The 143,361-nt window shown below is 46.7% G+C and overlaps 5 protein-coding genes across 6 annotated transcripts; all 5 read right to left on the bottom strand.

Moving 5' to 3' along the window:
* Nucleotides 1–22,168: 22,168 nt before the first annotated feature.
* Nucleotides 22,169–33,394, bottom strand: LOC136560847 (chondroadherin-like protein). The gene is given in 7 exon segments (XM_066556924.1): nt 22,169–22,264; nt 22,865–24,833; nt 27,191–27,351; nt 28,395–29,987; nt 30,822–30,919; nt 30,922–30,960; nt 33,370–33,394. Coding segments are annotated over 7 exon segments (3,981 nt in total).
* Nucleotides 33,055–35,229, bottom strand: LOC136560831 (leucine-rich repeat-containing protein 15-like). The gene has a single exon (XM_066556896.1). It carries the CDS (start codon nt 35,227–35,229, stop codon nt 33,481–33,483), a length of 1,749 nt encoding a protein of 582 aa, XP_066412993.1. The 3' UTR covers nt 33,055–33,480.
* Nucleotides 35,230–44,241: 9,012 nt separating this feature from the next.
* Nucleotides 44,242–49,238, bottom strand: LOC136560784 (platelet glycoprotein V-like). The gene is made up of 3 exons (XM_066556832.1): nt 49,208–49,238; nt 48,280–48,318; nt 44,242–46,936 (listed from the first exon to the last, which is right to left on the bottom strand). Exons 1-3 carry the CDS (start codon nt 49,212–49,214, stop codon nt 45,003–45,005), a joined length of 1,980 nt encoding a protein of 659 aa, XP_066412929.1. The 5' UTR covers nt 49,215–49,238; the 3' UTR covers nt 44,242–45,002.
* Nucleotides 49,239–50,699: 1,461 nt separating this feature from the next.
* ATP13A3 (ATPase 13A3) lies at nt 50,700–105,485 on the bottom strand. Its single transcript, XM_066556495.1, has 33 exons — nt 105,439–105,485; nt 86,472–86,565; nt 84,557–84,730; nt 83,871–84,041; nt 83,491–83,561; nt 79,884–79,964; nt 79,093–79,162; nt 78,122–78,256; nt 77,267–77,339; nt 76,352–76,483; nt 75,190–75,369; nt 73,345–73,502; nt 72,486–72,674; nt 71,527–71,588; nt 70,782–70,932; nt 70,578–70,694; nt 69,527–69,544; nt 69,282–69,435; nt 69,076–69,196; nt 67,789–67,913; nt 66,733–66,911; nt 66,157–66,279; nt 65,994–66,073; nt 65,273–65,315; nt 65,066–65,175; nt 64,131–64,227; nt 63,169–63,241; nt 62,194–62,371; nt 61,325–61,512; nt 60,777–60,865; nt 60,498–60,578; nt 56,710–56,799; nt 50,700–55,255 (listed from the first exon to the last, which is right to left on the bottom strand). Exons 1-33 carry the CDS (start codon nt 105,474–105,476, stop codon nt 55,058–55,060), a joined length of 3,843 nt encoding a protein of 1,280 aa, XP_066412592.1. The 5' UTR covers nt 105,477–105,485; the 3' UTR covers nt 50,700–55,057.
* A 19,487-nt stretch (nt 105,486–124,972) lies between these two features.
* On the bottom strand, nt 124,973–136,275 carry LSG1 (large 60S subunit nuclear export GTPase 1). 2 transcript variants are annotated; one of them, XM_066556544.1, is made up of 14 exons: nt 136,181–136,275; nt 135,989–136,106; nt 135,642–135,762; nt 135,012–135,098; nt 134,055–134,141; nt 131,955–132,015; nt 131,076–131,252; nt 130,486–130,911; nt 130,088–130,189; nt 129,111–129,270; nt 128,695–128,823; nt 128,003–128,082; nt 127,196–127,369; nt 124,973–125,910 (listed from the first exon to the last, which is right to left on the bottom strand). In XM_066556544.1, exons 1-14 carry the CDS (start codon nt 136,259–136,261, stop codon nt 125,731–125,733), a joined length of 1,983 nt encoding a protein of 660 aa, XP_066412641.1. In that variant the 5' UTR covers nt 136,262–136,275; the 3' UTR covers nt 124,973–125,730. The 2 variants fall into 2 exon arrangements, 1 of the variants encoding a protein (XP_066412641.1); XR_010784180.1 differs by lacking the exons at nt 124,973–125,910; nt 127,196–127,369; nt 128,003–128,082; nt 129,111–129,270 and adding an exon at nt 129,404–129,529 and having other exon boundaries at nt 128,749–128,823.
* Between the last annotated feature and the right edge of the window lie 7,086 nt (nt 136,276–143,361).

The raw sequence follows: 143,361 nt of genomic DNA, 5'->3' as shown, positions 1-143,361 counted from the left end.
CTTCAGGGTGCTGTGGTCTGGGTTCCCCCTCCCACTTGTTTATGGCACTGGTGCAGAAATTTGTGATGGCTGTAATTGCCAGCAGTTTGCTGATTGCATGCTCACCTGGTGCACTGGGCCAGAGACAAAAGAGCTAAAACCCCTTCCAAGGTTTGAAACTGTGTCATCTCAATGGGCAAGAAGGAGAAGAGGGTTACTTATACATTTGCTTCAAGAGCATCTGGATGTAAAATAGGAAGGGCAAGGGCAGCACAGCATCTGTGGGGACTGCCCTGTGACACAGGCTCACTGTCTGTCTGCACCAGGGAGGCAGCTGGGCACTTCCTCATCCCCTCCAGCCTTCATGTGCAGGAGGCCAACCCCTGCACAGGCTTGCAGATCTTCTGCCACCAATCCCTCTGCAGCCCGGGCAAGCTGACAGAAAGCTTTCCCAGGGGCTCAGGCACCATGGACACGGGTTCTGCACCAGAGCCGGCCCAGCATCACAGGGGACCACTCCTGACAGTGTCCCTGCCTCCAGCCGGATACTGCCAGGAGGCTTTGGAGAAGGGGGAACCCCACCCTGAGTGTGAGAGCCCAGCAGGAGCTCGGCTGCAGCTGCGGCAGGGCTGAGCAAAGTGATGCAAGATGTCTGGAGACGGGGCCAGCTACCGGCGGGAGCGTGTGGGAGAGGAGCTGCCCTCGGCGGGGCTCTGCCTGCGCGGGACGGACCACACAGACGCTTCACCCTCAAGCCCTCACAGCCTCAGGATGCCTGGAAAGAGGAACACAGATTTTCCATCCACCCCCAAACTGGGTACTCCCTTCAGAGCTGCTCCATTCTGCCCAAAAATACGGGAAGGGGGCAATCTAGCCCCTGGCAGGGGTCTGGGGGAGCTGTGTGTGTGCTGCTGGGTGCTGGGGTGGCACAGGTATTGGTCTCTGGGGTCACTGTGGCTGAGGAAGTTTTGCATGGGACCCCAGAGATGAATGAATGAGTGCTTGGCCAGGCAGAGCTCATGAGGGCAGCCTGGGGAGAAGGGCAGCAGAGCTGAGCCTGGTGTCAGCAGAACACCGTGATGGGGACATCCTGACACCTCACTGTGTGTCCTGGGAAGTACCAACAGCTGCAGCCCTGCCAAGCTCCAGGCAGGGAAGGATCCCGTGCACAGCCACGTCAGAGCACGTTTGCACAGAAAGAGTAAAACTTCAGATACCGGGTGTTGTTTCAACCCCAGAGCCTCCTCAATAGTCAGCTGCCCTCCAGAGACCTCCCCTCTGGACGCAGAATGGAAGTAGCAGCCTCAGCACTTTGTCAGGAGCAGGGAGCTTTCTGCCTCCCGGCCCTGTTGAATAGCTGCAGAATTCATTACAGCCCCGTTTCACTTCTCCCTCCAATTATCCCTGTGGACAAAGGGCTGGGGCTGCAGCGGAAGGTCCCTTTCAGGAGGTGCCGGTGGCAGGACGTGCTGCTGGGGCTCAGGCGAAAGCTCCTTTGCTGGGGGGCAGTGACCTGAGTCCTGCAAATGCCACTTTTCGGCCAGGGCAGTAGGCGTGCACAGGGTGGCAGGGCCAGCTCAGCACCAGGGACTGGGAGATGCTCCCTGCAGGGCAGGAAGTGCCCCAGTCTGCTTAACACCTGCAAGATGTATTGCAAGGTATTTCAGTCAAAAGCAAGATACTGAAGATTGCTTTAATTAAGTACCAGACTCATTTTATCTGTACAAACACAAATGGTGATTTGGCCCATTTGGCACTTCTCTGCACAGTGACTGTGAAGCTGTCAAAGACCACTGGTTCTGCTTGCAGTGTGGCTCAGGGGACTGAGCTCCTGCAGGTGACACCTTGTATCCAAGGTCCCAGATGTCATCCTTGCTGCACTGGCCACCCAGGCCACCACTCTCCAGCCAGCCATTTGTAGGCCCATAAGCTTCTAAGGTGAAGAAACAGGCAGCAATTGGCTCCAGAGCCATTGGGGGTCTCTGAGAGCCTGGAGCTGGTGTTGAGGATCGTAGGGTGGATGTGATACCTGGGTGAGGGCTGGCCTTCACTGGTTCCCTCCCTGACAGCTTGGAGAGGCCTCTCCCTTTTTGAGATGCTGAGCCCCAGCCATGCTCATCACATCAGAGCCTTCCTCCTGCCTGGCAGAGCAGAACTCACTGAAGGGAGATTTTAGGGGGGATTATGCTGAGTAAACTTTGGTGTGAGGAAGGGGAAAAAGGGCAGATGCCCAAAGTCTTCAGGCTTCATGGGGGGATTTGCAGCTGTGCAGGCAGGGAGGTTTGTGCATCCTTTTGTTTGTTTGTTCCTTCCACTGCTGGCATTGCAAGACTTAAAGTCTGTGTTGGAGGAGCTGACACAGGAGAGTGACTTTGCACCAACAGGTCCAATCCTGACACACTAGAAGCTATTCCCAAAGCAGGCTGTGCCCAGGCTGGAGAGCCTGCAAAGAAACCCCAGGAGAGCGAGACAAGGACTGAGGACGTTTTCCCATGGAGGCAGACAGGACACTCAGCCTACTCAGTTTATCAGGAAGAAGATCAAGAGGTGGCTTGATTACAGTCACAAGGACCTTGGTTCGAAAGTATCCTGGCAGAAATAACGAACCAGGTACTTAAGAGCTCTTTAATCTAGCAGGAAAGGCAAAACAAGGGCCAATTGCTCCACATTTCCTGCAGTCCAAGTGATTAACTCCTGAAGGAGAGGCAGGAACAGAAGCTGCCCTCCCCAGGCCGCTGCGGGGCTGGCTGGGAACTCACACCTCAGTGTCACCTGAAGCAACATATTTTACCTTAACATAAGCTACCAGAAACTTTCAGGGATGGCAGAAAGGCTCAGAGCTGAGACAGCATTGGGTCCTTTCTGCTTGGGCTACAGAGGGCACATCTTCTCATCTGGTGAGGTGGTCACCACTGGTCCTTGGGACACAGCAGAGAACATGTGGCACTGTTCGGGAGGAGTGGGTAGGGTGACATGGGGTGCATTGTTCTGGCCAGGGAATGTGCAAAATGGTGTTTCTATTGAGATTGCAGCTCTTGGTGCCCAGGGGATCTCCAGGTGCTGATCTTCCAACTCTGAGCAGAGGGACGATTGATCCCCTCTCTGCGAGCTCACAAACCTGTCCAAAAGCTCCTGAGGCCACAGAGGAGCTGGATCACCCAGCAACAAGCAGCACCCAGAGCAGATCCTGATCATGTGCCCCTGGGATCTCCCAGTGGATGCAGATAACAGGCACTGAGCAGCTCCATCTCCATCATGCCAAAAGCATGGTGAAGCAGGAGGAACAGAGCCCTTATCTCATGGAGCCATTCATATTTCTATTTGAGTCCTATTATCCCATCATTTTTGCAATTTTTCTAGTTAAAAACCGACAGCCTGGCCAAGGCCTTGTTGCAAAGCACTGGGAAGAGCTGTGGCCCTGGTGGTGGCATGGGGACCCTGTGTGCAGCCCTGATGCCCGGCATGCTGCCAGTGGGGCTAACAAAAGGCCAGCAGCGGGGCCAGCCCGTGCTGGGAGCGCAGCGGTGCCGCTGTTGAATAGCTCTTCCCGCTCAGAGGAAGGCATGAAGAGGCGTAATCAAATAAGGGTATCAGCATGGTGCTCCTTGAGCGACGCTCCCAGCGTGAGCCGGCGGCGGGGCCGGGTGGAGGTGACAGGTATCTTTATTCCACCACGCAGGAGAGCTCGCACGTCCCGCTGGCAGGAATTTGTCTGCAAATTTTCCCCCATTGAAAGAAGAGAGGGGGCCAGCGAGGCACGGGCTGAGATGATCGCTTGATTAAGGCCAGGGCAGGCGAGGTGGAGAGACGGGGCAGCTCCCAGGGAGCCGTGCTCCCAGTCCTTAACCTCTCCTCGGGAGACCACAAATTATATCTGTTAATGTATCAGCCCCCTGGTATCCTACAAATAGGTCGTCTGGCTAAGTGTGTGTCAGAGGTTCACAGGAGGAGTTGTTACCTTTTCATCGCTTAATCATTTTCATCATCATCATCTTTTAATTTATCTTGCAATAAGCTTTAACCCAGTGAGTCCCAGGGAAGGTAGGTGAAGAGGCTTGCCAGCCCAGCTGGACCGTAAACACAAGCAGGAGGCACTGGGTTGCAAATAGAGTTTGAAGAACAGAGAGAAACAGTTTTATCAGCTCTCCCATGAAAATGGGAAGACCTTTGCCATGGAGGCAGGAGTATTCCCAGCCCTATTTCCCATCCCACTCCTCTGCCAGCTTGCAACGTGGGGATGATGCGCAGAGCTGGGGTCCAGGGACTCTGCCAGGGACCAGGAGCGGCCAGAGGGAGGATGCTCCCCGGGTGTACAGGGACTGGGGAGCGAGGGGGGCACGTCACGCACTCCCCTGGGTGCCAGAAGTGATTTACACAGTGCACCCGAGAGCAGAGTCAATTAAGGTCACATTTCTGTGTTGCTAAACAACAGGCGGCTCTGGGTTCAGGCCCGCTGAAAAGGAAACAAAAGCCACCCCTTGAAACGGGGGCTTTGAGCGGGTTCAAAGGAGCACGGAACAAAAGGCGGGCTTTGTGGCTGCCCTCGCCCGCGCCTTCCCGGGCCCTTCCGCCACCAGAGACACCGTTCATGTGGCAAGGGGGAGCTTTTAATTGTCCAGCACAAACAATGCTGGCATATTTAGGCCGGCCTCATTACAGAGCCATCCGAAATGCTTGAGAAGCATTCCCACCGCTTAGCATAAATAGCAGAAACGCTCTTTCACCAGCAGAGCAGGTCCCATCTGCTCCCAGCCCGGCCTCACCTTGACTTGCAGCGGTGAGCCCACAGGGTCGGCCCCTCTGCCCCGCTGCTCCCAAACTCTGGTGCAGGAACCTGCCTCCCTGCCATCAGCCCCCCTGCCACAGGGTGCTCCCCACAGGAGCAGAGGACAGGATCTCCAGGGATTTGCAGAAAGGGGTGCTGCTGTGGCAGCCCTGTCTGGAGCTTGCTCTGCCCACCTGTCTCCAGCAGCTTGGCTATGGCTGCTGGGAGCTTGAGGGGCATCATTCACACCTCCCGACTGGACAAGGCAGTTTGCATGTGGCCCCACTGGCTGCTGGCTGATGTCCCCCGTGGGGAATGAGACAGGGAAGGTCTTGGAGACCTTCCCCAGCTGGGCTGAGAATAACATGGATGTTTCCCAGAGACCCAAACCTGACTGAACGAGGGTCTGTTTCAGGTTTACACCCCACTGCACTTACCAAAGCTCCCCACCAGCCTCCCAGCTGGTGCGTGGGTGCCCTGGAGTGAGCCGCCCCGGCAGCCGTGGCTCCAGCACAGGGCAGCCAGGGCAGGCAGCCTGTTTCCACAGCGTGGGTGCTGGCACAGAGCCTGGTCAGCCCACAGAGATCAAAGGGAGCAGCGTTTCCCGACCGATACCTGATCCTGGTGCTGGAAGAGAGCCGGGAGGCTGCTGAGTGCCTCCTGCACTGTTCCCACCACCACGCAGCACCAAGCACAGCATGGGCTCTGCGCCTCTGGGCTGCATTTATGGTACTGCAGTTTCTGCCAGCTCCCTCTTCCTCCTCCTTTGCCTCCCCTTTCTTGCAGGGAACCAGCTCTCCACACCCCACAGTTTATTAAAAATCCTGGGTACCTTGGAAGAGACAACACAATAGTGTACTTGTTACAGCTGCCCGGTATTAATGGACTGCCCCTTTTGATTTTAGAGTGGAACTTTTGGCAGAAAACCAGCATCCAAAAGGGAAAATTGCTGTAAAGCTCGGCAAAAAGGGGGTGGGGAGGGAGGAGAAACAGCCTGTAGCTTTGATCAGAAAAGCTTGAAGATGAATCATGGTGATGCCCAAAGCAGATTTGCTGAAGTTTGATTGCAAAGAGGGGAGCCAGGACTGGTGTGGAGAGGGGTGGCCAGAGTGGTGATGGGGCTGGGGTGGAAGGGAGCCCTGGCAGCCAGAGGTTCAAAGGCCCCTGCAGCAAAGAGCAGAATTGGAGGATTATTCACTTTCTATATTTCCACTTCTGCAGCACACATGGGAATCTAATTGGCCAGGATGAGAAATACAGCTAGACAGCTTACAAGTGGACTTGGGAAGACAAAAATATTTGCAGCTGCAAGCCATTACAGGCAAACCCAGCCTCGCTCTTACACTTTAATTACCCTGCTGTACACTTTCTTCTGCGTACCAGAGCTAGTGTCAGCCCAAAAACCTTTCTGATCTTAAAAAGACAAGCACAATGCCTGGCTGCACCAGGGCCGCAGCACTCCAGCACAGCAGCACTCCAGAGCAGCAAGGGCTGAACACCTCGCAGGGCATCAGGCATCAGCTCTCTCCCACTGCCCCAGTGCAGACCCCAACACTGCCCTTGCAAGGCTGATGGCAGCCCTGAGTCCCATCAAAAAAATTAGCTTGGCTTTTTATGGAGGGAGGGCATCCAGCCGTGTAGATTTGGAGCTTCCCATATACCCTGTGCTCTGCAAGGTCCACCCAAGCCCATCCCAGCATCGCCTTGCTGTGACAGCAAGTGGCAAAAGCCTGGGCAGTGATCACCCCTGTCCTACAGCCTCCCCAGTCCTCCCTGCTGCTGCTGTATTTAAGCTGAGATGCTCATTTTCCAGGGCCCAAAAGCACTGGCAGGGAGATTTTCCCTTTATTGGCACCTGGGCCCACCCCAACGGCTGGAGGAAGAATGACCCCATCTCCTCATGTCCCCCACCACAGTGACATGCCCAGGTGACTCCTGCAGGCTGCCCAGAGGGCCATGCAGCCCTGGCAGCAGTGCCATCACAGCCCAGCCTGCCCGGCCACCACCGTGCTGCTCCCAGCTCTTTGACTGCTCATTTCCTTTTCCTCTCCTGCACCAACACCAAAAATGTTATTCCAGGTGCCGGCCCCAGCCCTGCTCACTCCCCCACATGCTTCACCCCTCTTCTCCTGAAACCTGAGGAGAGCTGAACTCATTTTATGCCATTTTATTTCAATGCTCTGAGGGTTAGCCGTGTGCCAGGCATTTTTAGTTCTGCGATAAACAAAAAAGAGGAGAGGGCTCACAACTTTGATTAATGAGCAAATTTTTTAATGACTATTTTGAAGCTTTGATGCAATCTCCTTTCAAATGCACAAGCTTGTGGGGAGAGGGTGTTTGAGTCATTTTAAATTGAGCTTAAAATTTCTTGGCAGCACTGAAGGGGCACTGCAGGACATGGGCAAGGACCCCAGAAGATAAGGAAGGACCCTCAGGGAGAAGATCCGAAGTGAATACATGTTGTTGGTACTAGTTTGAGATGTTAAACCAGGTGCATGCATGGGGCAAGGAGAAGACCTGTCTGGCAATGCTGGTGCTGGGACTGTGCACCAGGGTGTCTGCTGGGATCTCCCTGGTCCTGGGTCCCCACAACACCTGTGCTGAGGGGCTGACAGAGCTGCCCTGCTCCTGTGGGAGACGTTCCTGGGGAAAACAAAGTACAGCAAGAAACTGCAGGAGCAGGGGGGCTCAGGAGCCCATCGCTGCCCTGGGACATCTCTGCTGCAGCCATCGTGGGAAGGGTGCACAGGGTGACACCGTGTCCCTGGCACTGCCAAGGGCTGATGGGCACAGCACAGCAGAGCCAGGATAGAGCAGGGACAGGGGTCAGCCCTGGCAGCAGCCAGCAGGGCCCAGCTTATCTCTCTACTGCCCCAAGCCCTGGCAGGACAGGGGTGTGTGCCAGAGAGCCCACCGGTGCCCAAGGACAGCGAGGGGGCAGCCACAGCAATGAATGACAGAAAGACAGCTGGGCAGGGTGAAGAGAAGGCTAAATTAGGATGCTGGGCACTGCTGGCTGCCAGCCCACTGCCGCCTGCCAAAAGCCCTTTGGCAGATGAAAATCAAATCCTGGTGGGAAGATGATGCCTGGGGCTGGGCTAAGAGCAAAGGAGTGATGTTAGTCCCTCCACGGGGTGCAGGCGAGTGAGGACCATTCCGGACATTGTGTCCCCAGCAGGAATTTTCTGTGAACTGCTCTCACACGCTGGTGGAGGTTCCCTGTGACTCCCAGGAGGGAACTGGCTGGGGGACACATCTTGGGGCCAGGGAGCCAAGGAGGCTGCTGTGTGCCCAGGCCAGCACTGGGCTGCTCCCGGCTCTGCCCTGCGCGGCTGCTCCCAGCCCCTGCCGAACCCCGGGGGGCAGCACGGGGGGAGCAGGGGCTCCAGATTGGAACCACATGGAAGCACATTTGCAATGAATTAGGCTGGAAGCCAGCAGCTCTTGCTTGGCTGGGTGTGCAGCCAATCTTTGGGGATTGTCAGCTCCTCCCAGGTTTCCACAGCGGATGTTCCCTGGCCAGAGTGCAGCTGGGCTCTGCGCAGAGCTGCGGCCAAGGCGGCCCACAAGGAGATGAGGACACGCACAGGCAGGGACCTCCGCCCACACACACAGCCCTGCTGGCTCAAGTGGGCCCCCACACGCTCCTGGCCTGGGCTGGGCAAGGTTTCAGGGGCTGATGATGCTCTGGGGTAGGGCAGTGGTGATGCACAGGAGGAATTGTTTGGCCACTTCCCAGCCTGGCAGCCCCAGGGTGAGCATGATGTCTCCCTGCCTGCCCTGGCTCACCAGCCCCTCAAGCTGCACCCAAGATCAAGCAGATGGGGAGCTCTTGCTCAGGAATTGGTGTGAAATCACATCTCAGAGTACCTAAGAAAAGGGCAAGATCCAAAAGGCGGGAAAGAAAAGCTCCAACCTGGCAGCCCTCTTGAGGGGTGAGAGGGTTAAGGCACTGGTGCAGAAAGGCTTTGAGTGTGCATGTCAAAGAATGACACTAACAACTCATGTGACAACCTGCCAGGAAAACTTTTCAGATCATAATTCGCATAGCATTTGTATCATGTTCCCTTCCTGTTTAAAAAGGCAATATGGAAACCGTGCAAGGGGTTATTTGCTGGTCAGGCTGATCTGCTGGTTATGCTCCCTGTCACACGCGTCCCTTTAGGAAGTGATGCCACCATGACAGACACAATTGCTAAAAATAACACCATCCCACACATTAGTCTCTAGTGCCATTTGTTCTAATTAGTCATTCCCAGCTAAAGAATAATGTCTAATCATTAGCACTGGGTGCATATTAAGCCCCTGCCAGAGCAAGAAGTCGGGCTACCCCCCACATGCTGCCTGAGCATTTTCCTTGGTGGCATGTCCTAGTGATGGCAGAAAACACAGAGGGGACGCTGCCTTCCTGTGCCCAGCCCAGCCATTTCAGCCCTCACAAACCAATCAGGAGTATTCCACTGACCCTGCTCCACCTCTTCAGGACAAATCCTGGGGGCACCCAGAGTGCCTGTGCAGCCTCAGAGCCACAGCGCGGTGCTCAGCTGGGTGTGTGTGGGCCCCAGCAGCCCTGTGGCTCTCTGATAAGGCCATGTCTGTCTCTTGTTTCATGGGTGAGGGTATTTCTGAAGTGACAGGCTGCAGTGTTAATCTCTGGTTGGCAGGGGAGCATGCCAGCAGCGTGGCAGCCGCGCACAGCCGGCAAAAGCCTTTGCTGCAGTTGGGGCAGGGAGGTGCTCGGGGAGGCTCTGGAGATCAGCCCATCTGCCAGTTGCTTTCACCTCCTGCACTTTGCACAGTCCCTGCTCCCTAACACCCTGACACCCATGCTGCTTGTGCCCAGGTCCTGGTTCAGAGGGCTGCCTGTGTGTGGGCATCCCCACTGGGTTAACTGACCTGCAATCCCCCCATGTGCTACTGGAATGGCCCTGGAACAACACCGGTCAAAAAATCCCCCTTGGATTTTTTTATCACCCACATAACACTGGTGAAGGAAGGGAGGCCACCGCCAGGGAACATCTGGGCTCCATTGCTTATTGTCTGAGCAATGAGTGCTCAGACACTCGTTAATGGATGTCAGCGCTGAAGACAGAAGGGACGTCAGATATTAAATAAACACGACCGCACTCTGCAGCCCAAGGCAATCCCCTGGGGAAGGCGCACATGCATCCGCACCCACAGGCTCCCCCAGCACGGCCCCAGCCAGGGCTGGGACAGGCAGCTCACCACACACACGTGTGAGCACAGCCACACGCCCGCCCGCTCCCACACAGCTCCGGTTTCATGTCAGCCAAGGCAGAGCTGGGTAAAAAATAGTCCTCCTTTTCCTTTTTGGTTTTCCAGCAGGCAGATTATCTGCAAGTGCAGAAACTGCCAAAAACTCTACCCCATGAAAGAGGGGGATGTGTGGAAGGTGGCCAGAGCCCTCCAGGGTCTGGGCTGGCTGATATTCCTCATCCAAAGTTGCTGCTTGGGGTCCCACCTCTGGCCTGGACACACGCCTCTGGCAAGGAGCAGCTGCATGCCGGTCCCCATGGGTGTGCACACAGCACATGTGGGGCTGTGTCCTGCCTTTACTGGTGCACCCAGCCCCTCCTGCTCCCCCAGATTCCCAGCACAGCCCAGCATCCCACGGGTCTCTGTGCATCCTGTCCGTCCAGCCAGCGGGAAAGGACAGTCCCACCCCTGCTTCCACCGAGCTGTGAAAGGCTGTGTTTCCCTCGCTCCAACTTCTATGGGCTCCCGGAGTCTTTTCTCCTGCCCTTCCCCTGCCGGCGCTCTGAGGAAGAGCAAGCGTGGGAGCAGCCTGACCCCCAGAGAGCAGGGAGGCTACCTGGCCACCGCACTGTGACAGACACGTGCTGCAGGGCTGCTCCGGTGACCGCCAGCCGGGGGCTGAGCGAGCCCCTGCACTGCAGCCCTGCCCCACAGCCTGCCTGCTGCCAGGCACGGGATGCACAGCTGGGCTGCTGCTGGTCTAGCCCCAGCTCGCAGAGCCGGGTCTGGAGCAGGGCGTGGGTGCACCATTACCCTGGGGGCAGCATTACCCTGCGGGCAGGCTGTGGCACTAAGCTGCTTTGGTGTGTTTTGGAGTCACACCACAGCACTCAGATAAGGCAGGACCAGCACACTCTGTGCAGGTGTGCAGGATACTCCTGACCTGTGTCCACTGCTGCTCCTTTGGCTGCATTGCTATGGCATCTTCCACTGAACAGGAAACATTTCAGCAAGACGCATTCTGCAATGTGCAGAATGAACATGTGCAACCCTACACAAGTGCAGGGGGAAAGCAGCCCTAGCAGGCTGGTAGGTGCCCAGGCTCAGCCAGCGTGGTCTCCCATCCCTCATGACATTAAACTTGTGGGTCCTGTAAAGGGCAGTGAGCAAAGGGATGGTCAGTGAGACGTGTCCTGTCACACAGGAGCACAGCACCAGCCAAGGGCAGCACACAGGGCTTCCTGCTCCTGCGTGTGGTGGGGACTCATTAGCTCAGGGCTGGCTGTGCCTACTTTATTCTCTGGCAGCTTTTGTTCCTTTACAGAAATGTAGTCTCTCTCTCCCTTGCCCTTAGCCCCTTTTAATATTAAGGTCAATAGGTTGACGATTAAGCAGGAAAAGGGCATGAAGAATCAACCAAATTAAATCTTGTGTGCAAACAGGTGGGTGTGAAATTTCAATCAATGGCTGGTGCTAGCAGGGGCCCCTGGGATCACGATTTCCCAGGGGAAGCCTGGGAAGCCCCGGAGGGATTTGGGTACAAAAACTCCAGACATGGGAGAATAGAAAAAAAGTCTTCTCAAAAACCAATATTGACAAGGTTCCTGTGTTTGCACCCCGGCTTTCCCCGGCAGCACAAAGGGAGATGATTATCCCGGGTCCACCGGGGAGGGGATGACGGGAGCTCAAAGGTGAGCCAGGCCCCCACTCCCCGGCTCCCCTGGCCCCAGCTCCTCCACTTAATCCCCCTCTCGCCCAGGCTTTGAAGTCGCCAGAGGTCGAATATGGGATGTAAATCACGTTAGACGCAGTGTGTGATCACAACGCCGCTGCGAGACAATGCCGCGCTTCCCCCGGTGCCCGGGCATCCCGCCGAGCTGCGACCGGCGCTGGGCATCAACATCCCCGGCACCCCCGAGTTGTGCCCGGCCCTGGGTTATAAACATCCCCGGCACGCCCGAGCTGTGCCCGGCCCTGGGTTATAAACATCCCCGGCACGCCCGAGCTGTGCCCGGCCCTGGGCCATCAACATCCCCGGCACCCCCGAGCTGCGGGTGACAGCGGGGACCGAGGGTGGCTCGGCCGGGGACACCATTCCGGGCGGGACAGAGCCGCGATGGGCACTGGCGCCCGGCGGCCGCGGGGCTGCCGTGAGCAGCAGGCTCGTCCCTGGGATTCATTAGCAAAGGCTGCGGCTGCCGAGCCGTGTAAAACACGAGCCGGTCGCTGGGCGTTGGCTCCCGGGGCCGTCCCGCAGCGCTGCACATCTTGCAAGCATTAGCATCACGTAAGGGGAGCCTGCACAGAAGGACCCGGGGTTTATTGGGCTGTAAACTGCGTTGTTCCCGTTACAGTAACGACGTTGCTGGTGAAGAGATGTGCCTTTAGCACATGAGGCTCGGGAACCAGGTGCGCCGGAAGGAAACAGAGCAGGGTTTGGAGGCTCTGCTGTCACCAGTGGGATAATAGAGAGAGAAACAAAGCAGACGTGGGAGGAAGCAGGGGGCGGCACCAAGGATATGCCGCCCCTGCCCCCAGGGCTGCTGTGCTTTTCAGCCCTTTGCATTTATCTGCCCCAGCCCCGACTGGCCGGGGTCGGCCCCCCTGCTCCCGGCCATGGGGCTGCACCCCCTGCCCTCCGCCTGGCAAGTTCAGGGTGCAAGGGGTGACAGGGAAACAGCGAGTGACTGCTGGCTCCTTGGCTGTGTTTTGATGGACTTTGCTCTGCCTTGCTCCAGCACTTCCTCTGCCTCCTGTGGCACCTGGGAAGATGTGATACATGGGGTTTGCTGCCTGGAGCAGAGCAGGGGCACTGTTGCCCGAAGGAGCAGCCCTGAGCACTAAGAGCTTTCTTGCCCTGTGGAAAAGCCACTCATGTTTAATTTTCCCCTAGTCACAGAAGCAGCCTCCAAAAAAGAAGTGATAGTGGACCGTAACAATTAACACATTTCCTATTTTCCCATTATCAAAAATGTATCCATGCTCTGCAGGCAGCAGGTTGGCTGGTTTAAGTCTTTTTTCACCAGTTCACAGCTAAACCAGGACTGATTTTTCAAGACCAGCACCAGAGCTTACCAGCTATCATAACTGGCTGCACAGACCTGAATGAACTGCATTATAGGCATGGTCCCACTAGTCGGGCCCCTGTTTTCTCCCTGCAGCTACCACCTGTCTTGGTGGACCTGGCAGAACTTCCCAAGCAGGTGCCTGGTGGGAAACACAGAACCTGTCATACTCCCCACTTGGCGACAAGTGACAGAGGGGGTGATGGTTGGTGCCAGGGACCTGAACCCCATGGCATCAAACCTCTGCACATACCCACTAACAGGAGCCAGGCCCAGGTACCAACCCAGCTGACCCTCCCACTGCCAGGCTCCCCTCCATGGCTGTGCTCCATCCCTGCTCATTGCTGCAGTGCCCAAGCACAGGACCCTGGCATTCAGAAACTATCTGCTTTCAAAGCCTTTTTTTCTTTCTTCTTAATTGGGAGAACAGATGATTTTTTTAAAAAACAAAAATATGTTGTTATTTTGGAAAATATCTGCTCTCCACAGAAAATGCCTTGCATTCGCTGTACACATTGTAGACCATACCAGAAAACATCTGATGTGCTTCCAAAATAGACAGGGCATTTCTTTTCTTATTAGAGTGGAAATTTTCCTCAGGAAACAAGTTTTACCTAGTTTGTGCTGACATTTGCTGCAGCAGAAAGCAAGCAGCCCTGTCCCCATCTCACCCTTTCATCTCCAGGCATCACATGGGCATTGCAGCATGACCATAACCTGTGGCACAAACCCTGGCATTGATTCAAGATTTGACCCAAGTCCTGTAAGCCACCAAGGACCCACCCAGGCTGGTCCAAGAGGAAGCCATAGTTTCCTGGGGCAAGATGATATCTGTGTGGGAAACACTGAGGAAAATACAATATGTTACTGGTTTCTGGCTTTCAGTTCGTGTTGATGCTGTACAGTCATACTGGCTAATGTTAAATAGATATTTATCAAGCAAAGTCAAACCCAAATATTGCCATTTCAGTTTAGCATTTTCTGTGATTATTCTGTAGAACAAAAAACAAAAAAGGAGAAAAAACATGCAACATTTTGTTCATGTCTTTCAAATTAATCTGTGATTAATGTAGATGTTAGTATGGTGATTACAACAACTCCACCCATCAGTTTTCCTGCTGCATCCATAGCACAAGGTGGGATGTACCTGAGGACAACTGCTATGGTCCCTCCACAACAGTTCTGGCTGGGTCTGAGTCTGACTTTTTCTGCAACATTTCCAGTTGGGGACTACTCCTTAGCTCTGTTTCCCCCAACAAAGCTTCTGGACACAGCAAAGAAAATTGCCTGTGCCCCCTCACCTGAAACCTGCCTTACCAAGCGCTCCCCACCAAGTGTGTTTAGGTTCAACCCCCAGTGGTTCCCCTTGCACTCTGGAGAGCCTGGGGGCTCCTCAGGCAGGGGCTGCCTTCTCCAGAGACCAACCCAGGAAGCTGCTGAGGTGCCGTGTGACACAGCCAGCCGGGACACAACCATATTCTCTATTTCTTTCTCTTTTTTTCAAACAGATTTCTGAGAAAACATCTGCTGTGCCCCAAGTCCACACCGGATCTGAAGATCAAAATAAAGGACTTTTGTCTTTTTATTAAGCATTTTAGCAAACGAGACTATTACATTCATATTATATTTCCCTGTTTTGTACAAACACGTTTAAGTCAGCACTAAGAGGATTACGTTTATGGTGCACCAATCTCTGCTCAAATGGGTTGACTAAGGAAACTCTTGTTAAACAGTATTTTCTCTAATGCCTGTTGCTTTTCTTCCTTGCTTTAGTGCTCAGACGTCTATCCAAGCTCCCTAAATCCACCCTCCCCATAAGCTTTCAGATCAAGACTCTTCCCCCCTCTGCCCCCCTCCACACTCTTTAATACAGCTGAAGATGAACATTAGTGCTTGGTTCAACTGCACTGGAAAGGGAAAGGGCAGATTCATCAAAATCTTTATACCTCCATAGAAAAATGTAGCCTTTTGCCTTTCCTCGAGTGAATGTCTTTTCTAGAGGGTATTCATTAGGGGTTTGGTCTGTTTTTGCAGACAGCTCCACAGATGTTGACATTTTTTTTCTTCACTGGGTTAAGACGCCTTCTATAGGCTTTCAGTCTTCATTTGTTACTTCTTTATTATCCAAGAGGAGTTTTTCTTTTTTTTTTTTCCGCTTCTTTTTTTTTTTTTTTTCCCCTTTCTTCCCAAGGAGTTGACTCAGTTCTCTGAAGAGAGCAGTGGTAGTCAGGCTCATTATTATCTCGGGCCCTTTTTCATGGGCCCGGCAGGCCGGCGGGGGCCGCGGGGCCATTGTGGCCGAGCAGCAGGTAGCTGTGGCACAGCGGGGTCAGCGCTCCGGCCGGCACAGCGCCTTTGTGCGCCCGCCCCGTGCTGCTGCCTCCGTTTGTGCAGCGCTGGGAAAGGTCAGGAGCACGCTGCTGCTCTGTACCTGAGCCTTTGTCTGCAGCCGCTGCCGAGAACTTATGTAAATAATTCATTGGGAAGCAATCGCTAGCGGGGGAACAGAGGGAAGGGGTGGAGATGTGCTGGCAGGGTGGTACCAGAGGTACCTGCTCCATCAAACACGCTTGCCAGGGTCTTGGCCACAGCTGCGGTGTGCTCAGGAAGCCACGGGCTTGCCACATTCCATCAGGCTTCATATCATCACTCCTATACACCAGGATAGCTGGTTTCCCACTGCAAACTGTGCCAAGAGAGCCATTTGTGTGTGGAGGTTTAAAGCACAGTGCAGGCAGCAACCTGCACTGAAATCCCCATCTCCGAGACCCAACGCTCTGCAATTAGCCCAGGACCCGTTACCCTTGCCTGCAGACATACACCATCCAAACACTCATCTCAGTGCCAGTACCTCTACCTCAGCTCCCACAGAAACTTCACTGTGCATCTTGAGATTTTTCCACAAAAAAGGTTGGCGGTACAGACATGGGAACTGGCAAAGGCATCATGATTCAAGTGCTGCTTCAGGACCTGCTGTAACAGAAACCCGAGGTAAGGATCCAGCTAATTCACAGCAGGGCTCATTGTGTCACCCCGTCACTGCAGGCCATGCATTATCTCCAGGAAAACTAAAGCCCTTCTGCTCTTCCTGAGAGCCCTCCCAGCCCATTCCCACACTGCCTGGAGTCACCAGCCCCGTGGAGAGCATGGAGCTCCCCAGCCGTGCTCCCAGCAGGAGCTGGTGTTGGGAACAGGGCAGAGGTGACAGGTATCTTTATCCCACCATGCAGGAGAGCTCAAAAGTCCTGCTGGCAGGAATTTGTTTGCAAATTTTCCCCCATTGAAAGGAATGAAGAGACTGATATGACTGCTTGATTATGGCCGGGGCAGGCAAGGCAGAGGGATGAGGCAGCTCCTGGGGAGGTGTGCTCCTAGTCCTTAACCTCTGCTCCACAAACTGGATGATTTAGTACCTTAGTGGGGTGTGCTGGCTCCAGCCATGGGGCAGGGGGTGGGCATTAAGGGAGATGTGGTCCCAGTTAGCAATCACTGCCTGTGACTGGGGAGGGAAGGTGCCTGGCCAGCAGGCATGGATCCCTCCTGCCCCACAGAGCTGCAGGACTGTGCCAATGTTGGGTGCCAACACCGCCCAAGCACTCCCCAGCTGCCCTTGCCCAGCCAAAAGTGGAGTAGGAGGGGAGCAGCTCCCTCCTGCCTGCTGCAGTCCTGTGCTCAGCCTAGGACACTGAACTTGACTGGAGCTCACATGAGAATATTGATGGGGAGGCCAAAATCCATCACCTTCAGCCCCCAGCAGTATGCTAAAAGCTCTTGCCATTTTCTCTTTTTATCACAGCTTTAGCAGGAGAGCTCCCATTAGCTTTACACATCATCCCGGGGGAAATAGTGCTGATAGATGTGTGAGATCAGGCAGGTGGATTTTCTTTTCATCACATATGCTGGAAAAGCCTTCCACTGCTAAAAGCAGGAGGAGACTGAGCCAGCTCTTGCAGACTGCTAATGATTCACCTGGAGAGTCCTGGCTGGATTTCAGGCCCCTTGCTCTGCTCTGGTGCCTGGGTGCTGCCTGGCCCGGCAGGCAGGGCAGGATCTGGCCTAGAACCAGAAGGATTTTCCTTTGGGTTGGACCCCCCATTTTCCCCTGAATGAAGACTGGTCCTCTCCCAGTGCAACATTTCACCCCAGCAAATTCCCAGCACAACCATGTGCAGAAAGTAGCTTTTCTGTAACAGTGGAGTGATGGCATCTCTGGCTGCTCCTGCCCTTTGTCACTCTGCTGTGTTTGTGCTGGCCATTGCTCCCCCGGAGCACACCAAGCTCAGTGGTGCTCACACACCCTGACCAGCGTTAGGGAGATGAAGGAGCCCTGGGCACAGGATCCACAACAGCTTCTGCATGAACATGACAAGTGCTGGGGTTTATAACCCAGAAAATCTGGGCTCTGAAGGGCTCTATCTGGCAGGGTGGGAGGCGTGCCGCCCTGCCCAGAGCCACTTTTATGCCATTGTGCCTTTTCAGCATTGCATTAAGGCAGCCAAAGAAGGGGGATTTTTAATGGTTCCAGGGGAACAAAGCGGAAACATTCGACCCAACTTCATTACAGAATCATCTGAAATGCTTGAGGAACGTTTCCCACTAATTATCATAAATAGCCGAAAAAAATCTTTCCCTCCCAAAGCAGGTTCCAGCTGCCCCTCTGTGTTTTCTCACCTCCACTTCCAATAGCCTGACCCTGCCCCCGCACAAAGGGGAGACCCCATCTCCGCTCCCCCCACACTCAGGGGCTCTAAAGAAATACAAACAGGCAGCAGATTAACAGCACTTGTTTGCACCTTAAACAAACAGGAACTTCCGCCCCTCCGGGCTCTCTCACTGCCCAAGGTAGGATGCACCAGCTTGTTTTTCTTGCCCTCGCTCTCATGCCCTGCCCAAACTCTGGATAAAAGCCTGGACAGCCCAAGGCAGGAGGCAGACAGGATGAGAATGCCAGGGGTGTCAGCCCCCCATCTGCTTGAGCCTCGTCCTTAATCTGTGTGTCCTCTTGCTGCCCCAACTGGCCCTGGGGAAGCCAGGCCGCTGCTGCAGTAGGGCTGTGAGATGCCAAGGGCAAAGCAAATGCAGAAATGTCCCAGTTCAGCTCTTGCCCCACGTGTCTCACAGGGCTCCTTGCATGGCTGGTTGGGTACTGTGAGTGGGTGTGGAGAGGGATGCTGAATGGGAAGGATGGAGAGGGGGAGACAAACCATCCAGAGGATACACAGAGGAGTGGTGCTGGTGTTCAAAACCATCACCAGCATCGAGGAGGCACAGCAGCACACTAAGAAATGACTGGCAGCCCACAGGCCATCTCTGCTGGCTGCAATAGGGGATGGATGAGTGCTGCACGTGCCTGTGCAGCCAGACCTGAGGCTGATCCCAGCAGCTGCCCCCTCTGCCAGGGAGCTGCCCCAGCTCGTGTCCTCAACCTGAAGATCCCATGTTGCCCTCCCACCTCTCCAGTGGCATTGCCAGCACCTCTCTGCTCCCACAGGAACAAGTGACAAACCAGCTCCTTCTTGCTCTGCCCACAGCTCCCCATGCCTGTCAAACCCCACCAGCAGCTTTTGAGACACTGCTCCAGCAGAGCTTGGCACATGTCTGGCACCAGCACACGAGGCAGGCATGCAGCATGGAGGCTGTGGCAGTGTGGCCACGAGCTGGGGCAGGTTCTCATCACAAGCCAGCAGTGAGACTTCCCCACCAGAGGCCCAGGCTTGCTCCTTGTGTGGGTTGTTGTGCAAATCCCCTCATGCAGGTGTTCATTGCCTCCCCTTCCCATGAGCCACAATAAAGAGTTTTGCTTGTGAGTCCCCTTCCTGCCCATGGGACAGAATGCCCCAGGGACAGGAAAGGGAACTGAGGCAGGTGGCAGGGACAGGCCACCACACCCACAGCATGGGTGGCTCCTGGCAGGGCTGACATGCAGAGAGCTACAGTCAGTGCTGCAGCATGAGTGACAGTGCTGTGGGAACCACTTCTCACCTGCACAGGGCAGGAGGAGAGCCAGCAGCAGCTGCATGAGCCCCAGGCCATGCTGGACACCCCTGGTCCCAGCACCACTCAATGACACACGTGTGGTGTCCTGTCTCTGCTTCTAACAGTTGGTCACCTGAGGCTGTGAGGGACTCAGGCAGTCACAGCAACTGGGAAGAGGTGGAGAGTGTCACAAGCAGCCTGGAGATGCCACAGGGGATGCTCAACTTTTGTTTCCCAAAGCGAGAACCAGGGGTATCCTGTGCAAGGAGCAGCAAGCAGAGGAAGAGCAAAGCAACGTGATGTCTCATTCAGTGCATGGGCAATCCTGGGCAGCCCCCAGCACATACATAGTGCTGTGAATGCTAAAATCTTACCTAAGTTCAGGGAAACCAGAGAAGTTCAGAGATTAAAAACTATCAACCACTACCCAGTGCAGTGGCATGCTGCAAAGGGAATGCCTGGGCTGTCCACAGCAGAGGGGAGAGCATGTGCTGGGGACCCTGCACTGCACAGAGTGGAGAGGCTGTGCTGGGGACCCTGCACTGCACAGCCCTGCCCCAGCTATGCACCTTCATTGCAGTGAGCTGCAGCCCTGAAGCAGCAAACACTGATCTCCCTGGTGCAGATCCCCCTGCTCTGCCCCATCTCCATGTGATCTCTGGCTGCTCTTGCTCAGCAAGCAGCAAACCCCAGGGTGTTGCCCTACAGGCTGCTCAGGCACATCGCCTCCAGGACACCCTGCATCCCTCTAAGCTCCTTCCCTCCTGGAGTAAACTGTTGGCCCCAACAGGGGCAAATGGGAACAGCTGCTAATTCCTCCCAGCCCAGCCCAGCCCTAACCCTCCAAGGACTGGCCCTAAAGTGGTGGACGGAGCTGAGTCTTGCCTGAGAGCCAGCTGCACCAGCCTGGCCCCAGGAACACGCACGCTGTGTTTTCATTGCAAATTACAAATCGATCATAGCAGCAAATTCCCGTGCTGAGAATACCCTTGGCTGTTATTATTTTACAGGACTCTGAAGCACTTAGAGGTGTTCTAGGCACTTAAAAAGATATGGCCCTTTCGGGGTATTATGGGGCAAATTAGTTTTAAAATCAGCTGTAGGAATGTTGGCCATTTGGCTTCCAGAGCCGGATGGGCACAGGTGGAGGCTGCAGGGCTTTCTGCTGCTTTTGGATACAGCACCGCCCTGCAAAGAGGGACCCAGCACTCTCCGGAGCCAACACCTCGTGCCTGACCCCAGCTTTATTAATAACCAGTAATTAATATGAGAGCGGACGTGCCTTGTGTCTCTGAAGACCTTTTAAGATGTGATTATGTTGTGCTAATCTCACCCCGAAGTACTTCCCTGTTTAGACTGCGCTGGGCCATTAAATATCTGAAAAGCCAGCAGAGACCCCCCCCTCATCACCTCGGGAAGTGCTCGGGGTCTGTTCCCCAGCAGCCAGGCCCCGCTTTCAAACCCTCTAAATCAAGTATTAAGCTGAGTCCATCTGGATTGCCAGAAAAAACACTCCCTCCCCCTCATCTGTATCTCATTACCTGCTGTGCCAGCCCCGGCCCCAGAGCCGCTCGCTCCACCCCGCCCAGATGTGCTGCCCCGCTTGCCTCCCGTATTTCACAGCCGTCAGCAGCACTTCAAGGAGCAGCTGAAGGGCCTGTAACACTGCACAGGTTCTTAGCAAGGATGTATATCCAGGTCCCTAATGCATAGCTGCAGGCATGCACTCCAGCACAAAGCCCCTTCCCCCTCGCTGGCCTTGCAGGGGAACTGGGGTGCTCAGGGCTCACTGGTCAGGAGGTTTCTCAGCTGCTTTCCCACTTTTCCTTGTGAAGCACACGTCCAGACTATTGCTTTTCAGGGACTCTTTCCCTGGGACACCTCCAAGCCAAGTAGCCCCCATGCCACACAATTGGGAAAGGCCACCCAAAGGCAGGACAAGATGGAGCAGGTGCCAGGAGCAATGGCAAGGAGTTGAAGACAGACACCTGCAACCCAGTAGAAACTGTGATCAAATTTGGGAGCAGATTACCTTGCACAGGGCAAAATCAACGCTGAACCTAGAGCAAAAAAAAAAGGTACCCAGTGACCCAAATCAAGGGAACAACCCCTGTGTTCATCAGCTCAAATTCTCCTGGAATAAAGCTTCCCAGGAAAGGTTTCAACACTTTCTGTGATGGCAGAAACCACAGAGGAACAGCCACTTTTGTTTAAGTTTGGCACTTTCCTAGGCCTGGCAGGAGCCCAGGACTGCAGAGGTGAAGGCTCTCACCAACCCTTCCTGCCAAGTTTCCCAAGAGAGCTGTTCCCATCCTGCAGCCAGGGCTCAGCACCAGGTGAGGTTATGGTAAAGAAGCACATGCCAGCCATGCTGAAACATCAGTCTTCCAGAAGGGCTGGGCAGGCAGCACCACAAAGAGATTTTGGAGGACATGAGATTTAAGAGTGGGAAGAAAAGCTTATCTATTGTCTCACAGTGCCACTGCCTGTGGAGGGTCAGCCCTGCTCCTACCCCAGCACTGACTGGGGGCCCCACACTCCAGCAAGCAACAGGTCAGGGCAAGAAAAACCCCAAGATGAAAACAGTCTTCTCACCAGCCCATCAGACATGGAGAGGAAGCTTTAATATCAGGGAGGAGGAAAGGGAGAGGGAGAGGGGAAGAGATCTGTGTGTGACGGTGGTACTGACACATCCTGTAACGTGGCACAGGGAACAAGACTCGGTGTGGGGCAGGAAGCCTTGTGATATCTTCCTCCAAGGACTGCAAGCACCTTCCAGGGATGGGGGGAATCCGGGTGGGGGCTCCTGACCCTCCATGGCTCCTGACCGACCGCGGGGTCCCGGCGGCGGGTGCGGAGGCTCCGGCGTTCCGGCGGCCGCGGGCAGGTGGTGGCAGCCACTGCCTGTGTCGGGATGCCATCTAGTGTCGGGATGCCATCTAGTGTCCCTCGGCAGAAGGGCCGTCAGGCAGGGACACCGAGATTGGGCCTGCGGGCTCCCGGCATCGCCAGGAGTTATCCCGAAACAGCCTGGCTGCTGGGGACCCCCCGCACTGGGATCGGCCTGGGATCCCCATCCCAGGGACAGCGCACCCTGCGGCCAGCACGGCTGCAAACCCCACAGGAGGACAGCTGGCACTACCCAGGTCATACAGGGCAGCAAAGCTCAAGGTGGCGCTGGGGCTGGCTCGGGGGTCCCCGGAGCAGCCAGAGCCTGAAGGCTCAGCAGCCTCACGGGTGGCCCGGGGTGGTGGTGGGTGTCCTGGTGAAGAAGGAAGGCGACCACTCCCCCCAGCAGTGTGCAGACAGCCTGCAGTGCCAGCATGGCCAGCCCCAAGGCCAGGGACACCTGGCACTGCCATGGGCTGGTCCACAGGGGCAAGCCCCAGGCACGATGACTGCTGGGGGTCAGGAGTGGGGAGGCTGGAGAGGGGCTGGTGCTGTCTGATAGTGCGGGGATGGGAGGTGTTGGGAGCAGGACAGTGCCTGCCAGGGCAGGAGCCTGCTGGGGAGCAGTGGGGGTGGGCTGGGCACCAGCTGTGGAGAAGTCACAGGTGGTGGAATAGCCCCATTCCCTGTCTGGTGCAGGAGCATGGTGTGATGGTGAACGTGAGGCCAGCGGGACTGTGCCCGGAGCAGCAGTCCTGGAGAATGGCCAGAGGGCCATGGAGGGAGCTGAGACAAGGGGGATTGTGGGTGTTCCCTGTGGGATGGTGGCTGGCCTCTCCCTGGGCACTGAGAGAGCAGGAGGCTCCGGTCTGGTGGTGCCTGCCAGTGAGCTTGTTGGCACCCGTGTGGTGGGAGAAGCTGGAGTGGGTGGCACAGGTTCTGGGTGGGTGGCCCCAGGAGTCTGCAGCCTTACGATGGCTGAAGTTGAAACAGCTGATGATGGGGTGATGATGGAAGCCTTGGGCATCTCAGCTGATGATGATGGTGTGGCAGTGGAGGCCTTTGGCAGAACAGTGGGTGATGAGGTGGTGATGAAGGCTTTTGGTGATGGTGTGGTGATGAAGGACCTGGGCACAGTGGTTGTTGATGGCGTGGTGATGGAGGTCTCTGGCAGCACAGTTGGTGATGGGGTGGTGATGGAGGACTCTGTCACACTGGCTGTTGATGGTGTGGTGATGAAGGACCTGGGCACAGTGGTTGTTGCTGGTGTGGTGGTGCAGGTCTTGAGCTTATTGGTTGTTGATGGGCTGGTGCTGAAGGCCTTCTGCAGCACAGCTGGTGTTGGGATGGTGACAAAGACCTCAGATGGCTTGGCTGGGAACAGAGCAGTGAAGGCAGCCTCCATGGGCACGGTTGGCAACACAGCAGGGGTGACCACAGGTGGAAGAGTGGTTGGCAGTGTCCTGATGGGAAAGGATGCCAGTGACAGCATGGCTGGTGCTGCTGTGGACACGGCTCCACGTGACAGGAATGTTGATGTTCTTTGTGATGGTGTGGAGTTAAATGGCAGAGTACCTGGGCAAATCAGGTGTTCATCCCTCAGCAATGTTACTTCTTGCCCTGCCAGGTGGGGTGGGCTCTTGCAGGAGACTTGGGTGGACAATTTGACCTTCTCCCTGTTGCCCAGGATCCAGCGGTGCAGGTAGCAGAGGTTGCAGTCACATCTCCATGGATTACCACTCAGATACACCGAGCTGAGCTTCTTCAGAGGATCTAGGAGCCCTTGAGGAACACTCTCCAGCTGGTTCTTTCGAAGATTGAGGGTTTTCAGATTTGGGAGAGAAGCAAAGACCTCTTCATCCAGAGCAGAGAGCTGATTTGTGTCCAGCAGGAGGTCCAAGAGCTTGCTGAGCCCAGTGAAGACCCCTCTTGGCAGGGCTGATAGCTGGTTGTGGGACAAGATGAGTTTACCAAGGGATGTGAGGTTGACAAACATGCCCTCTGGAAGTGTGGCCAAACTGTTCCTGCCCAGATCCAGCTCCCTCAAGTGTGGCATGGTGTCAAAAAGGCAGTAGGGGAGCTCCATAATATGGTTTGAGCCCAGAGTCAGCAACTTTAGTTTGTTTAAACCAAAAAAGCCCTGAGGTGGGAGAACCCTGATGAGGTTGTTGTCCAAGAGGAGTTTCTCCAGGTGAGGCAGGCTCCTCAGAAGCATGGGTGGCAGTGCCCTGAGCCTGTTCCTCTGGAGGCTGAGCTCCAGCAGCTCCAGCTGACTGTCTAGCAGTCCCTCTGGGAGGTCCTGCAACTCGTTCTCATACAGCCGGAGGACTTGCAGCTGGGTGAGTTTGCTAAAGGCATTCACAGGAAGAGCTGTGATCCTGTTTCTAGACAGATCCAAAAAAGTTAGATTGACAAGATAATCAAAAATGCCTTCTGGAAGAGAAGAGATTGCATTGATGTGCAGGGAGAGCTCTCCCAAACTTTCCAGCCCATCAAACAGGCCTTTGGGGATGGATCTGAGCTGGCTGTCTCTCAGTTCCAGCCTCTGTAAACTTGGGAGGTTTTGGAAAGTGCCCACAGGTAGTTTTTCTAATGAGGCACCAGAGATATCCAAGTCCCTCAACTTGTCCAAATTATCAAAGGCTCCAGGTTCAACAGTCTTGATCTTGTTGCCAATGAACAAAATCTTGGTCAGGTTGGGCATGTACCTGAAGGCACCTTTACTTATAGAAGTGATGCTGGTTTGCACAAAGATCATCTCAGAAACAAAGGGCTTTGCAATCTTTGGGATCTCTTTAACATCATTTTTTGTCCCTCTGTAGACCTCCTGATAGTCTTTGGGCATTTCATATGGATCTTCACCCAGGATTTGATCTTGGCATTTATGGGGATTGAAGGACAAGAGGAAAAGGAAAAGGAAAAGGAAATGCTGGCACATTGTTCTGGAAAAAAAAAGTTTCAAAAATCAGTTATGAAGAGCTATAAATCTCTGTCCACAGCTCATGAACTATGGTATCATACTGTTGTTCAGCTCTCAGGACTCTTCTATTCACATACCATGACTCATTTCATGAGAAAGAGAGACTGGACAAGCAAACACACTGCATTTACACAAGTTCACTGCTGCTGGTACCAAGGGATGGAGAGGGAAGGCAAGCCAGCTCGTGGCTTGCACTGGGAGATGTTGCAGGAGGGACAAGGGCTGGACAGTCTGTTCTCTGGCCCTTCTCACATGTTTGAACTGTAGGCTCAGCCTGCCTGGGTGAAGAAGGCAAAGTGCTGCTGCCCATTAGTGCTGCCCCAGTGGGTCCAGTTAGTCAGCAGGGCAACGGCCCATTCATGCAACAACAGAAGCAGTCAGCCCTGCACTTGCTAATGAGGGATCAGCAGGGCTCCCAGGAGCCAGCCAAGACCACAGGACCTTGTGTGCTTAGAATTTCCACACTGTGCTGGGCAGATTTGCTATTTCATTGCTGCTTCTCTCAGTTCAGGGGGCTGATTAAAAACATGGTTTCTAAGCACCTCTTCTTCAGGATTCTTGCTAATTGTACCATATTTTGGCCTTGGTCATGAAGCTCTGACAGACAGAAGTAGTTAACCTGAGAACAGCAACCAAGCTTTACAGCAAGGCTCATTAAAACCTTGGAATGTCCACAGATGAACTATTTAACACCTAACATCTGGGGCTCTGACCTTGCAGGTAGGAAGTGAAATCACTGATGCACACCTACTAGTAGAGCCCACTTCTTCCATGGAAACATTTGGAAACATTCAGCTAACACATTAACTGGGTTTAACTGCCATGAGCACCTCACTGGGACCATATTTCCAACTTTTAATTCACAGCCCTGGGTGGGAGCAGGGAAAAGAGGTGCAAGTTTCTTCTTGGGTGACCATCAAAGCTGGCCATGCAAAAAAACTTATTCTGGGAGGGTAAATCTTCTATGAAGTTATTTTTTTAAAAGAACATAGAGACATCAGCAAATACAGGAGACTGAAGGCCACTGGGTTTGAAGATAAATGGATGGGAGGTGACACTTGTTGTGCAGGCTGTCCCCCAGGGCTCAAGCCACTGCTGGTCCCTGCCCATCCTCTCCCCAGGGAGACTCAGGTGGAAGAGCTGGGGCTGTGGCTGTGGCTGTGGAAATGCCTGCTTCACTTCTGCTGCAGGGGCAATGCAGTGGGTGAAATGTGGAAACATCTGAGGGTATGGGGATGAAAATTTACAGTTTTGAACCACAACACCCTTTTAAAACATTTACTGTGGTCCCGTGCTTGTCCCCCACTCCAGCCAGGCAGAGTCATGGAGAGATGGTCCCAGCTCAAGGCATTGAAGCCTCCCCTGCTCCTTGCTGCAAGGAAACACCAACAGCGCTCCACACCGCCCCTCCCAGCACATTTTAAAGAGCACAAAAGAAGCATTTTGCATCACTTACTTGGCTGAGCACTTGCAAACGAGTTCAACCACGGGAGCCATGCCATGGAGGAGTGAGGACACCGGATGGGGGTCTCATCACCTGTCCAGCTCTTTATCCACGTCCCAGACACGGGGCTCAGTTTCACGTGAGGTCAGGACACCAGTCTGTGTGGGGAGATAAGGGACGGCCGGGGAGCTGTGCCCCCAGTGCAGGAGGCCACGGCAGAAACCCCTTGGAGGGGACACAGTCACGTACTCCCCAGGCGTTATCTGCTGGCACCACTTGACTCGTCACATCCAGGGAAAGCTGAAGATCTCCAGGCCAGCCTGTTTGCAGCCATGGTCTCTGTGGTGCCGTATCTCCAGCAGGGTAACTCACCAGTTTCACAAACCCACCACAACAGACAGCTGTTTCATTCCTCAGCATTTGCCTCATGTAGCTAAAAGTGCAGTTCTGAAGCCATTTCTTAATGCTTATAAACAGTGAAACATTTTGAGCATCTGTGAGCTCGACAGATAGAACACCACCCAGGCTCTGTGCTCAGCCCCACAGCTCCACCTCGCTGACCCCAGTGTTGTGTGCTGCACTCCAGTGCAAGCCAAAGACCCTCCCATGGTGACACCCAGAGCTCCTGGCTAGTGCAGGGCATCCTGTGGGATGCTCATTTTGAGGCAAACTGCCAGGATATCCATTGCTTCCCAATGGGTAATTGCACCGATTGCATTTAAACTTCTTCATTTTCATCTGCTTCTGTAAAAGCTCAGGTTCTGCTTGCTGGGTTTCATTGCGCTTTTCTTGGCAAACTTAAGAACAAACTACTGCACTTTTTTAACAGCCTTACCCCTTTCCAACGTCAGCGTCGTTTCCACCCATGTCCCCACCGGGGCTCCCACTGCCGGCTCTGCCCGCGGAGCCCGGTCCCGATGGCCACGAGATGGTGCCGCAGCACCGCCAGGCACGGACAGACAGGCACGGACAGACAGACACGGGGCCACTCGCAGACACTCGCAGGCACGGGCAGACGCACACAGACAGGCCCGCCCTGACACGCACAGACACAGGGACACACTCACACAGACACTTGTGCTCTTACTACACCCATGCTCACCCTCCTACGGGAGCACACGCCTTACCTGTCACCCCCGGGTGGGCAGCACTGCTGGGACTTTGTGCCTCATCTCCACAGGTCACAGAATCAGAATCCCAGGATGGGAGAGGTTGGAAGGGACCAGTGGAAGCCATCTAGTCCAACCTCTCTGCTGAAGAGAGGTTCCCTGGGTACCCATGGCTCTGTTCAGATGGCTTTTTAGTATATTCAGAGAAGGAGACTCTACGACTTCACTGGGTAACCTGTTCCACTCACCCTCACAGCAAAGTTCTTCCTCTCATTTACGTGAAACTTGCCACTTTCCATGCTCAGGCTGCAGGGCTGCAGACCAAGCCCTGACATGGTAGGAGTGGGACCTGCCTGTGTTCACCTGGGCTGGAGCTCACCCTGCAGCCAGACAGCTCATGGCCCTTGCTGGGCAATCAGCAGCCCTCACCCACACCTCCCTTGGACAGCACAAATCCGTGTCCTCAGGTTTTGCCAGGCTGCCGCTGGGCCTCTCTTCCCTCTGCAGTGCCAAGGGGAGGTGGCTGCAGCGGGCAGGCACGAACACACCATGAGAATGTGCCACCAGAGTGGCCCCTACTCACCCCCAGGCACCTGCACTATGCCCCACCATGCTCAGCTCCTGGCAAGATCCCAGTGTACCACATGGACCTTCGCTGTCTCTCCCAGACACACCGACAGTGGTGGGGAGAACAGAATGACTCCTCTCTCTGCCATGGGAACTAGGAGCACAGAAATAATAGATAAATTTTAATTATATTTGAAATACACAGGAAACACATAGCTGAGAGGATAAATATCCCCAGGCCAGCTGTTGTGGAGAGCTCGGGGACAGCTGGGGACCATGGCAGCGGTAGCAGAGTGAGACTGTGGAGAGCTGTTTGCTTCCCAGGTTGGACCAGAGGTTGCCAGAGCAGAAGCAAACACTTGCCCAAGCCTTAGGGCACGGCGGGGGGAGCTGGTGGTGTGACCTCGTTCCCTCCATGCGCTGTGACAAGGACGCTGACCTGCAGCGTGCCGCAGCGGGAGCGCAGCAGCCAGGCCCGCCGGTAGGCCGGCCCCAGGCCCCGCTCCGGCCCGGGAGGAGGGAGGCGCAGGTTCAGCTGCTGGCACGATGTGGCATTGCAGGCCACGCTTACCGTGCCCTCGGCGTCGCTGTAGGTGCACTGCCCCGGGGCATCTGTGTCCCAGCCCTCCTCCGGGGGGACACCGTGGGCTCCCGGGCACTGCAGCTGCCCGCTGGAGACCTCCAGCAGGGAGCGGCCCTGGAGAGCAGCGGGATTGGCACAGAAGGCTTGGCCGTGGATGAGGGGCTCAGCAAAGCTCTGGAGCCAGTGCAGGAGGTAGGAGAGGTGGCAGTCGCAGAGCCAGGGGTTGCCAGCCAGCCCCACACGCACCAGTTCATCGTTGGCATCGAAGAGCCCCGCAGGCAGGCGGGCCAGGCGGTTGTGGTCCAGCACCAGGGCGGTGAGGAGGGGCAGCCCGGCCAGCAGCCCCGCCGGCAGCCTGGAGAGGTTGTTGTGGCTCAGCTGGAGCTCTGTCAGCCCTTCCAGACCCTGGAAAGCCCCGGTGGGCAGGTGATCTATGGCATTGTGTGAGAGCTCCAGGGTTTCCAGCACTGACAGGTTCGCAAAGAGCTCCTGGGGCAGTGTCTCCAGCCGGTTGCGAGCCAGCGAGAGGTGGAGGAGGCCAGGGGTGCCAGCGAACAGGATGGCAGGCACGGTGGCCAGGTTGTTGCCCTCCAGGCTGAGGACAGTGAGGTTGAGGAGACCCGTGAAGATGTCAGGGGCCAGGCTGCCCAGGGCATTGTGCTGCAGCTGCAGCCGCCGCAGCGCCCCCAGCCTGGAGAAGATGCCCGAGGGCAGCTCCTCCAGCCGGTTGCCATCCAGGTGGAGCTCGGTCAGCTGGCCAAGTGCCCTGAAAGCGCCAGGAGGCACCTGTGCCAGCAGGTTGTCACTGAGCTTGAGGACACGAAGGGCGACAAGTGGGGCCAGCAGCCCATCCGGCAGCTCGGGCAGAGCATTCTGTGACAGGTCCAGGGCCCGGAGCCGCCGGAGTGGGCGGAAGATGCCAGGGGGCAGTGCCTCGATCCTGTTCCCTGCCAAGCTCAGGTCCTGCAGGCGGCAAGAGGCAGTGAAGAGCCCCGGCTGCAGGGTGCGGATGGCGTTGGCACTGAGGGAGAGCTTGCTGAGGCTGGTCAGCCCTGCCAGCAGCCCAGGGCTGACAGCTGGCAAGGGGTTGCCTGACACCTCCAGCTCAGTGAGGCTGGGCAGCCCTTGAAAGGCACCAGCCTGCAGCTCCTGGATGTTGTTATTGATGAAGACCAGCTTGGTGAGCGTGGTGCTGGAGCCCAAATCCCCGCTGTGGATGCTGCTCAGGGCTGTCTCCACAAAGAAGAGGTGGGTGGCACTTCCTGGCAGGCCCTCCGGGATCTCCCGTATCCTTTCGTTTGAGCAGAAGACTTTGGAGGTGTCATAGCACTGGCAGGCAGGGGGGCAGGATGGGGACAGTGCCCCCACCAGCAGGGACCCCAGCCCCAGCAGCACGTAGATCAGCAGCCTGCACTGGAGAAGGAACCAAGCCTTACCCCATGCACCCACAGGCACTGCTGGGGAAAGGGCTTCTGCAGCCAGAAATGCAGCAGGATCACCCTCTGAGACACCACCAGCATAGACAGCTGCCCTGGCCATGGGGATCCCTCCAGCCCCTGCTGCCAGCACCTCCCCAGCTCCAACGGGGAACACTTCCCTCCCAGCTGTCTCCCTAGGGTTTCTACTCTGTGCCCCAGCCCACTCTGTGACAACCAGGGTGATGCCACCCTCACCAGAGGTGGTGAGCAGCCACATCCTGCAGAGCAGCTGCTGAGCTGGGACATGTGTGGGTCTATGGAAGTCTTGGGGGAAACCTGTACCCTCATCAGATGTCTCCACAGGCACAAGCCAGTGGGGGCACAGTGGGTGATGGGGACAGCCCTGCAGGGCTGCTCCGAGCTCAGTGGCAGTAGCTGTGGGCTCCACCACTTGTATTTCTAATTGCCTGTCGGGTACTTCTTTTTCTACAGGGAATCAGAGCAGCATCAACCTGCTGGAGGGATATTCAGCCTGACCAAATGCCTATTCCCAGCCCACAGAAGCTCTTTTTGAGGTGGTGGCCAGTCCCTCCCTAGTTGGGATACATGCCAGTGCTGCCTCGTGATGGGGGACATTGCCCACCCCAGAGCAAGGCCCACCTACAGACACCCCGCATCAGTGGAGCTCCCCTGGACTTATACTGGCACTTGAGAGCAGCACTGGCTTTGGCATTTCCTTTCCTCCCTCTTGCTTGTGCTCACAGAGCCAACAGAGGCTCCCACCCATCCCAGGCCCCCAAACTACCCAAGCAGTGTGGGCACCACTTACCAAGTATGGCATCACGGGGTCAGTCGCCAAACGTGTGGCAGATGTGCAGGGATGCTGCTGGCTGGGATGGGACAGTGTTTTCTGGGGCGGATGGGAAGCCAGGGACAAGCTGTTCCTGCTGGGGCGGAGCTGCCCCTCACTGCTTATCAGCAACAACAACCCGTGTCCTTGGAGCACTCTGAAAAATAACCCGGCCTCCAGGGCACTGGAGGTGAGGCCAGAGGCAGCTGCCTGTGAGCATCCTGGCAAGGAAGTGGGGTTCTGGCCCTGGACATCCACTGGGGCAGGGATGGTGGTGGCAGGGTGCTGCTGTCACAGGTGGCTCCAGTCCCACACCAAGGTCAGCATACTTGCTTCCAGAAACCTCCTAAGAGAGCCCCAGAATTTTATCAAATCTCACTGGGAAATGGTGCTCAAAATATCTCTGCCATGAGAGAAGAGACCAGGTGCAGCTTAGCAAGGCAGATGAAGGCTGTACATGAGGTTAGAGGTCTTTTCCAACCTTATGATTCTCTGGGGAGGGGACCACTGTGGGACCATCATGGGGTTTTGCATCCCAGCCAGCAGTGGGATGGCAAGGGAGCCATGGATCAGATGAACTCCCTAAGAGTTTCAGCCTGCCCAGAGGAGCAGCCCACACTACCATAAAAGCTGCATTGCAAGGGCCTGTGTTGGCACAGGCTGGGCTGGCAGCAGCCATGGAGACACCCCCAGGGGCAGGAGGAGGGATACTTCACTGCACTCAGTCTCATGGAGCAGATGGTGACACATGGAAAAACACAGCTGACACAATGCAGTGGCAGCCAGCTCTGAAGGGAGCCAAGCAAGCTCCCACCACCCCAGCAGTGGACTGTGCAGGAGACAGTCCGTGTCTCCATAGAGAAGCTTGCTGAGGTCTCAGCTTACTCACCAAAAGCCCACCCACTGCTGTTGTATGGCTTAGCCCTCCTTGGTCCATCATGCCAGCTTGGAGTCCAGGAACCAGCAAGGGCTCTGCAAACACAGCCCACAACCCTCTCCCAGCCTCACCAACTCATACAGGCTTTTCCTCAACACTGTAAAAATCTCTGAGGAGTGGAAATCAAGTGCAGCCCCTGTCCCTGCTGGGCCATTCCCCTGCTGCCCACCATAAAGGAGTGAATAAACAGCTCTTGGCACTTGGAGTGGACAGTGGCACTTTAATGAGAAGGTCACACATCAGCACCCAACAGCCCCGTGACACAGTCATGAGTCTCCTATTACCATGCAGGACTCAGCCCAGAGGGGTGACCCCTCACATGCACCAGGGTGGAGCTGCTTGTACCAGCACTGGCTGCTGAGGTGCTGTGAGCAGCCAGCACTGCAGGGTGGACACCAAACGTGCACCTTGTCCCACAGCAGCGGTCCTCAGGCAGCGGTGCCACTGCAGCACACATGGAGGTGAGCTCAATCCCTCATGGTCATGCTACAGCTGGAGAAGGCAGCTGGGTACAGGGGGGATGGCATGGCACGGGCACCCATCTGCAAACTGCAAAGCAGCCAGCACGCTGTGCTGCCAGCATCCCCCCTGGCCAAGGGCTGCCACCAGGCAGGGACACTGGGCACACACAGGAGGGCACTCAAGGGAGTAAGAAGAGGATGAAGAAGCTTTGTCAAGCAGAGCAGGACCAGGTGGCTCACTAGCTGGTGGAGGGTGTTAAGGAAATGAGGACCAGGAATGGAGTGGAGTGGAAGCAACCCCAACACACTCCAGCAGTCCAGGAGCACAAGCACAGGAGCTTCTCCCATCCCCTGCAGACACTTCACACCCATTGTCCTGCTCTACCCTCACAGTGCAAGCCCCTGCACCCTCTGGGGCTGAGGCAGGGCGCTGCAGGCAGGGGCACAGCCACGCAGGGTCAGCACCAGCGTGCAGTGAGGGCTGGGGGGCTGCTCCTGCTCATCCCTGATGCCAGCACACTGTCCCGTGCCTCTCCTGGCCAGAGGAGCATGAGGGAAGGAGGCAGGAGGCAGGAGCAGGAGAGGGTGCTGGCTGTGCTCTGGCCTGCCCTGCCTGCAGGCAGGGAGGGCAGCTGGGACGCAGCTGAGACACTCAGGGTGTGCCAGCCAGCCGGGGGCCCTGCGGGGAGCCCTGCCCAGGCACCGGTGAGTGATGGAGCAGCACAGGTAAAGCAGCTCCCTGGGGCAAAGGTGGCCCAGCATGATGGCTCACACTGCCTGCCCAGGCAGGGGCAAGGGGGGAGGCATGGTGGGGACAGAAGGTGGGGAAGAGGGGCTGGGCAGGGGTGAGAGCAGCAGACAGCATGAGGGCAGCAGCACTGCAGGGAATGAGGCAAGGTGAAGGATGGGGAAGTCCTGTCATTTGGGGTAAAGCACCATCGTGGCCAGGCTGTGGCTCCTGGCTCGAGGGGTCCCTCTCTGCTCCCACACCTCAGCTGCTGGACCCGGGCAGGGAATGAGCACAGAGACTGCACTGGAGGCAGGAAGGGCTGGGGACAGTGGGCAGCCATGGGGAAGCCCTGCTGCAGCGCAGGGACAGGGCAAAGCAGAGCAGGACAGTGGTACACACAGCGCACACGGTGATGTTCTCCCATCGCAGTCAGCAGGGGCAGCTGATGCAGAGCCTCTGTCATGTCCTTTGACCCCACAGGCACCTCTGCCCTCAGGGTCTGCCAGATACTCAGGCTTCATTCGGAGCCTTCATCCTCATGAGCACAACGTGGCTCTTCTTCCTACAGCCATAGACCACCAATGCCACCAGAGCAGCCAGCAGGGCCACACTCACCAGCACGATGACTGCTACCACCACCCCACTCTGCAGGCGTGTCAGCCCCCACTGCCCCCTCTCTTCCTCCTCCTTCTTCTCCTCCTCATCCTCCTGTGGGGAGGCTGGCAGCCCCGTGGGAGGCTCCATCGAGGCATCTTCTGCTGCTGAGGCATCATCTGATGCTGCCTCAGAGGTGTCAGCAGGGAGCAGGGTGCTGGGATGAGGAGGAGCAGCAGTGGGGGGCTGGGGGTCAATGAACTGATCCTGTGGCAGCCCGGCGATGGGGATGCCCTGCAGGGCAGGAGGCTGGGCACACAGCGGGGGTATCTCACCCACCTTGTGAGGGTTCTCCTCCAGCCAGCCCTGCAGGGGCAGGATGCCCTTGTCACAGCGCCAGGAGTTGTTGTGCAGCCTCACCTCTCGCAGGGCAGTCAGCGGGGAGAAGATGCCGGCGGGCAGGTACTCCAGGGCATTGGAGTGCAGCTGCAGGTGCTGCAGCCCAGGGGTGGCCCTGAAGAGGCCCCGTGGCAGTGCCTGCAGCTGGTTGTGGTGCAGAGAGATGTTCTGCAGCTTGGGCATCCCCTCCAGCGCCCGGGCATCCAGGCGGCGCAGGGCATTGGAGTGCAGCGACAGCTCCAGCAGCTCCCCCAAGCCCTGGAAAGCCCCCGGTGGCACCAACCGCAGCCGGTTCTTGCTGAGAACCAGGAGCTGCAGCTGGGTCAGGTTGCTGAAGACGGCAGTGGGGAGGGTGGAAAGCTCATTCTCATAAAGCCAGAGCTCCTTCAGGTTGGGCGTGGGCCCAAAGGCACTGGGGGAGATGTCCCGCAGGCGGTTGACATGCAGGGTGATCTTGGCGAGAGCGTGCAGGGGCAAGAAGATGCCACTCGGCAGAGTGGTGAGGAAGTTGTTGGACAGGTAGAGCTTCTGCAGGTTGGTGTTGTGCACAAAGAGCTCCGGGGACAGCGTCTCCAGCTGGTTCTGGTGCAGCCCCAGCTCCTGCAGCTCCGGCAGCCCATCGAAGGTGCCCACCGAGATGTGCCGGAGACGGTTCTCGTAGAGCCGCAGCACCTGCAGCCGCGCCAGCCGCTCGAAGGCCCGGGGCGGCAGGCGGTCGATGTTGTTCCTGGCCAGGTTGAGCTTGGTGAGGCTGGTCAGCTGGTCAAACACCCCCTCCTGCAGCTCCTTCAGGTTGTTCCCGTGCAGCTGCAGCTCCTTGAGGTTGCTCAGATGGGTGAAGTGGGAAGGCTCAACCTGGAGGATCTGGTTGCTGGAGAGGAGCAGAGACTCCAGCTTGTCCAGAGGCTCAAAGACCTGCACAGGGAGCTCCTGCAGCTTGTTGCTGGCCAGGCTGAGGTAGCGCAGGTCGGGCAGGTTCTGGAAGGCCCTGGGGCTGATGCGAGACAGGAGGTTCTTCTCCACGCGCAGCCCGATCAGCAGGGAGGCGTTGCCGAAGGCGGCGTCGCCCAGCTCGGCGATGCGCGTGTTGATGATCTGCAGGGTCATGGCGTTGGCAGGGATGGGGCTGGGCACCGTGCTGATGTCGGCACCAAAGCACTCCACCTGGGCACTGCGGACACACTGGCACTGCTCTGGGCACTGGCTGCTGGCCAGCTGGATGCCCACCAGCAGCAGCAGCCACTGCTGCCAGCCTCCCTGCTCCATTGGGCCTGCAGAAAAAACAAAGGAGGGGGGTTCAACCCTGGGGGTTCCCAGCTCCCAGAGTCACTGCAAGGGATGGGTGCTGCTTTCCCCCTGGAAAAAGCCACTGAGGCTGTGGCCATCCTGCTCCCAGCATGGCAATGAGGCAGAAAAAGGCAGACAAGGAAGGCTTGGAGCAGGCAAGGCTTGACTCAGCCCAGAGCAAGACAGAGCTGGAGGCCACAGTGCCTGGCTGCCATACCACAGCTATTAGCGGCATCCCTGGCGTCCCAGCTCTCTGGGCTCTTCTGGCAGCCAGGAGTGTGGTTTCCTGTTTTACAGAGTGTGGCGAGCTGCTGCCAGCAGCACTGGCCTCCCAGCACCACCAAAGAGCCCAGACCTCCACCAGAGCTGGCTCATGGCACCTGCAGCGGGTCCCAGCTTTGCCACAGCGCCCCCAGCACCCTCTGAGCTCCTGTTGCAAATCCAAGAGCAGTGCCTAGAGATGCTTTAGTCCCAGTCCTGCAGGAGCCTGGGTCAACAGAACCCAGCACAGGCTGGGTACAGGTGGGTCCTGTTCCCCCATCCCTAGCAGGAGGTCTCAGCCTGGCCTGTTTTTGCCATGAGTGGGGTGTCTGATGTGGGCACGTGCCTGCAGGCTGGTCCCAGGGGTGGTGCCCAGCAAAGCTTTCCATTACCCCTGAGCACAGACACCATGGATACCCTCTCCTCTCTTCTCTGGCCTGTGACCTTTCTCCCACCCTAGATTAAAGCAGCAGCCTTGTGCCAGGCTGGCATGGAGCAGCCCCCCATTAACAGCTTCATGTGGCACAAGGGAGGGAGAAAGCCTGCAGCTCCTGCTCTGAGCACAGCTCAGCCAGACAGGTGACTCAGGCAGCACAGGGGTCTGGCCACAGTGCCCCAGGGGCATCCATGGTACTGGGGCACAGCCCCTGCCCTCCTCCCTGCCCTCCCCACAGGGAACACTCTTCCTCTCAGGCAGGGAGGGAGGAGCCCTCCACAAGCCAGCATGGTTTATGTTTCCCATATGGAAACAATCTGCATCCAAGAACAGCTATGTTTATAGCAAGACATTTATAAACTTCCCCAAAAGCTCGGCACATCAAAAGCTCTGCTCATGTCACTCCCTGGTAAGGCAGCACTGAGAGCACACACACTGGAGCAACCTTCAGGAAAAGCAGCTGGAAACAATTGATATCTCTGTTTCTTCTAGGGATAAAAAACTTACAGACCAAGAGGTTGAACATTCTCTGCTGCTCAGCCCCTCAGCATCCCACTGCTCCTAAAATCAGCCCCCCCAAAATATTACTTTGCCCCCTTGAATTTTCTCTCTTGATCATTGTCTGGGATACATTGCCTACGTAACTCTTACAGCTCCCATAGCATCTAAGTGGTCTCACTTTTTCGAAGAACCCTTGCGAGATAAACATCTCCATCAAATGAAAAGGTGCTGAACATGCAGATCCCACCACTCCACCACCACCCCTCAGAGCTGCCCTGGCAGTCCCTGGAGCCTGTGTCCACTCAGAGGGGCAGCAGGAGAAGGAGACTTACCCGAGTGTCCTGCAGCCACGAGCAGCGAGCGAGCACAGCTCCGTGCTGGCAGGAGAGCAGAGTGTGGTTCATTCTTCCCCTCCCAGTATAAAACCCGTCCAAATCAATGAATCAGCACAGGGGCAGTGGCGGGGTTAGGGAAAGCACTGGAGCAGAGCTGCTTCCAACTCCTATTTCCTCAGCAGAGCAAGCATTTCAAGGATCACTTTTGGGTTTCCCCCTCCTGAACCCCATGCTCTTGTAAGAAGACAAGCAGAGGGCTCCGTGAACATGCTGCTCATGTCAGCCAGTGCCCAGGCAGTGGCTTGGCCCTCAGAGTCCCCCGGGTCCCCAGTGGGACACAGCCACTGATCCATGGGGGCAGACAAGCAAAGCCGTACCCCTGGGCACAACCCTGTCCTTCCCTGGCACAAGTCCACACCAGGGCTGCTCCATGGCACTTCCTTGGCACAGGCACAGCTCTTGTTTCCCCATCTATGGCTCCTGTGTCAGGATCTTGGACTGTGCCCCAGCCCAGGGCCACCAGTGCAGGCAGACCCCTGGCACACGGACCCTGCCCAGGTCACAGCTCTCATTCCCCCCACAGCCACAGATTCCAAGGGGCCACAAACCCATGAGCACCCACTATGGGCTCTGTCCTGTGGGCACCACAACCAGCACTGCCAGGAAGCGAGAACTGTGCCAGGGTCAGCAGCTGTGTGGGTGCCAGCCATGGGCCAGGCTGCTTCAGAGACCCCTCAGAAAGCCAGAGCATTGCCCACAAGCCATGAGGAACACCTTGGCACTGAGAAACCCCCACTGCACCCCTGCTCTGCCCCCTCAGCAGTCCTGACACACAGGTGATGGAGCCTGGTACCCAGGGGTGTTTGGAAAGCATCCATTGACTTGTTCAGGAGAACCTGCTGCCAGCCCTCCCCTGCCCCTCCAGAGCACAGGGGTGCAGTGGGGAGCCCTTGGGTCCCATCACCCAGCCCAGGTCTCCCCACCTCGCCCACCTCCTCCGGGCAGTCCCGGTCCAGCCGCTGCCGGGAACGGATATTCGGGAGGAAGGAGGTGAGGAGAGTCAGTGCACGTGGGTGGCCCCTTTGGGCTTCCTGGAGAGACAGTGCAGTCCCTTGCTAAGCACAGGGCAGCTGGAACTTCCCTGCCTGCCTCTGATCCGCTCTCACCCCACCCCACCCGTGCCTCCGCCGTTGCAGCAGCCTCTGCTCAGGTTCCGGTGGCACCGAGGAGCTGCTCAGGACGGGAACAGCTGGGGCTGCTGCCGGGGAAGGGAGGAAATGTGTCATGCTGTGAGGGCTGGGAGCCTGCAGGGCCGTGGAGGGGACAGAGAGGGGACCAGGCCAGGACAAACAGCAAACTGCAGGGATGGAGAGCAGAGCTCCCAGACAGTCTCAAGGGAAGGAGACAGGGACCGTGGGAACATGGCAGGGAGTGGGACCTCAGCTGGAGGACATGGCCACCATGATGTCACATCACATGAGAGGCCCTCTGCCATAGCACATGCTGGATGGCCACAGACCCCTCTGGCTGGAAAGTGGGTGAAACTACCCCTGGCCATGTTCCTGCCTGCTCTGGGGCAACACCCAGGCATTTGGGCACAGAGAATGGGCATTTTGAAAACACCATCCACCAAGTGCTCTAGTCCACACTCTAGTGACGCAGCAGTTTCCCAGAACCACACTTCCCAAAACAATCTCCCCACTTCTGTGATAGCACTGCAGCTGGAGGTCAGGCACAGGGCTTGGGAGCTGCCTGCTCCCTGCAGCCCTGACACAAGAGCTGGGCTCTCATAGCCTTATCACAGCCTTATCGTGGCTCTGTCTGCCCACTGCCAGTGCTGCTGGGCTTCTGCCCACTCTGACTCATCCAGAAGCTCACAGCTTTTCAGCCAGGCAACACAGAAACCAAACCTCAGCACTTCCAATAAACCACTGCCCCAAGCCCAGCTCATCCCAGGAATGTTGGAGTCCCCTCCTTCCAAACAGTGCTGCCCCAGGGCAGACAGGAATGCCGTGATGGGGACCTCAAACACCCTGCCCCAACTCGGGGGGTCATCAGATTATGGTCCCTACCACCATGCAAAGTTTCAGAGCAGTGCAGGTAACAGCCCTGACAAAACCTGCCTGCCTCTACCCAGGCCTCAGGAAACTGCCTCTGGCTTCCAGCCGGAAAAGATGATTGTTTTCAAGACATGGCTAAAAATAAAGCAGGGCCGAGTAACAAATGGCACACGCCCGTGCGCCACTTCTGCAGCCACTCCCAGAGGTGAGCACATGGGGGGTTGCCCCAGGCTACTTACAAGGGAGAGGAACAGAGGGTGTGACAGCTTGGGACAGCAGCAAAGACTCATCCCACACATTTGGAGGGGAGAGGCAGCTCCTGAGAGAGCAAACGGATATGATTGAGGGTGAGATGAGCATTTTGCAGGGAGAGGCTGTTCCACATAGCCAGGAACTCACACGGTGCTTGATGGAGTGGGTCTCATGCTGCAGGAAAGCCCCAGGTTCAGCATTGCCTGGGGGACCTTTCCCACCTCCAGCTGCACCAGCCAGAGGCTGCAGCCCCCCTGACCAAGCCTGGACAGTGTGGAATCACTGTTGTATCCCTGCACCTTCAAGGAGACAGTGGAGCCCCAGAACAGCACTGTCACTTACTGCTGGAGCTGCCTGCTTTGCTACAGGACAGCACGACAGTCCCGTGTCTGTCTGTCCATGCTGGTACATCTCCAGCACATCCCCACGGCCAGGGTGGCGGATGCAGCAAAGCTGAGTGGCTCTGAATCACCAAGGGACTCAAGACTGCTTGGAAAAACTCATGTAATCTCTAAAATTAGCAGCTTGTGGGCTTGGCTGGGAGAGCACATTGTTCATCTGCCAAGCAGCTGAGCGTGCTCACCCACGCCATGCAGATGCAGCTCCCCCCTCAGCCCCTGCACACCTCCACTCCTGCCTGAACTGGCACCCTGGGCAGGGTGAGCCCTCCCCATGGCTGGCAGGGCAGTGCTGGGACCCCCCAGTCACTCTGTGCTGCTGCAAAGTGCCCACCCTGCTGTGAACCCCCACCCTGGTGGCCCCCAGTGCACACAGCCGGTCCCAGGCACCAGGCCAAACTCTGCTGAAGGGGAGGAGGAGGGCGGAGGGCTGGGCTGGGGCCACAGAGGGAGTGCTCCCCGTGCTCCAGCACAGGGGGACACCGCTGGGCCTGAGCCCTGCAGCAGGGTCCCCAGGCTCACACCACAGCTGAGGGGTGCAGGAAGGGACATCAGTCCCTCAGGGATTGGTGCTGGGGACACCTCCACCCTTGGAGAAGCACCAGCAGCTCCTGCCTCACCACGGGCCCACCCTAATCCTTTGAGGAGCCCAAATGAGAGAGCTCCTCCATAGGACCAGTGATCCAGCCCTAGTGACATTTTCCCACCCTGCTTGTGGAATGCAGGGCCAGGGCTGCCTCACTGCTCATGCCATCATCTGCCCCAAGGGACAGGGACATGCCTGCCTTCCCTGGGAAAGTGCTTATGCAAAGAGAGAAGGATCTCTGGGAGGGAGCAGCAGCAGCTTTGTTTAGCAGGGACGGCCATCAGGCTGACCTCCATCCCAGCACCAGCCCCAGGCCCACCGCAACCCTCCAGGAGCTCCAGGAAAATGGCATTTAGGATCTCGGGCTCCAGTGGGGTTGGCCCCAGCAGCAGAACCGTCTCATCCAGGCTCGGCCCCGGCCCGAGCGATAGCAGCAGCAGCAGCAGCAGCAGCAGCAGCGGGGCTTGGCCCCGGCTCCGGGCAGCGCTAGGCTGGAAGGAATGCGGGGCCGCGGCCAGCTCCGCCCGCAGGGATAATCCGGAGCGGAAAGAGCTTGTCCTGGCAGAGGGGGGAAGGACCAGCTGGAGCGGGAGGCGATGGCAGGGGCTCACACACTGAGAAATGTTCCCTGGATCAGCTCCATCTCTGTAAAGCTACCTCTGGCACCACGAAGTGGCCCAGGGACCTCTCCCCAGCACACGAAGGGGGAAGGGGGCCTCGCTTGTTCGCAGGAGAAGCCAGCAGAAGAGTGAACAGCAGACTGCAGAGCTGCTGCCAGCCATTGCTGGCTCTCTGCCCCGAGCTTTTCCATGCAGAAAGACACAAAGGCACAGCTGGAAGTCTGGCATGCCAGTCCTACAGCAGCAATTGCTGAGCCCAGTGGTGGATGGGTCCGGGTGCTGCTGGAACAGAAGCTCCCACCCTGTAGTGAACTGGGACTCACCCCCCTTGGCCCAAGTAAGAAACTATACCAGGACTTATCCACCCACAAGTGAGTATAAACCCAGAGTTTGGTTAAAAAAATGGAGGCATAACACGTCCCTAGTTGGGACAAAGCAGGAGCTTCAGGCCTTCTGCTCACCGCGAGTCTGTAAATTCTCATGGCCTTGTCCATTGGGAACGTGCCTTGGGCTGCGTCTCCTCCCAGCTCTTCTGACATCCCTAGGAAATGCTCCGATATCAGGGCTGCCAAATCAGCAGCCCTAGGCCAGCCCTGCTGGTTGGAGGCCTAGAGGAGACACAGCCAATGCTCCATAATGTCAGGCAGAGGCTCCCAGGGCTCCTGCCTCACAGCCAGCAGCTGCATCCTCCTGAGCCACTGCTGGGGCCTGCTCCAAGCACATCTGCCATCACCCTATTTCTCTTTGACATCAGGACAGGGAAGATCTGAGGTGCAGGCTCTGATCTTGCTGCTGTGCCCTGGAGGACTGAACTGCATTCACAGGCAGCTGCCCAAGCTCACTGCCCTCTGCAAGCAGTGACAAGGGCCCTGCTGCAGTTCCTGGTCTCAGGAGGCAGAGGTGTGGGAGGGAAAGGACCAGGACACCAGGGACACCAGCAAAGGATACGTGTGCTGGTGGCTTGGAAATGCTTGCTGCAGTGAAACAGGCAGAACTGCCAGGGTTTGTGGCAGCAGTTCATTCAATTCCCCCTTCAGCAACCTGTGCTTTGGGGACTCTCTGGATTCAACTCCCAACAAGCAAAGGAGAATGACATTTGTAGTGACATCAAGCTGGAAACACAATGAATAGTCCCATGGCTTGGCACAGGGTAGGTCAGAGCTCCCACTGCTCCAGGATTTCCTCAACGGAGAGAGCAGGAGCAACTGCTACAGCAGCAAGCATCTGAAGGGACAGAGCAAGCTATGACTGGGCTGGCACAGCGGGCCTGCTGGGGAGGTACCCAGGCACTCCCAGCCAGGATGTGGTCCTGGAAGCAGGTCCTTGACCTGGAGGTCTGGATAATGTGCAGGGCTGTTAACCATGACTCTGCACCCCCATCAGGAGCCAAGAGAGAAGAACCAACCCCTTCAGCCACTGTATGCAGATGTGCTTTGCATTCACCTCTTCCCCAATATCAGGGACCCGCTGGATCAGGGATTAGGTACCTCCAGATTCTTACCTCCAGCCTACTGTGCTCCCTTCCAGCCTGGTGGCAAAGGCTGGGCAGTAGATGATGCAAGTGTGGGCTGCAGGGACTGAGAAAATCCTTGCACACAAGGGAACAGTGCTTTGAGGGACCAGCCTGCTGCCTTCCTCTGGCCACAGCTGCATCGTGCTGACCTGGACAACTATCCCTTCTCCAGGAAAAACAGAAATGGGGTATGCACAAGGATATCCTTGGATTTGTCAGGCCAGGGAATTTTTCAGGAAGGGCTGAGCTCCGCTGAGCAAGAAACAATGAATCAGAGGCAGCTCAAAACAGTACACCTCAGAGGAAAGTTAGTAAACCACCCCAGGCACTCATTGCTCCAGCCTTTTGTTGTCTGATGACTTCACTTCCCCCGTCTGGCTCCTTGAGCGTGGGGAAAGCCCGATGACAGCATGTGAAGAGGAATCATCCTGGAAGAGGAATCATCCTTTTGTTGTACATTGCCTGTACACAGCTCTGTGCCAGAGCCCCCACGTGCCAGAGCTGGAGCTCAGCGACTGCAGCAGGAGCCAAGGAGCAGCGTGGGGGCCCAGCTGGCTGCACTGCAGGGCCAGGGCAGCCAGAGAGGGCTCACAAAGGCGCAGCTGGTGCTGCCCTGCTGCCCTCGGGGTGGGCAGCAAGGTGTCATACCCATACCATGGGCAAACAGGGGCTTTTCCTCACAAATCAGACACTGTGCGTCCAAGCACCCGGAGCACACTTCCTTCACTGAGGTAACAACCCCCAGCATGGTTTGTAGAAGTCAAAGACAGAATTTTCTCACTAGTCCTGATTTTCCTGACCTGCCTGCTGTGAGCAGCTGCCTGCGTGGCACCGTGTGACAGCGCTGGAGCTGGCACAGCACCAAGGGGTTGTTACAGCTGTCCAACCAAGAAACTAAATTTGCAACAACTCTCTCTTCTTAAATACTACATGCAACCACCCAGAACCACCACTGAGAAAGCTCACTGTTGGTTTTGTGCTTCTCTCAATTATATTGCAGGAAATATTCTAGAGCATCTGTTTATGATTCCAGTCACAGCTTGCTTTGCACCACTTGCAGTGACTTGTGTTTCTGCTTCTTTAGAGATAGCTCTAACTCCCATTTAGCCAGGTTTGCTAAATTTTGTTAGACCTCACTAACAAGACAATGATCATTTAAAACTATAGAAGCACATTCTCTCTTTTCAAAGAGGAATTTAGGCCCAGCAGCAGAGCACCCTGAAACAAAGAAGTCACAGTTTATTCTCGCTGCCTAGAGTAACACAAAGCAGGGAACCAACCATAACCAACCTGCAGGAAATGCAAGTTTTCTTCACCTCAAGTCTGTTATGCATTTAAAGGCCATCCAGGAAAGTCCCTAATATTGAGAAAATCACTAAGGTTACAAAATGACTCCTAGAGTAGAGGCTCTCTGGCCCAAGAAGCCAGAGATTCACACCCAGAGGTTTTTAAGCACATCAGAGCTTTTAAGAGCAAACTAAGTCCCCTAATGTAGATAAAAGCTGATAGTTAAATCCAAGAGCTACTAAAGCACAGGCAGTCTGACAGCCACCAGTCTACCTATGAACTAAAATATTCATACAATTCAAAATATTAATAAAATGTTAGTATAAAGACCCAAAACCCACACTATTGCCTAGTAGTTGCCTTTGTATATCAACACGTGAAAGGACAGAAGTCAGGGAATAGCAGGATGTAATAAGGTAAAAAATAGTGAGACTGAAAATGTGACTGGACACTCCAAGTTGAAGTTGTGTATGTTCCCCAGCCAACTTCAAAATGGAGGTGACACTTTGTGGCCCTCAATTCAGGCAGGCTCCCTGCCCCTCAGCTGCATGCTGCTGTTCTGCTAGCCAAGCCTAGGAGAGACCATTTTTTTCTCTCCCAGCTCAGTCAAGATCAGCTCTCAAACCAATTCGTGCCTGTGGAGCCCCTCCTCAGTCCTGGGCATCCTCCTGGTACTCTGGTTTCAAGATTCCCTGCATCATGCAGCCAGGAACACCTTGTTTTTTCAGACCACTGGCCAAAGTTTAAGGATGAAAGTGTTTACTTAGAATTCAGAGTTGTAGGAACTTTACAAAGTTTTCAGAAAACCTCCGATCAAACAATAAAATACATCATGATTATACTTCCTAGCTCAGCATCTTCCCCTGCTGTTAGCTTTAATTGGTACCCCTTCCTCATGCCACATCCTGGAAAGGGGCTGAGGACAGAAAGCAGAAGTTAAGACACTTGCACCACACCATTCTGCACACATCCCCATTGTTTAAAGGTCCTTCCCAGCATCTCCTCCCAAAACCACCATTTTTTTTCTCAGTAAGGAGAGAAAAGACTGCAGGCAGTAGAGGAAATAATATTAATGGAGTTCTTTGGGCGATCTCTAAAGCACAGCTGAAGCCATGTTCCTATGTAAGAGTTCCTCCATTGATGGCACTCCATCTGAGCAGTGAACACTCAGCAGGCAGCAGCCTCTGGCAGAGGACAGGGCAGCACTCCAAGGCAGGAAACCCACAGCACATGTGTGGAGGTGACCACAGTACTTCCATCTTGCCCTCTGGGTTCATGCACTGAGTGCTGTAGCAATTTACAGTGATTACAGCCAAATAATGTAATAATCTTGGCAAATGCTGCAAGGTGCATAAAACTAATTTCCATTATGTTATAGAGACAAGGTCCTTATGGTCTTTGCTATGAAGACCTGTAATCCATATCTTAATCGAGTATTAACTGCTCAAATGTTCCAAAAGCATCCAAAGCAACACTTCCAGTTCTTTCTTGGGCTAGATTTCTCTATCTTCTTAATATTCTTCTCAGAACTACAGGCTGAGCAGGAATATTTCCAGAGAGGAAGAGTTGCCTGGTGTTGCCCACCACATACAGACTGAGCACAATAACTACAGTCTGGAGTGTTAAAATCAAACTGTGAACACACAAGAATAGCTGGCAATAAGTAACTCTGGTATTAAAATAGGGTTTAGCACTGCTGTGGGCTGGAAACTCATCCCACCAGACAAGAGTAGTTAAATCTGTCCCTCTAACACTGCTGGTTCGTGCTATGATGCTGGGAGAAGTTTGGACTGGAACATCTGAGAAATGTAGCCCAGGTTGTCCAACATCTTCAACATGGGAGTAGGTAAAACCTGGAGCTGCAGGAGGAATTGATGTGGGTATGCTGGTGATTTCCACGTCAGACAGCACTGTCTCCTGAGATGATGTGAAGTGCTCCGTCACAGGAGATGTCAAAGTTGAGCTGAACGTCTGATAGGTCATAGCTGTGGTTGGCAGGCACTCCAGGTCATCGATGCTTAGAGACACAAGAGAAATATTCTGCAGTGCCATTGGGCTGTGGCACATCAGAGATGGCACATTTTTAACTATTGCTGTGCTCTTTTGCAGCCATTCTCGGAAACCAAGAATTTGGCAATCACATTTCCAAGGGTTGTTGTCAAGGACAACTTCTTCCAGCTCAGGTAAAGCGGTAAAGAAGTCTGCAGGAAGAGACGGCAGGTTAGTACTATTCAGATAAACTTTCTGGAGGTGCTTGAGATTGTGAAAGAGGTTTCTAGGAAGAACCTCAAGCCTTGTATTAAAGAGGGAAATGTTCTGCAGTTTCTGAAGGCTCAGAAAGATTCCCTCTGGCAAACTGGAAATATTACTTGTATGGAGAGAAAGGCTCCGCAGTTCATTCAGGCCACTGAACACATTCCTAGGAAGAACCGTAAGCTCTGGGTTAAAACTCAGCACAAGAAGCTCTAAATTTGTCAAGTTACTGAACACAAAATCTGGTATTGTTGAGAGCTTTGTATGATACAGCCATAGGCTACCAAGGTGCCTCATCTCTCCAAACAGTACCTCTGGAAGAGCCTTCAGTGGGTTCCTGTACAAGGTCAGTTTAGACAGGTCGTGCAAGCGCAAAAAAAGCCCAGAAGGCAAAACCTGAAGCCTGTTCCTGGAAAGCGTCAGTGTTCTTAGTTTAGGAAGACAGTGAAATGCATCAGGGGCAATGGAATGGATATTATTGGAATGCAGGAAAAGCTCCTGCAGCTCCTTCAGGCTATCAAACATCCCAGACTCTATTGAAGACAGCCTATTAATATACAGCATCAGCCTCTCAAGCCTGGCTAATGCACTAAATATATTTCTAGGCAGTGCTGCTAAGTAATTTCTTGACAAGTTCAGTACTCTGAGTTTGGTGAGTTTCTTCATCACACCACTGGGAAGTGCTGTTAGTTGGTTTTTGTTCAAGTAAAGCTCCTGCAAACCAGCCAGTTTATCAAACAGATTTTCCTCAATAGATTTCAACCTGTTACTTTCAATGATCAATTGCTGAAGCTGCACCATGTCATCAAATACCTCTGGGGGAAGTTCAACCAGCTTATTATCCAGCAGTTTGAGGACTTTTAGCTTTCCCAAGCCTTTAAAAGCCATTGGTGAAACCAGAGCAATGTTGTTTGAAGACAGGATGAGATGCTGCAGTTCCTCCATCCTAGCAAAAACATCCTGCAAGTATGATATGTTAGCGTTTGTTATGTGAATTTCTGTCATGTTGCAAGGCAGATTTAACAATTCCAGGTCTTTTATGTGGGGACCAGAGCAATAAATTGCATTTTTTGAAGAGCAGTCACACTTCTCAGGACAAACAGATGCATCCAACTGGAAGAAAAGCTTGATCATCACTGACAAACGAAACACCAACATCCTTGTTGAAGTTCCAGAAACATTAGCTGTTACAAGAGATAAGAGAGAATCAGGATTTGATCATAGCTAACTTAGCAGCTCACAAAGATGTGTGATTATATCATAAACCTGCATATGTGTGCAAAATTTCCCTTGCCTTGAAAACAAACTTCAAAATCTCTATTATTGTTGACTGCCAATATTTCTGAAGTGCTCAGCTTACACTGAGAAGTACAGGTAAATTAATTTTTGTAACTCAAGTACTCCTTGTTTATATTTGTACCAATTAACTATAATAAAAGTATACAAAAATCATGAATAAAAGTATACAAAAATCATGATGAAACACTTAACTAGTCAAAAGACATATATTTACTTGAACAGAAAAGCATTACAGAATTACAGAAGGGTTTGGGTTGGAAGGGACCTTAAGGATCATCTCTTTCCATCTGACAGGGACATCTTCCACTAGACAAGGTTAAGTGTATTATACTAAATTACATGCCAAAAATATTTTCAAAAATTATCAAAAGGTCCTGCACTCACTATGTTTTTCATTGTAAGTTATCTGAGGTTAAAAAATAAAGTTTAGCCTGCAAAAATAGACAATGGAGGTAAAAAGGTTGTCCTGTACTTTAAGTGGTGAAAAGCAAAACAGCACTGTCCAGTTAAATCCTGTCTCAGCATTTTCAAGTGATGGCTTCTTGGAACAGCCCAGGAACACACAAGAAGGAACAGGCTATTTTTGACACAGCCTGAAATAACACAGAAGACCCCATATGGCACAGGACAGTAGTGAGCCTCTGATAACCACCAAGCCTCATTTCAACAGCTTAACACAATACCAAGCTATCAGCAGTGGAACTAGAAGTACAGTAAAATGAGAGGAAAGAAGTGCATGAAATTAGATGGGAAGTTGTAGCAATGAAGGTACATCTGCATGAAACACACCACAAAGCTGGAAAGTTGCATACATTTCCAAACAGGAAAGCAATCATTGTAGGTATAAATGGTAATATTTAAAAGAGCAAGTCAAACAGAAACCCACAGAAATACTTCCTCAATGAAATCAACAAGTCCAAGTGTATCAGAAACCTGGATGTCAAGCACCTGGCTGAGCAGCAGAATAAGCAGCAGCTGGGACCACTGGAATAGCTACAAAACTTCCACAGATGTAACTGGGATAGCTGACACAATGTCAGCCCTCTGCACCAGGAACATGGGGGAGAGGAAGGCTCCATCCCCACATGCTTCTTTTTCAGGGGTGAAGATGAAGCCCTCCCATACCAATCCCACTGACAGACTGCTGGGTACAACCCCCTTCACTGAAAGAGAAATCAGGAAGGACAGCAGAGCTTCTGAGGCACCTGAACTGCTGACAAGAACATACCACAACAGATCCAAAACAGCTGCATGTCCAAACCAGCTACTGCATTAAAAAAAAAAGCCAGAAGAGCAAAAGGGAGTGCTTTAAAAAATTTAAATTTTATTCAGCTTCAGAGCACTGAAGTCTGGTAAAATGTCTAACTCTCCCTCAGGAAGGGAAGGATGTGGCATTTAGGGCTATCAACAACCAGCAACATGGTGCCACAAAACAAGATCTCATTGGGCTTTTCACAACTCATTGAATGAGACATAGGCATCACCACAAAATAGCACGAGATTCCACTCTTCCAAAGGTCTTTTACATGTCAAACAAGAATCTTTCACAGAATCTCACCCTCCTAGTAATCCTCCCTACCCCAAAACTTTGTCATAAGCCAGTGATTCTTTTACCTCAATGAATTTGTAACTCAGCCCATCCCTGATCCTATATATCTCCATGAGCAGAACCCTCCATCCAGAAACACAATAAGAAATTTCTGTTTCGAGCCCTGACTTGAACCAAATGGATGGAAAAACCCCCAGTTTGTTATGCTAAAAACTGTAAATGCAGGTACCTTGGAAGGTATGACTACAGGCTACTCTGTAAAATCAGAAACAGACTAACACTAGGCTGTAGGTTCATGATGACTCTTTTCCTGGTCTTATAGCAAAAGATAAGAGAGCATACAAGAAGACAAGCAGATGCTCAGAAATGCTAGAAAGCACTAGTTTTGACAAACAGCAAAATGGTAGAAATTCTTTGCAAGATATGAAGGCTGTAAGTGCTGTCACAAGAACTGGAAAAGCCTATGGGTCTCAAACAACTAGAGCTGCTAACACTATTTAAAAAAAATTTTAAAGATTTTAACAGTACAGAATACAGTAATACCCACAATAAAGATAATTAGACATTCCCATGCCTTAAAATTCTCTCAAACCCTCACATGAGACACCTGGCATTCCAGAAAAGGCACCAGCCTGGCTGGTCACTTACCAAAGTCTGGTCTACAGCTTCTTTCCCTTTCAGCCCCCCTTCCCCACCACCCCAATATTTCTCAAGACTACAAAAGGATACCAGAGGCAATACATTAATATTGTTACTATATCAGAAGTCTCAAATCAGTTTTGAACTTACAGAACACTGAGCACATGTATTGCTTACAGTTGTGCTTACCTCTTTCACTGTCTTGCAAGTTCCTATACTCATACAAGCATGACAAAGAAATTTTGAGCTGTACCTTAGAAACTTATCTGCTTTTAAAGGAACTTACTAGGAGCAGAGCAGGCAATCAGGCTTCACCATGACACTGCACTTTAAATGGGAAGTAAAACAGCAAAAGGCATCCTCTAGATAACACTTTCACCCGTATTTGTCCAGTTACTGAGACAGGCCAAAGGCCAAACAATATTTGAAGCTTCAGAGCAGATTTTTGCTTATAATTCAAGCAACCAACTTCCACAGGTTGTATGTAACTCCAAAAGTAGGGCTTGAAACCACTCACATAACAGGAGAAAGTTTTAAGTCACACACCCAACAGCAGAAAACCCACTTGTAGCTTCTTTGGCAGTGATATTGGGGTATGTGCTTCAGCCAACCCAAAGCACATCAGAGTGAAGTCAGAAATCTACATTTCAATGTGAGATGTGATCAGAAATTTCAAATTTGTCACCAGTCTTCTAAATAGGTTTTGAAGGAGTGAACACATCCACTTTAAACCAGGTGCTCCTACCTTCACAAAGCTGCTCTGACTTTTAATTTCTTGCAGGATTGGAGTCAAAGCAATTTCAGCAAGGAATGAAGGGGCTTTTTACTTAACGCTTTGGCTAAACATTCCAAGGTTGAAACACTTAGTTTCTGTTTTTCCTCAAAGTCTTCCGGTGTGGCAAGCCAACAAAACCTAAAACCTGTAAGATTCTGAAAGAGAAAAGCTAAGTTGTAAAAATAGAAGCTTGAAATTGAAAGATTAAGTTTTTCTTATTAAGTAAAAAGGTTTCTTAAGTATCTTGTCTTCAAGTTTAAAAGAATGTGCTCTGCCAATGACTGTTTCAATGGAAGGTGAGGCACAAAACAGAAAAGATGTCTTCATTTCCACATGATTTTGCTGAAGATGACTGTGACAATGGTGACAGCTCAGAGCATGCCTCCCACATGTCCAAACAGAAGGAACATCTGAATAACCAAAGGTGGAAACAAGCTGCTATCACATGTACAAGGCATTAGAATGGCTCTCCTAAGCCACCAGGAAAAGCTGCAGTCAGTGTGATCCCCTGCAGAACACTAACACAGCAGGCACCCCTCCCACCCCATCTGCAGAATCAGAGGCACTGAACAACATATCCATGACATCAGAGGGAGTAAGCCTGTGTTCTTCAACAAGCTTTCCACCTAGTTCTATACAGAATAATTAAAACAATTTCATGAAACTAATGAGAAGAGTTAAAATATCCATTCATTTTAATTTTATTTTCAAAGAGCTTCAGTCACAAAAATGATTTACAAGTCTATTTACAATTCTATTGTACAGTTATTTATGTATGCCTCGACAACAGGGTACCATTCTAGAGCAGCAATACATATTTTAAATACAAAGATGTAGTATCATTTCAGATTTAAAAATAAAAGGAAGCTGAGCTTCTAGAGAGTGCTGTAATGATGAACATTTTAATCTGTGTTAGGCTCGAGGAATTAATGACAAACTAAGTAGTTTCTGGTTCACATAATTATTAAACAACCTGCAGTTTGTTGAAAATAGTTTTAAAAACCTGAAGCTTTACTGTATATAAAATCAACATATTCAAGACTCTAAAAATTGTCAAAAACCCACAGCTTTCCCTTAGACATACAAAACCCTAAGTTTACAATTCAGAGTTTCATGGGAGAAATCCAACAGGACTTGAGCTCTCTCATTTTGTGATGACCAACATAAGCATTACAAATTTGCAGCATAAAAAGGACTCCACATCTGCTTAGTATTATACTGCATATACACATATACAGTACAGGATTATTTACCCAATTTGGGATGACTGTTCAGCACAACCTTCATGAAGAAAGAAAAAAATAAATAGAATTAAAAATCCAACAACTTTTTAAAAAGTGCAACAGTAAGAGTTTCCAATTTAAAGTTAGGATGAATATGGACAGTCAGTTCTGTGGGTTTTTTCAGCCGCTTCTATTCAAGCATTATTTGCAGCATTTTCTTTTTACAGTAGATTTATTTCTATAGTACATGAAACTAGAGTTACTGCTAATTGAATCTGAAGGGAAAGGAAGGAAAAAAACTTTAAAAATAACCCTGAGGGATATACAATTTCATGATCTTGTAATTTATTTCTAAAAAGTAACATTTATTATTTAGCAACTGCTTTTCTGGATAGACCAGTCCTTTAAGTATGTGCATAAATAATATTTAAAAATCAGTAATATTTACAAATCCTAATACATCAAAATAAAATACGTACAGATTGAAGTCTGCATACACAAATAATTTAATAATAAATCAAACTCCTCAACATAAGGCCAAAATATACAGCAGGAAGAAAATGTCTACCCAGTATCTAGTGGAGCTCACTAACTTGGTCTGTTCACCTGAATTTAGATTTCCAAGATGAACACTGAAAAAGATTTTTTTTCACTACAAAATGAATTTCATCTTACTTCAAAACAGAAACTGAATACACTAGTGCAGATCTAGTTTGCTGCATTTCTGAAAACCAGAAAAACTAAACTGCTCAAAATGAGAAAAATTATAGGTGGTCAAATTCAGCTCTTGGGCAGGAAGGCATAAATCCCAATAATTGCAGAAAATGCAAAAGCTTATTTTGTGGCTGAACTTGCAATAACAAGATGGATTCTCAGAAAAGCTGATTTATTATTCTTGACTAAGCGTCAGAGCTCAAGCATGCAACCTCAGGAACATTTACCAACCCTGAACACAGACCTGGAGGAAACAAGCTCCCATTTGCAAAACATTCAAGTTTACTTGCTCATGAGCCATTAGTCACTCAGTTAAGTGGAGACACTTGGCCATTTCTGTTTTAGTAACAGTTCCCTAAAATGTTCTCTGAAGACAAGCCCGCCTTAAAGAGCTGTTTTCCTCCTCACTTTCTAGGTAAGTCTAATAAACTAGAATAAGACTGAAAAAGTAGCTTCAGAAACCAAACAAGCCAAGAGAAATTATCAGTCTAGGAAAGTATTAAGCAAAAGCATATAAAAGGGAAAGACACAAATATTTTCTTTCAGTTCTCATGAAACAGCAAATCTAAAATGGTCAGTAAAATGGAAAGCAGAAGCTTATGCGTTTAAGGATAAGTCACAGCTCCCAGGTCCAAGATGCATAGCTTCACAATATTTTTCAACTAAAATATTATTTTTGTTTAGATTTGAATACTACTTACGCAGCTAAGAATTATTCTTCATCAGTTATTCCATGCTACAAAGATTTTGTAAAATCAACATCGGCAGAAATTAGCCAGCTGACTCAGGTTCATGACTAATTAATGTATCCAATGTTTGCAGACCCTTTAAAAGCCACCAATGTTGTTCAATGTTTATGACCTTACGAAGCCAGAATAAAGAACATTGCTCTGTTGAATGAATGCTAAGAAAACCACTTCCCCCTTTCCCCCTGCTCCACTCCTCAAAAACAAACAACAACAACAGAAATCAGGAAAAGAGTTGACAGCTGGACTGGAAGATAGTACACCCATATGCATACTATTTAGGAGGAGCAATAACTTCAACAACCTAGTTCTAGGAAAAGGTCTTCCAAACCATTTAGCACCACTTTTAAATTCCCTGTTGGCACCGTATATTCAACACTGCAGAAACCACAACATGATTGACATTAACATGGTTAATGGTTGATGATTTTGAAGGTCTTTTCCAACCTTAATGATTCTATGAGCAGCAGGGCACACTGTCCATACTGTCCTACAGAACAGCACAAGGGAATTAGGCCTGATCTGAAAAATTCTGCTTATTAAAACAAGGCTGGAATGGAATTGTCTCCACAGGAATTTAAAAGAAGAAAACAAAACAAGACAACCCAGAAAAAAAAAAAAGAAAAAAAAAGGAAAAAAGAAAGAAAAAAATCCCTAACATCAAAACCTCAAATTCCATAATCAGAATATACACACTTCAAAACAATCCCAGCCAGCCAGTGCGCCTGGGGCCCACATTCCACAACTGCTCTAAAGGACCCCACTTCCTTCTCTAAAGGATCTCTACAGAATCATGACTTCTTCAGACCCCAGATCTCCTCCCAAAGCTTGGAGGTGTCTGGACCAGTTAGTTGCCTCTGGTCAAAAACAGACTGATCAAGACTTAATATTTATCATCTTCCCAAAGACACTAAGGAAGACTTTTCTGAAGTAATTTACATTTTCCAAAGTCAAAGACATTTACAAAGTTGACAATGGTTTCCAGATAAGTAATTTGTAGTTTAAAAAAAAAAAAAAAGTTTTAAGCCTTGCAAGTCAAAGTGCTGTCTGCCTCTACTTCTTGGTAGACCTGTTTTTCTAGTGGTCTTGTGATCTGGTACTGCCTCATGGCAAAATGATGTACGGCTACCCCTAGTGCTTAAGCAGCATTAGTGGTGATACAAGCTTTAATTTTTTTCATCTTTTTTTTTTTAATAAATAAAATCTGCATAAGCCTTATAGTTCTGCAGCAAGACAGACTTTAGCCCAATTTTCTCTTAATTTTGTTTTGTACAGCTACATGTAGCGCTGAAGACACTGGCAGGCTCAGACATGCCTGTGCTCTTCACGTGCACAAACCCCACACGTGGGCATGTGACAAAACCTCCCTCCACCCCCATATCCCTTGCAGCAGTAACTCTGGCCTTACTACTTCAAGGTATATAGGAAAATTATCTTTAGATTTACAAATAAAACATGGTCCACAAAAGGATAATCCAACCCTTCTGCTGGAAAAAGCAAGGTTTGTGGAGAAATGCATAGCTAAATGTAATAAAACATGACACAGAAAAGAGTGTTTAGATTCTCCATCCTTCTTTCTCCAAAAACTTTAGAGTGTAGCCAAATGGCTCCTCCCCTGGAGGCCACCTAAGCCTTCTCTGTGGTTAGCTAGAAGAGAAGTCAAGAATCCACATGAAAGCAATGTGCTTATTTCTTAAGGACAGAGCACATTGCTTCTACAGCATTCCCAATTCCTGCTGTAGCAGACTAAAGAATTGAAATTAGAACCCAAACATTACACCTGGAAACACTCCTTATTAATAGGGACAAACTTAAAGAGGTACACACACAAACTTCAGAACCGTTCTGAGGCACAAAACTTTTCATCAGTCAAATAAAAACCAACTAAACAAACAAAATAACCCCAACCAACCAAAAAGACAGACACAAAAATCCCCCAAACTATGACAAGGTTATTATGCACCTCTAGTACAGCCATGAAACCATCACATCATAGGGTTTACATGAACACATGCCCAGATAAGCAGATTAGAACAACTATTAAAGTACTCCAGGCAAATAATGTGAACCTGTTTTAACTGCCCTGCAGTTTAAACCTTCAAATGCATCTCATTTAGGAACAATGAAATCTGAAAGAAGGTGGAAGGAAACACAATAATCTTTGTTCTGCCTAAGGTAACTTACATTTTTAAAATGTATAGCCATAGGACACCTGGCTCTGAATTTTGTATTCAGAGAGACAAAATAGTTGGAAATATCTGCATTAGAATTTGACATTTAGCACACTGCAGTTTCAAATAAAGCCTTAAAATTACATTCTTCTGAATACTACTAAAGATACATGCCACCAGGATCCACTGCTACGTTACAGTGATGATTTGATATGAACCATTTTCTTGGGATGGTACTTTTGCTTCTGTTGTTGTCCTGGGTTTTGGTGGCCATTCTGGATCAACCAGCAGTTCCTGAGCTAGGTGCATATACTTGGCTTTTGGTGTCTTCTCTCTACAACCAAACAGGGAAGAAAGGAAACAGACTCCACAGCGGTCCCCAGCCTCCTGCAGAAGTGAACAAATTTGAAAATTGGATTACCATAACAAAAACAAAAGTCAGTAACAATACAGTAAATCACTAGAAGAAAAACTTATTTCAGTCTTTAATTTACTATTTCATTATCACATTGGGTTGGACCTGTGGCACAGAAACCCTTCTGTTGTGTCTTCTATACTATGGTAGTAATGACATTCAAAAAACATTATTAAGAAAAAAACAAACTATTTCACATTATCATAACATCTAAGACCACCAACAGTTTTTATGCATATTCTACAATAATTTCAATAATTACAGATAGAATAGGGAATAATAAATTATTTTACTGTTGGAGAATAAAAGCCTGGTCTAGAAAAATCAAATTCCTAAAATCCCAAAACACTTTTTAAGTCGTGAATTGTTAAACTGAAGGCAGCCAGTCAGACAAAAGTAGCAGAATTTAACTTGCTGGTGAAATCTAAATACTGCAGGTATTAATAGCTATTAAAAAGGACACAAATTATTAAACTTAAGACTTCCTTCCTATGTTTCCTCTCCCAGTCTTAAAAGCATGTAATTAAATTAGCTGGGGAGGAGAAACATCATTCCACATTCTTAAGAATGAATCCCTCTCATGTCTCAGAGAGCACCTATAGTCTACAGGGCTGACATTTTAATAGTAATATATTCTATAGTTTTCATTATGCTCTAAATGTCTATCAATTGGTGAACTGAAGCAAATGTGAGCCTTGAGCACAGTTTCCATTCTTCAGCGACCACAAAACAATTTGTTCTACAACAGCCTCAAAAGGACAAATGTAAATCTGAAGTGAATATATTTAATAAAATTTAGTGCTGAGAAATAAACCACTATAATTCTAGCAAGCACAAATGTATAATCGGCCAAAAGTAGTAAGGTAACAAGCTTAAAGATGTTTTTTATGGGATTCACAGAGATTTCCTTCATGTATTAACAGCAGAGGGGCAGACCAGACCAAAATTCATGGTCACCTGAAAAACCTTTCAGTGTCCTAAACCATCTGAAGCAGTAATAGTGTATTTTCATTTGCCATCTTGTTTTGTTTCATTTGTACATGCTGAAAATTACTGCTCTCAGACAAGGACCCAGAACTCTAAACCAAATAATTTATTTTAATTGCTTCTAAGCAAATCAAGATGTTCCCAGTCCTAGTGTACTAACTTGTGACACCAAAAAAATTTGCTAATGTGGAAACTAAAGATGAAGTGAGAAAAGTCTTAAAGCAATACTCTAGGTTTGTTTCACTGTTCTTGCACACACACTAAACTCTTTAAGTGCCAATACAGAAAGAAATATAAACCCAGAAGCCTTTGCTTTTAACAAAATCTAATTTAAGCAGACTTAAGCTAAAGATAAGGCAACAGACACTTAGAGATAAGAGACAAAACCAAATTAATCCACATGCACTCAAATGAGGACAGCAAAATACTCGTCTCCAACCTGAGGCGGCTGGGGTATGGTGAGGCGAGATTCTCCTTGTTTGTCTCGATTGAACACAACCTTCCAAAGGATCATATCAAGGAGGACATTCTGTGAGACATTACAGTGAGTGGGAAGAGTTAAAGAAACTAATGATCAATTGTTGTTAGTGTGCACATTACAAATAAAACCTGAAACAGTGGGTTAGCCATAACTAATTCAGTGGTGAGCATAACGGAGAGTCTATGCTACTTTTGTTGGTACTTTTGTGATAAACATTTCCATTCTTAAAGTGCTCACACAAAATTTAAGAATATGAACAGGTAGTCTAAAATCAACAGCAACAATGACCAAATCTGCATCCATCTCTATGGGTAAAAAACATAAATACACATGTGTTTCAATACTCTAAAAACCTGTGAAAGCACCACATGAAGACATGAGTGCTTAGAGCAGTTTCCCCATAAACCATCTTGGAGCTATCCTTTTTACATAGTCTGTTCTAAACTAGTGACATTCTCAGAAAAGTAGCAGTGGGGTGGCAAAGCTGGGCCACCAGTAGGAATAAAGGAATTTGGTATGTGTAATTCCATGTTTTTAAAAGAGGGCAGAATTTGAATAGTATGTTGAGCACATCTGGTTATCCTCATACAGCTGCATGGGCAGATTTAGGAGCTTTGAGCAAATCTGACAACACAGGTGTGAACTTGTACCTTCCATGGCCTCGAGCCTACAACTCTGATCCTTGGACAGATTCCATTTCTAACATCTGACTAACTGCTGCCATTGAAAATGGGGAGCTGATTAGTCAGACTTTTGTAACAGATTTTTATAGTGCTTATGATTTTATAATGTACCACAATTTGACAGTGCTTTTATAAAGCATCTGCTAACAAATCTTCAGCTTGTTAGATGTTCATTTTTGAAGCCAGTCTGGTTTAAGCATGTCTATACCAGGCATCAGGGGTGAGGAGGAACAGCTGCCAGGATCTGCCTTTGTTGTGCAATATTTTCTATCATATGGTAGAAAGAATCTGCATGCTTTGTGATCCTAGTCTGGCACCCACATGGAAGGAGCAAAAGCTGTTCAGGGCATTTCAGAAAACAAATAGAAAACAACACAGTCAGAAACTATTCCTGTTGTAGAAGCAATTACAAAACTACATATGATCATAGCATGACACAAAAGTGTCACACTGGCAAGTGTGACTAAGGAAGATCCCATCCTCATGTATCTCATAATTGTGAGACACTTAAAGAGGCATTTCTCTCAGCAGAACAAACTCCAGATGAAATACAGGACACCTTGTTATAAGATGGAAGGAGCTGCCACTAGTGGCCTCTCCCAGATACTCAGAATGTGACCTGTGGCACAGGTCTGCAGTGAAAAGTGGAGGGAGCAGAAAATCCAGCCAGGCACACAAGGAGAGAAAGACAATGAGCTATACTTGAAGTGAAGGAAAGAAATAGCCTGGGATTTCCACAAAACACACTGGACCCAAGGAGCTGGCACCACGTGACAAAGCTTTAGAGAGTGTAGAGTAACACTGCTCGAACTGGGCAAATGCAGTTCAAGAGGTGGGCACCACATATGGAAGGTAAAGTGTATATTGTAAAACAAGGTTTGGGATTTGAGGATTGCTACACAGCAGTTCTGTTGGGACACCTGCTGAACAGTAAAACAACTCATCTGCCAAAACAAAGCATTCAACTTACACTTACAAAGTGGGAGACACTTGGTTTAAGAGAAAGCATAACAGCCCACGAAATTACTGCCAAGTAGGAACTTCTATTTTATTACCAAAGTACAAGCAACAAGATAAATAGGGAAGGCTGTTTAGAAGAAACGTGTGAAATCACCCCTGCAGTTTTGGTAATGAAAGTTAAATGACTGAAGTGTACAAAGATGCTAACTCAACCTCCATAGGAAAAAGAGTGGGGTGAGGTTTGAAATACTATGTGAAAGAACACAGTCTGCAGGTAATTATAGTGCTTAGGTGATGTTTAGTAGAAATTCACACGTTTTCAGGCTGATGTGACAACCAACAAGGCCCAGAAGTGGAACTTGATGAACATGTATTTAAACCAGAGGAGAACCATTTGTCCTCGAGAGCCACGTGCTGATACATGGATTGGCACACTGTACAGACTTCCTACTGGAGCCCTTAACACATCCAGAACAGAAACAGCACCAGATTCTATAAAAGTTACAAGATCACCTGCAGAACAAAGGAATTTTCAAGCAGATGGTAAATGTATTTCACTCAGAAATCTTTATCACTGGACTGAAAATTGAAATTGAATTAGAAAAAATATTTCTGTCTAGGAGGTTTGTTTTAATTTTATCAGAAGATAAAAAAGCGCCATTATTCTGAAGCTTCAGAATAACTGTTTTGTTTCAGTGGTAAAGACAGCAAAATACATAAAAATTTACTTTTCACAAATAAAAGAAAGCCAAAGAAAGCCAAAGAAACCCAAACTACTAAGCATTCACTAATACAAAAAAAAAACCAAAATAATTCAAGGCCATAAAGAAAAATCATCAGAGGAAGAGCTAGAGTACATACAGGACAATGTAAGAAAGGCACAGGAGCTTTAATAGTGGATAAACTTGTTAACAACAAGACAAGAGGCCAAGAAAATTAGTATCTACTGACACGTTTTGGAAAAGTTGTTGCCTGCCATGTGAAAACACAAAACCATGTTCCAATAGGCAGCAACATAAGAGCATATTTTGCAAATTCTATTTGGAACAACATTTTAAACACAAAACCTTGGTAATTTTGATTCAAGTATCTCAAAAAACCCCTTTGTTTGAGTTATTTTTTACTAGGTCACTAATAAAGGGAAAAAACATGTCAATTGGACAGAATATTAATGCTGTAGTATTCTTTGAAGACCAAAATTATATGATCCAAGGAAGTAGTATGCTGGTTACATTGGTAGCAATCCCTCATATTGTAATGGAAATACTGATTAGAAGCTGTAGAAAATGTTACACAGTAAAAACAGATAATTGTAGTGTGCACTAGATAATGCTTGGAAGGCCTTTTCATCTTGCTGGAAAAAAAGTGACTCATGACTGCAACCAAAACCCAAACATATTCAGGTTGGAAATCACACGTCAGTTAACAGGGAGAAAAACTAACCACAGAAATAAATAACTGACTGTGAATACAGATTTCTTCTGGAAGATTTATTTGTCCAACTTTGATTCTTGGAAACAAAAACAAGGCACCTGGATAAAAGGTAGGGTATGTTTCTGCATACATTAACTCTGGAATTATAGCAGAAGAGGCCAACATCCAGAGTGACTGACTTCAGACAAGCTCAGTGATGGAAAAAGCAGATTTGCATGAGCATCTCTACTTCTGGACTTTGATCACATCAGACAGACCTGTATAACACAGACCTGCATAATTCTGAACAACAAGCTATGTGTACAATCCAAATGAAGGAAGGGTGGCTCCCCTAAGGATTTTAGATAGTTCTCTTGTATGTTGTTATTCTGAAGTAACACAGACAATAAAAATGGAGTATTTTAATACAAAATAGTTGAATTATTAAGTCTTTTAACTTCCTCCCTGCCCCAATTTTTTAATAAAAAAAGATTTTAAAGTTACACTTTAGACACAGAAAGTCTTGACACCTTAAATCTAGCTTACAAGGACATTTGTAGAAATACACACTTAACAAGAAAACAGCAGCCACTCATACTGGCATGCTGTGAAGAGTGATCTAAATAAAAGACAAACCCTGCAAAAAGAAGCATTTAAAAAAGAAGTATTTTTCCCATGTGGATTTCTTACCTCTGTCAGCACAGACACAAGTGCATTTAGAATAACAATGATGACAATTCTTAGGCGCCACTCTGGTGGCACACACACAAGCTGTGGAAACAAGTTCCCAGAGGTTAGAAACACACGTGTGAAGTAAACACACATCCAAAACAGACTCAGCATTATAAATTCTCCCTTCCCCACCCAGTGATGTGAAGCTAAAGCTCTGCAGGGCTCATGCTTGCCCCAAAGGCAGCCCCCATCAGTTCCCTGAGGAAGCTGACACACCCGAGATCTGCTGACTCTTACCTCAAGAAATTCATCGATAGGTTCAATAGGATGCAACATGATGAAAAATATGAAGACATAAAGAACTATAACAGATAAAACAAACAGAACTGTAAAAAAAAAGAAAAAAAATATTTTAATTGGACCATCTCACAATCGAGTTTTACACAGTTTTAACATGTATCATGAGTTCATTACTGCCTGGAAACAAACTCTCTTCTCCCCCTAAACCCCTTCCAGGCAAATTGGGGCAATACTAGTTGCTGATATTGGGGCAATACTAGTGCTGATAGCCATAAAGAGAGACAAGGCCTGACTCCTTCTCAGTGGCTCACTTGTGGAGTTGAAATATACACACACATACATGTCTACAAATTAAGCAACTATTAAAACAAATTTCTCTATACACTTTAATATTTCCTTATTTCTAGCTGTGAGTATGAGAGGATAACTCCACTATGATGTGCTAGCAACACTATTGCTTCTGAAGTGGCACAACAGAATTGTCAACAAGTGCACAGTCACTTGGGAATTTTATTTGGAACTGTATATACTAAGAAAGGACTTACAATTTTTGTAGCATGGTTGTCTAAAGGGCTTTCCTTTCGAAAAGACAATTGCCACTATGAGGTACTGAAAGCTGGATATAAAAAACAAAGTTGTGTTTTCATAATTTTTAATGTAATGTTCATCGTGAATAGTCTCATTCCCATGGTGTGCAGAGCTGGTGTTCTGGGCGTTCAACACATTACATGCACTGCAACACAAAAACATTGAACACTGAGTTATGGAGAAGAGGCAAATAGGGCCCACTTATCTACAAAATATAATGACAGAAAAAATTGCTACAGTGGTAAAAAACCTTAAACTTGAGAACATATTACAGGTAGTAAGAACTAACTCAAAACTGTGGCAGGGAGGTGGCAATTTTTGTGAATTCAAAGCTACAAGTTCTTTTATGCTGCCAGTTTGTAAATTTTCTACATAAACTGTTTAAAAACTATCATTGTAGACAGACTTAAGAGACAGGTAAGGAAATACTGCAATCTAAAAAAATAAAATTAAAACACCTCTTTATTTTCAGAAATATGAATTTGATTTACTGTAACTCTAACAGGAAAGCAAAGCTTTATAATGTGGAAGAGATAGAATAGATCTGAACCATAAATTTCAAATTTCTACCTCAACTGTCTCAAAGCTGAAGAGTCATTAGACCAAGCCATCTGACTCTGACCCAATTTTGTTTTTCAGCCAGTGGGTAGCTCCCATATATTTTTTCACAGAAAATCAGCAGACTTACAAGCTGCAGTACAAAAGCTTTATTTTCAAAGTGCCTACGGGGGGGGGGGGGGGGGGGCTGTTAAGAAAGAAGAGAGCATTATTGCCTATAGCTTTCCAATGACTACTGTATCCTGCACAGAGCCACTGAAACACTTACTCAGAGTCTGGTGTCCAGGGCTCGTACCAGGACTGCTGTTTGACCCAAAAGAACCCCAAGGTTTGGAAAGCAAGGCAGATGATGATCTGAGACAACACGGAACACAGAAGTGGACCTGAGATAAGACCTGATGGAGGCCTTCGTGCAACAAGCTCTGTCCAAGCAGGGTTCAGACTCACTGCAGAGAGAACAAAAAACAAATGACACATTGCATCATTATGGTTTTCAAGAGTTATCCTGTTCACATTCTGTGGGATTAGAATGGCTTGCTCATGACATCACTTTAAAATTTAGTCCAGAATTGCAAATGTGAAACCACTTTGAAAAAACCATAGAACCCTAGAACAACACCACAGTGCCTTCTACAGGCTGGTTCCCCAGCAGCACAGCATAGCAGGGGACAGCAGCAGCCATCAGACTTAAGGAATTAGTAGTGTCTGGCCAAATTCCCTTTGTCTGCAAGGACTTACAGCTTGCCTCCTCACTTTTGGACTGCCATTGCTTCAATTAAGATGTTTCTATTAAATTTGAACATGGAATTCTACTGTTAGCCAGTGAATTAAATGCTAGGCATGTATGTGAAATCAACTGTTTCACCAGGCAATACTTTGAGTGTAACATTTTGTGGACAGAAGTTCAAAGTAAGAATGCAAGGAATCAAAATATTTGAGCAAGATGATATTGCAATGGCTCCTGTTATTCCAACAACAGCTTCCTGTACTGTGAAGAATTAGTTCCCCAAGATCATGCCCACGACCTGCTTCTTGTTTTAGGACATTTCACAAATTTCAGATGAATCTAATTCAGTACACAGTGTGGTTTGGGTTTCTTAATGCATAGATGTAATAGTAATAACATCTTCACTGTATGTCACAGTGTTTTCTCAAAACCATATGTAATTAGATATTAAAGAAAATCTGACCAAGCAAAAAGTGGTTCACAGAAGCCACAATGGTAATTCAGTACAGAACTTACTAGTGAAGACAACCACCAAAATGATTGCCAAATCAATGAAGAGAAACTGGAAATCTCCCAAATTGCTCAGGATCTGGAGAGAAACAACAAATGAAAGATTGGTAATTTCTTCACACCACAAAAAATTTATACTGACACTTTTACACATTCATTCTTTGAATTTCCCTCTATAAACAAGAGAGTGTCCTGTCAAACCGGCCTCCTTGACCTGCAGGAGTCCTGAATACTCTACAACTCACAGAATAATTCCTGAAGTATCACAGTATGAAACAATTTCCTTTTCAAGATGGACAAGCTATTTGTAATTGAAATTTGTTCCTAATCAAAATGATATTATTGAATCTTACATTCCAATGCAATCACAGCTTAGGCCTAAAGCTCTTTAAACACCATGGCCTTACTATGTACTCATACAGCTGTGAAAATTTCCACCTCAAAGGTCCTTTAATACTCTGCACCTTTAACTTGCTCAGAATACAAATTAAAATACAGGATTTCTACCACATGCCACTATTGTGAAACCAATCATATTAACAGGAAACATTCCATTTTGCTTCCCCCCCCACCCAGCTGAATCAGTACTTCCAGTTTCTTTAAATTCTAACATAAAATGAATTCATTGCCCTTTAAAATAAGTTAGGCTATTTCAAAATGCTGAAAATTTTTAAAGAATTGAAACCTGTATTTTTGCTTTGTATATATGCTTATTTGGTCTTCCTACTGTAGAGACTTTCTTTTCTCCGCCACTGGTTATTGCCTTTTCTAAACAGATACTACCATGTATTTTGTACAGTTAATATGAAAAAAAAACCCCATAATACTAACAACACTTTCAGTCTAAATGTATTTTTGAATGCATATGTTGTACTCAAAGGGACTTGCAATAATTTGTATTAAATATCTATCAACTTTCAAATCTCTGAATTATGCTGAGACTGCATAGGTATTGACAGAATACTTACAGAATACAGCAGAGTAACAGTGATGTACTGGATGATGCTGTATAATGCCATGAATTTGAACACACAGAAGGAAGTTACTAAAGCAGCACGGCCTTCCCTGTCAAAACAGATGCAATCATGTAACTACAAAGCTTTCTGTGCAAGCAGTTCAGTTCTGCCTACCAAAATGTTAGCTGCAATTAAACACACCAGCAAACCCCTTGAGGGACATTAGGCTACAGACATGAGAAAAACAGGAACCAGAATGGTACACTTCCCCCAACATCAAGTTGTGGGTATGTCTTCTGAACTCAGCCACCACCTAACTTCAGTCCTCTTTGGATTTCATGTGGTTTTTCAACAGAGGTTTTTAAAGAATGTCTTTTTACACAAGCATCTATGAAGCATTAGTTTACTGCATGGACTGAATAAACACAGTTAGCCACAGAGCTGCTGACTTCAGAAATGTTTCTGATAATGCATTACTTCATTAGTTCCCCACAGACCCCTAGATTCTTCTTTGGCTGACCTTTAGCAAAATCATTACCTAATTTCTAATTCTAGAGTCAAAATATTGGTCAAACCCTATGTAGAGAATTTGTCTTCTACTTTGTATGGTGCGGAGCAATTATCTGAAGATTTTACTGCTTGCAATTACACACAGCCTTTATGGAAACTAGCAAAGTGACTAAGACAAAATTAAAGACTAATGTGTAGAAGCTTAGTCATGCTTTGAAAAATTAACTTTACGTGGGCAAAGGATTTTACAACAAAATAGTAAATCATGCTATGGCAGGGTTTTGCCCTGAGTACCTTCAGTAAAGAAACAGAACCACTAAAATGTATGTATTGTTCTGTAATTCACACTGGTTTCCTGCAGCATCAAATATATACTAAAATAGAGCATGCAAAATGAGTTACACAGACACTTTTAAGTCCACAGTCAGTGGCATTACCTGATCAGCTTTGGCACACAGGAAATACTGGGTGTCCTGGAAGTGAATGGTGATGCCACAGAAGCCTCAAGCTCAGACAGAGATATACCACCGTGTGCCCTCTTCAGTGCCTGCCAGGTAACATTGAAATAGAGACCATTTTAGAACTTGCCTTCAGCTGTACCATGTAACTGAATGGTTCTGTATGGGAAATAAAAATATACTTACCCCACAGTCATTTGCTCCATCTCCACACATGCCCACATAGTAACTATAAAAAGCAAACAGATATCAGCATTCTGGACCATTCTCCAACCATGATCCATTTAGCTTATTTCATTAATTACTTCTATATTACTTTGAGTTATTCAGGGTTTGCATAACAATGGGTGATCATTAACGCTGAAATCAATTTCTGTAGCTGTTATACATATAAGGAAGTAGATAGAAAAGTAACATGACAATGACAGGTCAATCAAAGCAATAATGGTTAACTAACTCTCTATCATCCCAATGTGGTCTAAAGAATCTTTGCTCTAGGCAATGACTCTTCTGTAATATTTTGTAAAGCTGCAAGGCCTGACACCAGTCACATATTGACCAATGTAAACAGAAGTCATCCTGATAATACTTCTGTAATACACAGAAGACATTTGATGGGCTTGTTTCATAAACCAAGCAACTGCATTTATAAAATATGTCAGTGAGTTTATGCACATATTCCTCATTTAAAACTTCATTAAAAGTCTGAAACTTTCCCAAATAGCCAGCAGATGGTACTACTCTCATTCTCTTAGATCAGCTAATAGGCTGATCTATCAACACAAGGAGTTCTCTCAGCCCAGCATTTTTCTTTAGGCAAAACAGCTAGCAGCATGCATAATTTTTGTCTCCTGTCAAACCAGACACATTGAACCCTCTTGATTTCTATGCTTCAGCAAATACTTACTCTACATTTTGTAAAGCTTCCACCAGCTGAGTTTTCTGATCAGGTGCCATGCGAGCAAACACAGTGCCATGTAGCACGAGCTGCAAGACAGGAGAGTTCTTAATGCTCAGAGGGCAAAGGCTCCTCACCACTGAAAGTGCCCATACTCAAGTGAAATGCTCACCTTGGGTACCAGGTCCTGAAAATGCTCCAAAATCACTGCAAATGACTTCCCATTCATTGCAAAATGGTATTTTGTCATCTGGAGATCCTCAAGGCTTTCATGGACCAATTTAACTGGAATATCCTATCAAAAGTAGTTTAATACTCTAGCTGTAATGGATTTACACAGATACCTTGCCATTTCAAGCTAATACTCAGAGGGGTATTCCTAGAGATGAGTAGGTTTATAAGAAGGTCATTTGAAAAAAAAAACCTCATAGAATAAAAACACTTACGTATTACTAAGAAAATGTAGCTTAATGTTTCAACTACGAGCAGCTAGAGAAGTTTTCACAGATTGAAATGTTGGGGAAAAAAACCCTGTCAAGTGAAATGTCGAATGTCATATCACAGTTGAAAAACTACCTCCCCCAGCTGCTTTACTAGTCTTTGATATTTGAAGATCTGAAAGTTAACCAGTATATCAATGCTGAACTGACATTTAACAGCAGATTTACTATTTAATGGAATAACATAAAAAGAACAGTAAAACTAACAGCTTACATTCTAATATATATGCATAATATGGTCATATTACCTCTGAGTTTATGGCTGGTGATGAACTAGTGCATTTTGCGAGGGTATCTGCATAATGCCAGTTGATCCTGGCAGCCTGCCCATCCTTTGGAGGTAGTGCTTCAGCAATAATGACCTTATCCTGAGGTAGAATCATTCCACAGTCTCTGGCCACAGAGATAGCAGTTAACATGTTATCCCCTGTTAAACAATTGTATTTTAAAGGGTTTCAGTCAGAAAAGCATCACAATCATAAGTTGATATTCTCTGTAAGAGAAAAGCTAACAAAGCCTGTACAGAACTATGAGGACTGCCCCACATACCAGTGCCAACCTCAGAGCAAACCAAGCCTACAGACAACATTCAAACCCCCAGGTAAACCCCCTCCTCTAGAAATTCTGTCTGCTGCTTGGAGCTATAAAGATCTCTGATTGACCAAATCTTAGTATATATGGAAAATCAGGCAGAAAACAGGCAGCCATTTAAAATACTGATTTTACAGTCACAGAACATGCAAACACAGAGCTGTATTGTTAGCCTAGCAAAACATTCCAAAATCACAACACCTGTGATTTAAAAAGCAAACATATAATGTATAAAAAACACTGAGCACAGACATCTAGAATGCTTACAAGGACCTAAGTCATGTTCCCAGAAAAAATCCAATACAAAGTGACTTTTCATAGTATAAATCAAAATGGTAGGGAACATCAGGACATCCAGTCCAACCTCCTGCTCAAAGCAAATTCAGTCATAAAATTAGACTAGGACTTCCACTTAGCCTGATTTGGAAGACTTTTAAGGGGTTTCATCCTCCAATTCAGTATTGAGTACTGTATACTTGGAGCTAGGGAGAAGAAACTACAAAGTTCAATTAAAGCCTCTTCTGGTTTCTCTGACTTACCAAAGCAACTTGCACCCAAAAAGAAAAATTTGGAGTCTGAATATTTTCACAAGTTTCTAAACTTCCCGTTGCTCTAAACACAGTGTAAACCCACTGACACTAACATTTGACTTCATACACATAATTAAAACAAGAAAGAGATGGATCTTTGAGTACCAATATTTACATGCTAACCTGTAACCATGACAGTGCGAATGTTGGCTTTATGCAAATCTTCAAGTACAGCAGGGGTTTCTTGCTTTAACTTGTTTTGCATTATAATTAACCCCATAAAATCCATGTTGCTTTCAATAGCATCTCTGATGAAAAAGAGACAAGGAAGAGAAGATTTTAAGATTTACAATTATTAGATGCAGCTTTAAAAGCCTGATTTTCTGCTTATCAAAGTAAAGAGGAATGTGTATTTTTAACCATAAAGTAATGTGCTTTGTAAAAAGATGTGAAAGATATCATCACAATAATTTATACTTATTTCCTTTGTTTTATTTGAAAACCAGTGTGAGAAAATGTTGCTTCCTGTCAAGCACAATTTTCAGTTTCTTCCATGAGAATGCTTTCTAAAGGAAATTAGTCTCAAATAGGTTATAGCTAGAAAACCTGCTCTGAAACTAACTGCATTCACAGGCCAAATATTAAGATATATTTAGAGTATACATCTCTATTTTCCAGTTTAACTGAACCTTAAGATAAAAGCTACTACCACATCATTACAAAGGCATGTAAGATTATGGGCACTAGCTAATTAGGCAGAGAAACTAATTCCCTTTGGTTTACATTTACAGGTCTTGGGTATTCTACTACTATTGTAGACTTTCACAACTGAAACAAGAAAACTCATTTCTCTGCTTTGCCAAATGTTCACCTTGCACATAGGGCTGATACAGAAGAACACAGCCAAAGTTGGCATTTTCATAGCTGTGCTACACATTGAAGCACTGTGGGAAAGATGACATTATCCACAAAACTAGGCTCAGCTGATAAATAATTCACAGGAGGTGCTTGCTACTCTTTGAAGGAAGAAACTTTTCTACCTTTCAAACCTCTGCAATGAGAAAATGGACATGCTGCCTTTAGGAGACCAAGAAACTGCATCAAACATGCATAGGAGGATTTCCACTACTTGCCATTATCCTCAATAAACACAGAAGATATAAGTATGTGCAAGTAAAGAAATCAGATGAGAATTTCTGCCACAATAATGTAAATCAGACATAATGAAAATTATATTCCAGTTCATTTCCAGCTTAAAGCTCATCCTCGGAATTCACTTCATTGCAGAAAAAAAACTTCCTTATCTTGTGTGTCCAGGGCACAGCTAAAGGCTGTACAGAGCTATGTATGCCAAGACAGAAAAAAGCTAAAGAAGAGTAGTAATTGATTTCAACAAAAATACACATTACATATTAATTCAAAGCATGCAGCTTTTAAAGTCTCTTATTAAAAGAGTAAAGTCAGTCTTACCTGCTAATAGTCTGGACTTTGTGCCACGTAAGCTTAGACTCCAGTTTTCTGTGAGCAAGAGCAATAACTCGGAAGCCCTGCTTAGTGTATTCTTCCAGGACACGCTCAAAGTCAACAGGAACTTTAAAAGATCAAGTTTTGAGTTATTAAAATATTCGTATTTCAACTGAGCTTTAGAAGAAATAAAAAAAAAATTGCTCCTTTACCTGTTTCCTGCTTACACAAGCTGGCAATCACTTCTGGGGCACCTTTCATGTAAGCATCCATTCTCTTTTCCCCTAGAACCCTGGCTATCACACACATGCGCTGCAGCACTGAGGAAAATGGAAACTGGCGCACGATTCCAATTTCATACCCAGTCTGTGTCAGACAGGAAGGAAGGAACAAAAGGGTTACATCCACATGCATCTTCAGAAAAATAGGCATGTGCCAAATGAAAAAGTATACTTACCGACAGCTCAAACAACTCCTGAAAAACAAAAAATATACAGTCACTCTAAATATTAATTTTGAGTATTTCTTCAGCTACAAACTATTTCAACACAAATCAGTAAATGAAACTGCACAGCATTCTTCGTATCAAGTTATATTGTATTTTTAATGGATTTCATAAAAGCTGAATATATATATACTGCATCTGTTTAGTATCCTTTACTTTCAGTGAGACATAGTAGAATTGTAACGCTTGATTTGATGATTAGAATTTCCAAGATCTTTCACAGTTCAAAATGTCTGTTTAGCCTTTGTAAATGACTGAAGTACTATGATGTTTCAGAATGAGGCCGCATTATTATTAAGTATGTCCCTCCAAAAAATAATGTACTAAGTTGCAAGAATGTTCAGATGTCAACTACTGCACAGAAATTACTGTGCACGTACACGGAGCTCTGAACAAAAGAAAGACAGTTCTATCTACTACAAAATACAACTCATACAAATGTACTGACTTGTTATACCCTCCCACTACCCTACTCTGTGATAATCTGGATATACACTCACATGCTTAAAATTTCCCTTTGTGAAATATTTAAAAATACTTCAAAATACAGCTAGAAGAAACTTTTACATTTGCTAAGTACATTTTGTTTTCTTACTCAGCACTTAATATTATCTCTAAGGTACCAGAGTGGCAAGAATTCCACGCCACACAGTGACATTAACAAATTATTGTTTTAACTGAAACTGCAAGGTGAGCACACCTAAGCATTTCATTAAAATGTAAGAATTTGGTAACATACCAATATTAAAAGGCATAAGCTCAAAAAGCATTACTGTACTTTTTAACCAATCAGTAAAGGCAATAATGCTGACACTCACTTTGCTCTCCTTGAAAGGGGCATATACTGAATCACTACCTTCAACAATGGTTTAAACATGTTTGTTGTATTTTTGCCATCAAAACCCTCACAGTTCTGATCGAATTTCAATTTTATCAGCCAGAACCTCAGCATACAGTAAAATGTGTTTCTTTAACTCAAATCAATTGTTTTGAATTTTTATACCATTTCTTGATCTGTTGCTTGCTTGGATTCTGGGGAAAGTTGTTTTGAAGGTCGAACCACTGTTGGCATGATTCGATTATGAAGGGCTGTTTCCTCTTCAGTTGCTTCTTCTAAAATCTGTATTAAAAAAAAATCAGCTAATTTATACATTCATTAACTTTGACTTGCTTATAATGCAATATTCAGGGGGAAAAAGGCACTTACCCATCCTATTGCTTCAAACATCTTCAAATCAAGTGGATCCCCAGAAAGCACCCCTTCAATTTTTGTAAGGGAATGACAAGTTGCCATGCAAGCAACAAACTCAGACTTCAGCAAGCTCTCACTGCAAGCCCTCTCTTCCGGCAAAAGGAAACTGAAACAATGAAGTAATAATATACTTAGCACTATAATTATTTATTATGAGCCACTTCAAAAGGTTTGTTTAGATTAACAGAAGAAAATTGACTGCACAAGTCCCTTCACTTGTGTTTTCACACATCACAGAAAACAAATTAAGACTCTGGGTTGGAATCTTCAGAAACTATCACAACTTTTTCCTCCTTCAAACACTCAGTGTTCATTCCTTCCCTGTCTAGTTTGATCTCTCATACAAAGCCCTCTTATCACTTATTACTTAATTTAATTAGCTAAGCTAATTCATTTTAGCAGCCTGAAAAGTCATTGCTTAGGAGGACAGGATTAAAGAAATATGCAACAGTACCTGGAACAGTTCTGCAGTGTGACCATGATGAGGTCTCAGACTCTAATGAATAAAATTCTACCCCAGCTTTGCTGAGAGCTGTAACTTGCATTAGACCTAAGCCACAGTATAAATGGCATTCCTACAGCACATTACAGAAATGTAAACATATATGAGCTCACACTGAATTTTCTATTCTATTCTGCTGAAGCTGTTACAGTACAACATGAGTATCATGTTTGCTATCAGCCCCGAGCTCATCCTTACCGAGCATTTTCCACCCGCTGAATTCCCCAAAGATCCAAGCCATCCTCAGTAAGTGTGCCAGTCTGCAAAAGAGACCAAGGGCATGGCATGAAGAAAAAGCCTTCAGAAACAAATTATCGTACAGCAAAGCAAAAATTAACAGCTATTTAAGAAAATTTTCTTTTGTTTTCACATACAAATCAAGACTTGGGACAGAAAATACAGTATATCTCCCTTGCTTTTTGCTAGAAATTAAGTTCCAAACCTGGTAAATAACTTTCAAAAATATTCAAAGCAGTCATGCTCCTCACTGGAGACAGGACAAATTAAACAGACCCTTAAAATCCAAAGATGATAGCACATCATCTCAATATTCAGAGACTGAGGACAATGGAAAATGGGCACTAAACCATAAGTACTATCTTACATAGTTAAAACAATAACTGAAATGTATTTACAGTTGAAATAATACAGTTAGTATTATACTTATTAATTGAGATAAAATCTAAGGAGGAAAATAAATTTTATCTAGGAAATAGCCAAAAGCAAAGAACTCTGGCTAGCAGCATTACTGTCTTTCATTCATGTTTGGTTAACAAATAACAACAAAATACACTCACTCAGCTTTTCATTGAAATGAATGAAAATGAGAAAAAGTCTGACTTCACACCTGAATTTTTCAGAAGCTTGTGTGCTAAATAAAGTTTTTGGTAAGCCTTCACTCACACATTTCTGAGGTGCCAGTAGTAAGTTGGGACTTGGGAGTCTTGAGATAAGAAAACAGCTCAATTACAACAACTTTTTAGAGCAGATTAAATTAGGAGAATTGACAGATAGTAAACACTGAATACCTGGAAGCTAATAGATCACAAATCATCTAACTTACATGAAAAATAATGAGTTTTCCCTTTTTATCTATACAAACTCCCTTTTCAAAGACAATGCTCCTTCAGGTAGCAAGGTTTCAAAATTCACCTAACCTTATCAAAACACACAAGATTCAGCTGGCCACAAATATTTATCCTTTGTGGGCTGATGCAGAAGATGCCAATTTTTTTCAACCTTCTTTGTGCATAAACGATGCCAGCAGTCATAGCAGCAGGGAGTGCTGGAGGCACCGTGATGGTGATAATGTCAAGAGACTCGATGATGATGGTACGAGCTGGAACCTGCAACAGAGGTCAGAGTTAATGAGCAAGAGCTCACTGCTTACACATTCACTATCCCACTGATGTGCTACCAAGAGCAAAACCCACACATTGTTTTCCCCAGTACACTGTGTTCTGGATTGCCCAGAAATTTAGCACAATCTTCACCCACCATCAGCAACCACAATAATCTAGTCCTAAATTGTCCACAACCCATAACTTCAAAATTTGCACTTTTCTCCCTGGCAATGTATTACTTTAAAACGTTAGCTGAATGCAAAATTTTTTGAGAGAAAAAAAAACCCAACAAACCAAAAAACTTAACAGTTATAAGGTTATTCCTTGAAAAGGATTTTTTTGCCTGCAGCATGTTTAGGTGGGCTGTATCCTATTTCTTCCAACTCTAAGTCACATGGTAATCTCACATATAACAAAGATAAAAATCTAGTAGTTGGGTCAAGAGAAACCAAAGTAAACTCAAATTTCTCTGTAAGATATTCAATTCTGTTTCTGTGCTGAATTTTATTCTCAGTAACCTTGTCTCATTTCATTGATATAAAATAGAGCAAAAAAATTTCCACTTTAAATCCAATACTTTCTCATCATCTGAAGTGTGAAGGAAGTCATGGTCACCCCTTTTCTGCTTACTTTTCTAAAGTAAGGCAGTTTTGGACCAGAAATTAAAACATACCTCATTTAAGATGCTATTGACAATTGTGTAAAGAAATCCAAAGCCTGCTACCACCACCAGAGACAGGAGAAACAAATAGGCATCTCTGTAGAGCTTAAAATCAGTTGGCTTTGGATACAGTATGGAACGAACAAGCTGTCCTTTAGCAGTACTAAAGCCTAGAAATAAAAAAGGACTAAGTTATTAAAAATACAAACAGAAGCAAAGCTATTAAAATACATTAAAAACCTCAATAAAACCCTTAAGCTACTAATTTCATTACAGCTGTTTCTCAATATCCACAGCAGATGTTTTGCAATACTGTAATTAAGGTACTTATATGTGTACATCATACTAAGGGCTTCTCTCCTACAGCAAGGACATGCAGCTGATGCAAACAAACCCCTCCTCTGCAGCAGTAGCAAATCCTCACATGGTTTGGCCTGGCAGAGTTTGTTGTACTGCATTTTGTCCCTTACAGTGCAGAGCCAGTGGGTATATTTATTGTCTAATTAAGCCAGTCCTTGCAGAAAAGAAAATTAAGATATTCAGAATCCAACATCAAATACTTAAATGGCAGGTCTACTTAAGTTCCTTTGAGAGCCAGAATTAAAGATTCAGAAAAAACCACAGTGCAGGGAGTCATCCTCTGAGAAGGGCACCTCCTGATGGCATTTTGACAATTAAACTAGGAGACTAACCCTCTAATGTCTCACAGTTGAACAACCAACAGATATCCCAAGGCCCTCCTTGAACTTTTGCCTCAACATTTAAAGAGGCCAACATTAATGCCCAATTTTGTGTGCCCAAAACATTTTTCATCTGCCTACACTTCAAAGTCTATTACTACAACCTCAATGTCAATGCCAGGTCTTCTGGCATTAGTGACAGCTCCCTGACAGCTTTTCAGTGTGCAAGCCACCACCACAAAGGCTGAGCCCCTGCTCAGGGCCTTGCCTCCAGCAGTTCATTTCTGTTGCTGTTTGGGCTCACCCTGCTGTACATGCACACCTGCTGGGCACATGGAATTTATTTAAGAAACAAAAGTTCAGATGTATACAATTAAAGCGCAGATGTGTTCAACGGAAGGAAAATATCTATTTGAAAGAAAAGACTAATAAAAGCCTCAAGAAAGAGAATAAAACAAAAAATCAGAACTTTTACTGCTAAAGCAGACTAACAGAAGGTGAAAAGAATACACCAGAGTAAGAAACAGCTAATTAGGATGAAGTTATTTGTTGGAAATCTTGCTTTAAGTAGCAGTCTAGTCAATTCAGTCCGATTTCTTCTAACTTGTTTTATTGTACCTTGGATTATAGCTTGCATTCATTTATTTTGTGGCAATTTTCTTAAGATGATCTTTGTAAAGCAGAATCCCACAATTATACTAGCTTGTGCAGTTGGTTTTCATAGACATTTAACACCAGATCTCTAACATATGAATTAGCATTTCTGTAGATAGATCAAACTCATTTTTTAAGTAAATGTTATGCACTTTGAAATAACTATAGGAAAAGAAAAACATTTGGCATTTTGAATGACTCTGCTAAAATCAGCTGCTCTCCACTATCCACCCAAACCTTTTCCAAGAGGCACATGCAGTTCAACCAACACACTATAAAAAAAACTTCTAAAGGACATGAAAACACATTCAAATAAGTTTTAAATTGATGCTGAAGACTGATTCACTTTTTTCCTTGCCAACTGTTAATCTTCAGACTATCATCTAGTTTTATCATTGTTTTAAGACTTTTATCAAGCTATTTGGGGTACATTCCTTTACCAAGTTTAGCAGTATCAGCCAGTTGACACACACCTACAGAAAGGAGTAGTACATTAACATGGGATAAATGTAACAATCAGCACCTGTCCTCACTACCAGAGCTTTGACCAACTCCCCAGTGTAGAAGCGGGTCTGGATGACATTGGTCCCACAGAACAGCGTGTGCCGCTTGTGCACCTCGGGACTGTAGATCTCATCTCCCACTGCTTTTGGATATTCTGAAGGATTTGGCAGATTAATCTTTGTCACAGGAACACTTTCACCTTAAAGGAAAGAAAGTCTCTAAGCAAGATCAGAGAAGAACAGGCATTTTTTCATTCACAACTACAAGTAGAATAACATAATCTCACTTCACCAGCACAGGCAGACTTATGGAAGTCTTCTTCCTTTTAGCATATTAGGTAGTCTCTCACCTTACCCAAATGCTATTTAACTCCTTATATTCCTTTCACTTCCTTATAGAGCTTCTGTGCCCCTTACTTAAACTCACAGTTTGTGATATAAAACAGTTCATTAAAACAAAAAACAGGACAAGCTTCCCTCTCTTGCTGAAAAGCATCCCCCCCATCTTTACTCAGAAAAACTAGAAGCTGAAGAAAATTTTTCTCAGCTCCTTTGGTGACCAAGTGCACTCAAGCTAGGGGAACAATCACTTTTACTCAGTTGCTAGCAACAGCAAGAGGATCAAGTGTATTCAGAAAAACTGAACACACAATCGCTGAACTAAAATTTCCTAAAGGCTGTCAATTTGTACAGATTATCCTAGGAATAACAAAGTCCATCCTAGTCACTGAAGCTGTCCTTTAAATACATCAGATTTCAGAGTATGCAGGCACAATTTGAGATAATAATTTGTGGTTTTAAATACAGTAGAACATTCTACTCACTACCTTCATTTTTGGAAGAAGCTAAAAAGTTTGGGAAAAAAATTTCTGAAGAAACAGGCTTCTGACCTGCACTGAGAACATCAAGTTAAGAGGCAGAAAGACAAACTATCAAGAAGAAATTTTTTTAACAAGAAACAATCACTCATTTTTGGAGTTTCCAAGCAGTATTAGGTAGCTGTTGCAGATAAGCAGGGCACAAGTACCTAAGTACATCACAACATGTCTAACTGTAAGAACATACACATTTCAAACAAAATAAACATATCCACTTCTGCTAAAACATACTGCAAGTAAGCATGCACACAGGTATAAGCTAATACTTTTAGCCCTGCAGCACTGGGTATCAAATTTACTTTACCTGTTAGCATACTTTCATTTACAATGCAAGTACCACTGAGCAGTACTGCATCACACGGCATAATTGTCCCGTTGGATGGAATCAACATGGTGTCTCCAGGCACGAGGTCAGTGGAAAGGATTTCTTCTATTTCTGAATATTAGAACACAAACAAGTTTACTTGAAAATAGTCACCACCTAGAAAACCTGATAAAGATCCTCACACTCAAGATCCAGGTGGTGACAAATATAACTATTAATAAAATGTACAACTTGATTTAATTAATGGCATGAAGAGATTTTAAAAATATAAAGAAAAGGCCATTGATAAACCCCAATTCCACCACAAATTAAACTCCAGAGCACATGGATAGAGTGCATCATGACAAATGAAAGGAAATGAGCTTATACAAAAGATATTTAGGATTAGGTACAGTTTAACTTCAGTATAAAGACATGAATCCAACACCAATGTATGTCTTAAAAACAATATCATGCATCATAACCTTTTGGACACCACACCTTTAACTGCTGTGATATCCAAATGAGGGGAAGTTCAGAAATCATCTTGCAGCCCTTGTTGGGTAATAAATTGTAATGGAGACCCAACACATGCACATCTTTAAGTCAGGAAAGAAACCAGAATGATAATTACGTAAGTGGAATGGTAGAGAATGAGAAACAGCACCTAAACAGCAATAGAACAAGCACCTAATCTAGAACAAACCTGACACTCACTGAAAATTCCATCTAGAAGGTTAACCCTGAACACATTCCACTATCTAAATTCCACTTTGAACTTCTTTTCACATGCAATTTTGCTAAGGAATGCAAGCATTTCAAGCTGGTTAAAGAAAGAACAGATGCAGATCCACTTTACACTCACACTCCATGAGCAATTTAAATTCAACCTTCCAAGCCACCTGTGAAATTTACCTTGGTTTCCTCTGCAGACAGAAACCCTTACAATGCTGTGAGCTGCTACCATGTCATGTAACATAACATATTGCTGCAAAAGGGAGAAAAATTCATTATTCAAAAGCACAGCTTGTCTTCTTCTAAATGCACATTCTACAGTAGAAGTGATGAGATTCTCTAACACTCTTTAACAACAAAATGCTACTCAAAACATTCTCTTGAACATAGTTTAGAAAACTTATGGGCAAATAAAGTTTGAGTGCATCAACCTGTACAGGCTCCTATTTTAACAGCATTCTGGAAGCAAACATACACTGTCCTGTAAAAATCTTATAAAATCATGTGGTCATTTACAAAAGTAACAGCTGCAGTAGTTGTATGAACTTGAATTAAGGTAGAAGTTGTTTGGGGTTTTTTGTCTCTGGTCTGAATTCAGAGATTGCAATTTAAGGATAATTACTACTTTGATTCCCATCAGCTAAGTCTACAGAGCAAACTGAATCACCAGTTTAATAATCCATATGCTTCACTGGTGCTCAGTTCTGCAGGGCCTTTTCAAACAAGGAAACAACACAAGATGGAATTATTACTGTCAATAAAACTTGGTACATAAACTTGTGTCCGGGTTTTATTTAAGCAAGGGAGTGTTTCTGCTGTCTGAGGCCAACCTCTTGATTCATCAGCGTGGAAAGGCTGCAAAGGCCTCAAAGAAAACTACAAATCCAAATTCTTTCAGCTCAAAGAGGAAAAATGCATAGCAATATTCTATCTGTATAACTCTGAAAAATTCTTAAAGATTTGTAGGTAATTTCCTAACAAAATAAGGCAATGAGTAAAAAGCCAAAAAGATGCATCTATTTTCTTTGAACTTACCTTTCTAATGGTGTAGAGTGAGCTAACAATGGATATTACAGACATAATCACAATTGCTAATGCATAGTAGTGATACTCATCAGTGATCCACAATATCACACTGAACAACTGGAAAATGTAAAAAGGGTTGAGAACCTAGAAGAGTGACAGAACATTCAAGTTACACCAAAAGGTCGCATGGGTTCTCCATCAAAACAAAGCTGAAATTATCCTCCTCCAGGGGGAAGACAATTTCAGTCCTTTAAACATACTTTTTGATTTGCCAAAATTATCCTTTTTTTCACTACCTCCTCAGCCCCTCAAAAGCACAGTTCTCACTCAAATATACACAAATACAGACTTCAAAGACTGCATGCCTTTTCCCCTACACCTCAAAACAAGGTAATGGCAATATCTGATGCACCCTCAAGTTATAATTCTTAAACAAATTTGGATGTTATTTTCTATTTATTCTTAATAATGCCCTGATACCTCAAGTTCTTACTCTGTTAGATCAGGTTGGAGAGTGTCTTTGTTCTACTGTGCATTATTATAACACAAGATAACAAACCATTTAGTCAAATCCACCTGATACAAGGAAAATGGAACAAATCCAACAATACTACATTTCATTTGTTCATAAAAATAAATACATTGTAATATATAACCCCTGGCATGCTCATGGAGAACGTAAGTCATTTTATGTTTTAAATTAACTACAAAAAATAAATAAGATGCTGACCCTTTCAAAGAATTCTGATATGTTTTCTAATGTCCTTACTAAGGCACCAGGCTGTGAACTCTGGAGAGCTTATAGCTGAGGCATCTTTAGCTCTAAGGAGAGCTGGAGAGCTCAAAAAGTTTGTCCATACCATTTTGTTTTAGAAAGTTGGGCTCTAGGGGAAGGTTTCCAACAGTCAATGGTCATTGCACTTGAAACAACTTTCAATTATATACCTTTTTACTTTGATTTGTTAAAGAAAAGATTTTACCTCCTTAACCAGAAGCTTAAAAATGGAAGGCACTTTCACAGCAATTTCATTTACTCCATAGAATGCTTTTCTGTATTAGAAAAGAAAAATACAAAAAAAAAAAGTTAAGATTTTTTTTAGGAGTCTTATTGATGTCAAAGTAATTCCACTAATCTGATAAAGTATAACATGTCCCCAAATCTGTGACTCTTCTTATTTATCATAGTTTCAAAAAGTGCTTTTCAGAAAACAGTTACCTACTGAGATGTTTCAATACAAAGATAATTCTTTTATACTTCAATTTAAACTGTACCTTATTTTTAAGATTCTTTCATAACAAGATTTCTCTGTAAACTGTGTATGAGTCCAATGTTATTAAATATGTCATTCTGAAATCCAGTATGTGATTCTCATTACCTTAAGCTTAAACCAGTGTTAACTCTTACCCTGCAAGTAAGACAATCTTTTCAAGGTCCTGTATCTTAGTTTTATTCTCAGCATGAAAAAAAAGCAAATCATGAAAAAGGGAGCTTCAAGAAACCAAGCTCTTATAGGATCAGAGCTGATTAAATGGCAGTGACACGAAAAAGCCCTTAAAATTATCTGAGGGGAAAGGCTTTTATTTTAGACACAAATTGCCAGAAGATGAATTGATAAGCAAGCAGATGCTCCCATATTTCAACCTGTATGAAGGTCTCATTTTCAAAAAAATCAGACACTGATCACTCAATTGTCTTCTGGGCTTTTTAACACTCTGAGCACAGGTAATGAAATATCAACAACTCTTCCCTCAAGTACTACTGCAATATTACCTGTAATCATGCATTCCCTTTGTCAGTCCTGTGCTGTGTTCGTTATGAATTGCAGAGCAGAAAGTAGATTCATCTAGGCCTCTAAATAAAGGAAAAGTCAATGAGTTATTTAAGAAATGTGATATTTAAAATTAAGTCTTCAGTGACTCAAAAGAGCTAAGTCTTTGCCAAGAGGTATCCACCATTTTACAAAACAACAAAATCTATGGATAAATGTGTTCTTAGCTGGTTTTGTCACAACTGCAGATACCAGTGACACATTAAAAGCAATCTTCTTGTTGATATATCTTACTGTGTAGGATAGTCATACCCATTCCAATCAAAATGGAGACACTTCAAAAATGAAGTAGAATACTAGCATAACTAGTATTCAAAGGCTTCTAAAAAGTGAGCAAGTTTTATAAAACGTTATATGAAATCAATGTGAATTAACATTTCTTCAATTTATCTTTGTTTGACTCTAGGTAGTAATGGAAGTTTTTTAGAAATAATTATTAATCAATTTATTAAATAAATCTATACCACAGCTATTTTACAGCATCTTACTATCACAGTGTTATCCATGATGAGGAAAAATGCATCCTACATTTTCAGTTTTTCTTATCACCAGAAGATTCATTTTCACAGGACTTCTCCACACGCTGTGAAAGCCAATGCTGTGCTTTAGGAAATCTACAGATATGCAGAAACATCTAAAACATTGTTATATTTACAGCTATGGGATTGTATTAACTATCAAATGCAGTAAATCACATGTATGCTGCCCAATATCCAGGCATTTTCTTGTGGACATACGTTGGATGCACAGGAAGATATCACCTTCCAAAAGGCCTTCACAGTCATCATGACAAAACCAACACTAATGTTTTTTATATTGGATATCTATTAAGTTATCTGTCAAAAAGGATTCAGAGTTGTCTGAGTAAAAAAAAAAAGAAGAAATCCAACTCTTTACGTGCATATTTTGTAACAATTACTTCCATTCTCTAGGAACACAGGGAAAGCTTTAAATATCCTCACTACTGCAAAGCCTAGGATCACATTTCCACCAACTGCTTGTACAAGAATAGAAGATGAAAACTATGTGTTAACCTGGCCCTAAGTTTGGCAGGTTTCTCTAAACCTTTTTAAGTTTAAGGATTTTAGAAATACTATTTTAAATTTAAAAATACACAAAACTCTGTTAATAGCTGTGTCTTTCCTCCCACTCTACCACGAACAACTTTTCTTTTTCTGTAGGAAAAGAAATGCAACAGTGGAGTTAAGGAGGGTCCCTAAATTTAGTTCTCTGTATGCAAATATGCATACTTATGTGTGCAATGTCCATGCAAGGACAGAGCTTCTAGCACAGCGCTCTCTGCTTTTTACACTACTGCTACAGACTGAATTCCCAGGGCATTAAAATCCCTGTGTGCAGAGTTTATTATATAAAGCACTCATCAACCCACTCAGAAATTCAGTTGACAGCAGCTAAAACAAAACAGATATCCAAGGTCAGAGTTGCATCCTCTCTGGCTATGTGACCAAGTCTGACTTAGTCCAAGAACAATTACACTTGCATTTCCTGTGTTTAAAACAGTGATCTTAATATTATGGTAATATAAAAAGAACAATGATATGAAACTCAAGCTCTCATAACTGAATTAGTTGCCCAAGAAATCTTAATTTGCCCCCCTTCTGTGTTGCAGTAAGCCTTTCATGATGTGATCAAACCGTTCTGTCTCTGAGTGCTGGCATAACTGGCAGCCCAAAGTGAATGCTCCTCATGATGCAGGGTTGTGCTTAGATCACAACTACAAATGTGCTGCCTGCTTTAAGGGTTTTACTATAAAAAGGCCTCTGTCTCACAGTCTGTCTCTTTATAAATATTAACTTGATTCTCTACCATGTTATCAGGTAATATCAAGTTTTGGTTTATACATATAAACTGACGGGCAGAATAAGAAGATGTATCTTAGAGAAGGACAAATTTTTCAAGACATCTTTTCAGAATATTTATCATTCACAAGCTCAGGTATTATTTTGCACACGGTATCTAGTACTTCACTGCACAACCATACACTTTAGAGGAAAGTTGTAACAAACTGGCATTTTTATCTGACCTTGTGGAAAAGTGACTTAGTGCTCTAACAGTATCCAGTATGTCTCAAATCCACTTCTTTCTCCTCTTTTTTTATTCAATAGCTAAATAATCATGGCCAGCTCAGCTACTGTACCTGACTAAACAAGTGGCCAGGCTCAGTCATGGCTAATACATCAAACAAAGGAAAGTTTGGCTTATCAGCAAGAATGTGATTGAATAAATGCTCCCATAACTTCACAGGCATATCTGAGATTCTTCCAGGGCTTATAAATTGGCTGAGTTATCACAAGAACATCAAAAGGCACAGTCAAATAGCCACAAATGCCAAGTTTCAAGTCACTGCTTTAATGCTAAGGAACAATATTTTTTTCTAAACACATGGAGTCATATGATTTTTTTCCAATACTTATTTTTAACATACAAGTACAGTTTCTTAATCTCATCTGTGGGAACTATTCCCTTTGAACAGTTTAAATTAGGAGCACTATAGGCATGAAAACAGGAGCCTGCAATGCAAAATGATGAGTGTCACTACCTGCACGACTGTATTTCATGGGAGACTTAACACAAAAAATGCATACAAAACTTTTAATTACTTACTCCTGAGAACTGAGACATTTCCACCCTCCCAGATAAGGACTGCTCAGTTTTGTAATTGCTTGTGTTACAGCAATTTCTTAATATTGTTTTCATTACTGATAACTTTTCATATTATTTGCACACACCTTTTTGGGAAAAAAAACCCCATCTCCATATGATGGTTCAATGCAGTGAACTCTCCTAATTCAAGCTTAAAGTAGATTTTATTTGTGATCTGAATTTATTGTTTTAATGGGCAGTTGTCAAAAATGGAGAAGCCTGTGCTCATTTAACTTGTGGCACTATGAGATGGCCTTATCACAGAAAGAAAAACTTTCTTCTTCAACCCTAACATCATGCAACAGTGTTGCTGGATAAAAGAAAATACAGTGCATCACAAGCTAGTGCTGGTCACTAAGACATTTTTTATCAGTGCAATAGACCTGTTTTTGTTACTAAAGAGTAACAAAAGATCCAGCTCAGATCCAGCCCAACTGCACTAAAATATAGAAATAGACCTACACAAACATGAGCAAAATAGGTACTTGGTGAATTCCTCTTCTTCCTAGATACTCCTTTTAGGTCTAGCTCAGCAACACAAAAAACGAAGTTATTCTATCATAAGCAAAGTTTTTGAGTGTTTGTAGAAGTACTACAGTCTATGAACAGGTGCTCTGATTCTGAAGTAACACTCCAAGAATAGGCAAAAAAGTCTGCAGAAGCATGCAGCCTGTCACCCTACACAAATCACACTTGATAAAGGCAGATTAAACAAACACCTTCCTTCCAAATTCTCCCTGCCCTCACTATGGTTCAAACAAAGACTCCATGAGCTAAAACAGCTGGTCAGAAAATAACACCAATTTTCAGTATGTTCTTAGGCATGCTATTTTACTTTTTTTAATACAGTTTGAAGCACAGCACATAAGAAAAAAGTGTTCTTACCGTACAATATCAAAACTTTGAACTGAATCATTCCAAAAATACTTCACACTGTGATGTGTGAAGTAACGAATCTGTAAGGGCAACAAAACATAGATGTCAAACTGGTGCCACTTAACACCTTTCTTCTGACTGACTTTATTCTGAGAGGTGATAGAAATTGAATTTAGAAAAGCTTCACTGAAAAATGAATACTTTTCTTTCAACATAATCTTTCAAGCTTTCCACAATTTTCAGTAACAGGTGATTGAGGAGATTTCTGTTCCACTCAAAAATGAGTTAGCCTTTCAAACAAAAGTAGCAGCTCACATGTACTGTACTCTGTGTGTTTATTCTCAATAGTACTTGAGAATCAGCCACCATAGTATTGCAAGTTTACTTACAGGCAAATGTTTTCTCGAATCATTTTTATTCTCTTCTGCAGCAGATTCAGAGAAATGAACAGCATGGCCATTTGAAACCTTGTGCATGATGGGGTTAGGATTCTGTAAAGGATTGGCTCCCAAGGAAGGCATAATGCGAACCTTTGCACAAAACCATATCTTGAATTCATCCTTAAAAAGAGGGGGGGAAATTACTTAGCTGAAAGAGCATTTGAACAGCATTTTACTACAACAGCTGTAGCAAAATCACAGAACATAGATTAGTAGAGCCCATACAGAATTACAGAACATATCTCCATGTTAATATCAGCTACCTTAGGAATAATTTTCTCTCCACAATTCTAAAAGCACATTTTTGCACTCGGGGCAGCAGTTACACCTTACTTCAGCAAATATTATCTTTCCTGAACAAGGATGGGGAAACCATGTTTCAGCTTATAGGAACAAGGTATTTGTTCTGTAAGTGCTGATGACAACACCATTGCTGTATTTGATTAAACTGCAAGACAGACAACTCGCTATGCCCACTGCAAACAGCTGTCAGCCTTCCCACACAGTCATTCCCCAGGAGCACCGTTCTGCACTGCTGTAAAGCACAGTCATGTCTACACTGCAGGCAGGGACTGCTCTACTCCAGCACCCAGAAGGAGCTGCACACAGGAGAAGCACATCCCCTGCACACTTACGGTCGTTCTCAGCAGAACCACCTGGCAGTCCTTCAGAGCAGCCCTTCTGCACGTTGCTTTCACACGCCACTGGGGCATCCAGTAGAGGAGGAGGAGAAGAAAGCCACCAGAACAGATCACTCCCACAGTAACCAGCACCAGCTTCCAGCGACACAGATCATAGCCATAGATCTCCTGCATGGCAGTAAAATAGGTAATGATGACTCTCTTAATTACTGTGCTTGGGATGCCAACATTAATTTTTCATAATGTGCAGTATTTAAAGCAAATCAAATTTCAAAGCCATTTCCTCTTTTTTCTTTTCTGGGGGAAGGAAAGATTTGGAATACTTAATACATGGTGGAGTGGAAGCAAAAAGGAACACTGTTTTGCTTAGTCAGAAATATAAACATCAATAAAAGCCTGACAGAGGCAGATCATCCACACTGTGTAAAACATTTCATTGCAAGACTGTCTCCTCTCTGCACTGCTCCCTAAGGACTGAGGCTGCAACACAACCTGCCTTAACTCTCAGTGAACAACAACATTTTTGACCATGACACAGCACAGTCAGCTGAACACTTAAGAGCAAAAGTGTGTGGCTTTGTCAAATGCTGATTTTATGACAAACCATTTGATCAGCTAGCATTCACAGTTTTGAATTACTATTGCAGGCTGAATTTTATACATTCTAAAAAAGCCCCAAAATATATCAAACATCACTTTCTACTAGAGAATTTTGCTTAGTTTGCCTGCCATTTAAAAAGAAATGCTACTTTACAAACTCCAAGCCACACTCTAAGGTTCTGTAACTTGCACCAGTTAGAAAAATCCTTTTCCCATGAAAAAACCCCCAAGTATTCAGTATGCAAGCACCAAGTTAACTTGATGACAGCCAGGAACAGAAAATAATTTAGTGATTTACTAGACACTGTGTTATATTCCTGAGTTTCACATTACATCATTAGATTATATTTCCTGCTGTAAAAGGGTAATGAAGTTTCCCATTGAGTCCCACCCATTGTTCACACTGACATGAACTTCTTGGATTTTTTTTTCACTTTTCATTAAACAGTGTTAGAAATTGTTTAAACTCCTTTCCTAAGAAAACACTTTTAAAAAGTTTGGTTTGCCACCTTCTCTGATGACAAAAAGCAGAAGTAAAGCCTATTTTCTCCTACCCCCAAAACACTCTTCAGCAATAAAAATAGGAGAGTGAAAGATGGTGAAAGAAATCAGTGCTTCTTTTCAGGAGAAAATAAAATCATTTCCTAAAGAAAATTATTTATGTTAGTGATCAGGCCTCCTGTTCTAGGATGCATTTGCTTACTTTCTGTATTGGAGGTATTTAGTGAAGAACTACTTTTCCTAGCAGTGTGGACAAGGACAGAACAGTCACAGAAACCTATCATTTTTGGAAGCAAAAATCCCTATATATACCAAATGGACAAGAAAAATCCCTATGAACCCCAAGTGGACTAGAAATTGAAAGATTAGCTCCTAGTACTTTCCTGTCAAAGCTTCCTGCTTTGAATCACATTATGAAGCATTAACCTGTTTTAAAATACAACAAAAAATCTCCAGGATCTGGAGAGAAGAAACCCCAACTAAGCAAAGAACAACAAAATAATGGTAATAACAAAAAAAAAAAAAAAACAAAACACAACTCACTTTGTTTCCATTTTCATCTGTAAAAGTAGAAATGTTAAACACCAAAATGTGTTATTTATTGGACTACTGACCTTAATAAAAACCTTTCCTATCCCAAGACTAATTTCTTAATACCAAAAAATATTGCCAATTATAATCTTATATAATTGCTAAATTGATTAAACAAAGACAATCCACTTCCCAATGTAATATGCCCCCTTTAAGCAGAAAACCCTGTAAATGTGTTTCTTTCATTGTATAAAAAAAGATTAACAAAATTCATTACCATCTCATCTTCCTCTGCTTTATTGACATATTTCTTTTCTTCTTTCTCCATGTTTAGTATGATATGAAACGTCTCAACTTGAGATATGGAAGACCTTCAACAAGACAAGAATTAAAAACTGAAACAACATTAGTGATTTTACACCTAAGTTTTATTGTGTTTCAAGTTACTTTCAGTAAGTACATATATAAAACACAACACTGACAAAATGTTAATATTTATCTTCAATTTGCACTGTTACTAGTTTCTAGAAGTAACTATCCAAGGAGGTCTATAAAACTTTATGATGGAACATCAGATAAATACACGTGAAATCCTGCATAAACACCAGGCTCTAAAAGAGGAGGAAGAAGCTTGTACCAATTTAACTCAGCTGCATTCTACATGCAGCAAGCAGTTTTTGGTACATTCTGCAAGCTTCATGATGGAAATGTAAATAAAAAAAAAAGCTTAAAAGAAGTAGGTTAGTATTACACATTTGTATCACTCTGTATGTAATAGCTCCAATCAGATTCTTTCACAAGTCAGGCTATCCTTCAAGAGGAAAGGCACAGTACCCCTGAGAGCTACACTTCTCATCTGAGCAGAATGAATAGTTGCTCAAAAATATTTAGTCCCCAGTTCATTATTTCTAAATCAAGACATGCTTTTTGGTCCATCTTTCCCCCTCTTTCCAATTCCTCTACTATTCAATTTGCATCAAAATCTCTCACAGTTGCTAATCTTGAGAAGTGCTTTGAGAACAGATTATGATCACAATTTTCATGAATAAGAAAAGACATGGAAAAAATATGGCACTGTCTACAAGATGAATGTAGTGCACACAGATCCCTACTCCAAAAGGGGAGAGCTACTAACAAAGGTTAAATACAGTGAGGCTTATCAGAATTTTCCTCATTGCATAAGCAAGAAAAATCAAAAGTACCGTGTCAAACCACCAAATTTTTGAAATTAAAACTGCATCTAACCTTCATTTGGGGACCCCTGTACATGTTAATTGTATACAATTTATAATTAATGCACAGGAACAAAAAACCACCACAATTCAAATCACGATATAGCCAGTGCTCACCTGCCAAGACACAGATTAACTGCAATTCTCTGCACTGACATGGTACAGCCTTCAGTTTCATTTACTGCACATACATAAATCTCTCAGAAGACAGCACTTACTACCACAGCTTACAACCAATCCTCTAAAGTATTAAGTCACAGCACAAGCAGCTACTCTAATTGTCCTTTTTCAGGCTGTTATTATTAATAAGTACATGTTATTATTAATAAGTAATGTTAATTAGCACAATCACTACCAACTTCTCTGCCATTAAGTCCCCAACATTTTCACAAACCAAATCTCCAGACTACAGGTCAGATCCTCTCAAAGCCAGCCCCTGGATCCATGCACTTACATTCACCAGCAATGCCAGCTTCAAAGGGTCCCTGTTCCCACCTCCTGCAGCTTATCTACAGCATCACAGCCACATGTGTTTTCTGCCACCTACCATCTCCTTCCCACTTAACCCAATAAATGAAGCAGGAACCCAACAGCAAAGGTTTCTTTTGCTACCCAAAACTGGATCTCCTCAGAAATCTATTCCCACTGCTGAATAAGGTCCTAGTAGAAGCACGCACTCAAAGGAGAGAACTGCATCACAGCACAAAGCTGAGTCTCAGGTGAGAAGAAGCTCAGTTCTTCATAAATTGATACAGTTGGCATTTTGTTCCGAATGGAGAGAACTTGCCAACATTGGATTGGAACACCAGCTCACACTTTCCTTGACTTGTTAAGCTGAAAATTTTCTATTGCTATACTATATTACTGCAGATTTACTTGGAAATTAAGCCACACAAGTCATTAAAGTTCTAAACCACACTTTCATTTAAATTGCCACTTTTCTTAACTAAGGAGCTTTCTATCCTGGGAAAGATGTAGGTAACACATAGAACCAGTTAAAATCTGTCCTACATCTACACAGGACTGCTAAGAAAGCTCCTGAGGACAATCTCTGAATTAATTACATCAAACAACTTTATGTACACCATACAAATCCCATTTTCAACCAAGAAGTCATGCAGGCAGAAAATGTTCTGTGTAGACAGAATTATACTCCTAATAGAGTTCACAGGTCCAGGAAAGAATTATTAGGTTAATCATACTTGAGCTAGTTTGCTCTTTAACAAACACACACTTCCCCACTATCATGTACAGTAACATCAAAAAGGGTCCTGCAGGCAACTCTCCAACCTTGATGGACATATCAAGGAGGAACTTGATACAGGAAAGCACCAGGCAGAAAAATAAATGTTTCCAGAGCTTCCAGATCAATGGATCTCAACTGAGATTTTCATTTGGCCAATATGTCAGCACAGAGACCTTATGGGACACCATGGCAGTGTGAGAGAGAAGTGCAATTGCCTTCATTTAGGCAATAGGAAGGAACATCAAGTTGTGGGTCTGAAGAAGTATGAAAGGAAATCTCAACACTAGCAATAATTCCTGTGATTCAGTAAGCTCTTTGAACAGCTGGGTAGAATCAGACAGGGAATACATGAGGAGAATGAGGAGGCTATTTCTGACTCACATCATTAGCTCCATCTGCATTATTTTATACAGACTCATTTACTGAACAACCTTCAACTAACACAAGTTCTCAACATGGCACATACTGCTGGTAATTTTCCATATTAAAGTCCAATTCAAATCCCTAAACTTAAAAAGCATTATAGAAATATTTTCTTCATTGATGGGTCATGAAAGTTATTCCTGTTCCACAAGAAAGAACTGCACTTTCTCTCCTGTCATTTCTCTTCTGGCACACCATCAGCCCAAGCATGTCACCACGAGTTCAAATGGGTAAATTCTGTGGTTTGTGTCCCACTGCCCTGCTGAAAGCTGGGATTGAACACCACCACATGGTGCTGCCTCCTTGGGTGACTTCAGGCTGCTGGGTCAGACTGAAAAAACCTTACCAGTTCAGAAGAGACTTTAGCAATCTGCATTTGAGTTTTACTTCCTTCCTTCTATAATATGATGGGGAATTAAACATTACTTTAAACCTTTAATTAAAGATTTAAATATAAACCTTGGTCTTTCCAGACCAAGTAAGAAAGTATGACATTTTATTAGTACTCAAATTGAAGTGAGGTGGAAATCTACTTGCAATAAGCAAAATGAACATGGAAATATCCAAATACAATGTGCTTCTGATGCACATTACAGGCTGTCATGCAGCCTCTCTCTGGCCCTGGAGTGAATAGCCAGAGAAATCCTCTGCCCCTTGTAACAAATTGAAAATAGCAACCTTTTAAAGAAAAAAGACTTCTAACCAATGGAAATGCTGAAAGTTACTATCACTCCACTCATAATTTTTACTTATTGCATTGCTACTGTATAGCTAAGCATATTCTAGAATCAGAATAGTAGAAAATATCAAAAAGGTCTGTAAAAGAAAAGGCGGCTTGCCACCGAGACTCAGAGAATGAAATCTCTTGCAACATTTTGTAACAATGTAGGAATAAATTTAACAAATGGTCTAGAGATCAGCTGAACAGTGTCTGAAGGCTAAGTATTTCTAAGAGCATACATCTGAGTCACAAGCTTAAACAGTAAAACTGCAACTCTGCAAAACACAGTATATAAAAATTTAGTTGAACAGCATTTCTAATTTGTAACTGTCCTGAAGAGTGTGCAGCTGTGAGCAGGACAGCAGCACCTGCAGCCTCAGACCTAAGTTGATACTTAAGTCCAAATAAGATGCTTATTTTGGAGCTAAAATAAATCAAAAATTGGATCACTAAAGAAATTACAGCAGTGTACAGAGCTTAAAACTATATGCATCCCTCACAATGAAGAAAATGCTGCACTTTTTCTCAATTACTACACCACTTCATATTTGTTCATCCATCCTGACTAAATCAGGATACCAAGCAATTGTAACAAATATTTGAAAGTAACAAACATGTGTAGCAACAGTATAATAGATGCAAGTGAAGTCATGGTGTATTTATTAAGGAAATTGTTCTAAAAACAGCAGAGCAAGTCTCCATCAGTACACCTGAAGATTCCTGCAAGCCACACTTTCAAAGGACTACGGGCTTACCTCAAGGTAGTTTTCTAACAACTGGCATAATTAGTAAACTACTTCAGTGCAAATTTTACCCTTAGTTTGATTTTACCCTCAGAGATTGATTTGGTGGGAAGCAAAGACAATCTTCCCTCTATTGCCTTCAACATTTGTCTGAATTCCACAATCCTTAAAAACTAAATAATACACTGTTTACTCTTCCAGTTTTTCAATATAAGTGGCAGTTTCATAGCTTCAAGAGAAAATTTTAAAAGTCTGGACAAATTACAGCTCCAAAAGAAGAAACTTTTGATATCTCCTGCAACGACAGGGCAATTTAAACCCCAAATTTCTCAGATTAAAAAACATTTTTTAAAGCTGAAGTCTTTAATAAAATCCATGTATGGACACATATAAAAATTATCAAGTTATTAATTTTGCTTATGCTCTTATCATCTGTCTGCTTAAAGTACGTGAGTAAACTTCCACATTTGTATCTTAAACGCTCCCTACTTTATTCTTTTCAGATTTTTGTAAAAAGTCCTGCAGTAACTAATAGTTTCTCTTACCAACAAGCAGTCCAGCAGCTGTCCTCTGCGCTTGCTTTTGTTACCATGAGTTAGCGACGCAGTTCTTAATAACGGAGACCCTATCTACAAGGGAAGTCCTGACAAATGAACTATTTTGTCTAAAATCTAAAAAAAGTCTCCAAGGGCTTTTCAAACTGTTATCAAAAGATTAACATATCAAAGAAAATTTGGCACTGCTTGGAATGCTTTTTTTTTTCCTCTTCCCTCCAGAGTGGCCGAACAATTGCAAGACTGTGGCCGGGCTGGCGCGGAGGCTGCGCTTCCAGGCATCGGCCGCCCGGTCCAGCTCCTTCTATTCAAACAACAAATGCCTCCCCAGGAGCCTGCAGACACTCGCAGGGCTATGCACAAGCCCTGATACTATCTGCCCAGCTAAAAGCATCTATGCTTCTGACCAAACCCTTCCTTGTATTTACAGCGCTTGCGAGCGAAGACAACAACATTCACGTTGAGGAGCTAAAGGCAGAGGGTCAGAAATGCACACATTTCTCACTCTCAGCATTTTGCACTTTATCACACAGCATAATGAAGCAATCACACACACCAGATCAGACAACCTTTAGAGACCGAGTGCTGTACAGCTAAGAAAGTGGACTTTGTCACTACCTGAACATCACAGACACAAGGAAGTTTTCTGTACAAGGCAAGGCTCAACCAGCTCTGCTTTGGTAAGAATACAAAAGGCAAACCAAGAGATGTAGCAAGGCAGACAAAAAAAGCAAGAGACACATGAGAGGTCAATCTTCAAATTCACCTCTGTGCAAAGATTAATACAAGTAAATCTTCCTCAGCACCCTATGTAACTACTCTCAATAAATAAATCAAACAAAGTAAACTAATACAGGAAGAAAATTAACAACAAAAAAACCTGACTGACCTGTCTAGAAAACAATCAAACACAATCCCTATTCCTGACATCTGAGCGACTGTCCTAGTAAGTGACTCACCATGCTCTCCTGGGTCCAAATAGGCTACTAAAGGACTAATACTCCTCTTTCAGAACTTATTTACAACAAGTACATCTTCCACTAAGAGCCAACTTACACCTCTGTTATTAAAAAATTAAGTTTCTAAATAGCTCAATGTCATGAAAAGCCTTTCATATTTCTGAATAAAAAACACCTTGAAAGTCATCACCTTGAACTGTATCCCAACTACTTGCCAAAACACAAGGGAAAAAAAGGGGGTTTTTTGCAACTCGAAAGCCAAATAGTATTTAGTCACTCAGAAATTCAAAAATTCTGCACTTTGGAGCCATACTTTTAAAAATTTACTCCAAGAAGAAAACAACCCTACAAGGGAATAGACCTTACAAAGGCAATGTTTACCACTAGGGCTTATTCTTGTTACAGTACCATGAGATTCACACACACAGGGAAAATTTACCAAAAAGTCCATTTTTTCCAAACATTATAGTGAAAGTTTTTGGGATTCATGCAATAGGCCCAAAATAGAGGTAAAAGAATTGCTACACATACACAAAACACCAGCTAATGCTCAATCTCTGCCATACCAGCAGTAATTAAATTAAAACTGAAGAAATGCTCAGACTGGAAGAGCTGTAATGGGCCAGGAAGAAGAATGAATGTATCTTCTAAGAAAATATTCCATCTGAAAATACATCTGACTTCTTAGGAAAGATGAAAACTCAGCCTGGGAGACAGTTGACCATTAGGAGAAAGTGATGGCCATTCATTTTCCTTGACGTGACGAAATAAATATTTTCCTTGACACAAGGCTGAGAAAAAAGATTATAAAATGCTTACAAGGACGTTCTTCTCAAAGCATATTTCATAATATGCTGCACATGCTAAAAATCAATCACCAAAAAACCAAATTTGGACACAATATTTCCAGCTTGCAAGGGATGGAATTAAGATTTCTGCCCACAGTGTCTTGGACATAAGTCCTGTATTTACTTTCCAGTCCTTCTCTTTTACATAAGATATCCTACTTTAGCATCTATAAAAATAATGTATTATTTCCTAAAATTTCTCCACTGGCAGCTTTTGAAACAAGACAGGCAGAATCTGCAGCCACTGAGAATGAAAGAAGGACCACTTTAATACATTTGCAATTAAAAACCTTGAAATCTATTCAAACAGGACTTTCTATACGAAAGTCCTGCTAAAATGCACCTCATGACATCTTGTCACCAGTCTGTAATCAAGATTCACTATTAGTCTCTGTGCATCCTTTAAGGAAAGAGTTTCTGAGCTGTTCTTTTTGGATTCTCAGTCTCCAAGGAGCTTCTGTACACAGGTGTGCCTGCACTCTACATTTTTGCTTCTCTGATTCTGCCTCAGTGTTGCAGGTAGCCAGGACCAGAGCCATGGTGTGTGCCAGATGGATTTTGCTACACCCTGGACTTGGAAGGATCCATGTCTGAGCAGCAGCACAATGCCAGAGACATCTCACACCACCTGCCAAGCCTGATCCCACATGAGAAAGCGTCTCTGCCTGTCCCCAAAACACAAAACCCATGCCACTCAAAGGCCTGGGGCTATCACATTTTTGTGACTTTAAAAGGTTATGACTTTTGCTTCAATATGCATTGCCATGAGCTTACACACATAATGCACTTGTAAAGCTTTCAGTATTTGAATATATCTGTATTTTTACAAGCATGTGGTTTACAAACACAAGAGATGCTCAGCTTGAGAGGCAGCCTCACAGAAGAAATGCACCCTACAGAAATGGGAGCTGATGCATTTACAGCTCTCCAGTACCTTGCAGCTGAACCCTTAAATACTAACTTATCCACATAATGCACAACAGATGCTCGGGTAAGACACACAAACTAAAATAACTGAAGATCAAAAATCCTTCAACTGCATTTTGAAAGGAGTTAAGGTTATAATTTGTACTACAAACAAAGCTTAACACTTTAGTCAACTAACCAAGCTCTAACAATAAGAATGACATAATAGTTTAATGAATACATGGAAATTTTACAAGTACACGAGCTAAATTTTAACAAAGCCCTCCACTCAATACCTATTTTATCACTTCCCATCTTAGGCTTTCTGTTATAATACAAGCTTTTGTTTCTGTGTTTAGGCCTAAGGAAGACCATTGTATCCAACAATCACCAAACCAAAATTGTATTTACATTTGTAGAGTGTATTCTTTGTAAAGTATACTTTTTGCAGGCTGTAAGAGCAATTGCAATGTTTATAGTAGAGTACAGGCTACATTAAGGAAAGATAATTCTACATCTAACAATAAACTCAGTATGTCAATTCATCATGATAACGAAGTACTATAGCCAATACTACACTCAAAACTTACTTTCTAACTGGTCTTCAGATCATTATTTTCAGATCACTTAGAAATTTGTTATTAATATAGCAGCAATGAAGAAGTTGAAGATATGTTGGAAGAGAATTTAGGAAAGCTGTTGGTCATCTCAAGGACAATTAGTCAAGCATTTTACCACCTAACCTTCCCATCATCTCATTTATCTTACTTCAAGCAGCAGCTATTCACATTAATGAAAATTTTCAACTGGAAACCAAGCACCAAAACTCACAATCACCCAAAGCTTGTTTCCCACTCTCAGGCTCGCAGAAACAGAGTCTTTACCCATTTCTTTTCAGATTTCTGGATCTCTTACCTAACTGACATGAGAAAAAGAAGACCTGTCCCACAGTCAGGGAATCCAACAAAGCATGCATTTATTTTGGATGCTTATTAGTTCTTTTGTCTCTTGGAAGAGTATACCAGACATTTGGGTTAGAATTCACAGACTATGTTTTGTTTGTTCTTGGAAGAGAAAGTTAAACTGTTCCAAATATGTTGGGTAAGGCATGGCGCCATTACACCCAGCATGAGCTCTGAACAGCTGAGTACTGAGGCTGCTTCCAAAGAAATGTTTTTTTCCTCACGTGAGGTGTGAACTTTACTCAGCCCTTCTATGTGATTAAATAACCAAGACTATTCTGGTTAGATAATGGGGATGGCAAAGATGCCCCATCCCAGCACCAAGAGACCCACAGCCATTCTAGTGGAGAACTGGGAGTCTGAAGACCCAGACCCAGCAACAATGGGTCCTTTCAAGGAAGCATTTCCCCTTAGGGGCTGTGCCAAGAGCCCAACCTTTCCTGTGTGGCTGCCGCCTTATTGTGCAATGTAGAGTATCTGCTTCCTGGGATATATTTGCTTTTGTAGTATGGATGCTCAATAAAAGGAGGCAATGACTTTTTTTCCTCTTCCTCTTAAATTCTTGGAAAATATTTTTGAGGTTAACATAAGAACATTTGAATCAAATTTCCCTTCGTCTGCAAGGAGATCATCAAGCACAACTAGACTAATCACAAGAGATGAACTTTCCTCTGAAGTTTAGACATTTAACTTTTGCTTCCTCAGAAGCACATATAGTGGCATACAGCTATGACTACAGCAGTCACACTCATGGTAAGCAAGCAATTGGCTTTCACATCTTCCTCTCCCATCCTAATTATGACTTCACTGCTTTCAGCAAAGCATTCTCAGACAAAGCAACAGTTTTTCTTCAGTTTCCTGAACTCAAAATGCAAAACTTAGATATTCTAAAGTTCAACCATGTAACTACTAAAAGTACAGAACACAAGAATATATTCCTGAATAAGATTGTACTAATTACACACCAAATTGTACTAATTTCTAAAAATGTATTCTGTAAGAAAATGTATACATTAAACCAGTGGGTTCTACTGTTAACTGAAAGCTCAATTTTTTAAACTAGTCATAATAAATTGACACAAAGTTTGAATGTACCACAGTGTATGTGATACATTCACTTAACTTAGATCAGAAACACTTCAAGGAAAAAGCTCTTGTCTGCAAACTTGTCAATCAATAGAAATACTGTGCATCACAGATACTGTTAAAACTCTAAATATCATATACCAACACTAAATATTAATGTTAAAAGACTGTATAGATTCAATTTAAGATATTGCATATGACAAATTATTTGTTTTGATCTCAAATTACAGTAACTGAAATAATTAACACAAAAATCTGAAAATGAGTTCCATCCCAAGACTGAACTGCTGTACAGGACATTTTTTTATGTACAGGAATTTATAGAACCTGACCGCTTAACTCCTGAAATTGATTAATTTACACTCAGAACTACAGCAAGATGAGGCAAGATGAAAAAATCAAGGGGGAAAAGTTGCACACTCTATTTCCATGAAAAGAAGTTTGACAAAGACAAGAAGAGAACAGACATACAGGACTGTAACATTTAACTCCCTGCCTATAACGTAAACCCTGGCCCACATCCACCTAGCTACTATGTCCCAGTCATTCAGAACAGCCCTACAAACCCAGAAGAGCTTCAGAGATTTAGTAAACAGTTGTATTTCAGAGAAGGACTTCTACAATCCATGAAATTAAATTAACTCCCCACATCCTACTACAATACATTTCATCACTGCCTTAAATAGCTCTGTTTAAATGACACTATTCAGGGCTTCTGTGCCCCTTGGGAATGACTTCCACAGCATCAGCAGTGGGAGACATCTCCTGTATAATGGAAACAGACTGCAAAAATCTGACAAGGGATATCCCTTCAACTGCTGCAATCTTCTCAGTCCTAATGACCATCAGCAAAGGTCTTGAATCTTACTTCTACCACAAGTAATAGCTTTTGCTTATCAGTCCATTTATAGTTAACTTTTATCCTGCACACTTACCTTAAAGGAGAAATTCTGCTTTAACGTATCTTGTCTAGAGCAACATTTTTATCTCTGTTTGAAATACCTTTTTTAGAACTCTTCTTTCTTTCCTAGCTATAAAAATTTTTATAACAGTATTAAGAGGTGTAACTGTATCCATCTTCTCCTCCCTGAGGAGGAAAGTTTCCTTAAAAGCAAGACTGAAATGCTTCGAGTAAGTGAAGTGTATCAAGGAGTGCTTTTTCCTCAAGCACTGACCTCACTAACTGAAATATCACCACTGTCTAGGCAAATATTCAGAAGTAGCCTCTTCCCAGACAGCTCTAGTCCAGATGCTCGACCCAGCTTCCCCCCTTCAGCCTTGCTTTTTCATAAATGTTAGGTGAAAACAGAGGTCAGCTTCCTAAAGTACCACTGAGGACTGCCACAATTTCACTTATACTAAATGCCCCAGTAGCTTTAACTCCATACTCTTCAGTGTATCAGTGGCATGGAAGAACAGAAAGGCTAATAGAGCAACAAAACAATGGTCCAGAAAGGTCAGATCAAATGTGCATTTCCCCTGCAGTCAAGGAGACAGCACAGAGAGAGTCACATAATGATACTCCCCAGTGCACCATCTCCAGTCCCAGGGACTTGCAGTTCAAGAGTTTCATGAGCCAAATACCCTATCACCTTATTTGTTACTAACTGGATTTTTCCTGGGGTTTTAAAAATTATTTTGTGGCACATTTTAAGCTTGCCATCATCCTGCAAAGAATTCCTGAATTCACAGAGGATTCATTTTTCCCTTATTGTAACCCTCAATCTATTAGCTTTATGAACATGCACTCTGGATTCTCCTTGCCTACAGCATTCAGAAAAGCAAACTGCCAAACAACTACTTCATCTGAATATAAGCAAAATAATCAAAAATGTTTGAAAAAGACTGAAGCTCTGAACATACCTCCTTTCTATGGGATATTAAGAAAGGAATCAACCACCAGTTACTATGTTTTTACTATCTTTCAGGCTGATGTTATAGGTACCAAGTTGTTTTTCATAGCTGTACATAGTACCACACTTTCGAAATTGAAAAACGCTAACCTAGCTAAAATCAAAATTAGTAACCAAAGAATGAGGATCTTCTCTGATAGAGGGACACACAGATATAAAACACACTCTTCAGGAATCCAGCAAAGGTAAGATGTGAGGATAGAGCAAAACACCACACAGATGATTCACCATAATATACTGCCCATCAAAGTTAGCAAACTGTCTGCATTACAGCACAATGTCTGCACTACCAAAAACTAGCCTCCAAAATAAGCGAGCTTTACAAAAGGTGAACTACTTCCATTAAGCTAGGCCAACAAAAAGTATTTTCTGAGAGTGCACACCAAAATATTCTCAACCCAATACATTCTTCTGTTGACAGTACCTCATCAACCAGCAATACTGACTTGACTACAAGGCTGCATGAGTTCTGCCACCACACCCACCAATGGTACATACAAGTGTTATCAGATTTCAGCCACACAGATAATTCTGGCATTTAAGATACTGTTTCTTCACAGACATTTATGCCAGCAGAGGATGACAGCAAGCAGGAAACTGAGACTATACATTTGTTCCAAATGCAAGGTGCACACTGCACTAATTCAAAATATTCTGCTCTGAAACCAGAGCCAAGGACTTCTATGACCTGTTCCAGCAATGGACTTATGTGGAACAGCATCTCCATCAGAGACAGCTACTACTAAACACACCAGATAGTCACTACTGAAATGACCACAGCATAAGAACTGGGGTTACAAATGCTACCAGCACAGCAGTACCAGCTTAAGGCATAGAAGTCCTCCACAATACGTGCTCAGAATGCAATCATGCCAACAGTCTCCCTTCTTAAAAAACCTGTCTCTGGGGAAGGGATTTTGCTGGGTAATGGAAAGGGTGGCAGAAGGAAGGGTGCTATAAGAACAAATCCATCTGCACACTACTGAGTAAGGACTCTGTCAGGCTGACAAGACCCTAAGTTATTTTCCATTGTGCTCTCACCCTACAAAAGGCATGCAATTTGTGTGGTGAAATTTGTGTGTTCTTATTTTTGCCTGTTCATTACTGAAATTATTACTGCTGGAGAAGACAAGTTCATAAACAAATGCAAATCATATTGCTATCAAAAATTAAAATTTGTAGATGAATTAAGGAAAATTAAGAAGTTAGGAGCACAAGTAGACTTTCGACCAACTTAGACTGCACAACAATGGTTTTCCAAGTGCTCCAGTTCACTCAGACACATTACATCCGCCTCTGCCCCAGACACATGCCCTTCACCACAGGTTGATCTCACCCAAGCAGTTGAAGGCCATCACAACAGTACAACTGTAACACAGCAGAAGCTGTGTTTCATCCATACACTGCTGGTATTTAAAGTCTGGCTGTCTGAATTGGACTCAACACCATTACCCCCAACACAAGTCTTCAGTATTGCCAATATTAAGGCTCAGTAGGCTGCCTCTAGCAATAAAGCATGGCTATGACGCAGGAAAATAATGTCAGGACCCTCTCTCAAAGCACTACTTAAGGTTTTCAGGTCCTCACTAAATGGATGAATTGAAGATAGGGTTAATCTAAAGAATGCAGTCTGCAAGACTGCACATTTAACAGCCCTTTTATGTTTCCATTTCAATTACCAGTTGGTCTGAAAAGAACTTTTTCCTGGCTTGTCAGATCTGGAGTACTGCTCTAGTGACAGAGGCACCACTTTCAGACAGCTGCACCCTCAGCCAAAGGCCACTCAAGCCAGTGGAACAACCCTTTGAATTCACTGGATGTTGGATCCAGCTTTCACAACTTGGTGACAACAGCAGATAATGTTAAGAACCTTCCATGCCTGTATGATAAAAATAGATCCCTGTTTGAGAAACAGAGGTAAGAAAAACTACCCCCACTCCAGAGAAAAAAATCTCTAGCCAACAGTAATAGGACTTTTCAGGAAATTAACCTGTACCCAAAAGTTAAACAGTTCAGTAAATATTACAGGGTAAAGGTAAAGTCAGGCAGGTAATGCAACTCAACTGTACAATCTCCCCACCAGAGGCCAACCATTATCCCTGTCATTGACCTTTCAGCTACTGCTATCTGCTGCTGCACTAAATGCAGCCTCCAGAAAATAAGCTCTTGCTATTGTTGATGTGAAACACCATAGCAGATCTTAAGGGCAGAGGTCATGAGGGTAACTGTACTTTTCTTCAATGATTTGGAGACATGATATGGCAGCAAAATGCATAGGATTAATTGAAGTGTTTTCACACATTCCAGTTACATTACAAATCGATTGCTGAAATAGAAGGATGAGCTGGATCCTTTGTTTTGCCATGCAGTCTACTGCAGACAATCAAAAGCAATGATAACAGTACATAAAACAATGATATATAAAATAGCATGGCTATACTCACAGTTGGACCTTCCACTTTGCCATGAGTCCATCCTCACATAGTGAGGATCCCTGCAGTGGCAAATATACCACAGTATGGGAACTGCAAACAGATCCTCAAAGCCAAAGGTGGACCTTTTAACTATGGATGACAAACATCATAAAATTATCACCTGAAGACAAAGCAGTAATCTGAAAGCTACCAAGACTACTAAAATGAATGTAAATTCATCAGTGCTCTGCTAGGTTTAACTCACACAGACATTGCTAACATGCAGTACCTCCACCATGGAGGTTTAGAACACCCTGACAGCACAAGAAACCTCACTCCATTCACAGGAGTGAGCACCCAAGGGAAGAAAGTAATCCCAAACACTGTATATTTCCAAACCAATACAAGCACCACAGCTCTAACCATCTGAACTTGTACAAGATCTACACCCACATGATATGACCAAGAGATTGACAAAAAGAATCCTGTCTATTTCTCCCTCACTGGCTCAAACACAACATCAACTAAAACTAGAATCTTACAAAGTGGGACATTTTGTAAAGGGACATTAATTGTGAGTTTAGTCTATTCTCCAACCTAAACCATATACCACTCCTTCTAAACACACAAACTTGTTCTTCATGGCCACAAGTAAAGACTTCTTAAAGTTCTACGTTAACTGTGAGAAATGTTGAAAACTTAATTGGTGTTTTCTGTGACAAAAGTTAATCCCACTTCAATGTGCCCATCATGGCCACTGAAAATAGCATTCCCTTCTTACAAATCTTTTAAATACTTGAAATCTCTTACATTCCCCCTAAACTCCTCATCTCTTGCCAAAATAACTTGGATTTTCTTCCACATTTATGAAGTTGTTTCCTCGAACTCTGATTACTCTCATTTCTCTACTCTGAACTCCTTCCAAGTGGTCCAAATTCTTCTTGAATCTTGGCACCCAAAACTGATGCTGTCTGCACAGACTGTACATCAACAGCAAATAAAGCCAATGGATTCAAACTTTACGTCTCTCAGACAATACTTCTGTTTGAACATCCCAGTAAGATATTTGCCTTTTCTGCAAAACAGCATGACACTGACTCATGTTCAACTTGTGATCCAGTACACCCCCGGGTCCTTTTTCTAGTAGCTAACCAGTTAATCTTCACCCTGCATTTCAACAGCTGGCAATTCCTGCCTAAGTGCAGTACCTGCATTTGAACAACTGAATGTTGTGTGATTTTTTCAGGTTATTTTGAACTCTCATCATGTCCTACAACACAGTCCCTGTGAATTTAATAAGCACATTTAATCAGCCAGCTGACTAATATTTTCATTAAAGGCCAGGACCCAGGACAGAATCCTTCAACATAACTTCTCATTTTAACACCAAATTGCTAATTACAGTTCTTCAGATAGGATCATCTACCCCCAGATCATGCCTCCATTTACTTATGAGGCCATTAAAATGAGGAACAACCTTTTTAAATCAATCAATTCAGGAGACTAAACCTCCACTGCTTCTGCTATAGCCACCGAGCCTTCTGCTCTGCAGTAAAAAGTATCAAGACTTCAGACACAATTACTTTTCCCACAAATCAGTTCATGCTGCTGTATCTTCCAAGCACTTGAAAACAGAATGTTTGCTCATTAATCTCAACTGATGGAAATAACTGGGACAAACTGAACTGTCAGGCTGTAACTCATCTTCCTCAGCTCTTCTCCTTTGTAACTGTCTGAAGACTCATCCTGTGCCAACCTTCTAGTACTTCTGAGTAGTTCCAGATAATATTTTTGAGCAGTTTTAAGAATTGTACAGTGAAACTTATCAGGGCCAGTTGACACAGAAACATCTAGTGGAAGTATGCTGTAGTGTAAAATATTACCTTGTCACAAATATTCACAAGATTTGGCATCTGCATGACACTATGTGAAAGACAAGCAAAATAGGCACTAAACCCTTCAGATGTTCTGCACCTCCTGCAGACTGTGCTCTCCCCACCAAATCAAGTGAGCATTTCCCAATCTTACTAAGATACTTTTACAGGTAGCTTGAGACTTTTACGTCTCTTGCTACTTGCCATTCCATTTGCACTGTCAGCCTTTGTGATATCTGCCCCTACCTGTCTTTTTCACATGTTCTTCACAATGTGAGTCAATTTCACATTCTATATATATTTTCTTCTTGCATCCCAAGCCAGTTAAGCTGCTCTTACTCCTGTTTCTCAAAACCCTTCTCATTACACTGTTCTCTTATCCTTTAAAAGAATCAGCTGTGATTTCACAGCCATTGCCATTTATCACCTTTCATTTTGACATCTTCTAGCTAGAATAAAACCTGAAGGAGCTGCCATTTTTGTTACTGCATGTAGCCTCTAAACTGAAAATATCACTGCCATCTAACTTTGCTAAAGGTCAAAAAAAGAGAGTTGTGTATTTTGATTTTGAAGGATGATCTTTTAGTCTTAAATGCCACATAAAAAATCTCAAGCCAACTAAAAAGTAATGGACTTGCCACCAGTTCTACTACCACATCCAAAGAGCTGTTTTAAGATGAACAATGCAATAACACAATTCTAATAAAGTAGAACCATTTAAAAAAGGGCTAAATTCTTTCAAATGAAAAACACACAATGAAAAAATGAAAATCCCAACCCCTGCACAGCACTCCATGAAGATGGTGCAGAAATGATACATTTTAGAAAAGGAGCTGCAAGACACAGAACTTCAGCTTTCTGTGCAGATCACATCCATAGCTCCTGAACAGAAATTGTGAACACCCATCCTTTTTATTTAAGCCTGCTTTTCAGCTACCAAAAATTAAAGTTTACAGTCTTATTTCAATCAGGAATAAAGGTGTCAGACTTGGAGCTATAATACAGCTACAGTTTACTACAAAATGAACTTTTGTTCTCTGCTCTGCAGATTATTTAACAAAGGAAGCAGCTTTTTTATGAATGAAAACTATTTTTAGCTCATTGTGTAACAGTGAAAGGGAAACATTTTAGCATTACTGTTATTTAAAACACTTTTTTCAATGTTTTCTTGTAAAATTAGGATTTTTGAACTAGGATTTGTCTTGTATGAACTTTCTCATGCTAATCGAAACTATATCCAAGCACTAGTCAGAACATTGGGAGGTTTTTCACCACTGAAAGCCCACAAAAACTACTCATCTGCACAACAACACCACTCCAGACCCAAAGCAGGTTTGACCATAGTACATGCCATGCTGTGGAGACCAGTAATCCCTGCCCAAAAAAACCTGCACTTAAAGACAAGCTCTGTTCTCCAAGGCAATTCTTGCAGACATTCAAGAGATGAGCCTGAACAGGAATGCCAGAACACTCATGTTCACATTACATTGATAAGGTTTGGGCACTGAGTAAATTAAATCTAAGGAAACCCCTTTTTTCTAATTTCCAGAACTCAAGAGTTTTAGAAGATTTAACTAAAGGATTTTGTTTCACAAGGCAATAAAGGAATGACACATCTTCTCTCCATGCCAGCTACCATCAGGTTCTGGTCCTGGGGTGACTTTATGATGCTGGCATCCATCCTCTGTCTACCACACAGAGGGTAAATAAGGAAGGTGTTACAACCATGCTCCCTGCTCTGCAGTTGAAGATGCCTGAGCACAGCACTCAATAGAAACATTTATCACAACAGAAGTAATAATTTCTACACCAGACCTGGGACAAGCTAAGTCCAAGTAATCCCCTGCTGCAGATTTCTGTTGTTTACAGAAATAAAGCAAATGTTATCTGAATGTTTCCAGGAAAACAAGGGTGCAATGGTCAAAAAGCTTGATGAAAACCTGACCTTTCCATGTCAGCTCCCAGCTCTAGTACAGATTTCCTCTATGACCTGGACACTCCACTTGGACCTGGCTTTAACAATATAAAGGTATTTTACTTCCACAGAATAAATGGAATTTGTCTTCATCCCACAGAAAATCAGTGTCCTGTTGGCTGTTTTATACTCCACACAGAAAACAATAGGACAGTCCTCAAGGCAAATGAGAAAATATAATCTTAGGGTTCCATGTCAATACAGAAATATTTCCTTCTTTTTAAATAATTGATTAGGAACACAGCAAAACAGCTTGTCTGATGTGTCATGCCTGTCACATGGCAGAGGAGCAGAAGAGGACTGAATCACAAAGTTTCTCAATCACTCAGACCTCATGATGCAACTTCCCTTCCTGCTAGGCAGCCCCCAGGCTCCCTTGGAGGCACTGCAGCTTCCTGACCAGGCAGCTGGGACCTCTCCAGTTAGGGATGAATTAGTGCCTACCAATGCCATGAGGTCCTCCACAGACTAGCAACAAATGAAAAACAAATACAGGAACAGATGCCTGATCCTAGAAGACAACTAACAAAAAATTAAGTGGGGAGAGCAAAACAAGCTCAAAGTCTAGACAGCACTACAGGAAGACAGAAACAGAGCTTGGAACAGCCCCACTGCTCCCGGGAGCTATTTGGGAAAGCAGCAGCTGCTGCCCAGCAGCTCTGCTGGAGTCTGCAGAACTGCTCAGACCCCCTTCACTGCTTGCACCTCCTTGTGTCACAGACAGTCAGCCTTGGCCAAAACCAGTTAACAAAAAGATCTCTCTTGCTCATTTTCTGAAGCACTTTAAAAACTGATAACCTTGGAGCATATCAGTTTTTCACAGCTGACCTAGGTGTTCACCCTGGAACACTCCATGTAGCCAGAAGCCAGTGTTCTTTCCCACAGGTGACTACACCAACAAGAGATGGCATTTTTGTTTCACTACATCATGTTAATGATATGCTTCTTAAAAGTCAGGAGGGTTAGATCAGTACCAATCAATTTCCAACTCAATTGTACAGTTCAAAGTTTACACAGCATATTTTCTTTAAACTTTGTGAAACTGTACTTTTAATTAATCAGAAAATGCAGCTAACAAAAGCAGCAGTATGCAGCCATCAGTGTCATGCCAAATACCAGGACAAACATTTCTTCAGTATAGGTGTAATAAAGATACATTGCTGTCACTCATGACACTGATACAGGGACATTAAGTTTATGAGGACCACACTTACAGAGTAAGGACCACAACAGAGTAAATTTAAATAATGCCAAAAAACTGTTTCTCACAAGATCAAGAAAATCAATATTCTACAGGATGTAATGGTGTTGTACAAAATGTTAAGAAAGGGTAAAAGTAGGAATTCTTTCAAACGTGATGGAACTGATGGCTGAAAAATATTGCTAACCTGTCTGAAGAGCCAGTGTGCGGACAAATCTCATACATACAACAGCTGAGTCACCTACAACAACAAAAAAAAAAAAAGAGTAATGAATAGGCTAAATGAAACATAATCTTGATTGCCCCTGCTAACACCATACAATTGCAGTGAGTGCAAACTGCAAAGAAAACACATTAACGAATTCTATCTCAGCAACCTCAGAGGAGGAAGCAGCCAGCCAGCGTGGCCAGAAAACCATCAGCACTCATGTTAGAACAGTTGAGAGTTAACATCTCCCACTGCTGGAGGCTATGCTATCTCAGCTTCCTGAAGGGCTCCAAAAGTCTCTTCCAACTACAGCACCTGAAGGGATACACTGATCCCAGCAGGCGAGCCAGAGCCTGATGGCAGCAGCAAGCTTTCAGAGCCAGTACTGTCTATACTCAAGTTTATCTTCACCTTCAGTATCAATGCTGTGAAGGTTCTCAGTGTTTAATTCACCTAGCAGCTGTTTATCCCTGCACAGGCATAAACAGGCCTCCCCTTAGGGATGACGCAGTGGCTGTCAGAGGTGCTCGCAGTGCGAGATCCCCGGCTCCATGGCTCAGCTGAGGGAAACATGCTCTGGAACCTTTGTCAGCAGCAGCAGCAGCAGCAGCATGCACTGACTCATGTGCTGAAAAAAGGATGAGACGCACTGAGTCCTCATCTCGGGCTGCGAAAGTTTCTCATTGGCACACGACCAGCAGCACTCGCCACCGACCCCGCCACTGCAGAACACGCTGACGTGTGCCCCGGCGGCGGAACGCGCGCTCTGCGGGAACCAGGGCCGCCGGCAGAACCGCGGGCCGGGCTGAGAGGGCAGAGGGAGCGGCACGGGAGGGCTGCCCGAGGGGCCCCGACAGCCCGGGCTGGCCCCTGGACAAGGCGGGGGGCGGCCCGGCCTCCGGGCCGGCGCCGCACGTGTCCGGACACCGGCGACCGCCACACGCCGGGCACCGCGCTCCCGGCCACGCGCGCCCCGGCCCCGGGCCCCGCTCCACGGCACCGGCCCCGCCACAACCCCCGCGCCCGGCCGCCCCGCGGGGGCTGCCGCGGGCGGAACAGCGGCCGGCGCGGCTGAAGGGCGCTGCGGGCGGCCGTGCCGCGCCCGGCGCGGCGGAGATTGCGGGCGCCACTGGAGGCCCGCGGACCCTCCCTCACCTGCCGGGCCGGGCCGGGCCGTGCCGTGCCGTGCCGTGCCGTGCCGTGCCGTGCCGTGCCCGCGGTCCCACGGCCCCACTCACCGGCGGCCTCAGCGCAGCCCCATCGCCGGCGGGGCGGGCGCGGGACCGGCGCGGGACCGGCGCTCCCCCCCCCACCCCGCCCGCCGCGCGCGGCTGCCTCGCGAGGCGCGAGCGGATCGGCCGCCAACCGGCTGCACGCGCCGGCCGCGCTGAGCGGGGCGGGACGGGGCGGGCGCGGAAGTGACGGCGGCGCGGCACGCGCCAGCGCCGCTCGGCGCCGGAAGAGAGGGTGCCGCGCGGGGCCGGGGGGCGGGGCCGGAGGGGGCGGGGCTTCGGTGAGAGGGGCGGGGCAAGGGGGCGGGGCAAGGGAGCACGTGGGCAGGCGGGTGGGGGGACATGGACGTGGGAGGACATGGATATGGGGGGACATGGATATAGGGGGACATGGCTGTGCAGGGCTCTGTGGGGCAGGACAAGGGGTCCCCTTGGGACAGGGGTGGCAGTGAGGGCTGGTGCTGCCCCTGAAACCTAGACAGCAAACGTCTCCATGGACCTCCTCTCAGGTCCAGCTCTGCCAGTTACCCTCCAGTATCCTCATCCATTGTCACAGTACAGGGAACAACGCCAGGCCAAGAGCTTTATGGCTGCTGTTGGGGGATTTGGCTCCATCCAGCACTGGTGAACACTGACAGGCACCAGTTGAGCAGCTCTGCACATCCCACTCAGTGTGACCACGGGGTATGTTAGGCAGAGGTGACAGAGGGTGGGGATCACCTCAGGGAAATCCCTGTAAGGTATGAGTGACCACTGAGGGGCTCCATCACAGACCCCAGCTCAGGTGCTGGACACAAGCCCAGCCCCACAGTGGGGTCACTCACTCAGCTCTTCCCCTCAGCCTGACAGAAGGGATCAGGGATCTTTCCCATTGTCCTATCTACACCTGCTTTTAATAACCCATCCCTGCTTCTGTCAACTGCTCAATTTTGAAGAGCACTGCAAACCATTTAGAGGATTTGTAAGCCACAACAGGATCTATGTTTATTTTCACATACTATTTTTTCCAGTAGTTCTTCTCCATTGCAGATGAAGGGAGCCATTGACTGTTAATCTCATTGCATGCAACCCCAGCAGTGACTGAACAGGGGTTACATCCATCTGGCAGAACATCACATCACCCCAGCACCACTCTGGCCTTCCTGGCAGCTCCAGTGACCCCACAGCTCTGGGGTGAGCATGGGAATCCAGCAGGAAATTCTGACAGTGATAGAAAGAAAAGACACACTTTTTTGTTGGCCCGGGTGAGTTGATTCACTCATGTGACCACTGTTTAAGGGAATAAGAGGAAAACAAAATGAGAAAACTGCCCCTTCTGGCAGCCACCCACACAAAACGCTGAGCTGCTCTGACTGATGGACGCCTTCCTCTACTTGAAAAAACCCCAAAAGCATCTATTTTCTGTTAATGTGCTAACTCTGCTGTCACAGTTTGATTCTCTGTTGACTGCACACCTCACCACTCCTGCCAAGGCTGGTGTCAGCCTGGCCAAGCTTCTGTCCCTGCTCACCCGGGACACACCAGTTACTGGGTTTTGTGTAATGACTCAGCAGTTACTTCCCCTGGTTCTCTGGAAATTCAGTGATACAGTATTTACTGAGAAATCAGTACTAAGAGTTTCTGATCTTCTCAGGCAATTCTTAAAATACTTTTGCATGAAAGTTTTTAACATGGGTATAAACCAGTGGTTTTCATTCACTCTGGTTACATGTGAAAGACCATGAGAAATACCTCCAATATGGTCACACTAATCTGTCAATTTTTTAAACAAAGAACTGAAAAATTACTGAGTAATTTGGGGATTTTTTCATTGAATTGCAATTTTTGTCGTCCAACATCCAACCTAAATCACTGCTAGAATTTTATTTGTGCCTCAAGGAAATGCACTGGTGATCAATGGTATTGGCCAACTGGCTTTCCCTAGCTAGTTACCCTTTTTGCAAACTGCTAAACTACCCATTGCTATCAGCTTGCAAAATTCCCATCTATATATGTCTTTATTGTTGCCTAGTCTTCCCTTTTGAGCAAGATGTTTTGTTTTAAAACCAGAAAAGCCTCCTTTGATGCCACTGAAATGGTGCACATTTGAGTCACCTAACAACACATTGATGAAGGACTCCCCCAGGTCCATCTGGATCACACTGAGGTATTTCCTCAGGCTCACTTTTTCTCATAACCTCTTTTAGCCTTGCAAACTTGCTAGCAGAGTCATAGGATTGTGGAGAGACTAAAGTGGGTACCCTTCTGCCTGGGTGTTGGAAAAACAGAGGTAAAACACATTAGTACAAATAGCTTTCTAGGTCATGCAGACCTAGAAACTGCTATGATGAGGAGAAGCCAAGGAGATTTTTTTTTTTTTTTTGGATGAAGTACTGACTGGTAAAAAGAGCCTATCATATGACTCAGAGGAAAAATATTATGAAATTATTAGTGCTATTAAACAGAAGCTCTTACTCTATCATTCCCTATTAGTAAAAGGAGTTAAAAGGTTTGCTTTGAGATATACATTTCTATGTTCTTCATGAAAATTCATTTAGTAATTTTCAATTAAAGATTAATTCCTCATCACATTTTTCAATGCATTGTATATTCTAATGTATTATCTTTATCCCCATTAGAAGGTTTCCCTTAACACCTAATTGCTTTTCTTTTTCAGTCACTGGCAAATTTGAACTCGTTTATTGCTTCACAAACCTCAAACCATGCAAGCTTTTATTAACTCAGAGATTAATTTTGTGGTTGGCACACTCCCTGCTTTCCAGCTCTCTTGGCATTGCTCTGGTTTGTACTGCTGGAAGTGCCTGGCAACCTCAGCTCTCCTGCAGCATTCCTGGCTGCAGCTTCCCTAGGGAAGAGAGGGCTCACAGGGCATCACAAGTTATTTCCAGGCAGAAATCACAGCATTCAGTGCTTTTAAAACATCAGGTGTTTAACCTGGTAGAAAAAATAAAGTAAATTACAAGAGAAATTACAAGAAAAACAACAATTTTTCTCCATTCTGTTCACCTTTGAGGGATTGGTTAGCAGGAGGAAATGAGCCAGAGAATACAATCCAACATTGTCAGTGCTTCTGGAAATGTTATGGGCATTCACAGACAGTGTAATTCCTCCAGACTTTGCTCAGGAGGAGATAAGCAGCCTGGGGCTTGAGGACAGGAGTGGTAAGCCCTGCAGCCTTTCTTAATGGGCTGCCCATCACGATTCTGATTGCATTGTTACACATATTCCACCTGAAAACTGGGTACAAGTCCCACTTAATAATAAAACTTACAAGTCCTTTACAGCTTTCTGCGACCAGAACAATTCTTACACATGACATTTCTCAACTGCTCCCTCCCATCACCTTTCCCCCAGTGTCGAGGGCGTTTGCTGTTTTCCTTGTCTGGCTTTGCCCCGCCGAGCCCTGCACTCTCTCCCAGGTGAGGCACAAATGAGCTGAACAATGCCAATTAAGTGCACAGCATTTAGTGAGTCTCAGTCTGACTAATCACATTCTATGTGCTTTCCCAGTCTGACTGTACCCACTGTTATCTCTCATCTGTAACTGTAAATCCTCCAGGGCAGAGATCAGCACAATTACCTGCTGTATATTACCTAGCTGAAAGGGGCCAAGGATTTTATGTGCTTTGGCAACAAACAGAATAAATATCATTATGCCTTAAGAACATTTGTGAAGTTTTTCTCCTTTGCACATGGTTTCTAAATCAGGCAGGACAAAAACCTATCTGGGGATCACATTTGTGTATGAAATCTATCTTGTGCCAAAACTAAGATATCCAAGTAGCAGAGAAAATAAATCAGAACCTACTGTTTATTTATTCAGTCTCTTTAATGTGTATATATTAGCGTGTTCCACCCTGCCTTTTCTGGTAGGGCTGTATAAATATGTGCCTTAGCTCAGAGGAGGTTATGGGACCCACCTCTGCAGTGCAGCAGCAGCCAGCTGGCCACATCTGGTCCCAGATGCTGCAAGCACACCTCTGCTAGCCCTGTACCAACAAGCCTTCCCTGAGTACAGCTGTGGGGCCTCCTGTGGGACACCTCTGGCCCTGTTTGTTTGATTTTCCTGGCAAGGGTGTTACACAGGGGATAAAATCCCCATAGCTCACTCTCTCTAATCCCCATACATCCTTAGGCAAACAAAAAGAGGCTCATAAGAAAAGGGGCTGAGAAAGGACATGGCTCTGTGCCTTGGCTGTGTGTGTACACATGACACTCCTCCTACTACCTTTATGTGTCTTTTCTGACCTCAGTGGCTTGCAGGCTCTGCCATCTTAGATTTTCAAGTTCAGTAGGTTGGCAACAGCAGTGGCATCCCTCTGGGCTCTCGGACACAGGCATGGGATCTGCATGGGAACATGACTCTTGAACTGAGTGCCAGAGCTCATGAACACAGACAGGTACATGGTAACTCATTAAATGGAGGTTAGCAATTATAGTTTCACTCTTCAAAATGATTCACATGCAGTTGAAAGCCACAAGTCCTTAAAAGTTTCCTTTGAAAGCTCTTAAACTACTCTGGCAAGCCTGAGTTGTTGAACAATTTATCACTTCTCTGCCAGATGAGCTTGTGAAACCGCTTTAAGAGGAAATTGTACAAAGTGCCCAAGACTGTCACAGATTAAGTTTCTTTTCTCTTGTGCCACCCAATCCATTTTCCCCCATTTCCCAGACATCCAGTTCTTCATGGTTTAAAATAGCCTGGCTGGTTATTTCCACTACAATAGCAGCCTATCTAATAAGTTGCATGTCTTCAACAGCAGTCAGAGGCAAAGGAGAATTCATTGCTCCATTTACTTGAACAAGACCTTAAAAAGTCACTTTTTATAGTAAATTAAAAAAATAATACTGTGCTTTCCTATTCTTCTTGCTAGCCCATGACTGCCATGGGAAGCAGTAAAGGAGGTCACTCCTGTCTCCAGATTACTTCTCAGATCCTTTGAAGACTGTTCCCTCCACAGAATTTACCTTCCACTCTCCTCTCCTGGTTCCCTGCTACCACACAGCCTTAATGGAATCACCGTGGAGCTACTTGGCTTATCCTTTTTGTTGGTACTTGTCCCTTTCCCTCTCCCTTCTATTTTTAAAATAAGGCAGAAGTCTTTCAGTCAGTGGGACTGCCAGCCTTTGCCTAGATCACATCATACCCAAGGAAGTGGGATCTGAGTGCTGTTATCTGCTTTCACACCTCCACCACAGCATTTCAGAGAGCTGCCGTGCAGCACATGCACAGAAGCTCCCTGAGGGATTGTCTCCACCAAGGACACCACTTTCCTGATGGCTTGCACAGGGTTTGTCCCATCCAGCCTGCAGACTGGGCTGAAATCCTGGGGCACCACATCAGCACTGGGGCTGGTAACAGCAGAGCAAAGGCTGCCACACTGTGACAGAGGGTTGAGTTTGGTAGCAGTGGTCCCAGCCACAGGGAAAAGTTGCCAAGGGGACCCAGGAGGTACCTGCAACACTGCTGACTTCACTGGGAAGTATCCCAGTAAATGGGGGGGAGTTCCACCCTGACCCATGGACAGCATAAACCCCATACTAGGTAACCTATTTACAGCTCAATTACCCCAGGACTGCTAAGAAAAAGAAAGCAACTAGCTAAACAGAGCTAAAAGACCCCTGTATACAAACCTTGAACATGAGACTCTTGAGAAACCATCACTTCTACCCAGCAAAATACAACAGGCAAAGGACAAGAGTCTGCTTTTATTATTTAGCTGCAAGTATTTTACTGTGAAATGAATCCGCTGATCACTGCCCACCCAGCACAGAGGACAGATTCAAGCTCTCTGGCAACTCTCCTAGCTGAAGAAGGTGATACCCTCTCCAGCTGAAGAATGCACACACACTACTAATGGATCTCACCATCTAGCAGCTCAATGTTTTGATTTCATATTAGAATTGCTTGAAAATAGGACCTTTAATACCTCTATTGTTACACATTTCTCTCTCAAAGTATGTATAAAGGACTTAATCAGACTCATTTCCTTAATTTCAAGCATATCTCTGAAAACTCATTATCCCAGGCTGATGGCATCAAAGAGTGAATTGGGAATAAAGCCAAGTGAATAAAACCAAAGATATTTCCTTTCAGTTACTGTGCAGCCTTCACAGGCTGCAGAGCATTAGAGCTGCTGAAATACCACTGTCACATTCTTCAGGATCTGTGAATTGGTGCCTTGCTCTTACACCCTTGGCATGAAGAGAGGACATCATCCCTGTTACACTTCACCCAACAAAGCTGTGCTGTGATGAGCAGCTTAAATGTGTGGCACTGGAAAAATGTCTTTGAACTATTGCTGTTTGGGTTCCCACTTTCTGAGACATATTTATCACAGCAAAGTTACCCTACTAAACAAAAAAAAAAAAAAAAAAAAAAAAAAAAAAAAAGCAAACCAACCCCTGGACTTGATTTGATAGCATATGAAACCCTTGATTTCACCTTCTGTCCTCCATCATCATTTGCAGAGAAACAGCAGATCTTGCAGCTGTTCTGGGCCAGGCTGGAGCTCCACACAGGCTACTGTCCCAGCCATCTCTGATGGCAGTAAGGAGCTGAAGTGCTCTGAACTCCAGGTGAGGAGGTGAGGAGACACCTTGCACACCTTGTCACCAAGTAGACAAACACAAATCTCTCTGTTACAGCCATGCCACCAGGGACTGCAACAGGGGCAGGAACAGGGGCATTTCACATCCACTTCTCCAGGACTTCATCACAGATCCCAAACCAAGATGCCTCCATCCAGCCAGGTTAAGGAACAACTCGTAACTCTTGCTGTATCTGGAAACTGGACACAATTTTAGCATGGTCCAGGGCAGATCAAGCAGTTATTGCTAAACTGACCTCTGCAACCTTGTTCTCACAGCATCTCCTGGGAAAGTGCTTGGCAGACTGGCAGTCGGTGCTGTTACAACAAAGCAGAGGGCTGGGAGGCCTTTCTTCTGCTTTGTGCTCTCCAAAGCTGGAACCAAAGCCTGTGTGCAGCTCCTCTCCCTGGCATGGCGCCTCAGAGAATGAAGCAGGTTACGCTGTCTGGTCATTTGACCCACCATCAGTCATCTTCAATAACTTTTTCATCTCTGTTATTTCAACTAAGTGGGCAAAGTCCATGAGTTTATGATGATCTGAGACACTGTGCTTCTGCAGTGCCCTCTGATGCCCCGGTGTCTCCCCACCCGCCCCCAGACTGGCAGCATTGCTGCCATCAGGACTGGCATTCCCTGCCCACAGGGCCCAGCACCAGCTGGAACAGAGCAGGAGCTAAATGTGCTGATGGATAAAGAACATCTTTTGCAAGGGCTGGAGAAGGTCAGCTCACCTTCAAGACACTGGAAAGCAAGGCAGGGGAGCACTCACAGTGTGGGAGCCCAGTTTCCCTGCACTGGGGAGGCTGGGTTTGCTGGTGGGCAGTGCCAGGCAGGGTGGGCAGCAGGCAGAGCTGCACGGCCAGGCCAGCCCGGTGCACAAACCAGCTTTACAAAGCACAAGGTGAGAACATCATTTACACCACATTAGAACATCATTTTGCTTTTCTGAAACTACCGACTTTAGAAGTTACTTGTGTTTCCTTTGCCCTCTGCCCTCCAAGCCACACTGCTCAGGCTCCCTCCATCTCTCCAGTCTTTCCTTGGCAAGAGCCAGGCCTGGAGCAGTGCTCTGAAAAAGCCAGGAAGGGCAGTCAGCTGCTGACAGGAGCCAGGCTTTGCATGCACAGCCGTGGCAGCACCTGATAGACCTTGCAGTACTGGAGCCTGACAGTGATGGGCAGTTCTGGGATTCTCCTTCCCCTGCTCTTGCCAGAAGATGTTTTCCCAGTGCCCTCTTCTTCAGCTCTGCAGTGTGGCAGCTCCAAAGCCACGACTTTGAAGTAGCAAAAGTGGCTTTTTCTAATGCTGAAAGAGAAGCCGCTGGATCCTTTTCACCCTTCCTTGCCCTCTGGGGTCCTTTCTTCTCTATCCCTGAGGTTTCAGAGTAAGAAAGGTCTAATTATTTTTGCAGCTCGTAATTACTTTGCAGCTCCACCCTAACAAGCAAGCTCGTCTGCTTCCCCAGGACAGGTCATGCCCTGACAAACACCTGGCTGCTTTAATTGCTCCAAACAGCACTTGAGGCTCTGCAGACAGCCCGGGCTGGGCGTGCTGTAGGTGCTCCTGGTGCCTGGGAAACCCAAAGGGAGGACAGTGAGAGGAAAACAAGTGCAGGTCCCCTTTGGCACACAGCTGTGCATAGGAACTCACCCGTGTGCACTGCAGATTCTTGCAGCCCTGCCTAGAAGCAGCATGGCACCTCCCAGGGCACTGTGTCCCTAGAAAGGTTCTTGGGGCCCTTGATGGCTTCATCCAAGACTGCCTGACTCCCAGGAATTGGCTGGATCGTCCTTCTCTACTCTCCACAGCTACAAAACTGCCAGAGATGATCAACAACAGAGGTGTGTCTCCTCACAGTCCACAGCAGCTGAACTCCAGTCACCCCACAGAGCAGAGGATACCCAGCAAACACTGAAACCACCAGGCCTGCCCAAACCTGACCTGGTGCCAGCCCTGTCCCTGGCCGGGCTGGTGACCTTGGCTGAGCACATCACCCCCAACACACCTCTTGGAGAGGGAGGCCTGAGCAGGCAGATGCATCTGCAGCCCCTCAGGAAAAGCCTTCTCTAAAGCTGCACCCGCTCAGAGCATTCCCACCCTGGCCATTGTTTTGGGAACGACTGGAAAATGTCAGCAGGGCACTGGGTGCGGGTGGGGGGGTCAGGAAAAAGGAAAAAGAGATGATTAGATTTTTTTTTTTAAATCAGCCAATAAATTATATTAACTTTTCCATTGACCTTTTGTGGGGTCACATTATCAGACTAGTGAATGTGGTTCATGAAGATAGGATTATGCTCAGATTTCAAACTGTGCAGAAAGTGCATCCCAAGCAACATGCCAAAATGGAAACATCAGCTCTGCCAGATGGGTGTGCTTCTCATTATCCTCCCGAGGAAAGCCAGATCCACCACCTACAAATACTGTATATGTTGTTAAAAGGGTCTGCTTCCCAGGGAGGCTGGAATTGTGCAAGGTCTGCCTTTGCCAATGGTGTCTTTTACTCCTTTCCCCTTGAGACTCTGGTGGCACAGGAGCAGCCTGTGGAGGGACTGGCTTGCCACGGGCAACCAAGATCACTTCCCCCCCCTGCTCAGCCAGCTTGCCATGGAGCAGAGAGCCAGGAGAGGGCAGCTTTCCTTGGCCAGGGCATGAACACTGGCCTGGCATCCTGGTGCCACCTTTGGGGTGGGATAATGTTCAAAGCATGGGGCAGGGGGGAAGAGGGTGTGAGGTGCAGCTACATGTGCTGGGTGCCTGCAAGGGAAGCACTGCTGCCCATGGCTGCCCAGTCTTGGACAGGGCTTGGCAGGTGTTGGCAGAGCTGCAGCACTGGGCCACATCATATCAGCTCCTATCATGAAGGCAGCAGCAACAGCTCCTTCTGCAGCTATAGCATCTTCCAGGAGTGCCCCAGGGAGCAGGAAGTGTGCCAGCCCCAGGGCTGTCCTAGTCCTCGGGGCTTAGGGAGTCTCCCTGTCCCTTGGACTGCAGCCCCAGCAGACAGAAGCCTCCTCTCGGCCCCTGCCAGTCCAGCATGGCCAAAATTAGCTTCCCCTGCGTGTGTGCCGGGTAGAAGAGCCACGATTGTATCTCAGAAAAGCATTATTGTATTCCTCGAGCCCTATCTTATCAGGGAAAGGAAAACGGGACTTTGACAAATTGCCTCCGCAGCGGCCCGGTGAGCACATGATTCTCGGTAATCGCCCCCCCTGTGGTCGCCAGTGGCCACTATTGTTCCCAGCCCTGGCTGAGCCCTGCGGAGTCTGGGCAGCCGTGACCCTCCCAAAAGGAAAGGAGCAGTGGGCCTGGCCACCCTCACCTTGGCTGCACCCAGAACATTGTGTTTGCAGGTGGGCATGCAGCTGAAGTCAGATTGATCCCTTTATCAGGAGCCTTCAAGTGCTGATAAGGTGACATCGCCTGCGTGGAGCAGGGACTTGAACTCTTTTGCAAGGGGAGATGGTTATCAGCAGTCTCTGGCAGGGCTGTGCTGGCTCTGGAGCCTCACAGCTGGAAGCAGAGCTGAGCTCTGAGCCTGGGACAGATAGGAAGGGTTTGTTTTGCTTTGCACAATGGCTGCTCAGATCCTGTGCAACAGCGGAGCAGAGAGCACAGCAGGGCACTTCAAAGGCACTCAGCCTAGCGCTGTCACCACATGGGGACCCAGCGTGGCCAGTGGCCATCCTGCCCCTGGGACGCTCAGCCTGACCCCAGGGACAGCCTGGCCCCTGCAATACCGGTTACAACAGGACACACATTGTTCCCAGTCCCAGGGCAAAGAAGATCATCACCTGGAGAGCTTACATCATCTCATCAGGAAGACTAAGAGCCACCCACGAACCCATCTCTGCCTGCAAAGCATCCATGCAGACAGGAGAGCAGAGCACCCTGTGACCTCTCTGCTCCTTGCTGCTGCAAGGCCACCTGGGGCCCCTCCCCAGCAGGGTCATGAGGACCAAAAGCCTGTTCAGTGAGTCCACAAACCACATTCCCTGGCAGAGCAGGGAGCAGCAGGTGCTTGGCTCACATCTGCTGCAAGCCCAGGGCAGGAGAAGACCACAGGGTGACTGATGGCCATGGGACAGCCAGCATGACCCTGCAATGATCCACAGGGGACCCCTGCCCAACCTGCTGAGCTCACCTGGGAGAGGGAATAGCACTGGGACCATGATGGAAGCTGCAGCCAACCTCACTCTGGTGCAATGCATTGGGCAGCTCTTCATCCCCCTAAGCACAACTGTGGCTGCTCCTGGGGTGATCTCCATCAGAGGTGCTGGTGCCAGTGCTATCTCCCTAAATACCCCAGCAGAAGCAGCCAGTGACAGCTACTGGGAGCAGGCAGAAGTTACAGCAAACCATGCTGCACAGCTGTACAACACCTACCTGGTGTTTTGGTGCTTTGTGCCCTTTTTTTGCTGTGCTTCTGGCTCCTGCTTCCCAGGGCTGGATGAAGGGAGACACTGACAGTGCTCCAAGTGTCACAGCCATCCCAGCAAAGCTGCTGCTGACTCCTGCATGTCCCCCTATGCCAACAGCTCAGCTCTCTGCTGAATCCAGGTGAACTGAATACAAGATCTGAAAGGGCTGAGGCCACTGATCTCCACTTGCTGCACCTCAGGGCAGAGGACAAGTGCAGCTACTGGAAAATTGCAAACCACAGGAGTGTGTGATGTGCTCCAGCCTCTGCTGCATAGCTCCTCCCTTTGCCAGATCCCTGAAATGTCCCTTCCTTCAGCCTGACCAAAACACCAGTGTGCACCTTCATGGCTCCCATCCTGGGTCCGCCACAAGAAGGGAGCAGGCACTGCTTGCTGGGCACAGCACCCATCCCACTGCTTTCTGAAGAGCAGATGTCAATGATGGAACACCAAGGCAGCCCTTGGGACCCACCTCTGGGGCCAGCACAGGGCAGGTCAGCACAGGGTGACCTCCTGCAGCCACCCTGCCGCTCCCAGTGCCACAGCCTGGGGCCTTCCTGAGCCAAAGAGCCAGCCCTGGCCTGCCTCCCTGAACTCCTCTCATCATTCATCCCAGTCTTGCTGCCCAAAATAGCCTGCAATGATTTCCGCAGTTAATCTGGGCCTGCTCTGAGCCTGCAGGCTATAATCTGAATTTGGCTCTAGCCAGCTCCATTTCAGACTTCCCTGTCCCCTTACTCTGAGACACAGCAGAGGCACTCCTCCTTTCCTCTTCTCTGCTGTCCCAAGGGTACCCATCCCATCACATCCCCTCTTTGGGACAGGACAGTGCTGCACAGGCTCACCTCTATCCTTACTGAGATGCCACCTGTGCCCCTTGCACCTCTTTTAATGGCCTGTTTAGCTTTGAGCACTGGGGAAGACATTAGATTGTCTTCCAGCCCTTTCCCAACCAGCTCCCACTCAGCACTGCTCCCATGACAGCCTTCTCTTTGGTAGCACCTCATCATGCTCCCACTCCTGCCCACATGGACACCACTCTGTCCCTGTCCCCCCACTCTGAAAAATAACCTATAACACATAGAACATGTCACACTGTTTCTCAGCCACTCAGCAATGCTTTCAACATCTGCCACCAGCTTTGGGATGTTCACATACCCAATAGAAATGTATCACTAGCAAATGTTGTGGCCTCATTTTTCTTAGCTCTTCCAAAGTGTTTAAAGTAAGATTTAAAGCGAGACACCAAGCTATGTGATGCAACTGACACCCCTGAAGGATGGGATGCCATCCAGAGGGACCTGTACAAGCCCTAGAACTGGGTTCATGGGAACTCCATGAGGTTGAACAAAGGCAAATGCAAGGTCCTGCACCTGGGTTGAGGCAAGCCCTGATATCAATACAGAATAGACTGAGAGCAGCCCTGCCAAGGACTTGGGGGTGCTGGTGGATGGGGGGCTGGATATGGGCCAGCAATGTGCACTGGCAGCTCAGAAAGCCAAAGCTGTCCTGGGCTGCATCTAAAGCAGCATGGGCAACAAGCGAGGGAGGAGATTCTGCCCCTCTACTGTGGTGAGACCCCACCTGCAGGACTGCACCCAGCCATGGGGTCCTCAGCATAAGAAGGACATGGAGCAGGGCCAGAGGAGGCCACAAAGATTATCAGAGTGCTGGAACACCTCTCCTATGAGGAAAGGCTGAGAAAGTTGTGGCTGTTCAGCCTGGAGAGGAGAAGGCTTGCGGCTGACCTTAGATTTGCCTTTCAGTACTTGAAAGGGACCTACCAGAAAGATGAGGACAACTATTTTAGTCAGGCCTGTTGTGATATGACAAGGGGTAATAGATTTAAGGTGAAGGAGGATTAATTTAGATTTAGGTTTGAGTCAGAAATTCTTTACAATGAGGGGAAACACTGAACAGGTTAGCTAGAGAGGTGGTTGTTGCCTCATCCTAAGAAACATTCACAGCAGGGTTAGATGGAGCTCTGAACAACCTGATCTAATTGAAGATGCTCCTTGCAGGGGTGATGGACTAGATGGTCATTGAAGGTCCCCTTCAACCCAAACTATTCCACAACTTCCCTTGCAGGAGTGTAAATGAAGGACACAGATGCTCCCATGGGATGGAGCAGGAGCAGGCCAAGGCTGCTGGTCCAAGGCTCACTGAAGCACTGGGAGCCCCCTGTGCCCACTGCACAGCCGTGAGAGCCAGAGCCTCTGGCCAGGAGATCCCAGCTCACACAGACATCCTCCTGAGCTTCAGAGAGCAGCTGAGGTGCCCACCCCAGTGTCTGCAGCAGAGACTTTTGTTTCACTTGAGGTTATCTTATCGCCATAGGAAAGGCAATACAGCAGAAGAATTTCCTTTCCTTTATGCTTCCAGCCTTTCCATTGTCTGGCGTCTGGATTTCTGAGCCTTGCCACTCACCCATGTGCTCAGGCCTTTGGAAATATGAATGCAGGCCCTTCTTATCAGCAGGAGCTCTGCAAATGCTTTTTTTGCTGCTGCAGGCAAACCAGGCAGGGTCTGGTGGCCCCAGGCCCCATCCTCACCCCATTCATGAGCTGTGCATTTTCCACTGCCCAAGGCAGGTGCCAGCTCAGCAGTTCATTCAGGGGGATGGCAGTGCCAGGCAGCAGAGCTCGATGAGAATTGACCAAGGCATTGAAACACTACGGTTTTCCATTTCTTTCTTCCTTCCATGCCGACAATGAATCATGGGTCAGCCCTCCACACAGAGCACTGAAGACATACTCAGCCTGCTGGATGGGTTTCCATCTCACTGGTCCATGGTTCTTGGTGCTAAAATTAGGAGCCAGGGATTACCAGGAAATGTGGTGGCCACCAGCACATTTCCTGGTAATGCCAGAGCCACAGTAAGGACTGTCCCTTTCTCCTGCCTTGCTGAGTGCATCAGCTGGCTTCAATTCCACTGGGCATGGCTTGTAAGCCTAAATGCAGGGGGAAACAGCAGCACAATCACAAGAGGAGACTGATGGGTTTGAATCCAGCTGTGAGGCTGCACCTCTCCCAAAGCCCCAGATCCAGAGAAGGAAGCCATCAGTGGGGAGAAAGGGGGAACCCCCATGCCATATCTCAGCAGGACAAGCATGAAAGATGCTGGGAACTGTCCCTGCTCCACTAGGCAGTGCTTCAGGCACAACATGGCATGGCAGCCTGTGGTGGCACCCCAGAGCTTGTCACCTTCCCTCAGAGAGCCCCAAAGAAGTACCTTCTGCTGCTTATTGCTTGTTTGGCTGAGGTGCTTGGATGTCCTGGAGGGGCTGTACCTTGTCTGAAGGTGCCTGGGCACAGCACAGAGCAAGGCTGAGCAGCAGGGCTGGGCTGGCTCCATTGCACCATCACATCCTCCAAGTCCCACTGTGAAGAGAAAGGGGCAGGCAGTGCCCCAGATGGGTGTCAGGGAGCCCCAGGCAGCTCCCTGGGCAGCACAGGACCTGCACTGCCTCCTTCCAGAAAGGGGAACTGGCTGCATTTGAAACTATAAAGTTTTTGGTTCTCCCTTTCTCCATGGCAAAGCAGAACAGTGCTGGTTTCCATTTTTCTCACACACTTCCCTTGCTATCCAGTGTGAGGAGAGGGCTCAGGAGCACACAGAGAGGCCAGGCAAGATGTGGTGTCAAGAGTAAGAGAATCCCTTTTCCCTGAGACCACACAGCAGTGATTCCTGAGCATCCCCCCCTGCACTGCCCTAAGCACAGCCAGTTCTGAGGAGCTCCAAGCAGAGACACTCTTGCTGAAAACCCTGTGAAATCCCAGACGAGCCTGCACTGGTCTATCAATGCTGACCAAAACAAAGGGGCTCTGTAGATGCTTCCAGCTTCCTTTGCTTTGGGCAGGCAGAAAAAGCCTGGCTGGACTGCAGGACCTTCCCTCATGGATGATGTTTCTGGTTCTTTGCCTCAGCTCCCAAGTGATGAAGGGCTGGTGACATTTCCAGAAGGGCAAACCCAAGTGTGCTCCACCCAGCACATGCAGTCCTCCTGCCCTGACACCACCCATGGGACAGACCCTTTTCCCACAGCCACAGCAAGAAAGAACACTGGGGCAGAGTTCCTCTGACTCAGTAGCGGTTTCTTTTCCTCTTGTCCTCACCATGACCTCTCTTTGGGTCTCAAGATGTCCTGGGCACCTCAGGCATTTAGCTTGGAGAGATTATTTTCTGGAGAGCTGCTCCCTGCTCCTCTCCCAGCTGCCCCAGGATATTGTTCCCCAATATATTTTTTTTTTCCTTCTGTAGCAAAAAATGAAAAAACTCAGTAAAAAAGCTGGACTAGAGCCACCACACAGGGAAGGGGTCCAGCTCAAAACTGCTCCTCACAGACAAATGGGGTAAAGGATCCCTCCTGCAGGGGCCAGGCAATGGCCTGAAGCTCCTCACAGGAGGGAAGGAGCTGTGACCAGAGAGGAAAGAAGAAAGGTTGCTTCTTACTTTAAAGCAACAGTGTCTCAGGAGAATTAGAAAAGAGTTGCTTCACTTTTGTAGGAACACCTTGAAAGGCCCTGGACTCAGCTGCTGCCTTGCTGTGGCCAGAGCCACACTCCCCATTGTGGTCCCCTCGGCCACCTCCAGCTCATGAGCCACTCTGCAGGGCTGGGCTGGGCTGGGAGTCCTCGGGGAGCCACACCTCTGCTGGGATCCTGACCTGGAGCAGGACCCGACACTGCTGCTGGGGGCACCCGGGCTGCTCCTCTGCCTGGGAAAGGCCGGCCCCTAACGGCAGGAGAGGGGGAGTTCAGCCTCCTCCAGACACACAACCGAGGAGTTCTGGGCCACGTGGAGACTGCAGAAAACCAGCGAGATGCCACATGGCCGTCCCTTGCTGCAGACTCCCTGGTGCAAAAAGCCATCATCCCTTTGATCCTTGACCTGAGACGTTGGGAAAAGATCAGACACCTGATCCTGACAGCCCCACAGTCTGCAGTGGGGTGATGGGCAGAGGATTTATGTAGTGCTGGCTCTGCCAAGCTGAGGGGAACGAAGCTCCTACATCACTTGCTACCAACTGCAGTTAGAAGAGCCACAGCACCCACAACAGAGTGGCTTAGGGATTTGCATCCTGGCATCCCTACCTGTCAACTACTCACCCATGATGCTTCAGGTTTCAGGAAGACAGTAAAACTACTCTTCCTCAAAACAAGACTGCAAAACACTTTTTTGTAGTAGCTAGATGGCCTAGATGGCAGCTCAGACATGCAATGACAAGCTCACACATGCAATGTGTGTGAAGCAGAGCACCAGTTCTCTGGACATCCAGGGCAGAGCTGGTGATTCCACCACAGGCTGCCAGTGCTGTCCCACAGGTGTGGCAGCCAGCACAGACCCACCCATGATCTCTGGGACACCACCTGCTGTGGGACAGATTGCAGGCTGGAGTGAGACCCCCTGAACCTGGCAGCAGGGACCTGCAGGGAGAGCTGTAGGTCACAATGCAAATGCAACGTACCATCAAAGGCCAGTTCAGCTCCAAAACATATTCCCAAACCAGTTCTGCATTTCTGCTGCAGGTATCAGTGCAGGAGGGAACATGAGCCAGGAAAACAAACTGCTTGCATTAAAAGGAAAGTGGCCTGAAAGGGGAGACAGCACTGGGGTGCTGGGGATCCCAAAGAAGAGACTGGAACCAGTTGCAGCCTGCACACTCCCTCTACACACACAAGGCACTTGAAGAAAACAGCACTCCAAAATGGAAACTGGCCTTCTCCAGACAGCAGTGCAGCAGCAGAAGCTCATTCACAGGTGGCCAGGGCAGAGCACATTGTCTCCTTTGTGCTGGCTCTGACAATGAGCAGTGCCCACATGGCCTCACGCCTGCCAGCTGCTGCCATGTGCTGTACTGAGCTGTCAGCAAGGCCTAGCTGGCACTGCCCAGTGAGGGATGTGGTTCAGCAACATATCAAACCACCACAGGAAAGCATTAATTTGCCTCTTACCTATTCTGCTCACTGCCCAGTAACAGCATGAAATATTAACAGGTCTTTACATCCTTCTTCTGTTGAGGCAAGAGTCCTTTAGCACAGCAAGAAGCAGTTTGCATTTAACACCTGAGCACACAGTACTTGCTTGGTCATATTTACATTATCCTCCATTCATTCAGGCAAACACTGCAAGTTGCTTGGCAGGTCTCATGGCAAAAGGCATCTGCAAGGAACAAGCAGTCACCCCAAGTCTCAGGCCCTGGGGATTTCTTTCACTCACTAGATTTGGGAGGGTCTACATAAGGACTCAGCCTGTCCAGCAAGGTGGCTCATGGAGACCCAGCCAACAGGAAAGGGCAGACAATGCAAAAGAAGAGAACTTGGGTACATGCAACATAGGCTAACAATTCAAAATGTTTCTAAAGCAGAAAAACAGAATAGAAAAAAATGTTTTAGACCTTCAATAAAAGATACTCAGTTTGACAGGTAATAGCTTCACACAAAACAGGACAAAAACTAAGGAGTGTTTCTGAGCAATCAAGTTCCTAAAGCACTGTAAGGAACAAAAGCAGATACCTTTCCTGCAAGGAGGGTGGAGAAGTTAAGATCTGAGTGATTTAGCTAAGGCACAACCTTTTTGGGAAACAAAGGCAAAGATCACCTTCTCCAGGAGAACTAGATTAAACAGTCTCTCCTGAGAATCTACTTTCCACTATGGTACACTGATTTAAAACACCATTGACCATTTTAATTCAGGGTAATTATACTTTACCTTTACACATGGCAGGGAACTATCTCCCCTCCAACTAGGAACTTGAGAGCAGGCACTCCAGGGAAAGCAGAAGCTGAGGTGAGAGCTCTGCTGTCAGGGGACCCTCTGCATACACAGTGCAAGCTGCCTGTACAGGACACACACAAAGGGTCACAAAGCCAAAACTGGCTTGGTTTGCTGTGGCTTTGCTCAGCAGTTGCTTTCATCTCTCCATCCACATTTAAAGCCTGGAAAGTACAGAATTACAAGACAGTAATCCCTTTTTATAGCATCAAGAGACCAGCATCATGTGTTATTCCTTCCACCCCCTAAAAACAAAGCATGACTCGTCTTTGTGAGCTTTTCCAGTCCTATCATTACTCCCTGTGCTGAACAAGGAACAAAGAGCTCTGACCAAGGGCACAAACATTTTCTCAGTAGGACAGCTGAGAAGTAAATCTCACTTTAATCTGACCCCAGGTAAGTAAAGTCTTTTTAGCATCAAATACTCAGGTACTCAATTAAAATCTGCTAATAGACAATTCTCTGACTTAGGACAATAAGACAGATCATGACACACATACAGGAAGTAAAATCTCAAGTATATTTAAGGACAAATTAGCACCAGATTTTTAGGCAGTCATATGGAGCCAATGTTTTAAAATACCAGTGGGAAGTCACACAAAAACAACTGATACCAGCTCAGTGTAAAGGATATAAAAGCAATATTTTCCTTGCACAGTGTGCTGTGCTCTGCTCAAGCTGGGAAATAGGGAGTGGTTACAGATTCTACAGAATAGGACTGAGAATAGCCGAGAAGGAAGAGGGCAATAAAGATAATTCTACCTTATTTGTCAACACACTAAAGCATTTTGTCAAATCAACAAACAAGCCTTAAAGACCAGAAAAAAAAAAAAGAAAAAGAGCAAGTGTGTCTCAAAATGTAACAAACATCACTCATTGAAATTCAATTGTTTAAAGATTTTACTGAGTTTTACCAGGGCTTGCTTTGATTGCAACAGCTATAAAACACATCCTTTATGGAAGGAAAAAAACATTCCTGCACAGCTCCATCTGCTCCCATTGAAAGGATGTTTCAACAGCAGTCACATGTCTGGGCTGGCTTCCAGATAACAGGAACAGCCAGGTCTCTTTTGTTCACAGAAGGGATGAACTCCAGCCACCAGAGCCTACTCTCATCCCCTGCCAGGCCAATCCAGTGCAGAGAGCTCCCAGGTGAGCTAGTGTTGCCCACTTATCTGTTTTTTTCCCCTCAATCAAGGCCTGTGAGACAGTGCAGTCCCTGCCCTGAAAAGGCAAGATACCACCAATGCCACAGCTAAGCCTCCAGGTGCTTGGTGATCCTGCGGATTTTCTCCTTCTTGTTCCTGTTCCCATGTTTTTTCCAGGGCTTTCCCACCACGTTGGCAGGGTTGGGTGCAGCCGCAGGCACGAGGCCGCTCCCAGGCCGGTAGCCCATGGCAGCCCGGACCCCTTTCATCAGGGCACGAACGTTCTCCTGGAAAAGGAGACACAACCTCCAGTGACCAAGGAGAAGATCCTCAACCACTGCAGTATGTCAGTAAAAGCAGACACAAGCAAGCTCAAACCCAGCAGGGCCTGCCCAGCCCCTGCTCCGGAGCTGCAGGAAGGTCACGGCAGGCAGCCGAAGCTGCCAAGCTGCGCCGGGTCCCCAGCGTCTGCCACTGACGTGACACCGTGTCCCAGCCAGCACCAGCTCCAGCACCAGGATGGATCCTCACAGCCTCTGCTCTGTGCACAACAAATTGTCTTCACAAATAAATCTGGCGCCCAGGAAAGCCACAGACCAAAATAAGTTGCTCAAGTCTGGAGCGTGGGCAGCACTGACAGGGCTCGCAGCTTGTGCCAGCACTTTGGGCAGACAGAGCAACAGTCTGGTAATCCCAAAAATGCTTTTCAGGTCACAGTTTTCTGAAATAGCTCACTTTTTTTTTTTTTTTTGTAAAGAGCCTGAGTTTTTGTTTTCAAAATGCATGATTATCTTAGCTGTGCTAAATAAATGGTCTTCACATCCAGCTAACCACACAGAATGGAACGTGCTATCTATCACCCATCCTGTTCACAGCCAAAAACCTGTTCTAATCCTTGTCAGGTATGCAGATCTGGTCAGTTATGGATTTAATATTTCACTCTAAGTCTTAATACACTTTTTCAGTCGTGTAGAGGCAAAACAAATGCCTGTAGGATCTAACACAAATCATACAGGTTAAGAAAAATTCCCATTTTCTACCTAATTTTGAGATTTCTTAACTGGATTTTAAATCAGTTGGTATTCTTTTCATCTGATTTCAGGTTCTGAGTCAAAACCTCAATGTAATACTAAATTATCTTAAAAAAGCTTATCACAGCCTCTAAATACATCAGCTCAGGAAAGGAATGTCACTTTGAAGGACCTGTTAGCTCAAAACCATGTTCTGGGTCAGTTGTCAAGTCATTCCTCCTTGTCTTTCTTCCCAGTCACCCTCCTGTTTGCTCAAGATTGATGTCTGATTCCTAACAACAAGGGTCACCCTGCTGACCTCTGAAAAATCATCTGTGCACACCTCATTACAATCTTTCTGTCACCGAGGACATTCCCAGTGATTTAGGAGGTAATAAAAAGAACAGAGAGCTCTTGGGTAGAAATTACATGCAGATCCCACAGCATTAAACACCATTAACTCAACCCAGCACACCTCCATCCTCAAAGGTGGTTTTCCTCCAGTAACTACAGATGAGTGCTGCAGCAAAAATTCCTAGAACAAATATTTTCCAGAATTTACCTGATGGAAAAAAGTTTTGTCCACCACATTTTCAATTTGTTTTGCTTTGGTATTTTTCTCAGGCTTCACCTGTCCAGTGGCCTGCAAAGTTGTACTGTCAGGGCATCTTTGATGTTGGTGCTGAAAATCATTTGGGTCAATACCAGGAGGTGGGTGGCAATATAAAAGCTTCCCCTGTGAAAGCAATGGGACTCAGTTACTAAAAAGACAGTCAGAGAGGAAAGAAAACAACTCCACACCTAAGAAGGGCCTGAAGTTTAGGGGTTCACACTGGCAGACTATCAGTACACTTTATTTCTTCTCCCAGACAACAACTGGCTTGACTCCTAAGGTTAAGTACTGTTCCACCTCTACATCAAAGCAACATCTGCAGCTGCAGTGCCCAGATGCAAACAACACAGAGCAAAACTCTCAGGAGCACCAGAGGATCCTATTAAGAAATTATCAACAGTAAGTTGCCAAGAGGTGATAAAACAGCATGCAGTATTACAACACTCACAGCAACAGTCCTTAGTGCCAAATATTGGTCCAGCAGTACATTATGGGTTCATTTCTTGAGTATCTGCTAGCTACTTTGGAGATATGATTATTTTTTTAGCTGGCATAATATTTTTAAGCAATCACCTTTCTAAGATTAGGCAGCTTGAGAAATTCAATTTATTCTTTTAAAACACAAAAGCAGGCCAATCTCAAGAGTCTTTTGATACATGGTGATTTTATCCAGAGAAACAGAATTGACTTTATTGTACTCCAGTGCAACCTTTAATTCACCTCTGAGAAGAAAACCCAGATGTAGGAAGCACTTACATTGACATAATCTTTTAACACATATCGAGCTGATCTCGGCTGGTCTGGCTGTCCATGAGATGTCATAAAGCCCCTCATATCTGGAAGAGAAATCCAAAGTATATTCTTTGTAAGTACAAGAGAATGTTAATGTGTTCTCCTCTGCTGCCTAACCACCCATTGGTATTCTTTCTCAAAAATACTCCCTTAGAGTAAGGCTTCTCTTGGGGAAAGCAGGGAGAAAAAGAAGGGAAGAATTTTGGTGACTGTAAAGGTACTGCAGAAGCACCCTGACCTGAAAGAAATTATAAGAGCTGACACCTCCCTTCTAGGAGAAAACTGCTGGGGTTTTATTTTTATTTTAAAGGCAGAGAATGAGAATTCACTGCATTCTTCAAAGTCTAATTCAGACCCAGATGGTGGGAGGTATCTGAAAGGGTAAGAGCACCACACTATAGACTGGCAGGGCATTCCACCAGTATCTTCCACACTATCACTACATCTGTCAGATAAAACTGGCAAAGCACCACTCCAACTCCCACAGGAGACGAGCCATTAACAAAGACCATTCCTGAGAGCAGGGCAAGTCCTATCAAAGAGGCCCAATGCACAAAAAACCCAGGCTTAGGAGAACTTTACAATGTTCTCCTAAGGCCATGTTCAGGACCATGCACACAGTGGAGGTGACAGGTTTTAAAAGGATCATCACTCACATCCATATGCTGTTAGCAGCTCTTCAGCTGTTGGCTTTCGATCTGGGTCCTCATCTTCTCTTGGCCTTATGATATTTATTCCATAGGTTGCTTCCAAAATGTTTCGTGGGATATGCTGGCAAACATAAGCTAGTGAAGGAAACCACTTTGTCATTTACAGCTACACAAGTAATCTTGCCCTTATCACTCTAGGAGCACACACAAAAGAATGACTTTTGGATTTTGTTGCAAACCAGAAAAATAACAGGTCTGAAAACACAACTAAGTTGAAATGAGATAGGAAAAGACCAACACAGCAGGACTGTTATCCAGTATGTCCCACCTCCCTCAAAGCATGAGCACATGTGCTGCTAGCAGGGCTGGAACATGCTACTTGGCATACTCCAGATCCAACCCTTGCATGCCCTCTTACAAACCCCATACAAAGGATATTAGAGAAACAGGTGGAACATGGTCCCTCATCTGATCTATAGGCAGAATTCCAGAACAAATCATTTCTGCCTTGGTAGAGACGAAAGATGGCATCACCAGACCGGGGCAATCACAAAGGCACAGGCCAGGCTCCACATACAGGGTCTACATGATAAATAACCTATTAGTTCACTATGGCAACTCAGTGTCCACGGAGGTAAAAGGAACAAAAAAAATAAAATTCAAATGCACAGATGAAACATGGATGCAAATGACAATAAGGAGAAATTCTACTAACACAGACATCTGCCCTGCTGGTCCCAGCCAATGAATTAAGCAGATCAGATGTAGAAGACAGCAACATTTTTCAAAGTTCCTAAATAAGGTGTCCAGATGGGGGCAGCAAGATCTTCAGCTCTTCAGTCTGATGGGAGAGGAGAAAGCACCCCAGAAACCTTTAAGTGTGTTGGACCTTCTGAAACAGCTGGGAGTTCAAAAAGTACAAATCCCACAATGGTCCCACACTATAGCATTGGAGCAGCTACCTCAAAATCAAAGTTTGATCAATATGAAAATATCAGCAAAACTACATTTATTCACAGCCATGATGTTGACAAGGATAGTTTGAAGCCTTGACCTTAAGCTACTTGGAGGAACACTCATGTTAAAAAGCTTCTCTCCTCATGACTGGTCTTGGAAGAAAGGGACAAGGTAACTAAATAAAATCAGGAGATATAAAACGTGCCCCATTGCACAGCAGCTCTCATGAGTGACTCAAAATCGAGCACAAGTTTAGAAGCAAGAATTAAAGTTCCAAAATTATACACATCAAGACCACTCCTCTCCAACCTACTCTGCTGACCATAGTTCAGGCTGGCAGAGTTCTCAGTGAGTGCATGTGGTTGCAACTAGGTCATAATGAAGCTCTCTTCCACTGGGGAGAAGAAATGATAAAAAGACTGATGTTATTTGTTAGCAGTACCTGGAAGTGCTTTGTACGGCCTGGTGTAGCAGACACCGACACCTTCTTGTTTCCAAGGATTGTGTTGATGGTTGAACTTTTGCCAACATTGGGGTAACCCACCTAGATGACAAAGTGAAATGTTATTAGGCAGGGTGATGCCAAAAGACTCACAGAGCTCTGACACAAAAGTTTTTATCAAAATGTTCTAAAAAAAACCAACTAGGGCAAGCAGGGGGGCACGCTGAGCTCTAGGAGCTTCAGTATTAATCTTTGCACAAAACCCACAGTGGTTTGTGCTTGCCAGTTTTTATACCCTTGTGGGAAGCCATACTACAGGATGAATTTTTCCCATGGAGGGCACATGGAATTAGAATTTAGATTAAGTAAGTTCCATTTAAGCACTAGGTCCAACTTACCAGCCCAACATTTACTTCCCCATCCTTCACCCTTGGTCCATTGTGCATAGTTTTGAATATCTCCAGCAGCTCATCTCTCTGTACCAGATGGCTGAAGTTCCTGACGTTCCTGTTCCGCTCCTGCACTCTGTGCTGCACTGCAGCACCATCAGTCCTGCTTTCCGTCCTCTGTGGACCAACAGCATTTATGCTGTCACCAGCTTCATCTTCAGAACAGGTTTGCCAGTCCTCCTCTTCATCATCTTCACAGTCTTCATATTCATCACTGCTGTTATCATCACTCCCCAGGGCCTGGTTTGCACTTTGCCAAGTGCTGCCTGTGGATGCTCTTTCTGCACTTCCTTGTGCTGTGTTGTCATCTTCCTGACTGGAGCCATCATCCTCAGAACCGCTGGGGTGCTCTGCTCCCCCATCAGAGCCCAGTTCCTGTGGGAACAGCAGTTCAGAGGTGAAATGCAAAGACAATCCCAAGCCTTGCTGCTGGCTCAGTGAGCTGTCATCAGCCAGATCCCAAGAGCTGACAACCCAGTGCTTATCTATTCCCAGCTGCAGCCAGCACAGACCCAGTCTGACCTGGTCACCTGCAGTACCTTTGATTCTCCACACAGCCGTTCACACTCTGCCAGAGCTGACCAGAACACCACCTTGACACCCTCCTTCTCAAAGAACTGTGCCCAAGCAGCACGTTGCTCCTCACTCAGCAAATCTGCTTTGTTGATCAGGATCATGTTCTCCTTGTCTTTACTGACTTCCTTAACATAACTTTCCTAAAGAAAACAAGAGAAGGATCAGTTTGCACTCTGGTTTCGACTCCTTCCACCCCAAGACGACACAAGATCACCAACCCAAATTACCCCATGCAGCTGCACACGAGTGTAGCCAAGCTTACCATCCCTAGGTTGATGGAAGTGCTGTTCAGCAGACAGCCACAAGAACAAATTGGAGCATGCAACTACCACAATACAGCTTGTTGCTGGCCATGTGTGCAAACGCCTTGTCTGCCTAGAGCTGTGACAAGATATTAATCAGCACCCTGCAGCAGGAGCTCCTAAGATAACTATTTGAGCAATTTCATGTCTCCCTGATGCAGTGTTCTATAGCCTATCATTACAAACTTGTCACTTGAATAATTTTTGATCCTTTGTAATCCTCACCCACTTTTATTCCACTACGCTTTTACAAAAGACAATTCCTTTAGGTGAGGACACTTCTAATGGGTAATGAGAAATAAAATAGTATCTGCAATGTAACATCTGCAGAAGAGCCTCTAAAGCCACAACAATCTGTGTGAAATACCAAAAGAAAAAAAAATAATTTCATGCCAGAATACTTTTATGAATTAATAAGATATCCACTCAGGCACTACAACAAAACAGCTTCAAGGTGGCTGAATGCATTGAGCAAAAAATATATCACATAAACATTAAGACATAAAATGAAGACAAGATTCAAGAAAGTTGTTTACTTACCAGGTCTTGACATCTAAACAGAAGGGGGTTTCTGGCATCTACTATCTGGACTACAATATCACTGCAAAAGGAATGGAAAGCCCCATGAAGTACTCATTCTTACATTGCCCCAAAGAAAGCAGTAAGACACAGCAATTATTCATTTTTAGGTTTTCCTTGGAATTTTAATAGTTTCAATTGTATTATCCTACTAAATATCCTTACTGAACAACACAGCATCTCAGCAGCCCACCTGCCCAACAGAGCCATGCTTGTGCTACAAGCCAGTACTGCTATACAGTGTTTCCTCCTCACTTGGCTCATTCTCCTGCACAATTGTACAGGCAGCAAGGGGGAAGAAAACATGCCAATTTTGCCAACCCATCTACCCTTCAGAAATACTCAGCAGGCAAGAACCACAGTAGTGGTACTCCATCTTTTAGAATGGTACTAAAAACTGTGGTAACACAACTTTGTTTCTGTCTGTTCTCATCCTCAACTGTGGCAGGGTGGTTACAGAGAGAAAGAAGAGGTGGTTTTCCTACACAGTGAGTGGAACATTGTTGTCCTTGCATGGAACAAGATGTACAAAGCCTCCCACAAATGACATACAGATTCTAAGTGTTTGCTATTGGATATTTTCAGAAGTTCCTCTGTGCTCTTTTTGTGACAAAAAGCATAAAACAATGAAAAAATAGCCTTAGATTTCAGTAAAATATGTTGTTCCCCCATGCAAGCAAGGCCTTGCAACATACTTCTAGGAAACACCTTCCAAGCCCAGAGACCAGGTTGCCACCACATACACGAGCAGGACTCATTAGTTCCACACACTAATTAAATGCAATGGCTTCAGATCCCAAAGGCATTCATGGTTCTTTTGTCAAAAGGAGGGGAAAGTTTAACTACAGCCTAGACAACTACTAGAACTTTTCCAGGCAAGTAATTTAAAATACTGCCAGGTATTATCACATACTAATTCCATTTGTTTGACAGGGATTTCTGTTAAGTCAGGACAACTTCCGAACACCACAGGTCGCATGGAAGAATTTCAAGTTTCACTAGGCTGTTTGTTATGCATTAAAAAAAAAAAATCAATAACCCCCCCAAGAGAATAATTTAATAAGCCCCATGGGTACAAAGAAGACTGCACAGTTACAGACATTCAAAGATCATATGAGGGAAAGCTGACACCATCGTACTGGGATGGGATACAGAGAAGTTACTGAAGGCCACTGCTGGGAACTAGTTTGAAGCAAGTACATGGAAAAGGCTGATAACAGATCAAATTATCTGGAAAGGTTAAAGGACTGAGTGACTTCTCCATTCACTTCTGAGACACCATCCTCACTCTACATGAAATAAAAAGCTTCAACAGGAGCAGAAAGGCATTAATGACACTTTCCAGTCACCTCCAAACACCCTGCACACTCACAGTGTACATCATGATACCCTAGAGTGGATGCTCCTGAGCAGCACTCTCCCAGCCAAGGGCCCAGCAGCACTCAGTACAAAGGCCCTTCTGTGAAAGGACCAGCTCACTATGACCTCACTGGTGAAGCATTTTTCAATTTTAGAAAAGTGAAATGAAATGATCTTAAGCCTAATAACTAGTGAAATTAAATGCCCCAGTTAGATTAATGTAGCAGATAGCACTCTTATTGTATTACAGCTCAGCAGAGCAAACAAAGCTATTCCTGTGGTATGACAGCCTGTTGTCTTCTGTGCACTGCTGCAACTTCTCTGTGTGGCAAAGAGACAAGGACCAAGAAATTCCTTCTTTCCCAACATGACTTAGTCCTTGCCTCCTGCTCCTGAACATCAGCTGCTGCGATTTGGTTGGGAAGGAGGGGAAGGGTTAATCTTGGCAAGAGACCTCAAAGGCACTTTCTCAAAGGAGGCCTCCAACACAGTTACTGGGGACTCACAGTGAACCACTGCACATCACACTGCTGAGAGCTAGCAGGCACCACAAAAACAAAATCACTGCAGTGCTGATAATAAAACATTACTAACTTAATAATTTTTCCTGTGCTGAGACACTTGAAGTTTGTCTGAAAAGCTGCAATTCATGAAAATACATTCAACATCACTTTTTAAAAAGTGGATAGCAAAATACTTTACCTTCTTTCAATGACTCTCCAAAGCTGACGCCAAAATTCCAAGTTTCTTTCAAATGGGGTTAGAATTAACTTTTTCTCTTCCTCAAGGCTAAGGCAAACAGAAAAAAACAACATCACATTTGGCCTATGACAGGCTGTAAGATCACTCCCAGGTCTTCCCTAGATCCAGAAGGCTTTAGTTTTGCACAGAGTAATCAAACCAAACTCATACAGAGATACCATTTCTGATGATTTTTCAAACAGATCAAGCCCTCAGGTACACTGCTAAACCAGTGGCACTGGTTTAGTGGTGACACAACAGTTTCTGATCTTGTCAATGCAGAAGTGGTAAAAGATGGAAAGAGCAAGAACTCATCAAGAGTCTGCCTGTGAAATTTGAGAGCCATGATAACACATGAGAGAAGTTATCCCAAGTGCCAGTAGTTTTTTCTTAATTGAGTACCACTTGGAAAAAAACCTGAAATTTGGGCATGGTACCTGAAATACCTCTATACAACCTTTAAGTTGGTGTTAACACCACCTGAACAACTTTACTCAGGGCAAGCATGGGTTTGCAGGATGTGAGCAGATATCACCCAAGTCTCCAAGCCAGCAGATGCAGTGCCAGACCAGCACAGGCTGCTGGATGCAGCAGGCTGGCAGCATGGCCTTCTATTCAGAGCAGCACTGTTGCTTTTAAAAGACACATCCAGTAACCCTCTACTTCACAGGTGAATTAAGAACATCACATGCCATCCTGAATTCATTTAAAAGAACATGCACACACAAGAGAGCTTTGCAGAGCTGAGCACAAACACATGCTGCACTGTGGCTGGGATGTCCAGCTTTCCAGAACAAGTACAGAGAGGTACTGAGTAGATGATAGTTTTATTGGTCCGACAAGGATAAGTTCAACCCGCTGCTTCCCGTGTCACTAAATGCCACCAGCTACTTACCCAGCCACAAGCAGCATACTCACTGGGCAAGCTGTCGCCTCCACTCGAGAAAGCTCTCTCTCTCTGCTTGCTTCAAGTCCTCTGCACTGGTTGTCCTATCCCAGTGTGGCCTATAACAAGCATATTTTGGAGTGAGTGGTCAGAAATAGCAGTCAGTCCAGCAACATTACTTCAGTAAATAGAACATAAAAAGCACACATTCAGCTATGCTGAAATAATGGTTCAGATGTGCATATAACTGTTTTCAGCAGCTTTAAATACACCTTCTTTCCTTGTTCCTTCCAAACTCCATTAGCAGAGAGCATGTACACCAGATACTACAAAGCAGTTTTCTTGAGCTAGGTTTTGTACGGTCATTAAGATGGGGGTTAATCTCTCTGTTCACGATTCACAAAGCTCTGAAAAGGCTTACCAGGCACCTTGGATGCACCTGCCTCAGCAGTGCCAAGCTTTAGGCAGGAAACCCACACCATCAGGCCAGAGAGGCTGGCACTGTACTGTGGGTTACAGCCTGCTCACATAGGTTAGTTAGTGGCTTCTCCAAAAGCAGTGTATTGCCAACCTGAGGGCTGTCCTCAGGCTTGCAGCCCAGAGGGATCAGCCCCGGAGGCCCAGTCAGCCAAGGGGCACCCAGGCAGCCCTGCAGAACTCACCTCCGTGGGATGCGCAGGAACTCCTGGTTCTCCTGCTGCAGCTGCCGAACGCGCTGGGCCTCCTGTGCTGTGAGCAGGCCCGTGCAGCTCTGGGCAGACACGATCTGGGCATTCAGACGCTCTAAAGGAGAGACAGTCATCCAAGGCCACCTGTCCCCAGCGCTGCTACCCCTGCCACCCCATCCTGTCCCTGCAGACCCCAGCCCTGACTCAGGACCTCACAACCTGCCCCAGTTCCCGCGGGCCAGACCCACTGCCAGCTCCCATTGGCACCCACTCAGCCCAGAACCGGTGCCGCCCCGCCCCGGGGTCCCCTCCTCAGCCCCAGGCCCGTCCCAGCTGCTCACCGGCCACGAAGCGGGTGCCGGCCAGCTCGGCCGTGGCCAGGAACTCCTCCAGCGGGCTCTGCTCGGGCGCCGACCGCAGCTCCGGGCCGCGCTCGGCCACCACCTCGCTGGCGTGGAGCTGCCGGGACAGGACACCGCCGTCAGCTCGGGCCGCCCCGACCTCTCTCCCGCCTCCCCGGCCCCCCGGCGTACCCATGAGGAGGCGCCGCGCCGCTCCAGCCCGCGCTGCCGCTGCAGGCAGCGCCCGAGCCCATCGCTCCGCTTCTTGCCCATGTGCCGCCGCTGCCGCCCCGCCGACGGAAGGGGCAGGCGGACCGCCGCGTTCTACCGCCCCTTCCACCGCCCCTTCCGCCGCCCGCCCCTTCCGCCGCCCGGAGCCTCAGCTGCGCTCGCCCCGCCGTGCCCCGGCGTCTGCCACCAGGCGGTGCCACCGCACCGGCACCGGCACCTCGCTGGCCAGCCAGGGCGATAGGACGCAGCCTGAACCTGCACAAGGGGAGGTTTAGGTTGGACATTAGGAAGAATTTCTTAACTGAAAGGGTGATTAGGCGTTGGAGTGGACTGCGCAGTGTGTTGGTAGAGTCACCGTCCCTGAAGGTGTTTAAGAATGTGGCACTTAGTGCCATGGTCTAGTTGATATGGTGTTGGACTCAGTATCAGAGGTCTTTTCCAACCCAGTTGGTTCTGTGACCATCCATCCATCCATCCATCCATCCATCCATCCATCCATCCATCCATCCATCCATCCATCCATCCATCCATCCATCCATCCAATCTTTCTATCCGTCCCACCCTATGGTGCTCAGTATGGACACACATCTCTCTGGGTCTCCCCTCCTCAGGCTCAGCTCTAACCTCCTCCCTCCCATAGCAGCCACCAGCCCCACCATAATGAGCCTGGGGGCATGGTTCACTCCCACCCCAAGGTCGGTGCTGCAGCTGGAGGCCCTGGCACTGGGGTGGCACACAGGGCTGCCAGCCCCAGCCCCGCCCGTGGTAGTGCCACCAGCAGTGGGGCCAGTTTCTCTTGCTGGTTCGGCCTGGTGCAGATGCTATCAAACCACACTGTGCAAAACCCTGCCCAGCAGCCAGCCATGGGGGCAGGGGTTTGTGTCTCCCTCTGGGGAAAGCCACAGCTCCTGTGGCCAAGGCTGACCCTGCGCCCTGCAACACAGCCAGGCCAGTGCAGGTTCTCCTTCCCTAGTGTCCACCGTCCCAATACAGCAAACAGTCCATGTGAGGAATGATGGTAGCAAAGTGGGATCCTGGATGCAGATGTGGGAGGTACACTATGAGGTTCCTGGCAAAATCTAGACAGAGTCTGGACATCTTTGCCAGATGGAGGAAATTGCGTGACCAGCCACGGAACCACTGAATGGATTTTGGCAGCAGCCATTGGGACTGGTCTGGGCCAAGATGGGAGAACAGGTTAAATTAATAAACAACTTGACCTGTACTTGCTCACTGAACTGAATTATGAAGCATTTCTCCTTTATGGTTGTTGGGTTAAGGCCAGACAATTTTCACTACAACTCTGTAATGTGTATCAGTTGTAACTGGAGAATAACTTGTCTAATTCCTGGAAAACAGAAGCAGAAAAAGCTTAACTTCAGGAGTTTGCCACCAACCAACAGCATGGCAGCATGCACAACCCCCTGGGCAGGAGCAGTCTTTTCTCTCTTCTCTATTCCCTTTTCTTTCTTTTTTCTTTTCTCTTGCTCCATGATAAACGCCCATTAGGAAGACACAGCTTTTATTTTCTTCTTCTTTTCAAAGCCAGTAACTGCATGGCATAAATTTCCCAAGGACGTCTGATCCTTTGCCATGCTCATCCCAGGCTCTGCCGCCACCACCAGCCAGGTCTGGCCCCTCCTTTGCTTCCTAAAGGCAAATAAGAGAGATGAAAGGGGACTCAGCAGTCGCCTTTTCATTTAGGTGAGGTGCTTCAATGGAAGGCTGGTGGGCTGCAGACAGCAGGCAGACATTTAGTAAAATAATTTCTAATCGAGTAATCTTTAATAAAACCACCTCAAGTCTTTATGTGGGCACTGAAGCAGTAATATAAGTGCTCATTATTGTCTTTCTTTTGTACTTCAGTTAAAAGTTACCTTCCCTCTACAATGCATAATCACCAGCCAGAGCAGCCAGCCAGCCTGGCTGATCCCCACGCCTCAGGTCTGGCAGCACTTCTAGCCCCACGGCTGAGGCACGTGCAGTGCCATTCCCAGGCTGCCCAACCACAGGCAAAATGCTCTAATAATCCCATTGGCACAGCCCTGGCAGCACAGCCCCAGAACCATCAGGGTCTGGAGACTGTCAGTACAGATTGCAGAGCTCAATGGATCTCCATGGGACACCTGCAGCTCTGTTCAGTGACATGAACTGGGAAACAGACACTCAAGGACAGGCAGAAGTGCTGGTGCAGTGGGAAAAGGAGGCTTGCTCCACCACCTGCAACCCATCCTGGGGCAGGGAGGTTTGAGGATAACCTGAAGAACAAAGATCTCTGCATTTAGGGGATGTTTTTCCCACACATTGCCCTTTTCCCCCCCACCTTTCCCCATTTCTAGACTGAAATGCTTCAGGGAACAGTTAATTGCAGGTATTTTCTACTACCTTTGTGGGACCTACTTAAGCAATGCCCAAATTGCCCTCATTGTTGCAACAGATACATTTCTGGGCACTTCATAAACACCAAAGAATTATTTCTGTCTGGTGATGCCAGCAGCACTGTGAAGATTGCTTTGAGCAGAGCAGTGCTGAAGGAGAAACAGACTGGGTCATCCAAGTGACAAAAACATCAGAGCTGGAGTAGTAATTGCCTATTTCTAATTGCCATGTTTCTCATCCCTCTCCCATTGCTCTGCTGTGTCTACCCTGAGCAAGACAGGCTGCTGCTGGTCTCACCTGAACCCGACAGCCTGCTGCTTCTAGAAGACATTTATGCATGCATTTCACACAGTGAAAAGGGAAACTGAGGTACAGATGCTGTCACAAGAGCTGCACAGAGGCAGTTTGGCACCAGAGTGTATGTGCCAAGAGCACAGCCAGGCAAGGAGAGCTTGGAGGAGAGGGGCATGCTGCTGTCAAGTGTGAGAAAGCTGTTGATTTGCAGCCCATTCCCATATGATGGAGTAGCTACCACTGCATGCAAAATGAACACATTTTTTGCTGTGGGGCTTTGTTTGTACAACTCATCTCTTTGACAGAGATGGGCTGGACTGAGGTGTTGTCCTGGGAGAGAAAGCACCTCTGTGCATCACAAAACTTCTCACCACTCCTTTGAAAAGCACTGAGTGCCCAGCACTGTTGGCTCTTTGGAAAGTGGCCACAGCTTTGGGAATTTTCACAAAACCATTGCATAGACAAAGTAAAATCTGCTGTCCTTCCAGCACATTGTAATCATTGTCTTGGGCTTCTCTCTCAACTTCTTCTGCCTTGGAGCCAAACCACTGCTCCAGTTTTTGATGCATATCCTGAGAATTATTTAGCAGCAGCAGCTCTTTTTCAAAAGCCTGTGATAACAGTGCATTTTTGCCTAAAGGAAACATCGTTCTTTCTGGACAATTTTCCCTCCATGTTTCTTTAAGGCAGCACTGGGAGATCTCAGGACTGTGTCCCTAAAATATTCATGTGATGGCTATTCATTATTCATGTAGGTTCACAATGCTCAATTCAGCGGTACTGCCAGCCTCAGCCTGACAAGCAGACCCATTAAGAAACCATCCCCACAACAGCCCTGAAAGAACACCAAGACAATTTTGCTCTGTGCACAACTGCAGCTGCTTGAGCCCTCTTCTTTCCAGCTGTACTCAGAAACGGACAGGCACTGTAGGAGAGTGGGAGCTTGTTCCGCAAGCTTCCCATCTCTTGGTGAAGGTCTTGCTCCTCTTTAGAAAGAGCAGCATGCTGAGGAAACTCTGAAACAGGGCTGCCTGGCCAATGCTGAGCCCTGAGAAGGCACCGGCCCTACTGAGGCCCTTGTGTGAGATTTTTAGACTCTGTTTCTTCCACCAGCCGTATGAAGATAAAATCACTTCCTTGCCTGGCAGGGTGGGGGCAACTTAATTAGAGAGAACTGTCTGCCTCTTTGAAGGCACAAAGCACCAGATGGAAAACCGATGGGATTTCTCCAGCTCCCATTGTGTCAGCTCTGCCTGGGAAGCCTCACCCGTGCTGCCCACTGCTGCCCCTCACCATGGCCCCATGTGGCAGCCCCCAGGATGGAGCATTGCCCCAACACCACTTCTGTGCCCCTGGACTGTCAGCACTGTATGAGGACGGATGTCCAGCACCAGCCCAGCCAGCAAGCTGTCCCCGAGGGTGCCATGACACCCAAGGGAGGGCTGTGCTGCGTTGGACACTGGCTGCCCTGCTAATTATAGCAGCCAGTGCAGGAAGCGCTGGGGCCGCCTGTGCAGGAAGCGGGGTGTGCCGCTCTCGGTGGCTGAAAAACAACTGCGGCAGAGGTGTGCCCACACCACCAGGGCCCCGCCGAGCAGCACAACCCCTGATCCAGGGGCACTGCTGGTCTTCGGCACCCTGAGCAGCACTGGCATCACCCGTGGTGCCCCAGGGGGATCCAGGCCTGCCTATGCATAGATCTCCCGCAGTGTTCATGTGGCCCCGGCATCATCTGTGCTCCCAGCCCAGAGCCTCCGAGCCCTGCCAGGGCACACCCGCTCCAGGATGGGGTGCTGCTCCCCTTCAGAGAGGCTGGAGGGCAGCAGGGGTGGCGTGTGACACCCATTAAAGGCTGTTAAGGGCCCTTCTCCCTGGGTAGGTTATGCTGTCCCCTGCCCTGCCAACTTGCCCCCGCTGTCCCCACTCCTGGCGACAGGCAGCCATCCGCACTTGCTGCTGGCCAGACCTGGTTGACGCTGGCAGGTCTGGGGGCCATGGCACCCTGTCTGTCACCACTGATGGCCTTTGAGGCTCAGGAGCCACTCAGTCTTTCCGCTTCATGGAAAAACCTGACAGTTCAGCATTTCCTTTGTTCCGGTTTGGAACAAAGAGTCAAAACTTTGACATGTTGCATAGTTATAGAGATTCTGAAATACTTTGTTTTGGAACATACTGAAATGCCAGTTTGCAGTGTTTCATTTTGACTGTGTCACTTCAGCTGCTGTGATGCAAGAAGTTCTACTGCTACCTGGGGGGAGAAAACCTGACACATTTTCATACACTGACAAAATCAGTACATTCCCATTAATTATTTTGATCTTGTCATATCAACTTTCCCCAGCGCCTTTTCCCACCACTCTCCCCAACCAGAGACCTGCATCAGCTCCAATTCCAGCTGCTGGGCACAAAAGCCATCCCTGAAGTGGGGCTGCTCCCTGCAGGGTTTCAGAAGGGTCAGACAGACCTTTGCACCTCTCCACACTGCACAGAGCAGCCAGCCTGGGCAGCCTGGCAGCTCCCTCCAGCAGAGGTATTGGACAGCTGCCTGCCTGTCTGTGCCTCAGAGACACTGTGCACCCCAGAACCTGGGGGGTCGTGGTGGGGTCTGACCACGGGCTCCAGTGCAGACTGCAGTGAGAGGGCAGGGCAGGAGAGGGACGGAGTGTGGCACGGAGTGGGGTCTGCCGAGGGCCAAGTGCATCTCTCACTGTGCCGCCCCGGCGGCTCTGCACCCCAGGGCAGAGATGGTATCTTACAGATTTTCCCACGCCTTGCTCTGGATTTCCATTCGTGCACGAAGGCAGGTGATGCTCAGCAGCTGCTGGAATACTGCATAAACAGAGAGCAGGCTGCTGCACTCCCCTCGGGCTACAGCGCCATGCAGATAAGCCCCCAGCATGCAAGCCCTACACATCACTGGTGTCACTGGTGCTTGTAGGCCAGGAGGGAGCCTCGTGCTCCCTGGGAAGCAGGCAGCACGCCCTGGCCACACAGGACAGGCTCCCTTCTCACTGTGCCTCAGCTTCTCCTCCCGGCAATGAAATACAGACATCCAACACCACAGGAACAGCCTCAAGCATGGAACAGGTGTCCCAAACTTAACTGGGCTGCTCCCTGCTGCCAGACTTCACCCAAAGGCTGTGGCTTCTCCTCAGCTCAGCACAGAACTCAGAGCATTTTGTGTAGGAATTGCTGTCACAGACCACCATGATTTGTAACTTGCTTTATCAGCTGCTGAAGCATGTGGCAATCATCCATGCCCAGAAGTGAAGCAGTTGCCACATAGCAGGAAAGAGATGGTCCTGAATTGACTGGGCCCATTAATGAAGGAAAGAAAGCTACAATGGTCTGGCACACAGACTGGCAATCAAGCATGGTGAGGAACTGAGCCGAGACAGATTCCATTCTCAAGGACTGTGACCTTAAGACACCTTACTTGCTGCTACACTTCAAATGGTACAGAGGCAGGTATTCTGGGGTGCTGCTGCTCCCCAGCCACCACCTGGAGCCCCCAATGGGTCTCTGAGATGCTGATAAGGAAACCTCTAGAACCTGAGAATGCAATGCAGAAATGGGAGTGCTGCTGCCTTGGGACTGGGGAGGCCATGAGGAGGGCAAAGGGCTCAGATCTCCCCTCACCTTACACACCACCGAGGTTTGCAGACAAATATGCCCAAGGGCTGCTGGAGAGCCATGGGGCTCAGAAGCCTGCATGAACCATGCTGTGAAAATGTGAAGTCTCCGTTCCTGAACACAGATCACTATAATCAGGATGGCAGAGCCCAGCATGACTCTGCAAACAGCTCAGTGGGCACCATTATCAGAAGTGTCTGTGTACCAGCACCAGCCCCCCCAGCTCTAACCTCCTCCCAGAAGCAGCACTGCTTGATTGTATGTGGGTGTCCTTGCTTGCTCCATCCCACCTGGAGCAAACACCTGCCTGTTGAGCCACCAGCCAAAGGCTCAGAACAGGTTCCTCTGCCCAGAGCTGGAGGCAGGCAGGTTTTGGCAAAGCAACTCCCTCATATGGAGAGACTGGCATGCCCACGCATCTCCGAGGAGCAGACGGGGCTGCTCTCAGCCCTGCAGCTCACAGGCACTGCTCAGGCAGTGGCAGCTGCTGAGCACAGGGCAGGCATTGGTCTGAGGAGCTGTGGTTCAGCAGGACACCTTGAGGGAGGAGGCAGATCTTCGGGAGTGCCACACCATGTGTGGGTGTCAGATGTCACCTCAAGCCATTGGATTTATTTTATGTGCACAGCAGCATCTTCTGTTTTCACCTTGCAAGACAAAGAAGACAAAAGAAAAGTACATTGAATGCTACTTAGAGATGAATCAGCTGAACAAATCGGTCTTTCTCTCCCTGCCATGCAGTGGGATGGTCCTGCAGGCTGGCAGGAGCTGTCTGCCACAGGCTGCAGCACAGCACACAGCCCCTCCTGCCCCCATACCAACAGCACCATGGGGGC

The sequence above is a fragment of the Molothrus aeneus genome, chromosome 10 (assembly GCF_037042795.1).
Source record: "Molothrus aeneus isolate 106 chromosome 10, BPBGC_Maene_1.0, whole genome shotgun sequence".
Lineage (NCBI taxonomy): Eukaryota > Metazoa > Chordata > Aves > Passeriformes > Icteridae > Molothrus > Molothrus aeneus.
Note: the sequence above shows the minus strand (reverse complement) of the source record. Positions and strands in the feature narration are given on the sequence as shown.

Coding starts and splice junctions, on each gene's coding strand:
- LOC136560831 (XM_066556896.1), bottom strand. CDS start 35,229: ATGGAGCAGGGAGGCTGGCAGCAGTGGCTGCTGCTGCTGGTGGGCATC.
- LOC136560784 (XM_066556832.1), bottom strand. Junction 46,937..48,279: donor GCTGTTTTGGATCTGTTGTG/GTATGTTCTTGT, acceptor CTCTTGTAACAG/CTAATGTTTCTGGAACTTCA.
- ATP13A3 (XM_066556495.1), bottom strand. CDS start 105,476: ATGTATGAGATTTGTCCGCACACTGGCTCTTCAGACAG. Junction 76,484..77,266: donor TGTCTGCAGAGGAAACCAAG/GTAAATTTCACA, acceptor TCTAATATTCAG/AAATAGAAGAAATCCTTTCC. Junction 63,242..64,130: donor CTGTTACTCTGCTGTATTCT/GTAAGTATTCTG, acceptor GTTTCTCTCCAG/ATCCTGAGCAATTTGGGAGA.
- LSG1 (XM_066556544.1), bottom strand. CDS start 136,261: ATGGGCAAGAAGCGGAGCGATGGGCTCGGGCGCTGCCTGCAGCGGCAG. Junction 130,190..130,485: donor GGGAAGTAAATGTTGGGCTG/GTAAGTTGGACC, acceptor TTTGTCATCTAG/GTGGGTTACCCCAATGTTGG. Junction 127,370..128,002: donor TGTTAAAAGATTATGTCAAT/GTAAGTGCTTCC, acceptor TTGCTTTCACAG/GGGAAGCTTTTATATTGCCA.